Source organism: Ranitomeya imitator, chromosome 1 (genome assembly GCF_032444005.1).
Source record: "Ranitomeya imitator isolate aRanImi1 chromosome 1, aRanImi1.pri, whole genome shotgun sequence".
NCBI lineage: Eukaryota > Metazoa > Chordata > Amphibia > Anura > Dendrobatidae > Ranitomeya > Ranitomeya imitator.
In genome coordinates this window covers 55,976,152-56,120,330 of record NC_091282.1, presented here as the reverse complement: position 1 = coordinate 56,120,330, position 144,179 = coordinate 55,976,152, and the positions used below count along the sequence as shown (strand labels likewise).

Here is a 144,179-nt window from a genome sequence, read left to right as displayed (position 1 = left end):
TGACTACCATAAAGTACAATGTCATGAAAAAACAATCTCAGAATCAGTGGGATCCGTTGAAGCGGAGTTATGACCTCATAGTGACAGTGGTCAGAATGGTAAAATTTGGTCTGGTCATGAAGGTCAAAATTGGCTCTGTCACTAAGAGGTTAATAGTGTGACCTGGTGTGGTTCTTTTTTTCTGTGATGTCCTTTTCAATGAGATCCTATAGAGCAGTTCCTGACAAAATTGGTTGCCGTTTTTTCTTAAACAAAATGTAACAGATTTCTAACCCAGATTTGAAGCAGCATTTTTTTTTAATGTTTAGTTAGTATGGAAACGCAGTGATTCTGCTGGATAAATATAAAAGACGCTTCGAAAAAAGGACAAAAAAAAAAGAAAGCGAAGCAACAGCAAAAATGTAAGTGCACTTCAGTGAATTTCTATGTGAACCTAAGAAAAACAATGGCCGCAGGAAGCTCAACACAAGATAGAAGATCGTTTTCTCTATATAATAATTTATCTTTAAATACTAGTGTCATACAGTTACAGAATAATACAAGTAGCACAGATTATTACTGTATTGTTACTGAACAAAACTCAGTATATGAAGGTATATACCTGTATATAAGGGGCACATAATATGGCCACACATTACCAACATATACTGCAGTACCCATATAATACCAGCATACTGTTACTGAAAAAAAACAACATAACAATATGATCATAATATGCGGTATTATTGTCGTTGGTAAGAACAATTGCTTCCATACAGTGATCATATAATGGTGCTACATACCAAATATTCAGTTAATATTATACAGGTAAAGCCAGTGACTCACATGGGATAAACCTCTCTCATTGTACTCATTCATTTGACCTTTTCTTCTCCATCCTGCCCAGACCTCCATGACGACTTTAACCTGTCATCTCCACATAAATGTAATGCGCAGAAATCTATGGTCGTTCAGTGTTCCAGAAACCTTCTCATATTTCTCGACCTTCTAATAAAATTCACTGTTCTTCATACTGCGCCAAACAGTAATAATTCCCCGATGCCCTACACCAGAGGTCCCCAACCTTTCTGACCTTGAGAGCCACATCCAGCTATGAAAGAGAGTCATGAGCCACATTCAGCTCTGAGAGACGGTCGCGAGCCACAACCAGCTCCTTCCCCACTCACAGTAGTGACGCCAAGAGTCTCCATTACCGGTATAATGACAACCAAAGCTTTTCCACTGAAATCCCACCAAGGCAGTATGCCACGCTCCACAGTTTCCTATCACCCCTATTCAGATCTGCTCTTCTGTACAGGGCTACACACAAAAGTCACTATTTAGAGATCTGCTCTTAATAGTTACAGTGGGGCAAAAAAGTATTTAGTCAGTCAGCAATAGTGCAAGTTCCACCACTTAAAAAGATGAGAGGCGTCTGAAATTTACATCATAGGTAGACCTCAACTATGGGAGACAAACTGAGAAAAAAAAAATCCAGAAAATCACATTGTCTGTTTTTTTAACATTTTATTTGCATATTATGGTGGAAAATAAGTATTTGGTCAGAAACAAACAATCAAGATTTCTGGCTCTCACAGACCTGTAACTTCTTCTTTAAGAGTCTCCTCTTTCCTCCACTCATTACCTGTAGTAATGGCACCTGTTTAAACTTGTTATCAGTATAAAAAGACACCTGTGCACACCCTCAAACAGTCTGACTCCAAACTCCACTATGGTGAAGACCAAAGAGCTGTCAAAGGACACCAGAAACAAAATTGTAGCCCTGCACCAGGCTGGGAAGACTGAATCTGCAATAGCCAACCAGCTTGGAGTGAAGAAATCAACAGTGGGAGCAATAATTAGAAAATGGAAGACATACAAGACCACTGATAATCTCCCTCGATCTGGGGCTCCACGCAAAATCCCACCCCGTGGGGTCAGAATGATCACAAGAACGGTGAGCAAAAATCCCAGAACCACGCGGGGGGACCTAGTGAATGAACTGCAGAGAGCTGGGACCAATGTAACAAGGCCTACCATAAGTAACACACTACGCCACCATGGACTCAGATCCTGCAGTGCCAGACGTGTCCCACTGCTTAAGCCAGTACATGTCCGGGCCCGTCTGAAGTTTGCTAATGAGCATTTGGATGATCCAGAGGAGTTTTGGGAGAATGTCCTATGGTCTGATGAAACCAAACTGGAACTGTTTGGTAGAAACACAACTTGTCGTGTTTGGAGGAAAAAGAATACTGAGTTGCATCCATCAAACACCATACCTACTGTAAAGCATGGTGGTGGAAACATCATGCTTTGGGGCTGTTTCTCTGCAAAGGGGCCAGGACGACTGATCCGGGTACATGAAAGAATGAATGGGGCCATGTATCGTGAGATTTTGAGTGCAAACCTCCTTCCATCAGCAAGGGCATTGAAGATGAAACGTGGCTGGGTCTTTCAACATGACAATGATCCAAAGCACACCGCCAGGGCAACGAAGGAGTGGCTTCGTAAGAAGCATTTCAAGGTCCTGGAGTGGCCTAGCCAGTCTCCAGATCTCAACCCTATAGAAAACCTTTGGAGGGAGTTGAAAGTCCGTGTTGCCAAGCGAAAAGCCAAAAACATCACTGCTCTAGAGGAGATCTGCATGGAGGAATGGGCCAACATACCAACAACAGTGTGTGGCAACCTTGTGAAGACTTACAGAAAACGTTTGACCTCTGTCATTGCCAACAAAGGATATATTACAAAGTATTGAGATGAAATTTTGTTTCTGACCAAATACTTATTTTCCACCATAATATGCAAATAAAATGTTAAAAAACAGACAATGTGATTTTCTGGATTTTTTTTTCTCAGTTTGTCTCCCATAGTTGAGATCTACCTATGATGTAAATTACAGACGCCTCTCATCTTTTTAAGTGGTGGAACTTGCACTATTGCTGACTGACTAAATACTTTTTTGCCCCACTGTATTTACACCTGGTACTAATGCACCAAGCTGGCAGACAGCCGCGAGCCACACATCACGAGCTCGCGAGCCACATGTGGCTCCCGAGCTACAGGTTGGGGATCCCTGCCCTACACTATGATAGTGCCTCCTTGTGCCCTGCTGCAATAATAGTGCTCCCACCACTAATAGTGCATCTGTTCTGTCTCCACACAGTAATAAAGTCACTCCTTTGCGCCTCCACACAATAATGCCCCTTTTCTGCCTCCACACAGTAATCATGCCCCTTTTCTGCCTCCACACAGTAATAATGCCCCTTTTCTGCCTCCACACAGTAATAATGCCCCTTTTCTGCCTCCACACAGTAATAATGCACCTTTTCTGCCTCCACACAGTAATAATGCCCCTTTTCTGCCTCCACACAATTATGCCCCTTTTCTGCCTCCATACAGTAATAATGCCCCATTTCTGCCTCCACACAAAAATGCCCTTTTTCTGCCTCCACACAATAATACCCCTTTTCTGCCTCCACACAGTAATAATTCCCCTTTTCTGCCTCCACACAATAATGCCCCTTTTCTGCTTCCACACAATAATGCCCCTTTTCTGCCTCCACACAGTAATAATGCCCCTTTTCTGCCTCCACACAGTAATAATGCACCTTTTCTGCCTCCACACAGTAATAATGCCCCTTTTCTGCCTCCACACAATTATGCCCCTTTTCTGCCTCCATACAGTAATAATGCCCCATTTCTGCCTCCACACAAAAATGCCCTTTTTCTGCCTCCACACAATAATACCCCTTTTCTGCCTCCACACAGTAATAATTCCCCTTTTCTGCCTCCACACAATAATGCCCCTTTTCTGCTTCCATACAATAATGCCCCTTTTCTGCCTCCATAGAGTAATAATGTCCCATTTCTGCCTCCACACAATAATGCCCCTTTTCTGCTTCTACACAATAATGCCCCTTTTCTGCCTCCATAGAGTAATAATGCCCCATTTCTGCCTCCACACAAAATTGCCCCTTTTCTGCCTCCACACAATAATGCCCCTTTTCTGCCTCCACACAAAAATGCCCCTTTTCTGCCTCCACACAATAATGCCCCTTTTCTGCCTCCACACAAAAATGCCCCTTTTCTGCCTCCACACAAAAATGCCCCTTTTCTGCCTCCACACAATAATGCCCCTTTTCTGCCTCCACACAATAATGCCCCTTTTCTGCTTCCACACAATAATGCCCCTTTTCTGCCTCCACTCAATAATGCCCCTTTTCTGCCTCCACATAATAATGCCCCTTTTCTGCTTCCCCACAATAATGCCCCTTTTCTGCCTCCACACAGTAATAATGCCCCTTTTCTGCTTCCACACAGTAATAATGCCCCTTTTCTGCTTCCACACAATAATGCCCCTTTTCTGCTTCCACACAATAATGCCCCTTTTCGGCCTCCACACAGTAATAATGCCCCTTTTCTGCCTCCACACAATAATGCCCCTTTTCTGCCTCCATATAGTATAAATGCCCCATTTCTGCCTCCACACAATAATGCCTCTTTTCTGGCGTAATTTCGCAATGCATCTCTGGCGACGGAAGCTGGCGGCAGCCTCGCCGCTCGCACGCATCAGTGGACGCCGGAGGGTGAGTATATAACTATTTTTTATATTAATTCTTTTTTTTTAACAGAGATATGGTGCCCACACTGCTGTATACTACGTGGGCTACGTTATATACTGCGTGACTGATATATACTACGTGGGCAGTGTTATATACTGTGTGGGCTGTGTTATTTACTGCGTGGGCTGTGTTATATACTACGTCGCTGCTATATACTACGTGGCTGTGCTATATACTACGTGGCTGTGCTATATACTACGTGGCTGTGGAATATACTATGTGACTGTGCTATATACTACGTGGCTGCTATATACTATGTCAGGGGTGTCAAACTGCATTCCTGGAGGGCTGCAAACAGGTCATGTTTTCAGGATTTCCTTGTACTGCACAGGTGATAATTTAAGCACCAACTCATTATTTGTGTAGGTGATTAAATTATCACCTGTGCAGTACAAGGAAATCATGAAAACATGACCTGTTTGCAGCCCTCCAGGAATGCAGTTTGACACCCCTGTACTACGTGGCCGTGCTATATACTATGTGGCTGCTATATACTATGTGGCTGCTATATACTATGTGGCTGCTATATACTATGTGGCTGCTATATACTATGTGGCTGCTATATACTACGTGGCTGTGCTATATACTACGTGACTGTGCTATATACTACGTGGCTGTGCTATATATACTACGTGGCTGTGCGATATACGTGGTTGTGCTATATATACTACATGGCTGTGCGATATACTACGTGGCTGTGCTATATACTATGTGGCTGTGTTATATACTACGTGGCTGTACTATATCCTGCACCCTGAACCCCCGACATCCACCGAACCCCCGGCATCCTGCGACCAATCAGTGACAGACGCAGTCTAGCCGCGAATTGACGTGGGATTTAAACCACACTTTGCTGATTGGTCGCGCCCGGCCGGCCGCGACCAATCAGCGATATTGGCGCGGTATTTAAACACCGCTTCAGTGATAGGTAGCTCACGGCCGGCCGTGACCATCAGCGATATTGTCGCGGTATTTAAACACCGCTTCGGTCATTGGTCGTGCCTGGCTGGCCGTGACCAATCAGCGACAGGCGCAGTCCGGCCGCGAATCGGCACCAGATTTGAACCACGCTTCATTGATCGGCCAGCCGGGTGCGACCAATCAGCGATATTGGTGCGGAATTTAACCCCCACTCACAGCGCGACGTACGTACATACATATTCTAGAATACCCGATGCGTTAGAATCGGGCCACCATCTAGTAGTTATATAAACTTTAAAATCAAAATGAACTCACTGATGGATCCTCAGTCAACTCATTCTCCAGCCAGCGATAGACAGTGCAACACACAGACTATAGAGGGCAAATGGTGAATTTTTTTAAAGGGGTTCTCCACTGCTTTACAAGATAAAAGGGTGAGTAGTGGGCAATCATTTTAACTGACAAAGTGCCGGGCATAGAATAAAAACAAACCAGGTACTCAGCTCCTGGACCGGCACCGATCATTTACCCTCTGTAGCTTCTGTGTTGCGTTGTCTATTGCAGGCTGCACAGTGAGTTAAGTGGTGGATATGCAAAAATTATTTTTTTGGTCAAAAATATATTGCCCCCGAAGGGGTACACACCAGCTTACCGTCAGATCACTATTGATTGGTTACTATGAATTTCCCCGTCGTTATCCACCGTTACAATGCCGTCCTGCCATCTGTTTGCCGCCTCCCCGGTAATACATCCCATAATTGACATTCTTTGTGTCTGGATTTCTCTGTTTTCTTCCCTCTGTCTGCAGTGATTTTCTGCTAGGTGAATCTCTCGCTCCATTTCATCCTTATATTTTGCAGATATTCTTCTTTTCCGGCCGCACTCGGTTCGGGGGCAGTCGCTGTTCTTTTCCATACTGATTATAATGAGGTTAGGACTCCTGATACTATTACTATAAGTCCCAGGACACATTTACTCCTTGTCTTATGTCAGGTCGCTTAATGAGATCTGTTCCTTGGAATGTGATGCTCCTCTGTTATCCTTCTGGGAAACGCATGAATCAAGCAACAACTGAGCGTTACTATCCCACTTGTCAATAGCGTGGGACACTACACAGCTGACACTGACCGATCAGTGCAGACAAGCCAGTGGAAGAAGGAACGGTAACAGAGGTTATCCATACATTTCCAGGAGGAAAAACAGAGGGATGACACCATACAAAATCACAGATGCTGCAGAAATGTAATTTCATGGCTAATATGGGTATATAGATGACATGTCAGGATATATAATGGGAAATACAGACTTGAGTGTTACTGAAGGCCATTTAATAGTAGGGAAAGGATGATTAGCAGTAGGAGAATAACGCTGCTGCAGATCAGTCAAACAAGGCTTGTACTATACAAAGAGGCAGGATATTGATAACGAAGGTACGTGGGTGAAAGCCATTGTCTGTGTTGTAAATTCCCATGGCCAGCCTGGGAACTGTGGCTGTAATGCTGACAATACCTTCCCGTAGTGGACTTTATTTTTATCCTATAAGAACAGGCCATGTATTGCTGGGAAACAGAAAACCTTCATTTCCAGGCGGTTTAAAGAATATGCTTATGATGTGATCGATTTTCGCCTGCTCATGCTGCCCCCTCTGATTGATGAGCATGATGCCCCCCACCCCATTCACACATACCCTGATGATATCTCTCACCTGTGTTGTTGATTAGAAGCAGGGCGCATGCACAATAGCTCTGCCCTCTATAGGGAGGAGGACACGGGTGGCGCCATGCTTTTGGATGTTGTGTGGATGATGTTGGGGACGTCGTCAGAGAATCAGTTATTACAGGAAACTAATAGGGATCAACATACCCAATAACAACTCTATCTGCAAAGTTTGGAATATTAAAGGGTTTGTCTGGTCTTAAACTACAAGTCTGCAGTCACTCTGTGTGACTACAGACTTGTAAATCCTCATAGTGTCCAAATTGTGAGGATTCACCGATGCCAGATGGCCATGTGACGACAAGTATGCAATTTGCGTACTTCCGGCCACATTCCGACTAGACGTGTCCGGCCTTGCTCCATACACTTGCATTGAGAAAGTCTAGTCGGCAGGTGACCACATGTATATGCAGCGCCCCAGGGTCCTGGTCGTTGCAGTGATATCATTCTTCCACCAGGGGGAGTGATGTTACATTTGAAGGCAATAAAGGAGATCTCACTCTCAGGTAACACAAACACACAACACATTTCATACTCCAGTCCACCAGGGGGAGCTATGCTCCTATTTATTAGGGCACTCTTCACAATTAGGTAAAACTGGTGGTCTGGATAGGAAGTTAGGCAGAAGCTTGCTGGGCTTCACCCAGTTAGCTGCTGTCTGAGCTCCGCTCAGGTAGTTGGTCCCTGACAGGGGTGGGATCCTGTCAGAGGCCTAGACGGAAGGCCACGGAGCTGCGCCTGCCCCACATGGCAGCATCCTAAAAAAGAGACACGAACAGAGAACTGTATTGTAGAGGGTGAGAAATGAAGTCATAGCAAAAGGAGAGAAAACCAGAAGGAGTTCTGCCCTGCACAGGCTGCCTCTTTCTGAGGCGCAGGATCTGGGAGCCGGAACACCAAGGGAACAACAGTCCTTTATGCCTTGCTCCAGAGACCGGCAGGACAGCTAATTCCATGTTACCTGCCCGCCCTATACACAGGAGGCATGGTGGCAACTTGTGGGGGCCGGGGCGTGCTAGAGTCCCTGTAAAAAGCCTCAGGCCACCAATCATACGGGTTTGTTTCTATCCATCTGGGAGACAGAGAGACACAACATCTAGAACATCTACAACAGTTGTGAGGACCTTATGAGAGGCTCAGCAGTAAGGTACTACAACATCCAGGCGCTAGAGGAAGGCTACTGATTTCCACCTGGATAAGGGGGACTCTGGATTTGCCTTCAAAACGGCCGCACTCTGCCTGCCCTGTGATCTGGTGCTCTGGACTGTGGATGCTGAAGCCATCAGTAAAGGTAAAGAGACTGCAACCTTGTGTCCTCGTTCTTCACTGCGCCTCACACCATCCACCATCTACACACCGGGAAGCCTTGGGGACATACTTCACCTGTGGGAAGGTACACCATCTAGCTGCCATAACATCTCCTGAGCGGACCCCTAAGCAGCGTCAGTCACCCTGACCGAATAGCACAGGTGGCTGTTGTGAATTCTGTTGTCGAGCTCCCTCCTGTGGTCATGAATGGTACTTCGGCTGGTTCTGTCCATGGACTTCCTCTGGTGGGTGTTTCTGAGTTTCCTTCCACAGGTGACGAGGTTAATTCGTTAGTTGGCTGCTCTATTTAACTCCACTTAGATCTTTGCTCCATGCCACCTGTCAATGTTCCAGTATTGGTCTAGTTCGATCCTGGATCGTTCTTGTGACCTGTCTTCCCAGCAGAAGCTAAGTTCCAGCTTGTATTTCTTTGGTTTGCTATTTTTCTGTCCAGCTTGCTATTTTTATTGTTGTCTTGCTTGCTGGAAGCTCTGGGACGCAGAGGGAGCGCCTCCGCACCGTGAGTCGGTGCGGAGGGTCTTTTTTGCGCCCTCTGCGTGGTCTTTTTGTAGGTTTTTGTGCTGACCGCAAAGTAACCTTTCCTATCCTCGGTCTGTTCAGTAAGTCGGGCCTCACTTTGCTAAATCTATTTCATCTCTGTGTTTGTATTTTCATCTTTACTCACAGTCATTATATGTGGGGGGCTGCCTTTTCCTTTGGGGAATTTCTCTGAGGCAAGGTAGGCTTTGTTTTTCTATCTTCAGGGCTAGCTAGTTCCTTAGGCTGTGCCGAGTTGCATAGGGAGCGTTAGGCGCAATCCACGGCTATTTCTAGTGTGTCTGATAGGATTAGGGATTGCGGTCAGCAGAGTTCCCACGTCCCAGAGCTCGTCCTTTATTATCAGTTACTATCAGGTCATTCCGTGTGCTCTTAACCACCAGGTCCATTATTGCCCTGACCACCAGGTCATAACAGTACAGGTGGCCCAAAGTACTAATGCATCTCAATAGAGGGATAAGAGAAGTTCTGAGACCATTTTTTTTTCTTTGCAGTGTGTTTTGTCTCTCTTTTCCCCTTTACCTCTGGGTGGTTCAGGACACAGGTGTAAACATGGACATTCAAGGTCTGTCCTCTTGGATGGATAATCTCACTACAAGGGTACAAAACATTCAAGATTTTGTGGTTCAGAATCCGATGTCAGAGCCTAGGATTCCAATTCCTGATTTGTTTTTTGGTGATAGATCTAAGTTCTTGAATTTCAAAAATAATTGTAAATTGTTTCTTGCCTTGAAACCTCGCTCCTCAGGTGACCCTGTTCAACAAGTAAAGATCATTATTTCTTTGTTACGTGGTGACCCTCAAGACTGGGCATTTTCCCTTGCGCCAGGAGATCCGGCATTGCGTGATGTTGATGCGTTTTTTCTGGCGCTTGGATTGCTTTATGACGAACCTAATTCAGTGGATCAGGCAGAGAAAATCTTGCTGGCTCTGTGTCAGGGTCAGGATGAAGCGGAGATATATTGTCAGAAGTTTAGAAAGTGGTCTGTGCTCACTCAGTGGAATGAATGTGCCCTGGCAGCAATCTTCAGAAAGGGTCTCTCTGAAGCCCTTAAGGATGTCATGGTGGGATTTCCCCTACCAGCAGGTCTGAATGAGTCTATGTCCTTGGCCATTCAGATCGATCGACGCTTGGGTGAGAGTAAAGCTGTGCACTAGGGTTGAGCAAAACGGGTCGAAAATATTGAAAAGTCGCCGACTTTTGGCAAGGTCGGGTTTCATGAAACCCGACCCGACCCCTGTGTGGGGTCGGCCATGAAGTCGGCGATCTTTTGAATCTAGAATCGGAATTCCGATACCGATTCCCGATATGTTTAAGATATCGGGAATTGGTATCAGAATTCAGATTTAAGTGTAAAATAAAGAATTAAAACAAAAAATATCGCAATACTTACCCTCTGACGCGCCCTGGTACTAACCGGGAACCTTCCTTCCTTAGAATCAGCCTTCCAGGACCTTGCGGTGACGTCGCGGTGACGTCGCGGCTTGTGATTGGCCGCGCGGCCGCCCATGTGACCGCTCGCGTGACCAATCACAAGCCGCGACGTCACCGTACCTAATAGGAATATACTCACCCTCGGACGCGCCCTGCTTCTTTCCGGCAGCCTTCCTTCCTAAGAATCAGCCCTTCCAGGACCTTCGGTGACGTCGCGGTGACGTCGCGGCTTGTGATTGGTCGCGCGAGCGGTCACATGGGCGGCCGCGCGGCCAATCACAAGCCGCGACGTCACCGCGACGTCACCGCAAGGTCCTGGAAGGCTGATTCTAAGGAAGGAAGGTTCCCGGTTAGTACCAGGGCGCGTCAGAGGGTAAGTATTGCAATATTTTTTATTTTAATTCTTTATTTTACACTAAAATATGGATCGCAGGGCCTGAAGGAGAGTTTCCGCTCCTTCAGACCCTGGGAACCATGGAAACCCAATGCACTGCATTGGGTTTCGGGTTTCGGCCGACCCCGACCCCGACTTTTTTATAGGATCGGCCGATTTCACTCGACCCGACTTTTGAAAAAGTCGGGTTTCGTGAAACCCGACCCGATCCTATAAAAGTAAAGGTCGCTCAACCCTACTGTGCACCATTTGGCGGTACTATCTGAGCATGGGCCTGAGCCTATGCAATGTGATAGGACTTTGACCAGAGCTGAACGGCAATAACACAGACGTCGGAATGGGCTATGTTTTTACTGTGGTGATTCCACTCATGCTATCTCCGATTGTCCTAAGCGCACTAAGCGGTTCGCTAGGTCCGCCACCATTGGTACGGTACAGTCTAAATTTCTATTGTCCGTTACTCTGATTTGCTCTTTGTCATCCTATTCTGTTATGGCATTTGTGGATTCAGGCGCTGCCCTGAATTTGATGGACTTGGAGTATGCTAGGTGCTGTGATTTTTTCTTGGAGCCCTTGCAGTATCCTATTCCATTTAGAGGAATTCATGCTACGCCTTTGGCCAAGAATAAGCCTCAGTACTGGACCCAATTGACCATGTGCATGGCTCCTGCACATCAGGAGGATATCCGCTTTCTGGTGTTGCATAATCTGCATGATGTGGTCGTCTTGGGGTTGCCATGGCTACAGGTTCATAATCCAGTATTGGACTGGAAATCTATGTCTGTGTCCAGCTGGGGTTGCCAGGGGGTACATGGTGATGTTCCATTTTTGTCTATTTCGTCTTCCACTCCTTCTGAAGTTCCAGAGTTTTTGTCGGATTATCGGGATGTATTTGATGAGCCCAAAGCCAGTGCCCTACCTCCTCATAGGGATTGCGATTGTGCAATTAATTTGATTCCTGGTAGTAAGTTTCCTAAGGGCCGATTGTTCAATTTATCTGTGCCAGAACACGCCGCTATGCGGAGTTATATAAAGGAATCCTTGGAGAAAGGCCATATTCGCCCGTCGTCATCACCGTTAGGAGCAGGGTTCTTTTTTGTGGCCAAGAAGGATGGTTCTTTGAGACCTTGTATTGATTACCGCCTTCTTAATAAAATTACAGTCAAATTTCAGTATCCTTTGCCGTTGCTGTCTGATTTGTTTGCTCGTATTAAAGGGGCTAGTTGGTTCACCAAGATAGATCTTCGTGGTGCGTATAATCTTGTGCGTATTAAACAAGGCGATGAATGGAAAACAGCATTTAATACGCCCGAGGGCCATTTTGAGTACCTGGTTATGCCATTCGGGCTTTCCAATGCTCCATCAGTATTTCAGTCCTTTATGCATGACATCTTCCGAGAGTACCTGGATAAATTCCTGATTGTGTATTTGGATGATATTTTGGTCTTTTCGGATGATTGGGAGTCTCATGTGAAGCAGGTCAGAATGGTGTTCCAGGTCCTTCGTGCGAATTCCTTGTTTGTGAAGGGGTCAAAGTGTCTCTTTGGAGTTCAGAAGGTTTCATTTTTGGGGTTCATTTTTTCCCCTTCTACTATCGAGATGGACCCTGTTAAAGTCCAGACCATTTACGATTGGACTCAGCCGACATCTGTGAAGAGCCTGCAAAAGTTCCTGGGCTTTGCTAATTTTTATCGGCGCTTCATCGCTAATTTTTCTACTGTTGCTAAACCGTTGACTGATTTGACCAAGAAGGGTGCTGATGTGGTCAATTGGTCTTCTGCAGCTGTAGAGGCTTTTCAGGAGTTGAAGCGTCGTTTTTCTTCTGCCCCTGTGTTGTGCCAGCCAGATGTTTCGCTCCCGTTTCAGGTTGAGGTTGATGCTTCTGAGATTGGAGCAGGGGCTGTTTTGTCGCAAACAAGTTCTGATGGCTCGGTGATGAAGCCATGTGCTTTCTTTTCTAGAAAGTTTTCGCCTGCTGAGCGTAATTATGATGTTGGTAATCGTGAGTTGTTGGCCATGAAGTGGGTATTCGAGGAGTGGCGTCATTGGCTTGAAGGAGCCAAGCATCGCGTGGTGGTCTTGACAGATCACAAGAATTTGACTTATCTTGAGTCTGCCAAACGGTTGAATCCGAGACAGGCTCGATGGTCGTTATTTTTCTCCCGTTTTGATTTTGTGGTTTCGTACCTTCCGGGCTCTAAGAATGTGAAGGCTGATGCCCTGTCAAGGAGTTTTGTGCCTGACTCTCCGGGTGTTCCTGAGCCGGCGGGTATTCTCAAAGAGGGGGTAATTTTGTCTGCCATCTCCCCTGATTTGCGGCGGGTGCTGCAAAAATTTCAGGCTGATAGACCTGACCGTTGCCCAGCGGAGAAACTGTTTGTCCCTGATAGATGGACTAGTAGAGTTATCTCTGAGATTCATTGTTCAGTGTTGGCTGGGCATCCTGGAATCTTTGGTACCAGAGATTTGGTGGCTAGATCCTTTTGGTGGCCGTCTTTGTCACGGGATGTGCGTTCTTTTGTGCAGTCCTGTGGGACTTGTGCTCGGGCTAAGCCCTGCTGTTCTCGAGCAAGTGGGTTGCTTTTGCCCTTGCCGGTCCCGAAAATGCCCTGGACGCATATTTCTATGGATTTTATTTCGGATCTCCCCGTCTCTCAAAAGATGTCGGTCATTTGGGTGGTTTGTGATCGCTTTTCTAAGATGGTCCATTTGGTACCTTTGTCTAAATTGCCTTCCTCCTCTGATTTGGTGCCATTATTTTTCCAGCATGTGGTTCGTTTACATGGTATCCCGGAGAACATCGTTTCTGACAGAGGTTCCCAGTTTGTTTCGAGGTTTTGGCGATCCTTTTGTGCAAGGATGGGCATTGATTTGTCTTTTTCCTCGGCTTTCCATCCTCAGACAAATGGCCAAACCGAACGAACTAATCAAACTTTAGAAACATATCTGAGATGCTTTGTTTCTGCTGATCAGGATGATTGGGTGTCCTTTTTGCCGTTGGCTGAGTTCGCCCTTAATAATCGGGCCAGCTCGGCTACTTTGGTTTCGCCGTTTTTCTGCAATTCTAGTTTCCATCCTCGTTTCTCTTCAGGGCAGGTTGAGTCTTCGGACTATCCTGGTGTGGATACTGTGGTGGATAGGTTGCAGCAGATTTGGACTTATGTGGTGGACAATTTGACATTGTCCCAGGAGAAGGCTCAACGTTTCGCTAACCGCCGGCACTGTGTGGGTCCCCGACTTCTTGTTGGGGATTTGGTTGGTTGTCGTCTCGTTATGTTCCTATGAAGGTTTCCTCTCCTAAGTTTAAGCCTCGTTTCATTGGTCCGTATAAAATTTCTGAGGTTATCAATCCTGTGTCATTTCGTTTGGCCCTTCCTGCTTCTTTTGCCATCCATAATGTGTTCCATAGGTCGTTATTGCGGAGATACGTGGCGCCTGTGGTTCCATCCGTTGATCCTCCTGCCCCGGTGTTGGTTGAGGGGGAGTTGGAGTATGTGGTGGAGAAGATTTTGGATTCTCGTGTTTCGAGACGGAAACTCCAGTACCTGGTCAAGTGGAAGGGTTATGGTCAGGAAGATAATTCCTGGGTTTTTGCCTCTGATGTTCATGCTGCCGATCTGGTTCGTGCCTTTCATTTGGCTCATCCTGGTCGGCCTGGGGGCTCTTGTGAGGGTTCGGTGACCCCTCCTCAAGGGGGGGTACTGTTGTGAATTCTGTTGTCGGGCTCCCTCCTGTGGTCATGAATGGTACTTCGGCTGGTTCTGTCCATGGACTTCCTCTGGTGGGTGTTTCTGAGTTTCCTTCCACAGGTGACGAGGTTAGTTCGTTAGCTGGCTGCTCTATTTAACTCCACTTAGATCTTTGCTCCATGCCACCTGTCAATGTTCCAGTATTGGTCTAGTTCTCTCCTGGATCGTTCTTGTGACCTGTCTTCCCAGCAGAAGCTGAGTTCCAGCTTGTATTTCTTTGGTTTGCTATTTTTCTGTCCAGCTTGCTATTTTTATTGTTGTCTTGCTTGCTGGAAGCTCTGGGACGCAGACGGAGCGCCTCCGCACCGTGAGTCGGTGCAGAGGGTCTTTTTTGCGCCCTCTGCACGGTCTTTTTGTAGGTTTTTGTGCTGACCGCAAAGTAACCTTTCCTATCCTCGGTCTGTTCAGTAAGTCGGGCCTCACTTTGCTAAATCTATTTAATCTCTGTGTTTGTATTTTCATCTTTACTCACAGTCATTATATGTGGGGGGCTGCTTTTTCCTTTGGGGAATTTCTCTGAGGCAAGGTAGGCTTTATTTTTCTATCTTCAGGGCTAGCTAGTTCCTTAGGCTGTGCCGAGTTGCATAGGGAGCGTTAGGCGCAATCCACGGCTATTTCTAGTGTGTTTGATAGGATTAGGGATTGCGGTCAGCAGAGTTCCCACGTCCCAGAGCTCGTCCTTTATTATCAGTTACTATCAGGTCATTCCGTGTGCTCTTAACCACCAGGTCCATTATTGTCCTGACCACCAGGTCATAACAGGTGGCGTCACGAACATTTCCCCTTTAAAGACCTTTCCCTTTTACAACAGACCTCCCGAGGGCCCAGGACCGGGTCAGCCACCATGACATTCCCCTTGAGAACCGAAGGACTGCCCTATCGGGGTGCTCCATATACAAATCACATACTATCATGTCTGCGCAGCGCCTGGCATCAGAAAGTCCGTACAGTGCACACAATGTGAGGATTCACAAGTCTGCAGTCACATAGAGCGAATGCAGACCTGTACCGTAAGGCTGGACAACCTCTTTAAATGCCACGTGGCCATTAATAGGGGACAAGAAATTAGAAATTCATTTTTATGGTTAAAGCACAAAGCCGCTGTGACATTCAGGAAGCCACATCTCAGCGGACGCATCCAAGACGTGTGATACATGAGCAGCAGGCGCTACGTGTGACCCCAGAGATAACATTATTACAGGACTGGACATAACAATTTGGTGGGAAACCCTGATGGCAGGTTAATATTGGTCATAGTTATTATAATAATTGGTAATATCATTGATAATATCTACCGCCTCACCGAAGCTGCTGCAACCCTCGACCTACTTTCTCCGTCCCCACCATCCTGTAGAATGTAAACCCGCAAGGGCAGGGTCCTCGCCCCTCTGTACCATTCTGTAATTATTAGTCTGTTTACTGTAAGTGATATCTGTAATTTGTATGTAACCCCTCCTCATGTACAGCACCATGGAATCAATGGTGCTATATAAATAAATAATAATAACAATAGTTGGTAGAATCATAATAAATAAAACTAGTTGGCCTGTGCGAAATTTTCGCATATTGATTGTTGGCGCAGGCAATTTCAGGAAAATTAAGGTGGTCAAATATAAATGTATTTAATGAGATGATGAACACAGAGAGGTATGTGTGTCACTGACATATATACATAGAGAGAGAGAGAGGAGATGCTGGGGCTGCAGCATATGCATCACATAGAAGACACTGGGGCAGAAGCATATACAGTACAGACCAAAAGTTTGGACACACCTTCTCATTTAAAGATTTTTCTGTATTTTCATGACTATGAAAATTGTACATTCACACTGAAGGCATCAAAACTCTGAATTAACACATGTGGAATTATATACTTAACAAAAAAGTGTGAAACAACTGAAATTATGTCTTATATTCTAGGTTCTTCAAAGTAGCCACCTTTTGCTCTGATGACTGCTTTTCACACTCTTGGCATTCTCTTGATGAGCTTCAAGAGGTTGTCACTGGGAATGGTCTTCCAACAATCTTGAAGGAGTTCCCAGAGATGCTTAGCACTTGTTGGCCCTTTTGCTTTCACTCTGCGGTCCAGCTCACCCCAAACCATCTCGATTGGGTTCAGGTCTGGTGACTGTGGAGGCCAGGTCATCTGGTGTAGCACCCCATCACTCTCCTTCTTGGTCAAAAAGCCCCTACACAGCCTGGAGGTGTGTTTGGGGTCATTGTCCTGTTGAAAAATAAATGATGGTCCAACTAAATGCAAACCGGATGGAATAGCATGCCGCTGCAAGATGCTGTGGTAGCCATGCTGGTTCAGTATGCCTTCAATTTTGAATAAATCCCCAACAGTGTCACCACCAAAGCACCCCCACACCATCACACCTCCTCCTCCATGCTTCACGGTGGGAACCAGGCATGTAGAGCCCATCCGTTCACCTTTTCTGTGTCGCACAAAGACACGGTGGTTGGAACCAAAGATCTCAAATTTGGACTCATCAGACCAAAGCACAGATTTCCACTGGTCTAATGTCCATTCCTTGTGTTCTTTAGCCCAAACAACTCTCTTCTGCTTGTTGCCTGTCCTTAGCAGTGGTTTCCTAGCAGCTATTTTACCATGAAGGCCTGCTGCACAAAGTCTCCTGTTAACAGTTGTTGTAGAGATGTGTCTTCTGCTAGAACTCTGTGTGAAACAGCTGCAGCTAGAAATACCATAATAATAGATAATAGATAATAATGGATAATAGAAAAGCAGCTAGAAGAGCATAACCCAATAAAATAAAACGTAACTTTTACTGATAATATTAAAAAGTGGACAAAACAATACAACATATAAACAAAGTGCTCACGCCGAAAACCGTGCTCTATTAAAAAACTGGTTTTGTCAAGGTGAAAATATATGTCTTTATACACTTTTGTACTTTTATATATTCTTATGCTGTGAAACAATAAGTTTTTCCTTCATGCTTGCTAATGCATATGTAATTGTATTTAAGATGGCTGCCAGTATTCACCTTTGCCTTAGTTTTTGTTTTTGCCAAGAATCTACTTTCGTTTCTGAAGCTAAAGTATCGTTTCTGGAGAAATGGAAACTTAAAGTGACGTGGAGGAAGGAGGATCCATCATATGACGTCAGACCAACCAGAAGGACTGAATACTAGATACATTGCTTAAACCCCGCCTAACCCCGCCCTCTGCACACCTTCCCCCAATAGATCATGTAGTGTTGTGTATCAGGAAATAAAGTTCAGTTGCTGTGACGTTCCCACTACGTGTGGAGACACAAGCATGCAATGGAGTTTGAACCAGCATTGTGTCTGACTCATTCTTATCCGGTACCAACATGCTCTTAATCTGATTTGGAATGACTGGTGGATGAAGGGTATTGTCGTGACGACCCCGACAGTTTGATCTCACCAATTATGGACGAAGGGTACCCAGACCAATGCAAAAGGGTCCCAGGGAGGGTCCAGTAGTTGTGGGGTAAGAATGAAGGAACGGGGGACCTCTGCCCTATATCCCCTGTCGTGCCCCAGCAATGACTCCTGCCCAAATCAGCCCCACTACGGACACCCCTCCGCCGTGTAAGATGTGATATAACAGTACAGTACAACAGTATATATCAGTAAAAGTTACGTTTTATTTTATTGGGTTATGCTCTTCTAGGTGCTTTTCTAGAACTCTGTGTGGCATTGACCTGGTCTCTAATCTGAGCTGCTGTTAACCTGCGATTTCTGAGGCTGGTGACTCGGATAAACTTATCCTCAGAAGCAGAGGTGACTCTTGTTCTTCCTTTCCTGGGGCGGTCCTCATGTGAGCCAGTTTCTTTGTAGCGCTTGATGGTTTTTGCCACTGCACTTGGGGACACTTTCAAAGTTTTCCCAATTTTTCGGACTGACTGACCTTCATTTCTTAAAGTAATGATGGCCACTCGTTTTTCATTACTTAGCTGCTTTTTTCTTGCCATAATACAAATTCTAACAGTCTATTCAGTAGACTATCAGCTGTGTATCCACCAGACTTCTGCACAACACAACTGATGGTCCCAACCCCATTTATAAGGCAAGAAATCCCACTTATTAAACCTGACAGGGCACACCTGTGAATTGAAAACCGTTTCCGGTGACTACCTCTTGAAGCTCATCAAGAGAATGCCAAGAGTGTGCAAAGCAGTCATCAAAGCAAAAGGTGGCTACTTTGAAGAACCTAGAATAGAAGACATAATTTCAGTTGTTTCACACTTTTTTGTTAAAGGGAATCTGTCACCCCCAAAATCGCGGGTGAGGTAAGCCCACCGGCATCAGGGGCTTATCTACAGCATTCTATAATGCTGTAGATAAGCCCCCGATGTATCCTAAAAGATGAGAAAAAGAGGTTATATTATACTCACCCAGGGGCGTTCCCGCTGCTGGTCCGGCGCCTCCTATCTTCATCAGATGACGTCCTCTTCTTGTCTTCACGCTGCGGCTCCGGCGCAGGCATAGTTTATCTGCCCTGTTGAGGCCGAGCAAAGTACTGCAGTGCGCAGGCGCCGGGAAAGGTCAGAGAGGCCCAGATAACCTTACCTCACCCTCGATTTTGGGTTTGACAGATAACCTTTAAGTATATAATTCCACATGTGTTAATTCATAGTTTTGAAGCCTTCAGTGTGAATGTACAATTTTCATAGTCATGAAAATACAGAAAAATCTTTAAATGAAAAGGTGTGTCCAAACTTTTGGTCTGTACTGTATATGCTTCTGCCCCAGTATCTTCTATGTGACGCATATGCTGCAGCCCCAGCATCTCCTATGTGATGTATATACTCTTGCCCTAGTGTCTTATTTGTGAAGCATGTGCTGCATCCCCAGTGTCTCCTATGTGATGTATACACTCCTGCCCCAGCATCTCCTATGTGATATATGCTGCAGCATCAGCATCTCCTATGTGATGTATATGTTTCAGCCCCAGTGTCTCCTATGTGATATATGCCACAATCTCGATGTCTCCTATGTTTTGTATATACTACAGATCTTCCATTGCTTGAGTTCTCTAAAAGTAAAGTGAGCAGAGCTTACTTTCCACGTGAGGAGACCTGCAGTGTAATATACATCTGCGTTCTTAATAACTTACTGCTGTGAGTTCTTTACAAAACTTATCATCACAAAGTTGACTGCGCTCCCAACCGACGCAAATCTGCAAAAGCAGTTGTTCAAAGTAACATGATCTCAAACAATCACATTAGATTCAGGTCTGGAGACTGTGGAGGCCAGGTCATCTGCCGTAGCACCCCATCACTCTCCTTCTTGGTCAAATAGCCCTTACACAGCCTGGAGGCTGTGACCAAATATAGCAGGGTAATTGTCAGCTTGATAATTTTGTTCGGCCACGGAAGGATGGTCAAAATGTCCAAACAGCCCTTTGCAGAAAAAAGTTCCCCAGCCCTGCCATAACGGTATCAGTAAAAACGTCCACTCACCCCGCAAGAAAAGAAGCTATCACCTAGCTCCAACGACCGAAAAATGAAAATGTTAAAGGTCCTGTAAAATGTACAATTTTCATAGTCATGAAAATACAGAAAAATCGAGATGTGTCCAAACTTTTGGTCTGTACTATATATATATATATATATATATATATATATATATATATATATATATATATATATATATATATATATACAAAAAGCAAAGGAAGGCAGCACTCCAAATATCATAAGGTGAAAATAGTGAGGTTTATTCAGCCCACATCTTCATGCAGCGACGTTTCGGCTCACACTGAGCCTTTCTCAAGCAGTCTGCTTGAGAAAGGCTCAGTGTGAGCCGAAACGTCGCTGCATGAAGATGTGGGCTGAATAAACCTCACTATTTTCACCTTATGATATTTGGAGTGCTGCCTTCCTTTGCTTTTTTGTATACATTTGGGGATAGCGGACCACTTGACCCAGGAGGCCAGGCACCCATCGGTGAGCATTGTGCTGTTCCAATTTTTTTCTTTATATATACAGTGAGGCAAAAAAGTATTTAGTCAGTCAGCAATAGTGCAAGTTCCACCACTTAAAAAGATGAGAGGCGTCTGTAATTTACATCATAGGTAGACCTCAACTATGGGAGACAAACTGAGAAAAAAAAATCCAGAAAATCACATTGTCTGTTTTTTTATCATTTTTTTTGCATATTATGGTGGAAAATAAGTATTTGGTCAGAAACAAACAATCAAGATTTCTGGCTCTCACAGACCTGTAACTTCTTCTTTAAGAGTCTCCTCTTTCCTCCACTCATTACCTGTAGTAATGGCACCTGTTTAAACTTGTTATCAGTATAACAAGACACCTGTGCACACCCTCAAACAGTCTGACTCCAAACTCCACTATGGTGAAGACCAAAGAGCTGTCAAAGGACACCAGAAACAAAATTGTAGCCCTGCACCAGGCTGGGAAGACTGAATCTGCAATAGCCAACCAGCTTGGAGTGAAGAAATCAACAGTGGGAGCAATAATTAGAAAATGGAAGACATACAAGACCACTGATAATCTCCCTCGATCTGGGGCTCCACGCAAAATCCCACCCCGTGGGGTCAGAATGATCACAAGAATGGTGAGCAAAAATCCCAGAACCACGCGGGGGACCTAGTGAATGAACTGCAGAGAGCTGGGACCAATGTAACAAGGCCTACCATAAGTAACACACTACGCCACCATGGACTCAGATCCTGCAGTGCCAGACATGTCCCACTGCTTAAGCCAGTACATGTCCGGGCCCATCTGAAGTTTGCTAGAGAGCATTTGGATGATCCAGAGGAGTTTTGGGAGAATGTCCTATGGTCTGATGAAACCAAACTGGAACTGTTTGGTAGAAACACAACTTGTCGTATTTGGAGGAAAAAGAATACTGAGTTGCATCCATCAAACACCATACCTACTGTAAAGCATGGTGGTGGAATCATCATGCTTTGGGGCTGTTTCTCTGCAAAGGGGCCAGGACGACTGATCCGGGTACATGAAAGAATGTATGGGGCAATGTATCGTGAGATTTTGAGTGCAAACCTCCTTCCATCAGCAAGGGCATTGAAGATGAAACGTGGCTTGGTCTTTCAACATGACAATGATCCAAAGCACACCGCCAGGGCAACGAAGGAGTGGCTTTGTAAGAAGCATTTCAAGGTCCTGGAGTGGCCTAGCCAGTCTCCAGATCTCAACCCTATAGAAAACCTTTGGAGGGAGTTGAAAGTCCGTGTTGCCAAGCGAAAAGCCAAAAACATCACTGCTCTAGAGGAGATCTGCATGGAGGAATGGGCCAACATACCAACAACAGTGTGTGGCAACCTTGTGAAGACTTACAGAAAACGTTTGACCTCTGTCATTGCCAACAAAGGATATATTACAAAGTATTGAGATGAAATTTTGTTTCTGACCAAATACTTATTTTCCACCATAATATGCAAATAAAATGTTAAAAAAACAGACAATGTGATTTTCTGGATTTTTTTTTCTCAGTTTGTCTCCCATAGTTGAGGTCTCCCTATGATGTAAATTACAGATGCCCCTCATCTTTTTAAGTGGTGGAACTTGCACTATTGCTGACTGACTAAATACTTTTTTGCCCCACTGTATATATATATATATATATATATATATATATATATATGTGTTTTCATAAATATTTGAGCCCATTGGTCCATTATGTCCATTTTGCAAGCCGGGGAGAAAATCTCGTCATACGGATGTCACACGGATGCTTACATGCGAGAAATCGCATCCTCGCACTGCACACGGATGACTCATGGATCACTGTCAGGGAACATTTCTGCGATTGTCATCAGTGTAAAATGGACCAATTTTTTATACGTTGTGTGTGACTCCAGCTTAAAGGAGATCCCTCAACATTAAACATAATGGTATGTTACTGATCAGAAGGGGTCTGACTGTCAGGACCTTGCAAAAGATCAGGGGCAGCAGCATTTTTTTCCCCTCCACAGCAGCACTGCCTTCTATCTGCAGTGTAGGGAAGTGTAACACAGCCCTATGTATGTGAACGGAGCAGCTCCCTGTACATCAGTGCCACATTGACAGTAAAAATGATGGAGAATTGACCCCCATAACTGAGCGTATTTACAGCATTGAATATCCCTTAAAAAAAAGTAATATCTGCAGATTATTTTACCTTTTTTATTCCCTACAGTTGGATTTTTTTTTTCAATTTTTCCAAGGTTGTTTCCACCAATCTCTCCCATCGGGAAACAATGTACAGTCTGAGTTATGTCAACGCTGCAGTTTTTTTTGCTTGGAACCAGAGGTGACTCCAGGTCACCAATAAGCTGCAACCTTAGAAGGAATATAGACTTTTCAATGACTGTCCAATAATAAGGAAAATCTGATGGTTCAGAACCTGTCCGGTCCCATTTAGGCTGCATTCATTAATATCTTCAGTTTTAAAGCTGAAGTCTTAAACAGGTAAAATTTTACTTTTATTCTACTTTCACATATATAGCAAATATTTTATATGTACCTGCCTGAAATCGGCTGGGCAAGGAGTTTGGCAAGCTGGAAAGCCCCCAAGGCAAATGTTAAGATTTGTTTCAGCTTTGTGGTTGCATGCTTTGGCGTAGTGTGGTGCCACCTGCAGGTCATTTTTCCTTACTGCAGGTTTATGAAAATTAATGTTTAAAGTGTCTTTTGTGATCACATCGTGGGTGTGTGGTTTGTTTGTCTATTTTCATGCTGATTGGGGCAAGTTTACCTTTCAAATGCTGTATCACTTGTGTGTGTGGGTGCAGTATGAACGGAGATACAAAGCGATCACCAAAAAAGAGTGTTTTGAAATAATATAGACGGATACTAGGTATACTAATAAGAAGAAATTGAGCTTGGTTTAAGTTGGTATATATGCAGCATATAAACGCGTTTTCACATTGGCCATAAAGCATACAAAATCTGCAGGAAGGAAAATGAACATTAACCCTACTGTAACTAAATAAGATAAAAAAGCAAAATGCATTTACATAACACAGGGTGGTTAGTAATGCTGTTTTAGATAAAAAATAGCATAAAAGCCATCCCACCACGACAAGGTGACTGTGCTCGGGACGGTCCTACACTGTCCTGTACTTAGGTTTTGACGTATTCCTGATTATTCCACATTATAGTCATATAGTTAGCACATTTATTTATATATACATCTGTATAGAGGAAAAAATAAAGCAAAAAAAAAGAAAAAACAAGCTATAAATAAGAAGGATCCATTAATTCTCCTGGAGTGAGATAAATCTGCCCAGCGTCAGAGCAACAGGGCACAGTGCTGTCTGCCTGGAGCTGTGTCCTTGGGCAGATGCACGGTGTGACCTTGGCTGTGTGCAGACACAAGACCCTCAGCAATCAGCCCTGCGATCAGGGAGAGGGAAGGAGGCTGCAGCTCGGCTCTGTGCGCTGATTGTCAGCAGAGGATGCTGCACAGACAGGAGCCCAGCACTGCAGCTGATCACTGCAGAGGCTGGCACATCTGATGCTGCTGCTGCTGCCAGGAGGGCACAGGCATGGGGGAGATCTGCTGCTGCCAGGAGGGCACAGGCATGGGGGAGATCTGCTCAGGAAGCATCAGCCTCACCATGGAGAAGATGATTAGCAGCAGAGGCTTCTGAGAGGGGAGGAGAAGCAGGCACAGGGAAGGGGGCTGCAAGGAGCCAGCCTGTCCTCACCCCTCCAGTGGGGAGATCATCCTTCTTCTTTCCATGTGCTGGGCTCTTGTAAACTTTACCCTGGAAGCTGCACAATGGGGTACCTTGTCCTCTGGATGGCAGTGCTTAGGGGGGCTGGGCAAGGGGCTTGCCATGCTTTCACTGTGAATAACAAGGACATCTCCTTCCCTGCAGTCCTGCCATAAATAAGCAGCTTCAGAGACTTTACAGTCCCTGGGGGGAGGTTTTTTTTTGGGAGGGTGGGTACCCTAATTATGGGGTACGCAGACCCCTCATCCAGCAGGGACCTGCTGGGGAACAGAACTTTATTCTTTATCTTCATCTGCGCCTTTGCCCTGGTGACCTTGCTGCAACAGATCCTGTATGGAAGGAACTACATCAAGAGGTAAGTGCACCCCCCTCCCCCTTAATAAAAAATTTAATAAAAATCATTAACCCTTTCCTGCATACAGACTGTAGCATATCGTGACTTTTGGGAAAAATAATACAAATAAAAATCATTAACCCTTTCCTGCATACATTTTATTACTTTTGGGAGAGGGGGATCCATTCACCCTTTCATTCTTCACCATTGCACTATGGTGATTTTTTTTTTCCTTTTTTCTGCACAGGTCTTCATTCATCCGTGGCACAGGATGGGTTAATTGAGAATCCCCCCCTACCTTTATCTTGTCACATGTGTACTGTAACCATGTGTGTGTCCTGTTATGGTAACCTGCTGGGCACAATGTATCCTGCATGGGGAGCAATGACATAAGTGTGAACAGCAGGCTGCGCTGGGAATGCAAATCTCAGACTGATGGCACCAAGTTACACTGCGGGCACAGGGTTCCCCCCTGGCATTGTAATAGTGTTCTGAAGAGCTTGCAATCATTTATGTCATCATCTCCTCAATGCGGTAATAATGGTGCCTATGGTGCCTAATGGGTCTCCTCCGTGAGTGGGTGGCACTGCCACTGTGTACAGAACTGCAGATATAATTACACCCGGTGACTAACGTGCTATACAATGATGTGCATACTGTGTGCTTTAGGTGGCGGCATTAATTCCTATAGGTCCTGTGTGTGGAGCTGCGTATAAAGGGATGTCGGCGTCAGTATAATATGAGCAGGGCAAACTTTCCAGCGGTGACCTATGACCTATAGCAATATATCGTGGGACTGGAGTGGATGAGCCCCTATAGAAAAGAGCACAACACAGTACGGCCGATAGTGCCTGCACCTATAGAGTGTTATATAGAGTCACAGTAGGGCACCAATACTTATGCAAAGGGTATTACCGTATATTCTTTCGGCACTTATAGAATGCAGCACGGAGGGAATGTACACGACAGGGCTAAAGTATCGAGTCACAATATACATGACTAGATCTATACACGTTTGGCACATATAGAATGTCTTGGTGAGTATAAGAGTAAATGCCCCTATAGAGCCCGTGGCATATTATGCACACATGGTATATACTGATAGAATTCTACATGATAGGAAGGTAAGCGACGAATCTGGACTTATAGACGAGATAATTGTACCAGATCCTGACATGGGATGAGTGTCCCGAGTAATGTATGCCTATAGGATAGACGCGTCAGTGACTGCTGAAAGTTGTACTCTATGAAGATAACGGGCACCTATAGAATATGATGATGTATATACCAGTACTTGGTATATGGCGCAATGTAGGAGGAGTGCAAATGCCTATACAATGTTGACTTTATTAAAAGCTGAAAAAATGCCAACACCTATAGAATGTAAATCTGTATTTGTGTTATCACCCCATGTAGCTAGTTATACTAGTATGAGAATAGATAGTAGAGCAAATACATAGAGTAGTATATAATGTCAGAATATATAGTGGTACCAGCATCTATAGAACTGGCTGCAGGATGTGGCACCTATGCAAAGTATGAGAAAGCATAGCAATAGGTTCACCTATAGAGATGGTAGTACTAGCACCTACATGATGGGGTACAAGATGAGCACCTATAGAGATGGTAGTACCAACACCTACATGATGGGGTACAGGATGAGCACCTATAAAGATGGCAGTACCAGCACCTACATGATGGGTACAGGATGAGCACCTATAGAAATGGCAGTACCAGCACCTACATGATGGGGCACAGGATGAGCACCTATAGAGATGGCAGTACCAGCACCTACATGATGGGGTACAAGATGAGCATTTATAGAGATGGCAGTACCAACACCTACGTGATGGGGTACAGGATGAGCCCCTATAGAGATGGCAGTACCAGCACCTACATGATGGGGTACAGGATGAGCACCTATAGAGATGGCAGTACCAACACCTACTTGTTGAGTTACAAGATGAGCACCTATAGAGATGTCAGCACCAGCACCTACATGATGGGGTACAGGATGAGAACCTATACAAATGGCAGTACCAGAACCTACATGATGGGGTACAGGATGAGCACCTATAGAGATGGCAGTACCAGCACCTACATGATGGGGCACAGGATGAGCACCTATAGAGATGGCAATACCAGCACCTACATGATGGGATACAAGATGAGCATTTATAGAGATGGCAGTACCAACACCTACGTGATGGGGTACAGGATGAGCCCCTATAGAGATGGCAGTACCAGCACCTACATGATGGGGTACAGGATGAGCACCTATAGAGATGGCAGTACCAACACCTACATGATGGGGTACAGGATGAGCACCTATAGAGATGGCAGTACCAAAACCTACTTGTTGAGTTACAAGATGAGCACCTATAGAGATGTCAGCACCAGCACCTACATGATGGGGTACAGGATGAGAACCTATACAAATGGCAGTACCAGAACCTACATGATGGGATACAGGATGAGCACCTATAGAGATGGCAGTACCAGCACCTACATGATGGGGTACAGGATGAGCACCTATAGAAATGGCAATACCAGCACCTACATGATGGATTACAGGATGAGCACCTATAGAGATGGCAGCACCAGCACCTACATGATGGGGTACAGGATGGGCATCTATAGAGATGGCAGTACCAGCACCTACATGATGGGGTACAGGATGAGCACCTATAGAGATGGCAGTACCAGCACCTACATGATGGGGTACAGGATGAGCACCTATAGAAATGGCAATACCAGCACCTACATGATGGATTACAGGATGAGCACCTATAGAGATGGCAGTACCAGCACCTACATGATGGGGTACAGGATGGGCATCTATAGAGATGGCAGTACCTGCATCTACATGATGGGGTACAGGATGAGCACCTATATATATAGTAGTACCAACACCTACATGATAGGGAACAAGATGAGCACCTATAGAGATGGCAGTACCAGCACCTACATGATAGGGACGGTACAGGATGAGCACCTATACTGTAGAGATGGCAGTACCAGCACCTACATGATGGGGTACAGGATGAGCACCTGTAAAGATTCTGCAACCATATGTAGTGCAGCGGGGTTGGTGCAGTGTGACAGACAGGCAATGACACAAGAAAGTTCAAACCAAACATGTTTTAATGTCCAGCACTCACAAAGTAAACAGCACATGGTATCCTCCGGATCGCAGCTGGGAATCATGATAATCCGTATCCGAGACTGGTCGACTGCACCACCGTGCTACGCTGAGGGGTGCCAGGCCTTTTGGCTTCGCTTGGCTCTGTGTTACTTCACAACGGCTGAGCTTTGCAGAGCCACCTGCTCTGCAAGTTTGCAAATCAAGACTGACACACCCAACCCTTTGCTGCAGGGTTTTTAAATGGAATCTGTGGCCATGGGCCACTTGTAAAACCCAGCCTGGAGGGAGTGACCTGCTGCCCCACTACCATCCTGTAATTCCCTCCAAAAATTAAAGCCCTTATCGGGTTTTCCTAAACATTGCCTTGGTCAAATAACTTGGCCAGGTCCACACTCCAGCGGGTTTAATACTCTTCCTGGGGGACACACAGCGATCCTATCATATAACACCTGTCACTGCCTCACACCTTCGGTAAAATATAAAACAAGAAGACCTACAAGACAAACAAAACAAAAATAGAAATGCTGAGTCCACAGTAAAAATTATAATATTTATTGATAATGAACAAAGAATTTTTTTTTTTAAATTGTTAGGACAATGGAGATGAAAGATAGGAGTAACCACCAGTGTGAAACCAAACAGGCAAATAAATCCAAGCTATACATCAACAATTAATCAATACAAAATGTGTAGTGTCCAAATATAGAAATACAGTTGTGGCCAAAAGTATTGACACCCCTGCAATTCTGTCAGATAATACTCAGTTTCTTCCTGAAAATGATTGCAAACACAAATTCTTATTATTATTATCTTCATTTAATTTGTCTTAAATGAAAAAAACACAAAAAGAATTGTCCTAAAGCCAAATTGGATAAAATTCCACAGCAAACATAAAAAAGGGGGTGGACAAAAGTATTGGCACTGTTCGAAAAATCCTGTGATGCTTCTCTAATTAGTGTAATTAACAGCACCTGTAACTTACCTGTGGCACCTAACAGGTGTTGGCAATAACTAAATCACACTTGCAGCCGGTTGACATGGATTAAAGTTGACTCAACCTCTGTCCTGTGTACCACATTGAGCATGGAGAAAAGAAAGAAGACCAAAGAACTGTCTGAGGACTTGAGAAACCAAATTGTGAGGAAGTATGAGCAATCTCAAGGCTACAAGTCCATCTCCAAAGACCCGAATGTTCCTGTGTCTACCGTGCGCAGTGTCATCAAGAAGTTTAAAGCCCATGGCACTGTGGCTAACCTCCCTAGATGTGGACGGAAAAGGAAAATTGACAAGAGATTTCAACGCAAGATTGTGCGGATGTTGGATAAAGAACCTCGACTAACATCCAAACAAGTTCAAGCTGCCCTGCAGTCCGAGGTACAAGAGTGTCAACCCGTACTATCCGTCGGCGTCTGAATGAAAAGGGACTGTATGGTAGGAGACCCAGGAAGACCCCACTTCTTACCCCGAGACATAAAAAAGCTAGGCTGGAGTTTGCCAAAACTTACCTGAAAAAGCCTAAATCGTTTTGGAAGAATGTTCTCTGGTCAGATGAGACAAAAGTAGAGCTTTTTGGGCAAAGGCATCAACATAGAGTTTACAGGAGAAAAAAAGAGGCATTCAAAGAAAAGAACAGGGTCCCTACAGTCAAACATGGCGGAGGTTCCCTGATGTTTTGGGGTTGCTTTGCTGCCTCTGGAACTGGACTGCTTGACCGTGTGCATGGCATTATGAAGTCTGAAGACTACCAACAAATTTTGCAGCATAATGTAGGGCCCAGTGTGAGAAAGCTGGGTCTCCCTCAGAGGTCATGGGTCTTCCAGCAGGACAATGACCCAAAACACACTTCAAAAAGCACTAGGAAATGGTTTGAGAGAAAGCACTGGAGACTTCTAAGGTGGCCAGCAATGAGTCCAGACCTGAATCCTATAGAACACCTGTGGAGAGATCTAAAAATGGCAGTTTGGAGAAGGCACCCTTCAAATATCAGGGACCTGGAGCAGTTTGCCAAAGAAGAATGGTCTAAAATTCCAGCAGAGCATTGTAAGAAACTCATTGATGGTTACTGGAAGCGGTTGGTCGTAGTTATTTTGGCTAAAGGTTGTAAAACCAAGTATTAGGCTGAGGGTGCCAATACTTTTGTCTGGCTCATTTTTGGAGTTTTGTGTGAAATGATCAATGTTTTGCTTTTTGCTTCATTCTCTTTTGTGTTTTTTCATTTAAGACAAATTAAATGAAGATAATAATACCAAAGAATTTGTGATTGCAATCATTTTCAGGAAGAAACTGAGTATTATCTGACAGAATTGCAGGGGTGTCAATACTTTTGGCCACAACTGTAAATATAATCAAGTGGACACTACACATTATGTATTGATTAATTGTTGATGTATAGTTTGGATTTATTTGCCTGTTTGGTTTCACACTGGCGGCTACTCATATCTTTCATCTCCTTTGTCCCTAACAATTTTTTTTTTAATTCTTTGTTCCTTATCAATTAACATTATAATTTTTACTTGGGGCTCAGCATTTCTATTTTTGTCTTGTAGGTCTTTTTTTTTTATTCCTTTGAAGTTTGCCCTCACATATTTGTAGCCTCCCTTCTTGTTTCTAGGAATTATTCTGTAAAACATATACTGTATTCACTGTAACAACTAGTTAATAACTAAAAAGAAATTCATAATTCACATTTTATCTCAACATAAATAGTTAAATAACCTTGCAAATTGTTCCCTTTGCTCGTTTTTTGCTTAAATTATTTATCATTTCATGTTGGTTTCTGCATATTGGTTATTAAAAAAAATTCTACTGGTTGCCCTTGACAACAGACTACAGTTCCGTTGTCAGACTGTTTACTCACAGCTTCACAGGAGCTATGTAACTATCATCTATGCTTGGTATGCACAGCAATCTGTCAGAGTTATGATTGCAGCTCTGAAGGCGTTACTGAGTAACCACTGTAATATGGACTCTATGTTACTACCTCATCACTGGAGGAATGTAAAGACTGACTCCATATACTGCTGTGGATTAATGTGTCTTCCCAGTCGTCGTCCTCTAGGGCAGGGGTGTCAAACTGCATTCCTCGAGGGCTGCAAACAGGTCATGTTTTCAGAATTTCCTTGTACTGCACAGGTGATAATTTAATCACCTACACACATAATGATTGCAGCACATTGTGCAAAGCTAAGGAAATCTTGAAAACACGCATGGTTTGCGGCCCTCGAGGAATGCAGTTTGACACCACTGCTCTAGGGACTGACTAGCCTCTGGAATTATTGATTATATAGGACTCCATGAGATCTTTGGGATGTCCGAGGATATGCTGCAGGTCTCTCAGAGTCCATGCCGGCATATCCTGGCTTCTCAGTGTTCATGTATAACCTTCACGTCACATTGTCAGATGCCAGCAGTCAGCAGGGAGGCCATGTTCAGAGATAATTGACTGCAGTTTGTGGGCCTCAGTTTGCAGCACCCATGACTACATCTATCCGGGAAATGCCATCTCCTCTACCTAGACCTTAGCGCAGCACGACCATTATTACAACCCTGCCTGACTAGGGCTCTATCCTGCAGACATAACTGTACAAGGGAGCACTGAGAACGTGCAGTAGTCATCAGAATAGACCGATAGCAGGTAAAAAATCTGTACCCACGCCCTATCTAACATGGGCCATTTATAATACTGGCTTGTGGCAAATGGACCTTGGCCATCACATGTATAGGGGCTCAAACATAATCATCACTGTCTCTATCTGCTCACAGTCTGCATTCCCTATCAGGATGTCATTGGAGTGAGGGAGAAAATGGGAGAACCCGGAGGAAACCCAAACAAACAAGGGGACAACATACAAACTCCTTTTTGGTAGTTTTACCATATGTGCACCCCTACTGATTTTACTCTATGGGCAGCCCTACTGATACTACTCTATGGGCACTCCTACTGATTCTATTATATGGGCAGCCCTACTGATACTACTCTATGGGCACTCCTACTGATTCTATTATATGGGCAGCCCTACTGATACTACTCTATGGGCAGCCCTACTGATACTACTCTATGGGCACTCCTACTGATTCTATTATATGGGCAGCCCTACTGATACTACTCTATGGGCAGCCCTACTGATACTACTCTATGGGCACCCCTAATGATTCTAATCTATAGATACCCCTACTGATACTGCTCTATGGGCACCCCTACTGATACTACTCTATGGGCATTCCTACTGATACTACTCTATGGGCATTCCTACTGATACTACTCTGTGGGCAGCTCTACTGATACTACTCTATGGGCACCCCTACTGATTCTAATCTATAGATACCCCTACTGATACTGCTCTATGGGCAGCCCTACAGTTTATACTCTATGGGCACCCCTACTGATTTTACTCTATGGGCACGCCTACTGATACTACTCTATGGGCATTCCTACTGATACTACTCTATGGGCATTCCTACTGATACTACTCTATGGGCACTCCTACTGTTTCTATTATATGGGCAGCCCTACTAATACTACTCTGTGGGCACCCCTACTGATACTGCTCTATGGGCTGCCCTACGGCTTATACTCTATGGGCACCCCTACTGATTTTACTCTATGGGCACCCCTACTGATACTACTCTATGGGCATTCCTACTGATACTACTCTATGTGCACCCCTACTGATTCTAATCTATAGATACCCCTACTGATACTGCTCTATGGGTAGCGCTATGGCTTATACTCTATGGGCACCCCTACTGATACTACTCTATGGGCATTCCTACTGAAACTACTCTATGGGCACTCCTACTGTTTCTATTATATGGGCACCCCTACTGATACTACTCTATGGGAACCCCTACTGATTCTACTCTATGGGCAGCCCTACTGATACTACTCTGTTGGTGCCCCTATTGATACTAATGTATGTGCACCCCTACTGATTCTAATCTATAGACACCCCTACTGATACTACTCTATGGGCAGCCCTACGGATTATACTCTATGGGCAGCCCTAATGATACTACTCTATGGGCACCCTTACTGATACTACTTTATGGGCAGCCCTACGGATTATACTTTATAGCATCCCTACTGATACTACTCTGTTGGCAGCCCTACTGATACTACTCTATGTGCACCCCTACTGATTCTAATCTATAGACACCGCTACAGATACTACTCTATGGGCACCCCTACTGATTTTACTCTATGGGAACTCCTACTGTTTCTACTCTATGGGCACCCCTACTGATACTACTATGTTGGTACCCCTACTGATGATTCCTTGTGTGAACACGCCACATACAGAGTATATATATCTTAGTGCATTGGTGTACCACACGGCCAATCCCTGATTGAAGGCTGGCTGTTTCAGTAGGTATTGTACCTGTGCATTTGCCATTTTATTTGGGTCTGCTGCACCCTGACTGTGCAATTGTATTGAGGCCCATTTAGACAGGTAAGCATCTCTGCCTGTTTTTGGTGTGTTTTCTTGAATTTTTCCTTTTTTGGTGTTACTCTATTGGCTCCCCTGCTGATACTACTCTATGGGAATCTCTACTGATTCTATTCTATAGGCACCCCTACTGATACTACTCTATGGGCACCCCTGCTGGTACTACTCTATGGGCACCCCTACTGATACCACTTTATGGGCACCCCTACTGATACTACTCGGTTGGCACCCCTACTGATACTACTCTATGGTCACCCCTAATGATTCTAATCTATAGGCACCACTACGGATACTACTGTATGGGCACCCCTGCTGATACTACTATTTGGGCACCCCTACTGATTCTACTATGTGAATACCCCTACTAATACTACTATGTGGGCACTCCTACTGATATTACTCTGTGGGCCTCCCACTTATATTACTCTGTGGGCGCCCCTACTGATACAACTCTGTGGGCATCCCAACTGATACTACTACATGGAAACCCCTAATGATTCTACTATAGGGATACCCCTACCCTATGGGCACCCCTTCTGGTTGTATTATATGGACACCCCTACTGATACTACTATGTTGGCACCTCTTCTGATACTACTGTATGGATACTCCTACTGATACTACTCTATGGTGTTTCATCACCCATCCCCTGCAGACTGTGAGCCCTCGCGGGCAGGGTCCTCCCTCCTTATGTACCCGTGTGCCTGTTATCTGCTCATGTTTTATGTATTTGTCTATATTTGCCTCGTATTCACATGTAAAGCTCCATGGAATAAATAGCGCTATAAAAATGTATAATAATAATAATAATAATAATGGAAAGGGAACCCCTACTGATTCTAGTATATGGGCACCCTTACTGATACTACTCTATGGGCACTCCTACTGATATTACTCTATGGCACCCCTACTTATACTACTATATGGGCACCCCTACTGAATCCAGTATATGTTGTGAGGCAGTGACCGGTGTTACATGTGAGGGTCATTGTATGTCCCCCCAGGTTGCACATTGAAGGCGTATTGAGGTTATGGGAGTGCATTGCAGTCACAGGCATAGCTGTGATTGCAATGCAAAATAAAAGTGAGTGAAGGTTTTGGACAAGCAATTTGTCCAGGGCAGATTTAAGAAAACCTGCTGGGCTTTTATTTTTTAAATGGACTACAGGATGGTGTGGGGCAGTCCATTTCCTTCCTGGTCAGGTTTTCCATGTGGCCGAAGGCCACAGGTTGCTTGTTAAAAGACCCTGCAGTAAAGGGTTTGGGTGTGTCATTGTCAGCCTAGTGTTTTCAGGAGTACAGAGCAGAAGGCTCTGTAGAGCTCCATGCTGTGTGAGGCAACACAGGCCAGCGGAGCTAAACAGCCAAGGGAGCTGAAAGGCCTGGCACCCACAGCGTACACAATGGTGCAGTCACTCACGGTAACTAGTCTTGGAGGTGGACTGGTGTGTTTATAGGCTGCAATCTGGAGGATATGGTTGTTCAGCTGCGATTCGGAGGATATCGTGTTCTGTGTATTGCTGTCAGTTGGACATTTAAGAGACTTTTGTTTTTGAACTTTGCTGGGTCATTGCCTCATCACTGCACAGCATGGATACCGGTGCACTACAATGTGCACCCATATTGATTCTACTCTATCGACACACCTACTAATACTATTATATGGGCACCACTATTGATACTACTATATGGGCACACGCAGTGATGCTACTATATCGGTACGCCTATTGATACTACTCTATGGGCAAAACTACTGATACTACTCTATGGGCACTCATACTGATACTACTCTATGGGCACCCACACTGATACTACTCTATGGGCACCCACACTGATACTACTCTATGGGCACCCACACTGATACTACTCTATGGGAACTCCTACTAATACTACTGTATGGGCACCCCTACTGATTCTACTATATGGGCACTCTTTTGCAGTCATTCAGAATTGCAAAATAAAATCCAAATTGAGATATAATGCCAAAAATATATTTTCCTCCATATAGCATTTCTTCTCTAGTCACATCTAAGTCTACTTCAGTAACTCATGCTGGTTCTGCACTGTCTGCACTGCGTTCTGGGAAGTGTACAGTTTCTGGTGCAGACAGCACAGTACCTGCAATGCACCAAAGGGACAGATGGCTGCAAGGAGATGTCATGCTTTTCTAATGCTTTGAAGAAGCAGAAGGAGAATTTTGTGAGGGCTGCTTTGGTTGTGATTGGAGTAGAAGGTATTAGGTAACTTATAAGTAAAAGCGTTAGCTGATGTTGTAGTTGCTGAATTCAGTGATACACAGCCGCACAGCTGCCGGCCCCCCGCACGCTGGAAGGAGCTCACCTGGAGAGGCCCTGGTAATATTTCCAGGTTGTCACCAGTGTTAATACTCCATAATCAGTACAGTTGCGAGGACGGAGGTTTCTCATATTCTCCCAGAACCGCTTTAGGCTCGTTTAGCAGAATAAAAGAAGTCATTTTTATTATTTGTTTTTATTTATAATCTCTTTAGTCTACTGAGCTGAGCCCGCAGTAAGATGTTATAGCTGTAAACTGAGGTGCGAGGAAAGCAGCGTCCTGACCATCCGCACTCTGCGCTGAGGCCACAGGGCAATGACTGCAAATACCTGTCCTCTCACACAAAACCTGTAGTAAAACATGGTCTTGCTGCCCTCGCCAGCACAATGGGGCACATTCCAGACCAATATCTCCAGGAAGTGCCAGATTCTCATGCCCTACACCTTGCCATCCATTCTTTTTGAGGGGATCGTTATGCAGGTGCTGCAACTCCCTTCCTTCACTTTCCAGGACTCTTTTCAGTAGTTTTTCTGTCCTGAGCTGAAATCCCAATTCACCTTTGTGTCAGTAAGTTGTCTGACAAAGAAGAGGCCAGAAGTAAAGAAAGACATCTCCATTAGCTGTAGATAAACAAAGACCCGTTCCACTTCCTGTAGAGAAACAAAGACCAGCCCTCACTTCCTGTAGAGAAACAAAGACCCGCCTCACTTCCTGTAGAGACCCGCTTCACTTCCTGTAGTGAGACAAAGACCCACTCCACTTCCTGTAGAGACCCGCTTCACTTCCTGTAGAGACCCGCTTCACTTCCTGTAGATAAACAAAGACCCGTTCCACTTCCTGTAGAGAAACAAAGACCCGCCTCACTTCCTGTAGTGAGACAAAGACCCACTCCACTTCCTGTAGAGACCCGCTTCACTTCCTGTAGTGAGACAAAGACCCACTCCACTTCCTGTAGAGACCCGCTTCACTTCCTGTAGTGACACAAAGACCCACTCCACTTCCTGTAGAGAAACACCTACTCCACTTCCTGTAGCGAGACAAAGACCGGCTCCACTTTCTGTAGTGAGACAAAGACCCGCTCCACTTCCTGTAGAGACCCGCTTCACTTCCTGTAGAGACCCGCTTCACTTCCTGTAGATAAACAAAGACCCGTTCCACTTCCTGTAGAGAAACAAAGACCCGCCTCACTTCCTGTAGTGAGACAAAGACCCACTCCACTTCCTGTAGAGACCCGCTTCACTTCCTGTAGTGACACAAAGACCCACTCCACTTCCTGTAGAGAAACACCTACTCCACTTCCTGTAGCGAGACAAAGACCGGCTCCACTTTCTGTAGTGAGACAAAGACCCGCTCCACTCCTGTAGCAAGACAAAGACCCACTCCAGTTCCTAGAGAAACAAAGATGCACTCCACTTCCTTTAGCAAGAAAAAGACCTGCTCCATTTCCTTTAGTGAGACAAAGACCAGCTCCATTTCTTGTAGCGAGATAAAGACCCGCTCCACTTCTTGTAGAAAGACAAAGAACGATACAAACTTCCTGTAGTGCAACAAAGACCCGTCCCCACTTCCTGTCCAGAGACAAAGACCTGCTCTACTTCCTGTCTAGTGACAATGACCCACCCCCACTTCATATAAACAGTTCTGTTCCCACTTTTTTAAGCAAAACAAAGAGAGCCCACCCACACTTTTTGTTGAGTGACAAAAATCCGCCTCCTTTTCCTGTTGAGTGACCTAGACCCACCCACGCATCCTGTATTAAGACAAAGACCTGCTCCACTTCCACTAGAGAAACAAAGACCCACTACACTTCCTGTAGTGAGACAAAGACCCGCCTCACTTCCTGTAGAGAAATAAAGACCCGCCTCCACTTTCTGTCAACTGACAATGACCTGCCCCCGCATCATATAAACAGTTCTGCTCCCACTTTCTTGAGGAAAACAAAGACAACCCACCCACACTTCCTGTCGAGTAACAAAAATCCGCCTCCACTTCCTGTCGAGTAACAAAGATCTGCCCACACTTCCTGTTGGAAGACAAAGACTCATCCCACTTATTGTAGAGGGACAAAACATGCCGGGATTGCCATGTGCTTGTCAGGCAATCGCCGCATGTTGTGAGCTGTCTAACAGCCATGAAACGTGCGGCCGCAGGGAATAGAACATGTCACTCAAGAACCCCCGATACTCGCTACATACCCGAGCACCCTCTGCACACTTGAGTAACAAGCACGAGCATAGTCAACAGATTTATGTAAAAATATTTTTTGCACTTTACCATTGTGTTTTGCTACAACAGTTCTTTTCCAGCCTTCCCCTTAACTATAGATCGTATAAAATGGGAATAATCCAAAGATATCTGACTCATGAATAGAATGTTAGTACGGCAGTGAAGACTGACACCTGGGCAGAGCAGTGTGATTAACGAAATTTAGGAGGCTAGATCATAATAGTGCAGCTATATAAGCAGTATATATCTATATATACAGTCATGGCCGAAAGTAATGGCAACCTTGAAATTGTTCCAGAAAATGAAGTATTTCTCTTGTCCAACACTCCTAATTCATGGAGCGCCGTTCACCTCCTCATCAAGACCGGTGTGAACAACACGGATCAGGCCCAAAGTCTTTTTCAGGCAGGTCCGTTCCGAAAACAATTAAAAAAAATTAAAGGGGCAGTCCGGACTTGGGGTACAAATCTCCAGTTACTCTACGTGAGTGCAGACATGTGATTCCTCACTGCATTCTTCCGAGAGCCATAATGCTTTTATTTTTCTGTCCACATAGACATATGAGAGCTTGTTTTTTGAATAACACCTTTCATTGTACCACAAAGTGTACTCGAATACGGGGGAAAAAAATCAAAGTGCTGTGAAATTGTGTAAAATAATAATTCTGACATTATTTTTTTTGGAATTGTTTTTACGGGGTAAATTTTTTTGTAAAAATGACCATGTAATATAATTCTCCTCATCAATACGATTACGGCGATACCCAAGATGTCCAGTTTTTTTTATCATTGTGGTGGAAAAAAAATCTGAAGTTTGCAAAAAAAACATTTTTGGAGTTGTGTCGCCATTTTCCGAGACCCGTAACATTTTTATTTTTCATCCAATGTAGCTGTGTGATGACGTATTTTATTGTGGGGTGAAGCAATGTTTTTATTAGTTCAATTTTGAGATAGATGTGACTTTTCGATCGTTTGTTACATCATTTTTTATGAAATTGTGGCTATTAAAAAACATAATTTTGGCGTTTTTTAATTTTTGTTTACCGATCAGGTTAATTGTTTTTATATTTTGATAAATCGGACTTTTCTGAATGCGACAATACAAAATATGTGTTTTTTAATTTTTTCTTAATATCTTTATTTTCACTGTGGGGAAATGGGGTGGTGGATTTTTTTATATTTTTAAAACATTTTCTTTTCACTTTTCACTGATTTTTTTAGGTTCCTGAGGGGACTTGAAGATGCGATCATACGATCGCTAGTGTTATAAGCAGAAATCACGGTCTCCGTTTAAGCTCTGCCATAGGCAGAGTTTCAAAGGAGCTCTATAATTACAGTTATGGGGGTCATCAGCTGACACTTGGCTGTCACGACAATCCATCGGCGACTAGTGGTCACGTCATGGGTGCGGCGATGGGCGAAGTAAAGACATGCGCGATCGCCGGCGCAAGTTAAATGTCGCTGTCAGATTTCTATAAATCCCATCCACTTTGCTGGAACTGTAAGATGCTGCGTTTTCGACACAGCGAAAATCGACTTAATCAAAAACTCATCAATGGAATGAAGCCTAAGACTTACCTGTTGTTGAATTTTCTAGTCTAAACTTTAGTTTTTGCTCCCAAGACTTTCATTAAGGTATATTCCTTTTTGCAACATGGTTTTGAATGAATTCGTTAGTAAAATTCCTTTTTTGGGTGTTCAAAATAACAAATATTGTTAGCAATCGATGCCCCACATTTGTAAAATACTACTTTGTAGTATGATATTCCATAAAAAAATGTTGATTCTTCAAGAAAGCTAAAGGTTGGGGTGTACTAATTTATGCTGAACACTGTATTTGATCATTCAACAGAATTTTTACTTTCTTGAATTCATTTTTGTCATCCCAGGGCCATGAGACTGTTGTGGTTTTGAACATTCAGCATATTTTGCTCCCTGTTGAAGGCATGTGAATCATAGACGGGATCTGAGTTCGTCATTAGCTTCTATCTAGACGCGGTTTCTTGAACTTCCAGGCACGGGGCCCGAAATCTGGAGTCAATTTAAAAAATCATATAATATGTCAGTCACTTGTCTTACTCTCTCAAGACCCTTCACATAAAGCCTTGCTTCTCCACACTGGGCTACTATGAAAGGGTCATTTGCTTCCTTCAGTAGAGCCTTCAAAATCCAACTTTTCGACCAAATGATCTCCTTAATTCTTGGTCGAAGAACGTAGACATCGGAATCAGATGTGGATGCCACTTTTAATTACGTCGTGACGGGAACCTTATATGTAGAAGGAATAATAGATTTTGACAGATTTTTAGGTTTCAGTAAAAAATTCTGCCATTAGAAGAAGTCAAAGAGAGTGAAGCCATGCTTGGGATCTCCTTCTACTACAACGGTGGTCAACCTAGTATGCTATTGAATCCTCAGAGGCAGAGCTTAAGTCCATCTTAATGGGGTTTTGACATAAATAAAGACTAATCATTACATGATTAATTTTTTTTATAACTTTAGAATATACTTTATTCTTCAGTTCTTGACTGGGGCCCCAATTGAATTTTTGTATTGGGGCTCACGAAGTTCAGGTTACACCACTGCCAGAGTTATCGTCCAAAGCAGAACCACCCATAGTCTAAAGCAGGGGTGTCAAACTGCATTCCTCGAGGGCTGCAAACAGGTCATGTTTTCAGGATTTCCTTGTACTGCACAGGTGATAATTTAATCACCTACACAAATAATGAGTTGGTGATTAAATTATCACCTGTGCAGTACAAGGAAATCCTGAAAACATGACCTGTTTGCAGCCCTCGAGGAATGCAGTTTGACACCCCTGGTCTAAAGCAGTGTTTCTCAACTCCAGTCCTCAAGACCCCACAACAGGTCATGTTTTCAGGATTTCCTTAGCATTGCACAGGTGATAATTTCATCACCTGCTTAAGTATTAATTCCATCCCCTATGCAATACTAAGAAAATCCTGAAAACATGACCTGTTGTGGGGTCTTGAGGACTGGAGTTGAGAATCACTGGTCCAAAGACTCCATCAAGAGTAGAATGTTGATGAACATGAACAATTTCAGCTAAACAATTGTTCATGGAGTAGAGGTTAAAGAAAGAACAATGGTTTGAGTCATCCACTCACAGATTGCTTTTTTTTTTTTAAATGCAGTCAGCCATGTTTGATTTTTTTTCTTTTTAGCCTGAACTTTAGACATCTTCCATTAAAAAAAGAATAGTCTTTCATTAAAATAATATTTCTAGAAAGATTGTTTTTTCCATCGTCCAGTGTCACTGAACATTCATAGCTGTAACGGAGAATATGATTTGAAATGTATATGGCGGTGTCGGCCATTATTATCGTTTGTTCTTGACGCTCTCTTGAGTTTTCCATTTTTGTTCATTTTAAATTTTCCATACGGCTGCAGAGATATGGGCCTTTTTTCATTTAGTGCTAATATTTATGGTCTTTGCTTAGTGGGCGTGGCTCAATGGGTAATTATTCAAAGCTGTCTAAAGGCACGCCCCGAGGAACCCCCGTGAGCCATGCCCCTCTTTAAAGACCTTAAAAGTGATCACTAAATAAATTAGGCACATATCTCTGTAATTGTGTGGTGTTTTTAAAAACAACAAAAAACTGAACAGCCGGGGTAGCAGTGGGCATAAAAGCTTAAAGTTTTTTTTTTGTTTTTTTTTAATTGTACCAATACATCTAAAATTAATTAAAAAAAATTAAGCACCTTTGCAAATTGTTGTCACTACAATAAAAAAATCCTCCCTTTTGTCTGCAGCTCCTATACAGATCTTTGCATCTTCGCGTAAGCCCTGTGCAGACTAATATGTATTTATTCTTTCATCCATCTGTCCCCTAATTTTTACTAGCCCGCTAAATATTCATTAGCCAGACATGGAGGAAGAATAGACAGGGGAGATGAGTGCGGACTGAGGAAATGATGAGTCAAATCAGTTGCAGTTCCAAATATCCGACCGTTTCCATCAGATTAGTAAGGTGTCATTTCACCACGTTCTATATATACAGGGGTGTTCTCACGCATTTCCGACTTCTCTGCTGTGATACTATTTAGGGACCTGATGTGTTACAGTACAGTGCATGTATATTTAAAGGATTACATCAAGGATTACATCATTGCTGTATGATTTCTACGAGCTTCAGGAAAGCAGAGAATTTAATTAAAAAAAGTTAACTTTTTTTTTAAATAAAAGAGTTTCCCAGATTTATCATATTGATGACCCTACCATATTGATAGGTCATCAATATCAAATGTTTTCACCTCTGGCATCAGATGGATGTTAACAGTGAAAGAAAACAAACGCCAAAACTCCATTCACTGTTCAGTGGCCTATTGACTTATATAGGAGCCGAACTGCAGTACCCAGGAACGGCCACTACACAGTAAATGGAGCTGTGCTGTTTGACTCCGTTCACCTTTTACAGCCGGCGGCCCCCCCCCCCAGGGCTGAAGACAGCTGATTGATGGAGGTTCCGGGTGTTAGACCACAGCTGATCTATAATTTATCTTCTATTGAAGGAGTTCTATTCCATTAAAGGGGTTCTTCAGGAGTTAAATATTGACGGCCTATGCTTAGGAAAGGCCATGAATATTTAATTGGAAGTGTTATACTCAAGGAATCCCCTGCTTATCAGTTATGCGAAGAGGCCGCAGCTCTCCAGAAAGTTCCTCCTCCCTTTATTATTTACTAAGGATCAACTACAACCCCTGGCAAAAATTACAGAATCACCGGCCTTGGAGGATGTTCATTCAGTTGTTTAATTTTGTAGAAAAAAAGCAGATCACAGACATGGCTTTAAGAAACACTAAAAGAAATCAAGAACATAAAATGTGGTAATCAGTAATGGTTACTTTTTTTAACCAAGCACAGGGGAAAAATTATGGAGTCACTCAATTCTGAGGAAAAAAATATGGAATCATGAAAAACAAACAAACAAAAAAACACTCCAACACATCCCTAGTATTTTGTTGCACCACCTCTGGCTTTTCTTACAGCTTGCAGTCTCTGAGGCATGGACTTAATGAGTGTCACACAGGACTCTTCATAAATCTGGCTCCAACTTTCTCGGATCGCTGTTGCCAGATCAGTTTTGCAGGTTGGAGCCTTGTCATAGACCATTTTCTTCAACTTTTCAATTGGATTGAGATCCGGACTATTTGCAGCCATGGCATTGACCTTATGCCTTATTCCTTTTTTCAAGGAATGCTTGCACAGTTTTTGCTCTATGGCAGGATGCATTATCATCTTGAAAATGATTTCATCATCCCCACACATCCTTTCAATTGATAAGATAAGAAAAGTGTCCAAAATATCAACATAAACTTGTGCATTTATTGAAGCTGTAATGACAGCCATCTCCCCAGTGTCTTTACCTGACATGCAGCCCCATATCATCAATGACTGTGGAAATTTGCATGTTCTATTCAGGCAGTCATCTTTATAAATCTCATTGGAACGGCACCAAACAAAAGTTCCAGCATATGACTTTCATCCAGTCATCCACAGTCCACGATTGCTTTTGCTTAGCCCATTGTAACCTTGTTTTTTTCTGTTTAGCTTTTCTGTATGTAAATCCCATTTCCTTTAGGCGGTTTCTTACAGTTCAGTCACAGACATTGACTCCAGTTTCCTCCCATTCGTTCCACATTTGTTTTGTTGTGCATTTCCTGTTTTGGAGACATATTGCTTTAAGTTTCCGGTCTTGACGCTTTGATGTCTTCCTTGGTCTACCAGTATGTTTGCCTTTAACAACCTTCCCATGTTGTTTGTATTTGGTCCAGATTTTAGACACAGCTGACTGTGAACAACCAACATCTTTTGCAACATTGTGTGATGATCTTTTAAGAGTTTGATAATCCTCTCCTTTGTTTCAATTGACATCTCTCATGTAGGAGCCATGATTCATGTCAGTCCACTTGGTGCAACAGCTCTCCAAGGTGTGATCACTTCTTTTTTTAGATGCAGAATAAAGATCAGATCAAATTTGATGCAGGTGTTACTTTTGGGAATGAAAATTTAGAGGGTGATTCCATAATTTTTTCCCTCTGCTTGTTCTAAAAAAGTAACCATTACTGACTACCACATTTTTTGTTCTTGATTTCTTTTAGTGTGTATTAAAGCCAGAAAGTTGCCATTTGAAATGACTTTAGTTTTGTGCCATGTCTGTGATCTGCTTTTTTTCTTCAAAATTAAACAACTGAATGAACATCCTCGAAGGCCGGTGATTCCATAATTTTTGCCAGGGGTTGTATAGTAGTGTTGTGCCTGTTATTGTAGCTCAGCTTTCCCCATATCTATCATGTTGAGCTGGACACACTATGTAAGGGTATGTGTCCACCTTCAGGATTGCATCAGGATTTGGTCAGGATTTTATGTCAGTATCTGTAAGCCAAAACCAGGAGTGGAACAATTAGAGGAAAAGTATAATGGAAACATATGCACCACTTCTGCATTTATCACCCACTCCTGGTTTTGGCTTACAAATACTGACATAAAATCCTGACCAAATCCTGATGCAATCCTGAACGTGGACACATACCCTAATAGTGACTGCAGTGCAGAATATAATGGGTTTTTTTTATTTCGCTTCTCCGTTGCGGACCTATTAGCAATCAAAGTATTGGCACATAATGAGTAGTGATGACCGAGTATACTCGTTGCTCGGGTTTTCCCGAGCACGCTTGGGTGACCTCCGAGTATTTGTGACTGCTCGGAGATTTAGTTTTTGTCGCCTCATCTGTGTGGTTGCCAGGTTGCTAGGGAATCCTCACATGTACTCAAGCTGTCTAACAGCCATAAATCATGCAGCTGTGTGGAAAAAATTCTAAATTTACGACTACTAAAAAATACTCCGAGACCAATCCGAGCAACGAGTACACTCGCTCATCAGTAGAGTTAATTTTTATTTTATTTTTTAAAGTCCAAAATCAACTCATAAAGGGAGAAGAAGTACATGTCCCCAGTGATAGCAACTCATACATTGAGAAGAAGTACAACTCCCAGTGATAGCAACTCATACATTGAGAAGAAGTACACATCCACAGTGATAGCAACTGATACAGGGAGAAGTACACTCCCTGTTATGACCTGGTGGTCAGGACAATAATGGACCTGGTGGTTAAGAGCACACAGAATGACCTGATAGTTACTGATAATAAAGGACGAGCTCTGGGACGTGGGAACTCTGCTGACCGCAATCCCTAATCCTATCAAACACACTAGAAATAGCCGTGGATTGCGCCTAACGCTCCCTATGCAACTCGGCACAGCCTAAGGAACTAGCTAGCCCTGAAGAAAGAAAAATAAAGCCTACCTTGCCTCAGAGAAATTTCCCAAAGGAAAAGGCAGCCCCCCACATATAATGACTGTGAGTAAAGATGAAAATACAAACACAGAGATGAAATAGATTTAGCAAAGTGAGGCCCGACTTACTGAACAGACCGAGGATAGGAAAGGTTACTTTGCGGTCAGCACAAAAACCTACAAAAAGACCACGCAGAGGGCGCAAAAAGACCCTCCGCACCGACTCACGGTGCGGAGGCGCTCCCTCTGCGTCCCAGAGCTTCCAGCAAGCAAGACAACAATAAAAATAGCAAGCTGGACAGAAAAATAGCAAACCAAAGAAATACAAGCTGGAACTTAGCTTCTGCTGGGAAGACAGGTCACAAGAACGATCCAGGAGAGAACTAGACCAATACTGGAACATTGACAGGTGGCATGGAGCAAAGTGGAGTTAAATACAGCAGCCTGCTAACGAATTAACCTCGTCACCTGTGGAAGGAAACTCAGAAACACCCACCAGAGGAAGTCCATGGACAGAACCAGCCGAAGTACCATTCATGACCACAGGAGCGAGCCCGACAACAGAATTCACAACAACTCCCCCAGCGATAGCAACTCATACAGGGAGAAGAAGTGCACACCCCCAGTAAAAACTGTCTGGACATAGCCTCAACTCTGTCTACAGCGCTGTGCCTGGGTAACAATAGCCTGTGCAAGAAAGCATCGATGTCTTTACAGTTCACGGGGTGTCTGGATTCAGTACTTCATTAATGAAAAGTTAGAAAATAAAGAATCCTACTAATGCTCCATTATTATAAAAGTCCCGAAAATCCATTTGAATATTTTGTGGGGGAATTGCTCTTGTGATTGTATTAGAATATATTAACATTTTTCATTCTTGCAGTGATTTCTGCACATTGATGCAATTGTCCTTGCAGTACCATGTGGTATTGAAATGGTTAAATACTTGGTACGATTGAATGTAATGATTTTTGCTAGACAGAAGTATATGGGAACACAATGTAAACTGCTTCCTTTTCTTACTAGAGGGCTGCAGTTTAGCTGGCAGAGCGGAGAGGAATTGGGGAATTGGACGGGGATCTTTAATTTCACGGATGACGGAGCAGTGAAGACGGGCAGTGACGCAGGCGGCAGGTACAGACTCATACAGAATGACAATACACAGCATAATATGACAAACTGCTGCTCCTGAGACACAGTATCAATACACAACACTCACATAGCACTGCACGGAAACAAAAGGGCAATTCCAGTCGGATATTAAGTCCCCTACCTAATAAAGACCAATATTCTTTATATAGGGAGCAGTGTTATAGTAGTTATATTCTTGTACATAGGGGCAGTATTATAGTAGTTATATTCATGTACATAGGGGCAGTATTATAGTAGTTATATTCTTGTACATAGGAGCAGTATTATAGCAGTTATATTCTTGTACATGGGGGCAGTATTATAGTAGTTATATTCTTGTACATAGGAGCAGTATTATAGTAGTTATATTCTTGTACATAGGAGCAGTATTATAGTAGTTATATTCTTGTACATAGGAGCAGTATTATAGTAGTTATATTCTTGTACATAGGAGCAGTATTATAGTAGTTATATTCTTGTACATAGGAGCAGTATTATAGTAGTTATATTATTGTACATAGGAGCAGTATTATAGTAGTTATATTCTTGTACATAGGAGCAGTATTATAGTAGTTATATTCTTGTACATAGTGGCAGTATTATAGTAGTTATATTATTGTACATAGGGGCAGTATTATAGTAGTTATATTCTTGTACACAGGGGGCAGTATTATAGTAGTTATATTCTTTTACATAGGGGCAGTATTATAGCAGTTATATTCTTGTACATGGGGGCAGTATTATAGTAGTTATATTCTTGTACATAGGAGCGGTATTATAGTAGTTATATTCTTGTACATAGGAGCAGTATTATAGTAGTTATATTCTTGTACATAGGAGCAGTATTATAGTAGTTATATTCTTGTACATAGGAGCATTATTATAGTAGTTATATTCTTGTACATAGGAGCAGTATTATAGTAGTTATATTCTTGTACATAGTGGCAGTATTATAGTAGTTATATTATTGTACATAGGGGCAGTATTATAGTAGTTATATTCTTGTACATGGGGGCAGTATTATAGTAGTTATATTCTTGTACATAGGGGCAGTATTATAGTAGTTATATTCTTGTACATAGGAGCAGTATTATAGTAGTTATATTCTTATACATAGTGGCAGTATTATAGTAGTTATATTATTGTACATAGGGACAGTATTATAGTAGTTATATTCTTGTACATAGGGGCAGTATTATAGTAGTTATATTCTTGTACATAGGGGCAGTATTATAGTAGTTATATTCTTGTACATAGGAGCAGTATTATAGTAGTTATATTCTTATACATAGTGGCAGTATTATAGTAGTTATATTATTGTACATAGGGACAGTATTATAGTAGTTATATTATTGTACATAGGGACAGTATTATAGTAGTTATATTCTTGTACATAGGAGCAGTATTATAGTAGTTATATTCTTATACATAGTGGCAGTATTATAGTAGTTATATTATTGTACATAGGGGCAGTATTATAGCAGTTATATTCTTGTACATGGGGGCAGTATTATAGTAGTTATATTCTTGTACATAGGAGCAGTATTATAGTAGTTATATTCTTGTACATAGGAGCAGTATTATAGTAGTTATATTATTGTACATAGGAGCAGTATTATAGTAGTTATATTCTTGTACATAGGAGCAGTATTATAGTAGTTATATTATTGTACATAGGAGCAGTATTATAGTAGTTATATTCTTGTACATAGGAGCAGTATTATAGTAGTTATATTCTTGTACATAGTGGCAGTATTATAGTAGTTATATTATTGTACATAGGGGCAGTATTATAGTAGTTATATTATTGTACATAGGGACAGTATTATAGTAGTTATATTCTTGTACATAGGAGCAGTATTATAGTAGTTATATTCTTATACATAGTGGCAGTATTATAGTAGTTATATTATTGTACATAGGGGCAGTATTATAGTAGTTATATTCTTGTACATAGGGGCAGTATTATAGTAGTTATATTCTTGTACATAGGGGCAGTATTATAGTAGTTATATTCTTGTACATAGGAGCAGTATTATAGTAGTTATATTCTTATACATAGTGGCAGTATTATAGTAGTTATATTATTGTACATAGGGACAGTATTATAGTAGTTATATTATTGTACATAGGGGCAGTATTATAGTAGTTATATTCTTGTACATAGGGGCAGTATTATAGTAGTTATATTCTTGTACATAGGAGCAGTATTATAGTAGTTATATTCTTGTACATAGTGGCAGTATTATAGTAGTTATATTATTGTACATAGGGGCAGTATTATAGTAGTTATATTCTTGTACATAGTGGCAGTATTATAGTAGTTATATTATTGTACATAGGGGCAGTATTATAGTAGTTATATTCTTGTACATAGGGGCAGTATTATAGTAGTTATATTCTTGTACATGGGGGCTCTGTACAATTGTAATTAATCTCTTTTATATGAGTTGTGACTGGAACCGCTCTTCCACATGAGAACAGACTGAAAAATATATACCATACATGGTTTTGCGAAAATTGATATTTAATATTTATAAAATGTTTAATATACGTTATCTGAGATCTTGTTTTTGTTTCTTGCTAAAATTGTCCTGATAAACAGTAAACTTTAGTCCTGTTTGTACCTTTCCACCTATTGCCTTGCCATGTACCAACCCATCAGTTCCTGTGTGAATTCCCTGCACATGGGGCAGGAGACAGTCCTATGTGGATGTTGTTGTTTCTAATAATAGGGAGTGTAAAAATATATCACATCTACATTTTATGTAATTAAAACACCTTGGTAAGTGAGAGGAACACCTAAGCTTCTTATTGTGCCTTTTATCTTTGTTAATATACAGTAGTTCTTCAATTTTCTATCTTATTGGGTTTCTTCATAATTCTAGAAATATTCATAAAAAAGAGTAATTTGTCAGAGCCAGTATTTACCAGAAGTGATATCTACAAGTAGAATTCATACTACCTATACTGCTTGCTATATTACTGCCCCCTATGTTCAAGAATATAACTACTATAATACTGCTCCTATGTACAAGAATATAACTACTATAATACTGCCCCTATGTACAATAATATAACTACTATAATACTGCCCCTATGTACAATAATATAACTACTATAATACTGCCCCCTATGTTCAAGAATATAACTACTATAATACTGCTCCTATGTACAAGAATATAACTACTATAATACTGCTCCTATGTACAATAATATAACTACTATAATACTGCCTCTATGTACAATAATATAACTACTATAATACTGCTCCTATGTACAAGAATATAACTACTATAATACTGCACCCTAAATACAAGAATATAGCTACTATAATACTGCTCCTGTGTACAAGAATATAACTACTATAATACTGCCCCTATGTACAAGAATATAACTACTATAATACTGCTCCTATGTACAATAATATAACTACTATAATACTGCCTCTATGTACAATAATATAACTACTATAATACTGCTCCTATGTACAAGAATATAACTACTATAATACTGCACCCTAAATACAAGAATATAGCTACTATAATACTGCTCCTGTGTACAAGAATATAACTACTATAATACCGCCCTTAGATACAAGAACATAACTGCTATAATACTGCCCCTATGTACAAGAATATAACTACTATAATACTGCCCCCTATTTACAAAAATATAACTACTATAATACTGCACCTATGTACAAGAATATAACTACTATAATACTGCCCCTATGTACAAGAATATAACTACTATAATACTGCTCCTATGTACAAGAATATAACTACTATAATACTGCCCCTATGTACAAGAATATAACTACTATAATACTGCTCCTATGTACAAGAATATAACTACTATAATACTGCCCCCTATGTACAAGAATATAACTACTATAATACTGCTCCTATGTACAAGAATATAACTACTATAGTACTGCTCCTATGTACAAGAATATAACTACTATAATACTGCCCCTATGTACAAGGATATTTCTACTATAATACTACTAAAATCTTGTTATGTAAAAAAGGGATTATTATAATCATCTGGCGCTCCACATGATAATGACTGTACTCTTTAATGCAGCAGAATGATAGGACAGCTCTTACTGATTTTCTGCTTTGCTGTGAGCATTGCTGTGCTGTTGTGAACCTTGAAGCATGTAGATCTTGGCTGTTCTTTGCACATGGTCTAAGTAGGATTAGTACAGGGGGATATGTAGGATCTAAGAACATAAGTAGTGAAGATACATCAAATTCGAAGCTAACTACAATGCCAAGGTATAGTCAGGACAGTGATCAGCATGAATGTGTGTGACATTGTCAGCTGATGGCGGTTTACAGGGTTATCTGTTGTAGGTGATACAGAACTCAACAAAATCCTATGGTAAAGTTCAGATTTGAAGATGGCTTGCAGCAAAACAACCCCAAAATATCTTTGAGCCTCCACCATATTTGACTGTACATACTGTCTTCTTTTTTTTGGAGGCCTCATTCCGTTTTTGGTAAACAGTAGAATGATGTGCTATACCAAAAAGCTTTACCTTAGTCTCAGCTGTCCACAAGATGCTTTCCTCAATGGATTTTGGCTTACTCACGTACATTTTGGTAAACTGCAGCCTAGCTTTTTTATGTTTCTGTGTCAGCAGTGGGGTCCTCCAGGGTCTACAGCCATAGCGTTTCATTTCATTCACATGTTGATGGATAGTTGCGCTGACACTGATGCACCCTGAGCCTGCAGGACAGCTTGCATTTCTTTGGAACTTGGTTGGGGCTGCTTATCCACCATACAGACTATCCTGCTTTGCAACCTTTCATCAATTTTTCTCTGCTGTCCATGTCCAGGGAGATTAGCTACAGTGCCATGGGTTGTAAACGTCATGATTATGTTGTGCACCATGGACAAAGGAACATCAAGATCTCTGGAGATGGACTTGTAACCTTGAGATTGTTGATCTTTTTCAAAAAGTCTTCAGACAGTTCTCTTCTCCTCTTTCAGTTCTACATGCCTAGTGTGGCACACACAGACACACAGTGTAAAATTGAGTCATCTTCTCCCCTTTTTATTTGGTTTTAGGTGAGATTTTCATATTGACCAAACCTGTTACTTGCCACAGGAGAGTTTGAACAATCATCACATGCTTTTTCTCAGTTTATTTTCGTGTTGTTCCAATACACGCAAAGGAAGAAAAGAGGTGTATAATAAACCATGTAATTGCAATAATTTTCTGGGAGAAATACTGTATTTTTTGGATTATAAGACTCACTTTTTTCCCCTCAAATTTGGAGGAAAATGGGGGTGCGTCTTATAATCCAAATGTAGCCTACCAGGGAGGTGGGGGGTCGGCTGCGGTGGAGTGGGGTCCTTGGAGGCCAGGTCGCTATGGCAGGAAGCTGGCGGCAGCGGCAGGAGTGAGGCAATGCTGCGGGCATGGAGGAGCAAGTATGCGGCAGTGCAAGGCTGCGACTGACCCTAGGCTTTAAGAAAACGTCATCGGATTCCACTTCATACTGTTTTCACTGAGGTGGACTTCGGTGCATGCACAGATTGAGATCTTGGGAGCCGAACTTCAGGTTGTCATTTTCCTGAAGTCTACCAGAGTGAAAACATCCAGCCTATATTACCGGGAGAGAAACACAGTACTCCAATCCTGACTATATTGCTGGGAGAGACACAGAGCTCACATCCAGCCTATATTACTGGGAAAGACACATAGTCAGTCCTCGCTTTCAGTCTATATTATTGGGAGAGACACAGTCCTCCTATCTAGCCTATATTACTGACAGAGACACACAGAGCTCACATCCAGCCAACATTACTGGGATAGACACAGTCCTCTCTCATCCAGCCTATATTACTGGGAGGGACACTCACACAAGAGAAAAACTTGAAGGTCAGGCTTCAAACTGCATATTAGAAAATCTGAAAATGAATTTAGATTGCTTAGTGCAATCTTATTATGTAAAAGTAACCATTAACATATGTAAAAATAATATATATTCCATGTCAGAGGTGTCCTTAGCCTTTATCTTTATATCTAGGAGGAGGATTTGGAGCTCAGAAAAATTGACGTTCGAAACAAATGAAAAAGTTATAAACACGTATTAAGAAATAAATCTGCACAGTATTTTAGGCCAAAAATTGCAAATTGTTAAGGGTAGGAGATTTGTTTAGAAGGAGAACCTGCCCTATCGCAGGAGGATAGACCCAAAGATGCTGTATTTAATACGAAGCTTGGATCTCAGGCCCTTCCTCTGGCTGATAGGTGAAAGTTGTTCCTCCTTTAAGCTTGGCTGTGTCTTGTCCAATGTGGAATATATCATCACTATATTATAAGACCTAAGTGTCTTACAGCAAGTGGAGCTGAAGAGAGATGGGCTTGTGATGTTCCTCCCGGAGAGCGCAGTTATGGGGGCATTGATCAGGGGTCATTAAGCAGACATGCCATCCATGGCAAGATCATCTGGCAGGAATGCCGCAGGTTTTCGTATCCTGCCTGAGCGTACTCTTCGCTGCAGACAGCGCAGCTAAAAGCTGAATGTCGTCATTACATAATCCCTATATTCCTTCTACTCTTCTGCACCAAATCTGGTTAACCCCTTGTGACGGTACCCCGGGCACCACCAGGAGAAATGGGTCTCGTAGAGATTTATCTTCGCTCGTGACAGCCTGACATGTTGGTGCCTTCTTTTCATAATCTTCTGGCTTGAAGTATAACTCCCAGCATGCTGTAGCGAAACCTGGAGAATAGAAGTACTGGTGCCTGCCCTCGCCATGAAGACCTCATTGTCATGTAAACTTGTTATTTTGGCACAAGCCACAGATGATCAATCAAATTAAGATCTGGAGACAAGTTATCTCCTTGATCTTCACCGTGTTCCTCCATTCATGGTCAGTTTTTGCTGTGTGTCAGGGACTTTATACTGGTGAAAGATGGCAGTGCCCTTAGTGATACCACTGCTATAACGGGGGTACTTGGTCTGTACACTGTTTAGGTAGGTGGTACGTGTCACATCTACATGATGCCATGACTCGAGGATTCCCAACTGAACATTGCCCCATCACACCCTAAGGTCCCATCCTATTGCCTTCTCTTCCCCAGGTATATGATGCAGATGCTCATCCAAGGGATGTAAAATGTGATGCATCAGACCAGAGATCCTTCTTCCATTGTGCTAAGGTCCTTTCTAGGTGTCCACCTCGGTGGTGGATAGGGTCCAGCATGAGGGTCCTGACCAGTCCGTATCTATGCAGCCCCCACATACAAAAAGCTGAGATGTTCTCTATGTCTTGACAGTATTCTCTTAGGCAGTGTTATCTTCTAGAAAATTATGACCGGCCATTAGTACAACCGCAAAGGGTCAGAATAGGTAAGGAGGCCAACCTCTATGTATAAAGCAGCAAGCATTGTCGGTCACAGACACATAAAGCCCTGTATTGCCCTAAAGTGTAGGACAGCCAAGAGCCCGCGTACTGTTTTTGCACCGGGATCATCTTCTCTGTGTCCATCTTCTCTGATTTGTATCTCTTCTGTGGGATTAGACCAGACAATCCAGCCTTCGTTCCCCTAAGCGTTAGATATTCTTGGATTCTGATTATTCTGCTGCAGATACATCAGTTGTCCTTCCTTCGCCCACTTTCGGTCTGTACTGACCACCGCACACTGGGAACAACCTACAAGACCTGACAGATTTGGAGAAGCTCTGACAGAGTCATCTATTCATCACAATTTGCTCTGATTCTTCTGTTTGCCCATTTTCCCTCCTTCCAACCCAAAAACTGTTCACTCACTGCCTACAATGTCATATCTATCTATCTACAGTTCATTGAAAAAGTATTCAAACCCCGTGAACTTTTCCACATTTTTTCACGTTACACCCATAAACCTAAATGTACACTGCTCAAAAAAGTAAAGAGAATACTAAAATCCCACATCCTAGATATCAATGAATGAAATATTCCAGTTGTAAATCTTTATTCATTACATAGTGGAATGTGTTGAGAACAATAAAACCTTACAATGATCAACGTAAATCAGAACTAATATCCCACGGAGGTCTGGAGTTGGAATGATGCTCAAAATGAAACTGGAAAATGAAGTTACAGGCTGATCCAACTTCAGTGGAAATGCCTCAAGACAAAGAAATGATGCTCAGTATTGTGTGTGGCCTCCACATACCTTTATGACCTCCCTACAATGCCTGGATATGCTTCTGAAGGATTTCCTCCCAGACCTGGACTAAAGCATCCGCCAACTCCTGGACAGTCTGTGGTGCAACGTGACGTTGGTGGATGGTGCGAGACATGATGTCCCAGATGTGCTCAATCGGATTCAGGTCTGGGAAATGGGTGGGCCAGTCCATAGCTTCAATGCCTTCATCTTGCAGGAACTGCTGACACACTCCAGCCACATGAGGTCTGGCATTGTCCTGCATTAGTCGGAACCCAGGGCCAACCGCACCAGCATATGGTCTCGCAAGGGGTCTGAGGATCCCATCTCGGTACCTAATGGCAGTCAGGCTACCTCTGGCAAGCACATGGAAGGCTGTGCGGCCGTCCAAAGAAATGCCGCCCCATACCATTACTGACCCACGGCCAAACCAGTCATGCTGAAGGATGTTGCAGGCAGCAGATCGCTCTTCACGGTGTTTCCCGACTATCTAACGTCTGTCAAATGTGCTCAGTGTTAACCTGCTTTCATCTGTGAAGAGCACTGGACACCAGTAGTTACATAGTTATTAAGGTTGAAGGAAGACTATAAGTCCATCTAGTTCAACCCATAGCCTAACCTAACATGCCCTAACATGTTGATCCAGAGGAAGGCAAAAAAACCCATGTGGCAAAGAGTAAGCTCCACATTGGGGAAAAAAATTCCTTCCCGACTCCACATACGGCAATCAGACTAGTTCCCTGGATCAACGCCCTATCAAGGAATCTAGTGTATTTACCCTGTAACATTATACTTTTCCAGAAATGTATCCAGTCCCCTCTTAAATTTAAGTAATGAATCACTCATTACAACATCATACGGCAGAGAGTTCCATAGTCTCACTGCTCTTACAGTAAAGAATCCGCGTCTGTTATTATGCTTAAACCCTTTTTCCTCCAAACGCAGAGGATGCTGTTATGAACAGGTAATTCAGAACCACAATGGACCTTGAAGTTCAGAGCACACAAAGTGACCTGACAATTACCAAAAACATAGGACGAGCTCTGAGACGTGGGAACTCTGCTGACCGCAATCCCTAATCCTATCACACCACACTAGAGGTAGCCGTGGATTGCGCCTAACGCTCCCTATGCAACTCGGCACAGCCTGAGAAACTAACTAGCCCTGAAGAAAGAAAAATAAGCCTACCTTGCCTCAGAGAAATTCCCCAAAGGAAAAGGCAGCCCCCCACATATAATGACTGTGAGTAAAGATGAAAATACAAACACAGAGATGAAATAGATTTAGCAAAGTGAGGCCCGACTTACTGAATAGACCGAGGATAGGAAAGATAGCTTTGCGGTCAACACAAAAACCTACAAACAACCACGCAGAGGGGCAAAAAGACCCTCCGCACCGACTAACGGTACGGAGGTGCTCCCTCTGCGTCTCAGAGCTTCCAGCAAGCAAGAAAAACCAATAAAGCAAGCTGGACAGAAAATATAGCAAACAAAAGTAACACAAGCAGAACTTAGCTTATGCAGGATAGACAGGCCACAGGAACGATCCAGGAGGAAGCAAGACCAATACTAGAACATTGACTGGAGGCCAGGATCAAAGCACCAGGTGGAGTTAAATAGAGCAGCACCTAACGACTTAACCTCATCACCTGAGGAAGGAAACTCAGAAGCCGCAGTACCACTCTCATCCACCAAAAGAAGCTCATAGACAGAACCAGCCGAAGTACCACTCACGACCACAGGAGGGAGCTTGGCCACAGAATTCACAACAGTACCCCCCCCTTGAGGAGGGGTCACCGAACCCTCACCAGAGCCCCCAGGCCGACCAGGATGAGCCACATGAAAGGCACGAACCAGATCGGCAGCATGGACATCAGAGGCAAAGACCCAAGAATTATCTTCCTGACCATAACCTTTCCACCTAACCAGATACTGGAGTTTCCGTCTCGAAACACGAGAATCCAAAATCTTCTCCACTATATACTCCAATTCCCCTTCAACCAAAACCGGAGCAGGAGGATCAATAGATGGAACCACAGGTGCCACGTATCTCCGCAACAATGACATATGGAACACGTTATGGATGGAAAAAGAAGCTTCAAGAGTCAAACGAAAAGACACAGGATTAAGAACCTCAGAAATCCTATATGGACCAATGAAACGAGGCTTAAATTTAGGAGAGGAAACCTTCATAGGAATATAACGAGATGACAACCAAACCAAATCCCCAACACGAAGTCGGGGACCCACACAGCGCCTGCGGTTAGCGAAACGTTGAGCCTTCTCCTGGGACAAAGTCAAATTGTCCACTACATGAGTCCAAATCTGCTGCAACCTATCCACCACAGTATCCACACCAGGACAGTCCGAAGACTCAACCTGCCCTGAAGAGAAATGAGGGTGGAACCCAGAATTGCAGAAAAACGGCGAAACCAAAGTAGCCGAGCTGGCCCGATTATTAAGGGCGAACTCAGCCAAAGGCAAAAAGGACACCCAATCATCCTGATCAGCAGAAACAAAACATCTCAGATATGTTTCCAACGTCTGATTGGTTCGTTCAGTCTGGCCATTTGTCTGAGGATGGAAAGCCGAGGAAAAAGACAAATCAATGCCCATCCTAGCACAAAAGGCTCGCCAAAACCTCGAAACAAACTGGGAACCTCTGTCAGAAACGATGTTCTCTGGAATGCCATGTAACCGAACCACATGCTGGAAAAACAATAGCACCAAATCAGAGGAGGAAGGCAATTTAGACAAGGGCACCAAATGGACCATCTTAGAGAAGCGATCACAAACCACCCAAATGACCGACAATCTTTGAGAGACGGGGAGATCCGAAATAAAATCCATAGAGATATGTGTCCAAGGCCTCTTCGGGACCGGCAAGGGCAAAAGCAACCCACTGGCACGAGAACAGCAGGGCTTAGCCCGAGCACAAATCCCACAGTACTGCACAAAAGAACGCACATCCCGCGACAGAGACGGCCACCAAAAGGATCTAGCCACCAAATCTCTGGTACCAAAGATTCCAGGATGACCAGCCAACACCGAACAATGAACCTCAGAGATAACTTTATTCGTCCACCTATCAGGGACAAACAGTCTCTCCGCTGGGCAACGGTCAGGTCTATTAGCCTGAAATTTTTGCAGCACCCGCCGCAAATCAGGGGAGATGGCAGACAAAATTACCCCCTCTTTGAGAATACCCGCCGGCTCAGGCAAACCCGGAGAATCGGGCACAAAACTCCTAGACAGGGCATCCGCCTTCACATTTTTAGAGCCCGGAAGGTACGAAACCACAAAGTCAAAACCGGAGAAAAACAGCGACCAACGAGCCTGTCGTGAGGATTCAACCGTTTGACAGACTCGAGATACGTCAAGTTTTTGTGATCAGTCAAGACCACTAAGCGATGCTTAGCTCCTTCAAGCCAATGACGCCACTCCTCGAATGCCCACTTCATGGCTAGCAACTCTCGATTGCCAACATCATAATTTCGCTCAGCAGGCGAAAATTTCCTGGAAAAGAAGGCGCATGGTTTCATCACCGAGCAATCAGAACTTCTCTGTGACAAAACAGCCCCTGCTCCAATTTCAGAAGCATCAACCTCGACCTGGAACGGAAGCGAAACATCTGGTTGGCACAACACAGGGGCAGAAGAAAAACGACGCTTCAACTCCTGAAAAGCTTCCACAGCAGCAGAAGACCAATTGACCACATCAGCACCCTTCTTGGTAAAATCAGTCAACGGTTTAGCAATACTAGAAAAATTATTGATGAAGCGACGATAAAAATTAGCAAAGCCCAGGAACTTCTGCAGACTCTTCAGAGATGTTGGCTGAGTCCAATCATAAATGGCCTGAACTTTAACAGGGTCCATCTCGATAGTAGAAGGAGAAAAAATGAACCCCAAAAATGAAACCTTCTGAACACCAAAGAGACACTTTGACCCCTTCACAAACAAAGAATTAGCACGCAGGACCTGGAACACCATTCTGACCTGCTTCACATGAGACTCCCAATCATCCGAGAAGACCAAAATATCATCCAAGTATACAATCAGGAATTTATCCAGGTACTCTCGGAAGATGTCATGCATAAAGGACTGAAACACTGATGGAGCATTAGAAAGCCCGAATGGCATAACCAGGTACTCAAAATCGCCTTCGGGTGTATTAAATGCTGTTTTCCATTCATCGCCCCGTTTAATACGCACAAGATTATACGCACCACGAAGATCTATCTTGGTGAACCAACTAGCCCCCTTAATCCGAGCAAACAAATCAGACAGCAGCGGCAAGGGGTACTGAAATTTGACCGTAATTTTATTTAGAAGGCGGTAATCAATACAAGGTCTCAGCGAACCATCCTTCTTGGCCACAAAAAAGAACCACGCTCCCAATGGCGACGATGACGGGCGAATATGACCCTTCTCCAAAGACTCCTTCACGTAACTCCGCATAGCGGCGTGCTCAGGTACAGATAAATTAAACAGTCGACCCTTAGGAAACTTACTACCAGGAATCAATTCGATAGCACAATCACAATCCCTATGCGGAGGTAGGGCATTGGACTTGGGCTCATCAAATACATCCCGGTAATCAGACAAGAACTCTGGGACCTCAGAAGGGGTGGATGATGAGATAGACAGAAATGGAACATCACCATGTACCCCCTGACAACCCCAGCTGGACACAGACATAGATTTCCAATCTAATACTTGGTTATGGACTTGTAGCCATGGCAACCCCAACACGACCACATCATGCAGATTATGCAACACCAGAAAGCGAATATCCTCCTGGTGCGCAGGAGCCATGCACATGGTCAGCTGGGTCCAATACTGAGGCTTATTCTTGGCCAAAGGCATAGCATCAATTCCTCTCAATGGAATAGGACACTGCAAGGGCTCCAAGACAAACCCACAGCGCCTAGCAAACTCCCAAGTCCATCAAATTCAGGGCAGCGCCTGAATCCAGAAATGCCATGACAGAATAGGAAGACAAAGAGCAGATCAAAGTAACGGACAAAAGAAATTTCGACTGTACCGTACCAATGGTGGCGGACCTAGCGAACCGCTTAGTGCGCTTAGGACAATCGGAGATAGCATGAGTGGAATCACCACAGTAGAAACACAGCCCATTCTGACGTCTGTGTTCTTGCCTTTCAGCTCCGGTCAAAGTCCTATGGCACTGCATAGGCTCAGGTTTATGCTCAGATAATACCGCCAAATGGTGCACAGATTTACGCTCACACAAGCGTCGACCGATCTGAATGGCCAAAGACAGACTCATTCAGACCAGCAGGCATAGGAAATCCCACCATGACATCCTTAAGGGCTTCAGAGAGACCCTTTCTGAAAATAGCTGCCAGCGCACATTCATTCCATTGAGTGAGCACGGACCACTTTCTAAACTTCTGACAATAAATCTCTATCTCATCCTGACCCTGACACAGAGCCAGCAAATTTTTCTCTGCCTGATCCACTGAATTAGGTTCGTCGTACAGCAATCCGAGCGCCAGAAAAAACGCATCAATATTACATAATGCAGGATCTCCTGGCGCAAGGGAAAATGCCCAGTCTTGAGGGTCGCCACGTAATAAAGAAATAATGATCTTAACTTGTTGAACTGGGTCTCCAGAGGAGCGGGGTTTCAAAGCCAGAAATAGTTTACAATTATTTTTAAAATTCAAAAACTTAGCTCTATCTCCAGAAAATAACTCAGGAATAGGAATTTTAGGTTCTAACATAGGATTCTGAACCACTAAATCTTGAATGTTCTGTACACTTATAGTGAGATTATCCATCAAAGAGGACAGACCCTGAATGTTCATGTCCACACCTGTGTTCTGAACCACCCTGATGTAAAGGGGAAAAGAAAGACAGAACACAGTGCAAAGAAAAAAAAATGGTCTCAGAACTTCTCTTTTCCCTCTATTGAGAAGCATTAGTACTTTGGGCCTCCAGTACTGTTATGAACAGGTAATTCAGAACCACAATGGACCTTGAAGTTCAGAGCACACAAAGTGACCTGACAATTACCAAAAACATAGGACGAGCTCTGAGACGTGGGAACTCTGCTGACCGCAATCCCTAATCCTATCACACCACACTAGAGGTAGCCGTGGATTGGGAGCGTTATATAACAGCGATGTGGCGGGAAATAGATGGGTTTCCCGATTTATCAGGGCCACTGAACGTAGTAACCCAGTGTATATTCCTAGATTACCACCATGGGATTTAAATTTGGTTTTAGACGCCTTAACAGAACCCCCCTTTGAGCCATTAGATTCTGTCTCCATAAAAAATTTAACTTTAAAGACAGCCTTCCTAGTAGCCCTGACCTCTGCTAGGAGAGTGAGTGACTTACAAGCTTTGTCGATAGACAAATGGTCTTTCAGGACAGGGTAGTGTTAAAACCTGATCCAGCATACCTACCAAAAGTAGCTTCCAAATTTCATAGAAGTCAGGAAATAATTTTACCATCTTTCTGTGACAATCCGAATTCAGCTGACGAGCAGAAATATCACATGTTAGATGTCAGAAGAACTCTATTAGAGTACCTACACAAAACAGAACCATGGAGGCAGAGTAGGGCTCTGTTTGTTTCCTTTCAGAATCCAAGGAAAGGGGCGAGTGTAACTAAAGCGTCTATCGCCAGATGGATAAGAGAGGCCAGGAAAAAGCACCAGGTGGAGTTAAATAGAGCAGCACCTAACGACTTAACCTCATCACCTGAGGAAGGAAACTCAGAAGCCGCAGTACCACTCTCATCCACCAAAGGAAGCTCATAGACAGAACCAGCCGAAGTACCACTCACGACCACAGGAGGGAGCTTGGCCACAGAATTCACAACAGGATGCCCCCTTGTCCCGTTTCAGGTCTATGATTAAAAAGATCATCAGAAAGGTCTTTGTACTGTCCCCTCATATATTTATACATTAAAATAAGATCACCCCTTAGTCTTCGTTTTTCCAAACTAAATAGCCCCAAGTATAATAACCTATCTTGGTATTGCAGACCCCCCAGTCCTCTAATAACCTTGTTCGCTCTTCTCTGCACCCGCTCTAGAACTGTACACAGTATTCTAAGTGTGGTCGAACTAGTGACTTGTATAGAGGTAAAATTATGTTCTCCTCATGGGCATCTATGCCTCTTTAATGCATCCCATTATTTTATTTGCCTTTGTAGCAGCTGCCTGACACTGGCCACTGAATATGAGTTTGTCATCCACCCATACACCCAGGTTTTTTTCATTGATGGTTTTGCCCAGAGTTTTAGAATTAAGCACATAATTATACATCTTATTACTTCTACCCAAGTGCATGACTTTACATTTATACCCATTAAAGCTCATTTGCCATTTATCAGCCCAATCTTCGAGTTTACATAAATCATCCTGTAATATAAAATTGTCCTCCTCTGTATTGAATACCCTGCAGAGTTTAGTGTCATCTGCAAATATTGAAATTCTACTCTGAATGCTCCCTACAAGGTCATTAATAAATATGTTAAAAAGAAGAGGGCCCAATACTGACCCCTGTGGTACCCCACTGCTAACCGCTACCCAGTCCGAGTGTGCTCCATTAATAAACACCCTTTGTTTCCTATCCTTGAGCCAGCTCTCAACCCACTTGCACATATTTTCCCCTATCCCCATTATTCTCATTTTATGTATCAACCTTTTGTGTGGCACCATATCAAAAGCTTTTGAAAAGTCCATATACACTACATCCACTGGGTTCCCTTGGTCCAATCCGGAACTTACCTCTTCATAGAAACTGATCAAATTAGTCTGATAAGAACAGTCCCTAGTAAACCCGTGCTGATACTGGGTCACGAGGTTATTCGTCTTCAGATACTCCAGAATAGCATCCCTTAGAATGCCCTCCAGGATTTTACCCACAGTAGAGGTTATGCTTACTGGCCTATAATTTCCGAGTTCAGTTTTTGTCCTCTTTTTTGAATATTGGCACCACATTTGCTATACGCCAGTCCTGTGGTACAGACCCTGTTATATATAGTGAATTTGCCAATCCTGCTGTTCTGTGGCAAATGCCAAGCGTCCTGCACGGTGTTGGGCTGTGAGTACAACCCCATCTGTGGACGTTAGGCACTCAGACCATCCTCATGGAGTCGGTTTATAACCATTTTTGCAGACACATGCACATTTGTGGCTTGCTGGAAGTCATTTTGCAGGGCTCTGGCAGTGCTCCTCCTGTTCCTCCTTGCACAAAGGCTGAGGTAGCAGTCCTGCTGCTGGGTTGTTGCCCTCCTACAGCCCCCTCCACATCTCCTGGTCGAATGGCCTGTCTCCTGGTAGCGCCTCCAGTCTCTGGACACTTTGCTGACAGACACAGCAAACCTTGTCGCATTGATGTGCCATCCTGGATGAGCTGCACTACCTGAGCCACTTGTGTGGTTTGCAGAGTCCGTCTCATGCTATCAAGAGTGTGAAAGCACAGCCAACATTCAAAAGTGACCAAAACATCATCCAGAAAGCATTGGTACTGAGATGTGGTCTGTGGTCCCCACCTGCAGAACCACTCTTTTATTGAGTGTGTCTTGATAATTGCCAATAATTTCCATCTGTTGTCCATTCCATTTGCACAACAGCATGTGGAATTGATTGACAATCAGTGTTGCTTCCTAAGTGGACAGTTTGATTTCACAGAAGTTTGATTTACTTGGAGTTATATTCTGTTGTTTAAGTGTTCCCTTTATTTTTTTGAGCAGTGTATTTTATTGGGATTTTATGTGATATACCAACGCAAAGTAGAGAATATTCATGAAGTGTAAAGGAAATGATACAGGGTTTTCTAATTATTTTAAAATTATAAATCCTAAAATTGTGACATGCATTAGTATTCAGCCATCTATGGCTTGATTTCTTTACCTGTGTGTATTAAATGGGTTGTTGCTGACATCTGGTGAGAATTTCATGTCAGTAGCAACTTTAGAAATAGATTTGAAATTGGTGGCGTGTTCAATACTTATTTCACCCACTGTATGGAACTTTTGGAGAAAATTGGTTACTCAGGATTTTATTTATGGGTATCAGACTACAGGGGGCTATAGTACAGCTGGGTTGGTGCAGTGCGACACATAGGCAGGAACCATAGAAAGTTCAATATAAATGGAGTCTTTATTTTCAGGAGTGATGTCCTCCGGATCGCAGCTGGGTTTCCACAAGCACAGTCCAGAACTCAAAAACCTGTTGCCGTGGACAGTGGCACCGCCGTGTTTTTCGGGTGCGTCAGCAGCCTAGAAATTCCTGGCTCTTAGTTAGCTTCACACAGACCTGGATTGCACAGAGCCACCTGCTCTGCAGCTTGCAAATTCCAACACTGATACACCTAAGACAAAACTGACAGCTTTAAATGGAATTGTGGCCATAGGGCCATTTCCAAAACCAGGAGTGGAGAGAGGGATTCACCCCACTATCAAACCTGCAAATCCCTCTAAAAATAAAAGCCCTTAACAGGTTTTCATAAAAAAGTGAGTCACTACTTGGACCCTATCCATACTTTCTTTTATTTATTTCCTTTACACTTCACAAATACTTGTTAATTTGTATTGGTATCACATAAAATCCAAATAAAATACATTTAAGTTTGTGAATATAATGAGATAAAAATTAGAAAAGATCATGGAGTATGAATACTTTTTCAGGGCAATCTATCTATTATCTCTCTATCTATCTACAGTATCTATCTATCTATCTATCTATCTATCTATCTATCTATCTACCGTATCTATCTATCTATCTATCTATCTATCTACCGTATCTATCTATCTATCTATCTACCGTATCTATCTATCCCTCTCCATTTATTCTTTGGGTCTGCTAGAAAAGCCACGTGCAACACTCGACAACCTCAATGAATGGGGCTGCAGTCAGGCATGCATACTGCTGCTCAATTTTAAGGAGTAGGGGGGGCTAAAAGTTACATGTTCTGACGATCAGTGTGTGTCCAGCAGTTGGACAATCAAAAAGTAATCACCTGTCCTCCGCAGGGGTCATAATTTGTTTTTATCAGACAACCCCTTTAAGTGCTCATACTCATTTGCGAGAAGAACGGACAAGTGCAATCCGATAAAAAATAGGATTGCACTCTGATTAATGTTAGTCTATAATACCGGTTTTTACGTACCGGTAATAGGATTTTACGGAGCCACGACAGCACCCCTACGAGAGAGGAGATCCGCCCACCTTCCGGACAGGAACCTACAAGATTTAAAGGGGCGGTCCCCCTCACCACTCCAGTTTGTGTTTCAGAGTATAAGGGACACCGCCATTGAGTTAGTACATAAACATATATACTTAAACATTACTAAATACCATCACCTTCTAAAGAGTGATTTTTTAACCCCTTCATGACCCAGCCTATTTTGACCTTAAAGACCTTGCCGTTTTTTGCAATTCTGACCAGTGTCCCTTTATGAGGTAATAACTCAGGAACGCTTCAACGGATCCTAGCGGTTCTGAGATTGTTTTTTCGTGACATATTGGGCTTCATGTTAGTGGTAAATTTAGGTCAATAAAATCTGCGTTTATTTGTGATAAAAACGGAAATTTTGAATTTTTATTCTGTTAAACTAGAGAGTTATGTGACACAAAATAGTTAATAAATAACATTTCCCACATGTATACTTTACATCAGCACAATTTTGGAAACAAAATTTTTTTTTGCTAGGAAGTTATAAGGGTTAAAATTTGACCAGCGATTTCTCATTTTTACAACGAAATTTACAAAACCATTTTTTTTAGGGACCACCTCACATTTGAAGTCAGTTTGAGGGGTCTATATGGCTGAAAATACCCAAAAGTGACACCATTCTAAAAACTGCACCCCTCAAGGTACTCAAAACCACATTCAAGAAGTTTATTAACCCTTCAGGTGCTTCACAGCAGCAGAAGCAACATGGAAGGAAAAAATGAGCATTTAACTTTTTAGTCACAAAAATTATCTTTTAGCAACAATTTTTTTATTTCCCCAATGGTAAAAGGAGAAACTGAACCACGAACGTTGTTGTCCAATTTATCCTGAGTACGATGATACCTCATATGTGGGGGTAAACCACTGTTTGGGCGCACGGCAGGGCTTGGAAGGGAAGGAGCGCCATTTGACTTTTTGAATAAAAAATTGGCTCCACTCTTTAGCGGACACCATGTCACGTTTGGAGAGCCCCCGTATGCCTAAACATTGGAGCTCCCCCACAAGTGACCCCATTTTGGAAACTAGACCCCCCAAGGAACTTATATAGATGCCTAGTGAGCACTTTAAACCCTCAGGTGCTTCACAAATTGATCTGTAAAAATGAAAAAGTACTTTTTTTTCACACAAAAAATTCTTTTCGCCTCAATTTTTTCATTTTCACATGGGCAGTAGGGTAAAATGGATCATAAAATTTGTTGGGCAATTTCTCCCGAGTACGCCGATACCTCATATGTGGGGGTAAACTACTGTTTGGGCACACGGCAGGGCTCGGAAGGGAAGGCGTGCCATTTGACTTTTTGAATGGAAAATTAGCTCCAATTGTTAGCGGACACCATGTCGCGTTTGGAGAGCCCCTGTGTGCCTAAACATTGGAGATCCCCCACAAGTGACCCCATTTTGGAAACTAGACCCCCCAAGGAACTTATCTAGATGCATATTGAGCACTTTAAACCCCCAGGTGCTTCACAGAAGTTTATAACGCAGAGCCATGAAAATAAAAAATAATTTTTCTTTCCTCAAAAATGATTTTTTAGCCTGGAATTTCCTATTTTGCCAAGGGTAATAGGAGAAATTGGACCCCAAATGTTGTTGTCCAGTTTGTCCTGAGTACGCTGATACCCCATATGTGGGGGTAAACCACTGTTTAGGCGCACGGTAGGGCTCGGAAGGGAAGGCATGCCATTTGGCTTTTTAAATGGAAAATTAGCTCCAATCATTAGCGGACACCATGTCACGTTTGGAGAGCCCCTGTGTGCCTAAACATTGGAGATCCCCCAGAAATGACCCCATTTTGGAAATTAGACCCCCAAAGGAACTAATCTAGATGTGTGGTGAGGACTTTGAACCCCCAAGTGCTTCACAGAAGTTTATAACGCAGAGCCATGAAAATAAAAAATAAAAATTATTTTCTCAAAAATGATCTTTTAGCCTGCAATTTTTTATTTTCCCAAGGGTAACAGGAGAAATTTGACCCCAATATTTGTTTTCCAGTTTCTCCTGAGTACGCTGATACCCCACATGTGGGGGTAAACTACTGTTTGGGCACATGCCGGGGCTCGGAATTGAAGTAGTGACGTTTTGAAATGCAGACTTTGATGGAATGCTCTGCGGGCGTCACGTTGCGTTTGCAGAGCCCCTGATGTGGCTAAACAGTAGAAACCCCCCACAAGTGACCCCATTTTAGAAACTAGACCCCGAAAGGAACTTATCTAGATGTGTGGTGAGCACTTTGAACCCCCAAGTGCTTCATAGAAGTTTATAATGCAGAACCGTGAAAATAATAAATACGTTTTCTTTCCTCAAAAATAATTATTTAGCCCAGAATTTTTTATTTTCCCAAGGGTTACAGGAGAAATTGGACCCCAAAAGTTGTTGTCGAGTTTCTCCTAAGTACGCTGATACCCCATGTGTGGAGGTAAACCACTGTTTGGGCACACGTCGGGGCTCAGAAGGGAAGTAGTGACTTTTGAAATGCAGACTTTGATGGAATGCTCTGCGGGCGTCACGTTGCGTTTGCAGAGCCCCTGGTGTTCCTAAACAGTAGAAACCCCCCACAAGTGACCCCATTTTAGAAACTAGACCCCCCAAGGAACTTATCTAGATATGTGGGGAGCACTTTGAACCCCCAAGTGCTTCACAGACGTTTACAACGCAGAGCCGTGAAAATAAAAAATCATTTTTCTTTCCTCAAAAATGATGTTTTAGCAAGCATTTTTTTATTTTCACAAGGGTAACAGGATAAATTGGACCCCAGTAATTGTTGCGCAGTTTATCCTGAGTATGCTGGAACCCCATATGTGGGGGTAAACCACTGTTTGGGTGCACGTCGGGGCTCGGAAGTGAGGGAGCACCATTTGACTTTTTGAATACGAGATTGGCTGGAATCAATGGTGGCGCCATGTTGCGTTTGGAGACCCCCTGATGTGCCTAAACAGTGGAAACCCCTCAATTCTAACTCCAACACTAACCCCAACACACCCCTAACTCTAATCCCAACTGTAGCCATAACCCTAATCACAACCCTAATTCCAACCCTAACCCTAAGGCTGTGCCCACGTTGCGGATTCGTGTGAGATTTTTCAGCATCATTTTTGAAAAATCCGCGGGTAAAAGGCACTGCGTTTTACCTGCGGATTTTCAGTGTTTTTTGTGCGGATTTCACCTGCGGATTCCTATTGAGGAACAGGTGTAAAACACTGTGGAATCCGCACAAAGAATTGACATGCTGCGGAAAATACAACGCAGGGTTTCAGCGCGGTATTTTCCGCACCATGGGCACAGCGGATTTGGTTTTCCATAGGTTTACATGGTACTGTAAACCTGATGGACCACTGCTGCGAATCCGCAGCGGCCAATCCGCAGTGTGGGCACATAGCCTAATTCTAAAGGTATGTGCACACGCTGCGGAAAACACTGCGGATCCGCAGCAGTTTCCCATGAGTTTACAGTTCAATGTAAACCTATGGGAAACAAAAATCGCTGTACACATGCTGCGGAAAAACTGCACGGAAACGCAGCGGTTTACATTCCGCAGCATGTCACTTCTTTGTGCGGATTCCGCAGCGGTTTTACAACTGCTCCAATAGAAAATCGCAGTTGTAAAACTGCAGTGAAATGCGCAGAAAAAACGCGGTAAATCCGCCATAAATCCGCAGCGGTTTAGCACTGCGGATTTATCAAATCCGCAGTGGAAAAATCCGCAGAGGACCAGAATACGTGTGCACATACCGAAACCCTAACCCTAGCCCTAACCCTAGCCCTAACCCTACCCCTAACCCTACCCCTAGCCCTAACCCTACCCCTAACCCTACCCCTAACCCTACCCCTACCCTTAACCCTACCCCTAACCCTAGCCCTAACCCTACCCCTAACCCTATTCTAACATTAGTGGAAAAAAAATTCTTTATTTTTTTATTGTCCCTACCTATGGGGGTGACAAAGGGGGGAGGGGTCATTTATTATTTTTTTTATTTTGATCACTGTGATAGATTATATCTCAGTGATCAAAATGCACTTTGGAACGAATCTGCCGGCCGGCAGATTCGGCAGGCGCACTGCGCATGCGCCCGCCATTTTGGAAGATGGCGGCGCCCGGGGAGAAGACGGACGGACCCCGGCAGGATCTGTAAGTATGGTGGGGTGGGGGGGGGAGCACGGGGAGGGTGGAACGGAGCACGGGGGGGTGGAACACGGGGGGGTGGATCGGAGTGCAGGGGGGGTGATTGGAGCACGGGGGTGAGCGGACAAGAGCACGGGGGGGAGCGGAGCACAGGACGGAGGGGAGCGGGGCAGTGTACCGGGCAGATCGGAGGGCTGGGGGGGCGATCGGTGGGGTGGGGTGGGGGCACATTAGTATTTCCAGCCATGGCCGATGATATTGCAGCATCGGCCATGGCTGGATTGTAATATTTCACCCGTTATAATAGGTGAAATATTACAAATCGCTCTGATTGGCAGTTTCACTTTCAACAGCCAATCAGAGCGATCGTAGCCACGGGGGGGTGAAGCCACCCCCCCTGGGCTAAACTACCACTCCCCCTGTCCCTGCAGATCGGGTGAAATGGGAGTTAACCCTTTCACCCGGCCTGCAGGGACGCAATCTTTCCATGACGCCACATAGGCGTCATGGGTCGGATTGGCACCGAATTTCATGACGCCTACGTGGCGTCATGGGTCGGGAAGGGGTTAACAAGCACACTTTCCCCAAAGGGTGCAGAAACCAGTGAATAACTACGGGGGGAATATGTGCGGGTGCTGTCGTGGCTCCGTAAAATCCTATTACCGGTACGTAAAAAACGTTTTTCCTATCGCCACGACAGCACCCCTACGAGAGATTTTCAAAGATCAATCACCTGGGAGGGACTACAGCACTAAGTACTGTACGGCCAAAAACTAAATTGGCCTCTGAAGATAAATCAAGGCGATAATGTCTATAAAAGGTGGAAGGAGATGACCACATTGCCGCCTTACATATTACGTCTATGGAGACGTCCGCTCTTTCCGCCCAGGATGAGGCCATGGCTCGAGTGGAGTTGGCCCTGATGCCATCTGGTGGTGTCTGGCCTTTAGCAGTATAAGCAAGATATATAGCATCTCTTATCCATCTGGCGATAGACGCTTTAGTTACACTCGCCCCTTTCCTTGGATTCTGAAAGGAAACAAACAGAGCCCTACTCTGCCTCCATGGTTCTGTCTTGTGTAGGTATTCTAATAGAGTTCTTCTGACATCTAACATGTGATATTTCTGCTCGTCATCTGAATTCGGATTGTTACAGAAAGATGGTAAAATTATTTCCTGACTTCTATGAAATTTGGAAGCTACTTTTGGTAGGTATGCTGGATCAGGTTTTAACACTACCCTGTCCTGAAAGACCATTAAATAAGGAGGGTCTATCGACAAAGCTTGTAAGTCACTCACTCTCCTAGCAGAGGTCAGGGCTACTAGGAAGGCTGTCTTTAAAGTTAAATTTTTTATGGAGACAGAATCTAATGGCTCAAAGGGGGGTTCTGTTAAGGCGTCTAAAACCAAATTTAAATCCCATGGTGGTAATCTAGGAATATACACTGGGTTACTACGTTCAGTGGCCCTGATAAATCGGGAAACCCATCTATTTCCCGCCACATCGCTGTTATATAACGCTCCCAAAGCTGATACTTGGACTCTAAGGGTATTTACCGCCAAGCCCAATTCTCGGCCTTTCTGTAAAAACTCCAGAATAGCCGGAATTGGAACCTTGCCAGAAAAGGGATTTTGGTAGAAGGCAAGGAACTTTTTCCAAGTTTTAGCATAGATTTTAGTGGTGACTTCTTTCCGACTATTTAAAAGGGTAGATATGAGAGCCTCTGAAAACCCTCTTCTCCTCAATAACTCCCTCTCAAATTCCACGCCGTCAGATGCAGGGATTCCACATTGGGGTAACTGAATGGACCCTGAGAAAGAAGCTCCGGGCTGGTTGGCAGTACCCAGGGGTCGGACACAGACATTGCTCTGAGTAACGAGAACCATGCCCTCCTGGGCCAAAAGGGGGCAATCAGGATCACTCTCGCCCTCTCCTCCCTGATCTTCCTGAGGACTATCGGGATCAGACACATTGGGGGGGGGGAACGCGTAAGCCAGAGGAAAATCCCAGTGTATTTGAAGGGAGTCTATTATACAGGGCTTGTCCGCCACCCGAAGAGAAGCGAACTTCCTGGTCTGCCTGTTCTCTCTCGTTGCGAATAGATCGATAACGGGCAATCCCCACAGGTCCACTATCTGTCTAGAACCCATTCTCCCTGACGTAGAGAATGACGGCTGAGGTAATCTGCCTCTGTGTTGAGCTCTCCCCGAATGTGAACAGCTGATAGAGAGCGAAAGTGGGTTTCGGCTATTTCGAGTATGTCTGTGGCGGTGTTCATTAGGGATCTTGACCTTGTACCCCCTTGATGGTTGAGATACGCCACTACTGTTGTGTTGTCTGTCTGGATTCTTACATGTGAATCCTGCAGAAATGGAAGCAACCTGAGTAAGGCCTTCTTCACTGCCGTGAGCTCTTTCCAGTTTGAGGACTCTTGAGCCTCTAAGAGAGACCATTGCCCTTGAGTCCAGACATCTCCTATGTGAGCTCCCCAACCTATTGGACTGGCATCGGTTGTGACCGTGTTGTCTGGTACTACACTCCAGCGTACTCCTTTCCCTAAATGTCTTCTGTTTAACCACCATCTCAGACTGTGTAGAGTGGTGGTGGACAGCCTGAGTCTTCTGCCTAATTGCCCTTGAAGACTCCTCTCTGTATCCAAGACTTGGGCCTGCAACACTCGAGTGTGGAATTGAGCCCACTGGACGGCTGGTATGCAGGACGTTAGGGATCCCAGAAGGGACATAGCGTCTCTTAAAGTCAGATCTGGCTTCCTTGTTACCGTACTGACTTTGTGCACAATCCTCTGCTTTTTCTCCTCCGGAAGGAAACATTGTTGCACTTCCGAATCCAGCAGAATACCTAGGAAAGTCTGAGTTGTTGATGGGTCGAGTCTTGACTTCTCCATATTGACTATCCAACCCAAGTCCTGTAAGGAAGATATTACATGATTTAGGCGAGTACTACACTGGCAAAAGGAATTCCCCACTACCAGGAAGTCATCCAAGTAGGGTATAATTAACGTATACTGTTCTCTGACATAGGCCATTACTTCTGCCATGACTTTAGTAAACACCCTCGATGCCATAGATAGACCAAAGGGCATTGCAGCAAACTGAAAGTGTCTGACCTGGTCGTTTAAGTGCACCGCCATTCTGAGGAATTGTTGATGATCCTGGTGAATGGGCAGATGGTAATACGCATCTTTTAAATCCAGGACTGTCATATAACATCTGGGAAAGAGAAGTTTAGTTGCCGTTTTAATAGATTCCATCTTAAAGGCATGATACTCTAGATGTTTGTTTAATCTCCGTAAGTTTATGATGGTTCTAAAGGATCCATCTGGCTTGGAGATTAAAAATAAAGGGGAATAGAACCCTTTCCCCTGTTGATGTTTTGGAACCTCCACTATGACTTTCTTCCGTCTTAACATTTGGACCTCTTTTTCAAGGGCCTTTTGTTGGTCTAAGGAATCAGGGGCAGTCAAGATATAAAATTCAGAAGGTCTTTCCCGGAACTCTAATTTTAACCCTGAATTGATTATACCCAGCACCCAATTGCTCGAAGTTATTTTGGCCCACTGAGCATAGAAGAATTTTAACCTGCCCCCTACTGGAAGATCTCTATTAACGATAGTTTCTTCTTCTTCTTGAGGAAGATGACGAAGCATTAAAGTCCGAACCTTTCTTTTTTGGGTCTGATGGTTCCCAGTCTCGGTTGTAGTAAGGTCTTCGGTATTGGAAGCATCTCCTGAAGGTATTCCTAAAGGTAGGATTGAAAGCTTTAAAAAAACCTTTCTTCCTATCCTCAGCCTTAGCTAGGATATCATCCAATACTGGGCCAAACAGGTACTCACCCCTACATGGTATTGTACACAGTTTAGCTTTCGCCTGGGCATCCCCTTTCCAGGTCTTAAGCCATAGGGCTCGGCGAGCAGCGTTTGAGAGACCTGCTGATCTTGCTGCTAATTTTAAAGAATCCACTGATGCGTCCGCTAAATACGCCACCCCTTCACGTATTTGCGAAAGTGAGTTCAACATCTTGTCTCTGGGCACCTTGGACTTCAGCTGTTCTTCCAGTTGGGATATCCACACCATGACGGATCTAGCCGTACACGTGCTAAAGATAGCAGGTTTGAAGGCCCCTGCAGTTGATTCCCATACTTTCCTCAAGAACATGTCCGCCTTCCTATCTGATGGATCTTTCAGAAGGCCCACGTCCTCCAGCGGCAAGGTACCGGCTTTAGACGTAGAAGCCACCGCCGCATCCACTTTCGGGACTTTCATCCACTCTGCCAGCTCATTATCTTCAAAGGGATACCTTCTTTTAGCTGATGACGGAAGGAAACCCTTATCCTGCTTATCCCATTCTCTCTTTATAAGAGTCTTAACCGTATCCACCACCGGGAACGCCTTACGACTCCTCTGGCACAAGCCCGCAAACATTATGTCCTGTGCGGACCTTGGTTCCTTGCTCTCTGCAACACCCATGGTAGCTCGGACTCCTTTAACTAACATGTCCATGTTGTCCACCGAGAAACAAGGCCTTCCCTCTTCATCTGAGGAGGATGGAGATGAAGAGCGGGAACATTCCCCTTCTTGCAGGGACAGACTAGATCCTGGCGATATGTCCCTGCCCGACCTTTCCTGGCGGCTGCCTCTAAGGGAATAGCTAATTTCCTCCCTGATGACCGCTCTAAGGTCTGATGACCGAAGGGGAGCTTCCTCTTCTAAGGTCTGACAGATGCAAGCCTGACACAGCCTTTTGGTATAACTGTCAGGCATTGGAGTCATGCATAGAGCACATTGCTTGTGCTTAGATTTTGTGGTCTTTTTTCCCTAAAACAGAGCACAAATAACAGACCATATCAGCACCAGGTGTCTGATTTAACACTCACCATAAGGCTGATCCTGTGAATACCGGTTCTGGAGGAGTAGGATCCAAATGTGACGCTGGGGCGCTCGCACGCTGCTGCCCCCGTACCACGCTGCTGCTGCTTCTCCTTGAGCGGCCGCTACCGCTCTTACTGCGCTGTTCCGTTCCCTCTCCATGAGGGTGCTCGGCGTCCCCTACTGAGGACATGGTTGCGCGCCTCCTACCTTAGGCGTCGCTCTTTTACAGCGCTGCAGCGCTCCTCCCCCGGCTTACCCCGAAAGCGCACCAACTACTTCCGGGTTCACCAGCGCCGGTGTGGACGCTGCACACCGCACGCAACCGCGGACCAGGACGGCACTGCCCGACTCCTGGGACGCGCTCCTCATGGCCAGACGAGGGGGGGGTCTGCACGCAGGACACCCCTGACGCTGCTTCCGAGCCCCCGATTCCGCCTTTCCTAAAAGATACCGCGCGGAGGCATGGAGGCCCGGGTAAGACTGCTGATGCAGGTTCCCGCCGTCCGGACAGGAACCCAAACTGGAGTGGTGAGGGGGACCGCCCCTTTAAATCCTGTAGGTTCCTGTCCGGAAGGTGGGCGGATCCCCTCTCTCGTAGGGGTGCTGTCGTGGCGATAGGAAAAATAATCTTTATTTTGTATATAATACAGGTTGCACACATTTTCATCGCTGTCCCTGATGGGGCTCACAATCTAAATTCCCTATCAGTATGTTTTTGGAATGTGGAGAACCCAGAGGAAACCCACACAAACACAGGGCACAAACTCTTTGCAGATGTTGTCCTTGGTGGGATTTGAACCCAGGATTCCAGCGCTGCAAGGCTGCAGTGCTAACCACTGATCCACCGTGCTATAAATCATCCCAAAGAAAACGTGCAATACAAAGACTTATATAGAAATAATTAATTTTATTGATAATACAAAATATAGACAAATAGTAACATACACAATTAAAGCTGATAAAAATAAGAGCACACTATAATGGTATGATAAGATACCTCAAAAAATAGACCCTATATGGTATACAAAATGTGCAAAAAATAATAGATACCCAGATATAAAATATATAATACACTACAAGTACTGAAATAGAAAAATATATATACCAAATTAATAGATACCACTATATATTAAAATATATGATATGTGTATATTGCACTACCCAACTATGATATGTGTGAAAAGTGCCACAAAATTCAAGAATATGAAAAAAAAAAAAAAAAAAAAAATATATATATATATATATATATATATATATATATATATATATATATATATATAGTGTAAATTATGTAAAAATTGTGTAAAAAGATGTAAAGAGATGTAAAAAAAGTTAAACAGGAGAAAACATATAATAAAAAAATAATAATATATATGTGCAAATATAAAGTGAAACAGTGCCAATATAATATTAAACCTGGGTCCAAATTTATGCAACCACATACAAATATAATAAGTACCACTAATAGAATACAGGTATATAGAAGGGTAACACTAGGAATTTATATTGCACAAAGCCACACTGCAGATCTCTGCATAAGGTATAGGGTGTGCCAATATAAAGTGCAACAGTGCTAATTGGAAATAGAAAAAAACCTAGGTCCCTAAAAAAAGTAATACCAGACGTTCTTGTAAGATGCAAAAACATATAATATAAAATATATACTAGGAACTGCCAATGAGTGGCGGATATACTAAGAAATATCACTACAGAAAAAAGCAACGATGGTAAAAAAACACTAAAGTGCAGACAGTGCCCTGTTATATCCGCCGCTATTAGTATTGCACACTACCACACTGGGACTAGTAAACTTCGTATAGCAGAAAAAAAAAAAACAGCGATGGTAAAAAAACTAAAGTGCAGACAGTGCCCTGTTATAACCGCCGCTATTAGTATTTGCACACTACCACACTGGGACTAGTAAACTTCATATAGCAGAAAAGAGCAGCGATGGTAGAAAAACCACTAAAGTGCAGACAGTGCCCTGTTGTAACCACCGCTATTTCAACACCAGTGGCGCCATAGATGACATAAATAAGGTCTAGATAATTATAAGAGGTTCCACATACCTATAAGTGCTCAGTCCCTACGTACGTTTCGGCTAAATGCCTTCTTCCGGGGGCGTATACAGAGGCCTGACTAGGGCTTAGTTTATATAGTATACTAATTGCCCCTGAGTGAAAGAAGCTGAGTGGCATCTAGGCGCATGCGCAGCCACCCTGACCGCGGACCCATCCATCCAGCGTCACCCCGACAACGCGCACAACGCCAAACCCCGCCCACGTGGATCACGTGGTTGGGGAAGGCGGGGACCACGTCACCAGGGAGACAGACGCCGCTATGAATGAAGCCGGAGCCAAGGAAAGCCGCGCACGCGCACAACCGCCCAGCCGCAGCTCAGGGGAAATTAAGGATGCAGAGAGCAAATATTCAACTTCAGATACACTGCAGCTCAAAGAAACAAATAAAGCGGTAAACAATTACTCTAATCCTAATTGCTATACACATAAGTGCCCTAATCTTAATATTAGCCAAACATGGCAACAGTTGAAACATGATAACAAATAATAAACATATATAAAATGGAACATAAATATAATTATAAGCAAATAAGAAGTCTTCATGAACTAGTTTCTATTTCCAATTAGCACTGTTGCACTTTATATTGGCACACCCTATACCTTATGCAGAGATCTGCAGTGTGGCTTTGTGCAATATAAATTCCTAGTGTTACCCTTCTATATACCTGTATTCTATTAGTGGTACTTATTATATTTGTATGTGGTTGCATAAATTTGGACCCAGGTTTAATATTATATTTATGTGCTGTGCGATTTATTTATTTATTTATTTTTTATCACACCCATTGTTATGCATTGGTGAGTCTCGTCTGAGATACGAGGACAACCGCAGCATGCAGCCATTTAGCCTGATCTGAGCTGAGAAAAAAGCTGCAGATGAGCAGGGACTCATGGACTCGGTGGATCAAATATATAACCACTTGTATGCAAAATAAATGTCATGCACTACTAGATATAAATCATCCCAAAGAAAACGTGCAATACAAAGCCGCATATTCATTACTGTAATGAGCGGTAACGGTGACCACTCAATACAGGAAGAAGCTGAGGTACCTGGGAATCAGGGACTTGCAGGGACCGCGCCAGGAGCAGGTGAGTATAATGGGGTGGGGGAGCGCTGTGCAATAGTCACCTTTCCTTGTTGCCGCTCCGTCTTCAGCGTCTTCTGCAGTGACGCTCAGGTCAGAGGGCGCGGTGACGTGGTTAGTGCGCGCCCTCTGCCTGAACATCAGTGCAGAAGACGCTGAAGATGGAGCGGCACCGGAGTGTGGAGCAGGTGAATATAGCAAGTGCCGGGGGCCTGAGCGATGAGAGGTGAGTATGTGATTTTTTTTTTTATTGCAGCAACAGCAAATGGGGCAAGTGTCTGTATGGAGCATCTTATGGGGCCATTATCAACGTTTGTGCAGCATTATATGGGGCAAGAGCCTATATGGAGCATCTTATGGGGCCATTATCAACGTTTGTGCAGCACTGTATGGGGCAAATATCTTTATGGAGCATCTTATGGGGCCATAATTAACGTTTGTGGAGCATTGTATGGGGCAAGTGTCTGTATGAAGCATCTTATGGGTCCATAATCAACATTTGTGCAGCACTATATGGGGCAAATGTGTCTATGGAGCATCTTATGGGGCCATTATTAACCTTTATGCAGGATTATATGGGGCATAATTTAATATGGAGCATCTTATGGGGCCCATCATAAACTTTATGGAGCGTTATATGGGGCTCTTGATTCAATATCAATATTTAAAAACACTTAACCTACTGATGTCTCAATTAATTTTACTTTTATTGGTATCTATTTTTACTTTCGACACTTACCGGTAGCTGCTGCATTTTCCACCCTAGGCTTATACTCAAGTCATTAAGTTTTCCCAGTTTTTTGTGGCAAATTTAGGGGGGTCGGCTTATACTTGAGTATATACGGTATATATGTGTGTGTATGTATTTTGAAGATTATTTCCTTTGAAAACGATGTGTAAATGACAGAGAAATGCGCTATGTAAAAGCTCATGTTAAAATCGCACTGCAATCGGATGTAAATCGGATGCTAGGTGTTAAAAATCGGATTGTACTCGCATGAAAATCGCATGCCACTTTGCATAAAACTCGTCTGACTTTTCTGGACCGATATCGGACCATTTTTTTTACGGTGACGGGTATGAGCCCAAAGGCCATGGATTAGATGAAAATGGGCCAAAACTGCCAGTTTTGTTGAGACCGGCCGATCATCTGATGTGATTGGGCCAGGTTATCTTCAGCAGTCCACCTAGAGTGAGAATGGGTCCTATAGGGCTCCACCATCGGCTGCCGTACAATAAATCGTCATGTCACTGAATAGTCCGGGCGGGGGGTGAACGATCAGTGCGGCCCATAATTACTTCTTCCTCCGGATCTGAAACTCTATCCGTGCACAGCTGAAGTGCGAGTGTTATTACAGGACCTGTCAGAAATAGTTATGCGGAGATGAACACCGGTACACTAAATACTGACATATCCCTGTACCCCTGAGTCTGGAAAATACTGACTGCCTGCCACTATAGATACCCCCTGCAAAACCCTGAGATTAGGGCTCCATCCTCCACAGTAGTAAAAATAGTTTTATAATTTTACTGTTAAAAAAAAAAAAGAATCATAATCTAACGAAGAGTTCCAATTTCTTAACATTTGTATCTAAACTGATACATTGTAACAAATCTTCAGCTGCATGAGCAGGATCAGATCACAACATTCACATTCTAGATCTTCAAGCAGTGAGAGATTGAACCACAAATCACATTCGTGACACAGTGAAGCTTTCTTTTTCCTGGTCTATCTCTGCTTGCTTTAAGTGAATGGGAGTATAAATTGTTAATATTCTGAAAGCAAAAAAGTCCCATAAAGATAGAATACTACACAGCCATGTTGGCTACAATTGTAACCAGTCAAAATCATGCTCTGTGAGCTAAAAAGTGTGGACATTTTACCTGCACTGATACATTGAAGCAAACTATCAGGACAGGAGAAAGATAATTGTTGGGATAAACCCTAGTGGGCTGTCAGTAGATGAGCGGGAGCAGGGAGCGCCGCTGGAACAAGGAGGAAGAGAGGTGAGTTTTGTTTATAGGATCTGCCTATGGGGGGGTGCTGCCTTATATACAGGATCTGCCTATGGGGGGGTGCTGCCTTATATACAGGATCTGCCTATGGGGGGTGCTGCCTTATATACAGGATCTGCCTATGGGGGGGTGCTGCCTTATATACAGGATCTGCCTATGGGGGGTGCTGCCTTATATACAGGATCTGCCTATGGGGGGGGGGTGCTGCCTTATATACAGGATCTGCCTATGGGGGTGCTGCCTTATATACAGTATCTGCCTATGGGGGGTGCTGCCTTATATACAGGATCTGCCTATGGGGGTGCTGCCTTATATACAGGATCTGCCTATGGGGGTGCTGCCTTATATACAGGATCTGCCTATGGGGGTGCTGCCTTATATACAGTATCTGCCTATGGGGGGGTGCTGCCTTATATACAGGATCTGCCTATGGGGGGGTGCTGCCTTATATACAGGATCTGCCTATGAGGGTGCTGCCTTATATACAGGATCTGCCTATGGGGGGTGCTGCCTTATATACAGGATCTGCCTATTGGGGGGGGGGTGCTGCCTTATATGCAGGATTTGCCTATGGGGGGGTGCTGCCTTATATACAGGATCTGCCTATGGGGGGTGCTGCCTTATATACAGGATCTGCCTATTGGGGGGGTGCTGCCTTATATATAGGATCTGCCTATGGGGGGTGCTGCCTTATATACAGGATCTGCCTATGGGGGGTGCTGCCTTATATACAGGATCTGACTATTGGGGGGGTGCTGCCTTATATACAGGATCTGCCTATGGGGGGGTGCTGCCTTATATGCAGGATCTGCCTATGGGGGGTGCTGCCTTATATACAGGATCTGACTATTGGGGGGGGTGCTGCCTTATATACAGGATCTACCTATTTGGGGGGTGCTGCCTTATATACAGGATCTTCCTATTGGGGTTGCTGCCTTATATACAGGATATTCCTATTGGGAAGGTGCCTTATATACAGGATCTGGCTAAGGGGGGTGCTGCCTTATATACAGGATCTGCCCATTAGGGGGTGCCTTATATACAGGATCTGCCTATTGGGGGTGCTGCCTTATATACAGGATCTGCCTATTGGGGGGTGCTCCCTTATATACAGGACCTGGCTATGGGGGGTGCTGCCTTATATACAGGATCTGCCTATTGGGGGGGGGTGCTGCCTTATATACAGGATCTGCCTATTGGGGGGGTGCTGCCTTATATACAGGATCTGCCTATTGGGGGGGTGCTGCCTTATATGCAGGATCTGCCTATTGGGGGGGTGCTGCCTTATATACAGGATCTGGCTATGGGGGGGTGCTGCCTTATATACAGGATCTGCCTATTGGGCGGAGGGTGCTGCCTTATATACAGGATCTGCCTATTGGGGGGGGGTGCTGCCTTATATATAGGCTCTGCCTATGGGGGGTGCTGCCTTATTTACAGGATCTGCCTATGGGAGTGCTACCTTATATACAGGATCTGCCTATGGGGGGGTGCTGCCTTATATACAGGATCTGCCTATGTGGCGGTGCTGCCTTATATATAGGCTCTGCCTATGGGGGGGTGCTGCCTTATATACAGGATCTGCCTATGGGGGTGCTGCCTTATATACAGGATCTGCCTATGGGCCTATGGGGTTGCCTTATACTACAGGATCTGCGTATAGGAGGGTGCTGCCTTATACTACAGGATCTGCCTATGGGGTTTCTGCTTAATACTACAGGGTCTGCCTATGGGGGTGCTGCTTAATACTACAGGGTCTGCCTATGGGGTGCTGCCTTATACTACAGGGTCTGCCTATGGGGTGCTGCCTTATGCTACAGGGTCTGCCTATGAGGTACTGTCTTATACTACAGGGTCTGCCAATAGGGGTGTTGTCTTATACCACAGGGTCTGCCTATGGGGTGCTACCTTATACTACAGGGTCTGCCTATGAGGTACTGTCTTATACTACAGGGTCTGCCTATAGGGGTACTCTCTTATACTACAGGGTCTGCCAATAGGGGTGCTGCCTTGTACTATATTGAGGACTATCTATGGGGCCATCATACAGTGTGGGGATTACAGTGAAGGAGCATCATACAGTTTGGGGGATTACAGTGAGCGGGCCATCATACAGTGTTGGAGCCATCAAACAGTTTTTTAGGCTAATAAGGGGTCAGTATACTGTGTGGGTGGTACTATACAGTTAGGGGGCATTATACTGTGTATAGGGAAGCTGTAAAGGGGAAGACTCAGGGCATTATTAAATGTAAAGTGGGCACTTATTGTTATAGGGGAACTCAGGTTACTGTTACTATCAAAGGGACACACGGCAATACTACTTTCTAGGGGGCAAAATGTGGGCACTGTTTTCTAGGGCACTTGCACCCGGCATTACTTTAGAGGGTACAGAGAACTACACAGCAGGTGCAGTAATAGGGACACATACGGCAGCAGCGTCTCAGTATTGGGGTATCAGGGGCAGTAATAGGGACACATATGGCAGCAGCGTCTCAGTATTGGGGTATCAGGGGCAGTAGTGGGGACACATACGGCAGCAGCGGCTCAGTATTGGGGTACCAGGGGCAGTAATAGGGACACATACGGCAGCAGTGGCTCAATATTGGGGTATCAGGGGCAGTAATAGGGACACATACGGCAGCAGTGGCTCAGTATTGGGGTACCAGGGGCAGTAATAGGGACACATACGGCAGCAGCGGCTCAGTATTGGGGTATCAGGGGCAGTAATAGGGACACATACGGCAGCAGCGGCTCAGTATTGGGGTATCAGGGGCAGTAATAGGAACACATACGGCAGCAGTGGCTCAGTATTGGGATATTAGGGGCAGTAATAGGGACACATACGGCAGCAGAGGCTCAGTATTGGGGTATCATGGGCAGTAATAGGGACACATACGGCAGCAGTGGCTCAGTATTGGGGTATCAGGTGCAGTAATATGGACACATACGGCAGCAGCGGCTCAGTATTTGGGTATCAGGTGCAGTAATAGGGACACATACGGCAGCAGCGGCTCAGTATTTGGGTATCAGGGATAGTAATAGGGACACATATGGCAGCAGCGGCTCAGTATTGGGGTATCAGGGGCAGTAATAGGGACACATACGGCAGCAGTGGCTCAGTATTTGGGTATCAGGTGCAGTAATAGGGACACATACGGCAGCAGCGGCTCAGTATTTGGGTATCAGGGATAGTAATAGGGACACATATGGCAGCAGCGGCTCAGTATTTGGGTATCAGGGATAGTAATAGGGACACATATGGCAGCAGCGGCTCAGTATTGGGGTATCAGGGGCAGTAATAGGGACACATACGGCAGCAGTGGCTCAGTATTTGGGTATCAGGTGCAGTAATAGGGACACATACGGCAGCAGCGGCTCAGTATTGGGGTATCAGGTGCAGTAATAGGGACACATATGGCAGCAGCGGCTCAGTATTGGGGTATCAGCAGGATGAGGAGTTTGTGCAGGTTGGGAATAGATGGTGATGGGGCTGGAATATGAGAAGTGAAATGTGTCTTTGTTGTTTTCTCTGCAGACGAGTCCTGGCTGGAAGAAGTTGTCATGTCGGTCTGGGCCAGATGGAAAAGACGTGAAAAGTGAACAATTCCATTATAAAGAACGTCAGCGGTAAGACATTATCTGTAACTGTGCAGTGATCTGTTATATGTTCTGTAGGACTGGTATCTACCGCTGACCATATGGCGGTAATATCCATGTTGGTCTTTATATAGAGATTATCTTCAGTAACATCGCGGTCATCTGCTGAGGTTCTCCTCCACTATTAGGGCGCGTCACCCAGTTATAATCAAGGTTACCTGGTTAGGGGCCCACTCAGAAGCTTCGCCCACCTGAACCAAAACCATAGCTACGCCTCTGGAACCAGGTAAAGTGGAGCTTATAACTGGCAGAGGAAACAGGGATTCAGGAGAATAAATAGATAACAGACCTGTACAGGGCTAAAAGCAATGACTTACTATTAACTGGAGACAGAACTTAACCCCCTAGCTCCCTGCCTGGATTGTACCACAAGTCCCAGCAAATACACCAGACGTTCGCGTCGTTGCCCGCAGAGTCTGCAGCGAAGGCACCGCGCTACCTGCACCAGAATGGGAAACAGAAGGGGCAGGCACAGACATGGATTTCACAGCTTTGGATATTACGATCCCCCCACTGGCCATGACTTGTATAGTAGCCATTGCCCCCATGAGGACAGGACATAGAGATCAAGATAAACAGGAAATAATTAACATAGCTGAGGTGGGCTGAGATAAGAATATTCTATTAATGTCTCGGCTAAGCTGCCGGGGGCACGGCTGTGCAGGGGATGTGTGTGACATGTGAGCTCCAAGCACTGAGCCGACAAGAGAAGACCTATCACTGGGAAGTCCCTCTACTATATTCCTAGTGTCCAACAAACCAAAATCCGTTCCATTTATCTATATGTTGTGCATGCGTCTTAGAAAGTTCTACAAATATATTTTCTGCAGGGTGTAAATTTACAGAATATACTACTTAAAGCAAATCTATCAGGAAACTTTTGCTATTTAATTTGAAAGCAGCATGACGTAGAGGCTGAGACCCCGATTCCAGCGATGTATCACTTACTGGGCTATTTCTGTTATTTTGGAACAATCACGGTTTCTTCTGCTGCAGATCTAGCAGAGCTTGGAATGCTGAGCCTTGTATAACCCCGCCCACACCACTGATTGGTCGCTCTCTGTGTACACTGTAAATTGACAAAAAGCTGCTAATCAGAGGTGGGGGCGGGGTTACACTGAGCAATTGACTAGCAGGCATGAGACACCTAGTCCTGTAGTGATAATCTCCTGCTGATAAAACACTTATTTTATTGAAGCAGCAACAGACAGCCTAGTAAATGATACATCCCCGGTCAGATTACTAAACAAAAACTGTTATGATACGGTGGTCTAGGAGCAACACGGAACGAGCTCTGAAGGACGTGGTAACTGTACTGACCGCAGTCCTGGATACTCTGTACTCTTGCAGCAAGTTGATCCACACGAGAAAACAAACCCTGAACATCCATGCCAAAGCATATATCCTGAACCACCCAGATATCAAGAGGAAAAGAAAAAAAAAAGACAAACCAAACCACAGAAAAAAAAATGGTTCAGAACTTTTTCCTTTTTTTGAGATGCATTTAATTCATTTTTGGCCACTTGTACTGTTATGATACGGTGGTCTAGGAGCAACATGGAACGAGCTCTGAAGGACGTGGTAACTGTACTGACCGCAGTCCCTAAGCTCAACACAACACTAGAAGTAGTAAACCAATAGTAGGTCAATCTTAGTAAACCAACTAGCCCCCTTAATCTGAGCAAACAAATCAGTAAGCAAAGGCAAGGGGTATTGGAATTTGACCGTGATCTTATTAAGAAGACGATAATCAATACAGGGTCTCAAGGAGCCATCCTTCTTAGCAACAAAAAAGAAACCTGCTCCCAATGGTGACGAAGAGGGCCGAATATGCCCTTTCTGCAAAGATTCCTTAACATAGCTCCGCATGGCGGCATGCTCTGGCACAGACAGATTGAAAAGTCGGCCCTTAGGGAACTTACAACCAGGAATCAAGTTAATAGCACAATCACAGTCCCTATGTGGAGGAAGGGAACTGGACTTGGGCATCAAATACATCCTGGAAATCCGACAAAAACTCAGGGACCTCAGAAGAGGGGGAAGAGGAAATTGACATCAAAGGAACGTCACTATGTACTCCTCGACAATCCCAACTAGTCACCGACATAGTTTTCCAATCCAGCACCGGATTATGTTCCTGTAACCATGGAAATCCCAGTACAACAACATCATGCAGGTTATGCAACACCAGAAAACGGCAATCTTCCTGATGTGCAGGAGCCATGTACATAGTCATCTGTGTCCAGTACTGAGGTTTATCCTTGGCCAAGGGTGTAGCATCAATGCCCCTCAAAGGAATAGGGCTCTGCAAAGGCTGCAAGGAAAAACCACAGCGCCTGGCGAATTCTAAGTCCATTAAGTTCAGGGCAGCGCCTGAATCCACAAATGCCATGACAGAAAAGGACGACAATGAGCAAATCAGGGTCACAGATAAGAGAAATTTAGGCTGTATAGTACTAATGGTAACAGACCTAGCGACTCTCTTACGTACGCTTAGGGCAATCAGAGATAACATGAGCCGAATCACCACAGTAAAAACACAGCCTATTCTGACGTCTGAATTCCTGCCGTTCTATTCTAGTCAAAATCCTATCACATTGCATAGGTTCAGGACTTTGCTCAGAGGATACTGCCATATGGTGCACAGCTTTGCGCTCGCGCAGACGCCGATCAATCTGAATGGCTAGAGACATAGATTCACTCAAACCGGCAGGCGTAGGAAAGCCCACCATAACATCTTTAAGGGTTTCAGAAAGACCTTTTCTGAAAATAGCAGCCAGAGCCTCTTCATTCCATTTAGTGAGCACAGACCATTTTCTAAATTTCTGGCAGTATAACTCTGCCGCTTCCTGACCTTGACACAGGGCCAACAGATTTTTTTCTGCATGATCCACAGAATTAGGTTCGTCATACAATAATCCGAGCGCTTGAAAAAATGCATCTACGTTCAATAATGCCGGATCCCCTGTTTCAAGAGAAAAAGCCCAGTCTTGAGGGTCTCCACGCAGCAAGGATATGATGATTTTTGCTTGCTGAATGGGATCACCAGAAGAACGGGGTTTCAAAGCAAAAAACAATTTGCAGTTATTTTTAAAGTTCAAAAACTTGGATCTGTCCCCAAAAAACAAATCAGGAGTAGGAATTCTAGGCTCTAAAGCCGGAGTCTGGACAACATAGTCCTGGATACTCTGTACTCTTGCAGCAAGTTGATCCACACGAGAAAACAAACCCTGAACATCCATGCCAAAGCATATATCCTGACCCACCCAGATATCAAGAGGAAAAGAAAAAAAAAAGACAAACCAAAGCACAGAAAAAAAAATGGTTCAGAACTTTCTTTTTCTTCTTTTGAGATGCATTTAATTCATTTTTGGCCACTTGTACTGTTATGATACGGTGGTCTAGGAGCAACATGGAACGAGCTCTAAAGGACGTGGTAACTGTACTGACCGCAGTCCCTAAGGCTACGTTCACATTAGCTTCCGCTAATGTGCGTCGCTGTTGCGTCGGCGACGCAGCGGCGACGCGCCCCTATGTTTAACATGGGGGACGCGTGCGTTTTTTTTGTCGCGTTTTCCGACACGTGCGTCGTTTCCGACGCTAGCGTCGGACGCAAGAAAATGCAACAAGTTGCATTTTTCATGCGTCCAATTTTCGTCAAAAAACGACGCACGCGTTTTTTTATGCGTCGTGCGTTGCGTCGCCGACGCAGCGGCGCGCAACGCTAATGTGAACGTAGCCTTAGCTCAACACAACACTAGAAGTAGCCGTGGAATGCTCCTAACTCTCCCTAGGCATCTCGTCACAGCCTAAGAGCTAACTACCCCTAAAGAAAGAAGCAGGAAAACTATCTTGGCTCAGAGAAAATCCCCAAAGGATAGATTAGCCCCCCACAAATAATGACTGTGAGTGGAGAGGGAAAAGACATACACACAATGAAACCAGGATGAGCACAGGAGGCCAGTCTAGCTAAATAGATAGGACAGGATGGAATACTGTGCGGTCAGTATAAAACACTACACAAATCCACGCAGAGTTTACAAAATAAAAACTCCACACCTGACTAAAGGTGTGGAGGGCAAATCTGCCTCCCAGATCTTCCAGCAAGACAGAATTAATTCACACTGATAAGCTGGACAAACATAGAAAGCACAGAATGGAAAAGTCCACAATCTATGGACAGAAAAGAGCAAGCAAAAACTTAGCTTAGCTGAACTGGTCAGGATAACAGGGAACTCCAAAGAGATGTGAATCCAACCAGGAACCATTTACAAGTGGAACTGGCTGAAGACAGAGCCAGACCTAAATAGCCGAGCAGAAGAGAAGATAAGTGGAGGCAGCTGATGACAGCTAACTCCAAGGAGCAGCCATACCACTAGAAACCACAAGAGGGAGCCCAAGAGCAGAACTCACAAAAGTGCCACTTACAACCACCGGAGGGAGCCCAAGAGCGGAATTCACAACAAAAAAACTTCTGCCAGAGTCCATTAAATCCAGTATTTAAAGTTTATCCTTAACTTTTTTTAAAATTAATTTTCCATCCTTCTCCACCTCTTGCAGGTCAGTTGAGGTCTTGGTCCTGAGACTCCCACCAATTGCTCAAAACTGCTCTGGGGGCAGAGATGCTTAGTTTGTGTGACTGAAACATGGACCCTTAAAGGGAAAGTTACTAAGAGGCAACTTTTAAAGGTCACTTTTCCTTGAGTTCCTTTGTTGCCGTAACTTTTATAAAGTGTTGTCTGCTGTTTACTAAAATGTGCACATCTTATAATTTTACACTCGTCTACAAATGTTACACCACCTAATTGATCAATCTGGCTAAAATCTAATTTGCATAAGTAACCACACACACTTTTGAGAATTTGCAGGAGTGTGATAAAATTGCAAAAATTTGGATTTTTTTGGGAGGAAAGATGTTGTGCAGCAAGATTTGTGACATTTTTTTGCATGAGAAAACTGATGCAATATTGTTGAAACGTGCCCCCCACAGACTAATGGAGCTCGGATTTGGCTCTGTGGTGCGCTCATGCCGGAGTAGAGCGTGTCCGCTTGGTGAACTGCAGGCGTCTGATCAGTTTTTGAGCGATCGGTGGAGTGCTAAGGATCTAGACCACCACCGATCTACCGGATCTACACATTAGATGGCTGTCGGCAGACCAGTGATTCACCCGATTGTTTGTCCAAGAGCCATCTTGGCGGTCTCTTCCATATGCAGGAGGGCTCTTTTGGCCGAGCGCTCTTGAGACAACCGTTTCCAGTCATCTCCGGCGGTGACTTATCTCACACATACCATACCACTGCGGGTCTCTTCTTTGTAGTCAGCCCTGTGATATTGCTACTTTATCATTATGGTTCTGTGCATGATGTCGATGGGGATACATTTTTGATGCCCCAGCTAGGAGGAAGTTTGTCCATGGACTACTGACTTGGCCACTGGAGTGGGATCCTACCACTCTTTCTACTCACTTCTACTTTGCGCATGTGCCGGTTTTCAGTTCTTGTGTGAATCAACAGATCTGGGGCCAAGCTATATGGAGATTAACCAGGACACTTAGATGGTCCAGACACGCCCAGTGGACTCTTGAGCCTTCATTTGCATACAGTGCAGAAGTACTGTTGGTATCTTACCCTACAACTGCCTAATGGGTGTGAAGTGCCTTTACACTTACGTACCTTTATAGGGGTACATTCTGCAGAAAGGACTGAGATTGTCCAGAACTTTGACCCTGGTGACCTCTGGACCACCATCAATCATGCCTGGACCTGCAGCCATAGGAAGTACTTGAGCCTCACCTCTCCGCACACCCGGTAACATCTGCTTATTGGGGGTGTCCATGTCAGGCCAAAACTGATTTAATATTAATGACCCGTCCCCGGAATATGTTATCAATATCTTAGTCCTGGAAATCCATTTAACATCTTTGAAGACTAAGCAATCATGACGGAGGACCAAAAGTTGGTGGGCTCCTGGCAAACATGGGGGACGTTAACAGCCCGGGTTACAGCGGTCATTGCCTCCATAATAAATCTCAGACTGTCTCTTGTCTGTCTCTTAGAGGGTCTGGGCTGAACTTACTCTTATATTATAGAGAACTGTCCAATATAACAATTCCCTAATGCTTAAAGTTGTATGAAAAGCTATGAATAAAGGTTGTGTCAACCCGAAACGCGTAAGCTTATGGATCCAATTGATTTTTCAATTCTTTGTACCTCTCTATCATGTTTTTATCATAAACCATAAAAGTTATATGTTTTCATTTTTCCTTTTCCTGGTGCCGGACCTTTTTACTTCTACCTATTCTAAATGTCATATATTATATTTTGTTACTTCCTGCATTACTTCTGTTCATCTAACGCATTTCTGATCTTTTCTCCTGTAGGTATTTTGAGTTTTATGAAGGTCCTTTGAGTTTCAACTCGACAAAATGCTTGGAGTTGAGGAAGGACATCATCAATGTGAAAGTCCTCTCCATGTGAGTATGTGTGGTCCTTGAAATATTATAGTATAGAATTAATATATTAATTATTATATGTTCATCAGTCATTATTGGTTTGGGGCCTGAAGTGTGAGTGCCATGTCATAGGAGCTGTCTATAGCCACCACTAGAGGGAGCTAATTATGTACAGAATTATACAGAAACCAGCTGTATAAATCCATGTATACTTAGCTCCCCCTAGTGGTGGCCGCAGGAAAACAGAATTATAGAAGAACAAGTCAGAAAAATATTAAATCCCTGTGTCACACTGTAGTACTGAGGGTTAATGCTGAGTAACACAGACTCCACTAGATGGCAACAGAGTGGAGAGTGAGCTGAAAATCCTGCTGTGAAGCAGATCCATAGTAATACAGCGGAGCTACCACTAGGTGGCAGCGGAGTAGTTAGAGAGCCGAGTCAATACCAGGAGATAACACAGTATCAAGGGAAAAACAAGAAGCAGAGTCAGACGAGAGCAAAAGATCAGTACTGGTCAGTAGCAGATATACCAGAAGGGAGAGACGGAATCAGGCCAGAGCCAAGCTAAAGTCAATATTGGGGAATCCAAAAACACAAGGGAAAAAGGGGCAGTAACGGGTAAGTGGAAGGTCCACAGAAATGGGTCGAGTCAGAAAAGCGCAGCAGAACAGATCAGGAACTCGCCAGAGCCAGCTAGCACGCGGAAGGCAAGCAATATAACTGGCACTGAACACAGGTAGCAGCACCAAGATATAGCAGACCGGACACGGGAACGAGGCAGGGAAAGTTAACCCCTGACATGATCAGACCAGAAAGGAAAGACAAAACCAAAACCCGGCCTGGATCATGACACCCTGGAAATGTTAGGAAATTAGCACAGAATGGTAACCCTAGGCTCTAGCGGTGACTTCTGTTTCCCCCACATGATTTGTGATGTCAAAACCATTTTAATTATCCAAATTGTATTCAAATTTGCAGTGAAATGTATTGTTAATACTTGATCACTTACTGGTAATACAGTACCTGCATTAAATATGTTTAGGGGTATGGAGACAAATTGGGAGAACAGTGCCTAAATTAGATATAGGCAGCACAGAGCGTTTCAGAGAATTATGCTTATGTTGCAGGCAATAACCTGTAGTGTCTCCCCATACTGGAGGTTAGAGAAGGCAATAACCTGTAGTGTCCTATCATACTAGGAGGTTAGTGAAGGCAATAACCTGTAGTGTCCCCCCATACCAAGAGGTTATAGAAGGCAATAACCTGTAGCGTCCCCCCATACTAGGAGGTTAGAGAAGGCAATAACCTGTAGTGACCACGCATAGTAGGAGATTGGAGAAGGAAATAACCTGTAGTGACCACCCATAGTAGGAGGTTAAAGAAGGCAATAAGCATAGTGACCACCATAGTAGGAGGTTAGAGAAGGCAATAACCTGTAGTGACCACCCATAGTAGGATGTTAGAGAAGGCAATAACCTGTAGCGTCCCCGCATACTAGGAGGTTAGAGAAGGCAATAACCTGTAGTGACCACCCATAGTAGGATGTTAGAGAAGGCAATAACCTGTAGCGTCCCCCCATACTAGAAGGTTAGAGAAGGCAATAACCTGTAGTGACCACCCATAGTAGGAGGTTAAAGAAGGCAATAAGCATAGTGGCCACCATAGTAGGAGGTTAGAGAAGGCAATAACCTGTAGTGACCACCCATAGTAGGAGGTTTGAGAATGCAATAACCTGTAGTGACCACCCATAGTAGGAGGTTAGAGAAGGCAATAACCTGTAGTGACCACCCATAGTAGGAGGTTAGAGAAGGCAATAACCTGTAGTGACCACCCATAGTAGGAGGTTAGAGAAGGCATGTCCTGTGTTAAGTTCTTTATTAGTTATGAGCGAGCACTAAAATGCTCAAATCAAGCAGGTTGGACAGTCGGAACGGGCTCGACTCAAGTAACGAGTATAATGGATGTTAATGGGAAACTCCAACATTTTTCCAAAAGACCCTAATAGGAGGTCTGGAGGTGAGGAAAATCGCTGAAATGGATGGAAACAGTGCTCAAATGGAATGGGAACAGCATGGGGAAGACTTCTGGAGGCATCTCTGACACCTTTTTCGCTGCTGGGAATAGGAAGTAAGGAGGATCAGGCTGAGGATTATGTGGTCCAGACTCTTGGCTAGTGAGACTTGAACATGTGAAAGACAGGGTGGTGCTGGGAAACATACTGGAAACATTATCTGCTAGCCATCCAACCGACTGTGTTTGCACTTTTCTGGCTTCTAGAGTGGTGTCCCGCTTCCCCGTGCAAAGTGGGTCAGAAAGCTAGGTCTCGTGGATGTGTGTTTGTTGTGCTCCCGCAGCAGGCACAGTTTCACTTGGCCCATGGCCTCGGTTTCTGCGTGGACCATCAGCAGCAGATAGACTTTACCCGTCCCTTACCGCATGCCTTTCTCTTCCTGGCCTGCTTCCTGAGGACAGTGTGCCGAACACCACGTCACCGGATCTTATATAGATGCAAAGATGGAATGCGGCCGGCCAATTACAGTAATGCCAGTAGCCCATATGGCTACAACATTACCGTGCATGGTAAATTGAGCATGGTGCTCGTGGCTAGCACACTCGCTCATCACTAGTCATTACCATTTTTAAGTTTTTGCCATAAATTCTGCTTACACAGGAAACACTGCAGCAAACCCTCAGTTGTGAGAGGCTTTAGATCTGCAAGGGTCTTCAAACATTAATTATAAATTACAGGCAAATAGAATTTTATTTAGGCACAGACATTTTGAAAATCCGCGTCTTTTAAAAAGTCACGTTGAGTTAGAATGGTGCACTGTACAGCAGTATATTTATTTTTGCCTGATGTGATGCATTAAGGTCTTTATATAGGATACTGAGCTTGCATATTACACGCAGAATGCTGTAAAACCATTGATTTTACCAATAGCATCTGGGTTGGCAGTGAATCTCCAGCCACTTATCCCACTTAGTGTTACAGCTGACTCATCTCTCCTCCTTAGGAAGTTAACACATGTATAATTAAAGAATACCAGGTCTTTTTCCATTTCCCATGGTCAAATCGTTTTTAACCTTAAAGTGAATGTTCCGTCATATTGTGCTGATTAGTTTCTTAATATATCCTTAAAGCTGTCGGAGCTCTAATTATCTCACATCGTCATCGCTCCATAAGGTATCTTGATCTCATTTGAAAGCTAAATGGACAATCTGAAAATCACTCAATATAAAAATTATTTGTCGTACCCCTGAAAAATCCCTCCAAAGTGCCGACCACCAAGTGTCTGCCTTCTGTGTAACTTGTTGTCCACTGCCTGTTATAGGAAGTGGGGGTTGTGCTTTGTCACTGTACAGGAAGTGGGGGTGGTGCTTTGTTATTGTACATGAAGTTCGGGTGGTGCTTTGTCACTGTACAGGAAGTGGGGATGGTGCTTTGTCACTGTACAGGAAGTGGGGGTTGTGATTTGTCACTATATAGGAAGTGCGGGTGGGGCTTTGTCACTGTACAGGAAGTGGGGGTGGTACTATGTCACTATACAGGAAGTGGGGTGGTGCTTTGTCACTGTACAGGAAGTGGGTGTGGTGCTTTGTCACTGTACAGGAAGTGGGGGTTGTGCTATGTCACTATATAGGAAGTGGGGTTGTGCTATTTCACTATATAGGAAGTGGGGGTTGTGCTATGTCACTATACAGGAAGTGGGGGTTATGCTATGTCACTATACAGGAAGTGGGGGTGGTGCTTTGTCACTGTACAGGAAGTGGGGGTTGTGATTTGTCACTATATAGGAAGTGGGGGTGGGGCTTTGTCACTGTACAGGAAGTGGGGGTGGTACTATGTCACTATACAGGAAGTGGGGGTGGTACTTTGTCACTGTACAGGAAGTGGGGGTTGTGCTATGTCACTATATAGGAAGTGGGGTTGTGCTATGTCACTATACAGGAAGTGGGGGTTCTGCTATGTCACTATACAGGAAGTGGGGGTGGTGCTTTGTCACTGTACAGGAAGTGGGTGTGGTGCTTTGTCACTGTACAGGAAGTGGGGGTGGTGCTTTGTCATTATATAGGAAGTGGGGGTTGTGCTTTGTCACTATACAGGAAGTGGGGGTTGTGCTATGTCACTATACAGGAAGTGGGGGTTGTGCTTTGTCACTGTACAGGAAGTGGGGGTTGTGATTGTGAACATCCTAAATAGGCACTGTAAGCGGTTTATACCTTGTGGGAATAAAAGGACTAGAAATAGGAAAAACCCAATGTGGCTAAACAAAGAAGTAAGACAGGCAATTAACAGTAAAAAGAAAGCATTTGCACTACTAAAGCAGGATGGCACCATTGAAGCTCTAAAAAACTATAGGGAGAAAAATACTTTATCTAAAAAACTAATTAAAGCTGCCAAAAAGGAAACAGAGAAGCACATTGCTAAGGAGAGTAAAACTAATCCCAAACTGTTCTTCAACTATATCAATAGTAAAAGAATAAAAACTGAAAATGTAGGCCCCTTAAAATATAGTGAGGAAAGAATGGTTGTAGATGACGAGGAAAAAGCTAACATATTAAACACCTTCTTCTCCACGGTATTCACGGTGGAAAATGAAATGCTAGGTGAAATCCCAAGAAACAATGAAAACCCTATATTAAGGGTCACCAATCTAACCCAAGAAGAGGTGCGAAACCGGCTAAATAAGATTAAAATAGATAAATCTCTAGGTCCGGATGGCATACACCCACGAGTGCTAAGAGAACTAAGTAATGTAATAGATAAACCATTATTTCTTATTTTTAGGGACTCTATAACGACAGGGTCTGTTCCGCAGGACTGGCGCATAGCAAATGTGGTGCCAATATTCAAAAAGGGCTCTAAAAGTGAACCTGGAAATTATAGGCCAGTAAATCTAACCTCTATTGTTGGTAAAATATTTGAAGGGTTTCTGAGGGATGTTATTCTGGATTATCTCAATGAGAATAACTGTTTAACTCCATATCAGCATGGGTTTATGAGAAATCGCTCCTGTCAAACCAATCTAATCAGTTTTTATGAAGAGGTAAGCTATAGGCTGGACCACGGTGAGTCATTGGACGTGGTATATCTCGATTTTTCCAAAGCGTTTGATACCGTGCCGCACAAGAAGTTGGTACACAAAATGAGAATGCTTGGTCTGGGGGAAAATGTGTGTAAATGGGTTAGTAACTGGCTTAGTGATAGAAAGCAGAGGGTGGTTATAAATGGTATAGTCTCTAACTGGGTCGCTGTGACCAGTGGGGTACCGCAGGGGTCAGTATTGGGACCTGTTCTCTTCAACATATTCATTAATGATCTGGTAGAAGGTTTACACAGTAAAATATCGATATTTGCAGATGATACAAAACTATGTAAAGCAGTTAATACAAGAGAAGATAGTATTCTGCTACAGATGGATCTGGATAAGTTGGAAACTTGGGCTGAAAGGTGGCAGATGAGGTTTAACAATGATAAATGTAAGGTTATACACATGGGAAGAAGGAATCAATGTCACCATTACACACTGAATGGGAAACCACTGGGTAAATCTGACAGGGAGAAGGACTTGGGGATCCTAGTTAATGATAAACTTACCTGGAGCAGCCAGTGCCAGGCAGCAGCTGCCAAGGCAAACAGGATCATGGGGTGCATTAAAAGAGGTCTGGATACACATGATGAGAGCATTATACTGCCTCTGTACAAATCCCTAGTTAGACCGCACATGGAGTACTGTGTCCAGTTTTGGGCACCGGTGCTCAGGAAGGATATAATGGAACTAGAGAGAGTACAAAGGAGGGCAACAAAATTAATAAAGGGGATGGGAGAACTACAATACCCAGATAGATTAGCGAAATTAGGATTATTTAGTCTAGAAAAAAGACGACTGAGGGGCGATCTAATAACCATGTATAAGTATATAAGGGGACAATACAAATATCTCGCTGAGGATCTGTTTATACCAAGGAAGGTGACGGGCACAAGGGGGCATTCTTTGCGTCTGGAGGAGAGAAGGTTTTTCCACCAACATAGAAGAGGATTCTTTACTGTTAGGGCAGTGAGAATCTGGAATTGCTTGCCTGAGGAGGTGGTGATGGCGAACTCAGTCGAGGGGTTCAAGAGAGGCCTGGATGTCTTCCTGGAGCAGAACAATATTGTATCATACAATTATTAGGTTCTGTAGAAGGACGTAGATCTGGGTATTTATTATGATGGAATATAGGCTGAACTGGATGGACAAATGTCTTTTTTTCGGCCTTACTAACTATGTTACTATGTTACTATGTTACTATATAGGAAGTGGGGGTGGTACTATGTCACTATACAGGAAGTGGGGTGGTGCTTTGTCACTCTACAGGAAGTGGGTGTGGTGCTTTGTCACTGTACAGGAAGTGGGGGTTGTGATTTGTCACTATATAGGAAGTGGGGGTGGTACTATGTCACTATACAGGAAGTGGGGTGGTGCTTTGTCACTGTACAGGAAGTGGGTGTGGTGCTTTGTCACTGTACAGGAAGTGGGGGTTGTGCTATGTCACTATATAGGAAGTGGGGTTGTGCTATGTCACTATACAGGTAGTGGGGGTTGTGCTATGTCACTATACAGGAAGTGGGGGTGGTGATTTGTCACTATACAGGAAGTGGGTGTGGTGCTTTGTCACTGTACAGGAAGTGGGGGTTGTGCTATGTCACTATATAGGAAGTGGGGTTGTGCTATGTCACTATACAGGAAGTGGGGGTTGTGCTATGTCACTATACAGGAAGTGGGGGTGGTGATTTGTCACTATACAGGAAGTGGGGGTGGTGCTTTGTCACTGTACAGGAAGTGGGGGTGGTGCTTTGTCACTATACAGGAAGTGGGGGTGGTGCTTTGTCACTGTACAGGAAGTGGGGGTTGTGCTATGTCACTATATAGGAAGTGGGGTTGTGCTATGTCACTATACAGGAAGTGGGGGTTGTGCTATGTCACTATACAGGAAGTGGGGGGTGGTGATTTGTCACTATACAGGAAGTGGGTGTGGTGCTTTGTCACTGTACAGGAAGTGGGGGTTGTGCTATGTCACTATATAGGAAGTGGGGGTTGTGCTATGTCACTATACAGGAAGTGGGGGTGGTGCTTTGTCACTATACAGGAAGTGGGGGTTGTGCTATGTCACTATACAGGAAGTGGGGTGGTGCTTTGTCACTGTACAGGAAGTGGGGGTGGTGCTTTGTCACTATACAAGAAGTGGGGGTGGTGCTTTTTCCATGCCTTCTTGTAAGTCAAACTATAAAGAGGCATAACAGAGAGGTGGACTTTCAGTTCAAGACAGGTAGACCAATTGGATAATAGTAGGAATATTGCATGATGGGAAGTGAGGGTAGGGAAGTTCAAGCACCTATTGAGCTGGTAGACTCCTGATCTAAAGGAACCCATTAAAATCCCATAACATGAATGAGTCAAGTAGAGATGGTCAATATCAATATACAGGAAGTGGAGGTGGTGCTTTCTCACTATACAGGAAGTGGGGGTTGTGCTTTGTCACTGTACAGGAAGTGGGGGTGGTGCTTTCTCACTATACAGGAAGTGGGGGTTGTGCTTTGTCACTGTACAGGAAGTGGGGGTGGTGCTTTGTCACTGTACAGGAAGTGGGGGTTGTGCTTTGTCACTGTACAGGAAGTGGGGGTGGTGCTTTGTCCTGTAAGACAAACTATCATATATAGAGGCATGACGGAGGGGTAGATTTGCACTTCAAGACAGTAAGGCTATGTGCACACGTTGCGGATTAGGCTTAGGAATTTCTGGTGCGGATTCTGCCTCTCCTGGCAGAAAACGCACCTGCGGATTTGTCGCGTTTTTTGTGCAGTTCCGCAGCGTTTTTTGTGCGTTTTTGCTGCGGTTTTCTTGCGGATTTGCTGCATTTTTTTAGCCCTGCGGTTTTCTATAATGGAATGAGTACAAAAACGCTGCAGACACACAAAAAAGAAGTGACATGCTACTTCTTTTAAACCGCAGCGTTTTCGCAGTGGATTTTCCACAAAGTCTGCACAGCTTTTTTTTTTCCCATTGATTTACATTGTACTGTAAATCAATTGTGGATCTGCAGTGTTTCTGCACCTCAAAAAATGCTGCGGATCCGCAGAGAATCCGCAACGTGTGCACATAGCCTAAAACAAATTGGCACAAGCATTGCCTGATGAGAAGTGAGGCCAGGGAAGTTCCAGCACCTATTGAGCTGGTAAACTACTCATAAAAAGGAACCCATTAAAAGGCCTTAAAAATGAATCAGTTGCACAACTTTCTGCAGCATGTATATACTGTAACAATCACCTCTATCCTGGTAATCCTAAGAATTCAACATCAGCTCTTCCCAGATAAACCAGTAGTTAAAGGAGTAAACCTTAGAGACAATTCCTTTTACAATGCAGCGACTTGCTCATTCCGCTGATCACCCTGGGTCTTGGTGATAGTTGATTTTATCAGTAGAAGCCAGGCATTTTCTTTTCAGCGGACCCTGCTGGGGTAAAATAGTACTGATTGGTAGGGCATGGAGGTTCCAATAACTATAGTGCTGGTAGGCTACAAAGCAACCACCAACTCATAAAGAGTGAATAGCAAGTTACAGGGCATGAAGACATTTCCAGGACCTAGAATGCAGAAAGTGCCACAGCTCCCCCTAGTGGTGGCTGTAAATTAATAAACTGTCCATGCGGGGGATTTGGAGCTCTGTATCAAACAAGCAAACAAACTCCTGAGCTCCGACCGATATTTCACCGTATTGTGAAAGGATCAGGACAGGGACGGAGTGGGTGACAATGTGACCCTGAAATGTGCACTGGTCACTTCCCCAGCCCCTCATTTGTGCATTTTCTCTTCTCCAGGGTAAAGGAAACAGAGTTGTTCGATCGTTGGAAAAGTCTTCAGATCTGCAAGTGGGAGATGAATATGACTGAAGCAAATAGTTATAAGTAAGTGACCCCCCGAGAGGAGAGTCAGCGAGAGTGTGACTCGGGCTGTCAATGTCTAATACTAGAACCGCATTACTATGCCCCCTGGTGGTCTCCACAGGGAGAACTATTAGTCCCTTGGATCCATGTCAAAGGCCTCTACCCACCACCATGTGCCCCGCTCCGCACTGGCGAGGGACCAGAATCCTACAACTGCTGATTTCCCTAGCTTTACCGAATTTTTCTCCGAAATTCCATTTGCAAGTTCTCCTAGGGCTGTATTGATGTATTAGACACCACAGTAATGTCATAGTGACCCCAATATGGGTAATAGGATGGCAGTCCTTTATCACTGCTCTGCTGTTACACGCTAATTCTATTGCGAAACTATGAGTTGTGGCATCCTCTCACTATCCAGATTAATCACAAAGCGACAGCTGCATTCCCTGCCTCTGCTTTTATACAGGCTGTGATTGACCCTCCTGATTGGCTGTACTATACATGTGATGTGATAGCTGCAAGGCATTATGGGGAAGCTGCACAGGAGGTCATGTGAGCCTCCTCTGTATTGTGGCAGATTTACTGACACATCAGCACAGACTTTCCTTACAGCACAAAAAAGCACAAGGTCTTCTGTGTCACACCTGCTCTCCGGGCTGTGGTGGTCCAGCTTGTGTTTTTTAACCCTGCGCTCTTCATGGTGGCCTTTTTGTGTTTTCTATATTTGTAGGTCTCAGCTGTCCAGATGTTGCAATGCCCCGTCCTTCCTTTTCACCACCCAGAAGAACACACCGCTCGGGACAAAGCTCAGATATGAAGTGGATACGAGCGGTATATTTCAGATCAGCCCGGAGATCTTCAAGATATTCCCCAAGGTGCTAATACCACGAGATTTAGTGTACTATGGCGTGTGGATGTTACTGATGTCCTTGTGTAAATGCAGGCACAGAATAACACTGAAGACATAAAATAGCCGGTAACATATTGTAAATTTTATATATGAACAGTAAAGGCATTTCACAGAAGAGTAGGAAGAGTGGTGAATATGGTGTATATAGTGCAGTCGCTGACTACATAAATTACATTACTGATCCTGAGTTACATCCTGTATTATACCCCAGAGCTGCACTCACTATTCTGCTGGTGCAGTCACTGTGTACATACATTACATTACTGATCCTGAGTTACATCCTGTATTATACTCCAGAGCTGCACTCACTATTCTGCTGGTGCAGTCACTGTGTACATACATTACATTACTGATCCTGAGTTACATCCTGTATTATACCCCAGAGCTGCACTCACTATTCTGCTGGTGGAGTCACTGTGTACATACATTACATTACTGATCCTGAGTTACCTCCTGTATTATACTCCAGAGCTGCACTCACTATTCTGCTGGTGCAGTCACTGTGTACATACATTACTTTACTGATCCTGTACTGATTCTGAGCTACATCCTGTATTATACCCCAGAGCTGCACTCACTATTCTGCTGGTGCAGTCACTGTGTACATACATTACATTACTGATCCTGAGTTACATCCTGTATTATACCCCAGAGCTGCACTCACTATTCTGCTGGTGGAGTCACTGTGTACATACATTACATTACTGATCCTGAGTTACCTCCTGTATTATACTCCAGAGCTGCACTCACTATTCTGCTGGTGCAGTCACTGTGTACATACATTACTTTACTGATCCTGTACTGATTCTGAGCTACATCCTGTATTATACCCCAGAGCTGCACTCACTATTCTGCTGGTGCAGTCACTGTGTACATACATTACATTACTGATCCTGAGTTACATCCTGTATTATACCCCAGAGCTGCACTCACTATTCTGCTGGTGCAGTCACTGTGTACATACATTACACAACTGATCCTGAGTTACATCCTGTATTATACCCCAGAGCTGCACTCACTATTCTGCTGGTGCAGTCACTGTGTACATACATTACATTTCTGATCCTGTACTGATTCTGAGCTACATCCTGTAGATCTTTTATTATAAAAATGAAAAACATAACAATAATAATAGCAGAAAACATAACAAAAATATTAGCCAGAAAATAAACAGTATACTGAACACTGGTCCAGCCGCTCATTCTCTCCTCTCACACATATTATACAGTATATACAGAATAACTACTTTGACCTTCTGGTCCGGTCACCAAACAAAATAATAATAACAAAAAAAATAAACAATGGCAAACAAAAACTATATACATGAACTTTTTTTTTTTTTTTTTTAAATAAAATAACTACAAATATATACAATACTAAGCTATCCTTCATTCCCAACCCCCCGCACTGACCTGAGAGCTGGTCCTGCGTCTCATGCCTCAGTCCAGGTCCAACGTCCATAGGCCAGATCAGGCAGTGACAGTTTTCCCCCAAACAGCCCAGTGTCCCATAGTCCCACAAGATAATCCCACCTCCCCCCTTTTCCCACCACCCAACCTAACACCTACACTCAATTATATATCCCTATATACAATATATACATTATATACAGCAGCACACACCACAATAATTACAAATCACGAAGCCCAAGTTCGGCGCCTGCAGCCCTACATCACTGTATAATGATCAAACAAAACAAAAATCTACAGTGTCAGCATCAGCCCGCCACCAGGAAAGGAGATGACCAGACTAGGGCACACTAAAAGAAAAGCCCCTCCAGAGGAGAGCGGCCCTCCGTGCGCCCAGTCTCCCATACTCCAGAGAGCGCACCTTCACCAGGTCACCGAGTATGGTCCTAAACACATCTTCCACTGGGAGGATTTTTCGTTGCGTCGATACTAAGCACCGTGCGTTCCACGTGTGATACCTAACCACTGCGCTAACTAGAAATAAGGTGCAGAGGTCCCGACCACCAAGGTCTCCGAATGCTCCATAGGCCCATTCCGCATAGGAGAGACCGGCCAGCCGAGACCAGCCAATGAAGGCGCCCACCCTGTTGTACACCTCTGTGTTGAAGGGACAATGAAGCAGGAAGTGGTCCATGCTTTCCAGCAAGGTACCACAATGCTCCCGAGGACAATTCCTGTCCTCAGAGCTCCTACACTTCAGATTGTCCCTCACACACAGTTTCCCATGGAAGCAGCGCCAAGCCAAGTCCCAAAACTTCGAGGGGATCCTGATAGAATTCAAAAGATGCAGACCCACCCCAAGATCCCGACTTGGGCAGTCCCTGAGCGCCAGAGGCCTCTGGAAATGGGTCAACAGAACCCTATTGTCAAGGAGTTTCCTTGGCAGAGTCCTGATCTCCCACATTCCCAGACCCCACCGACGAATTACCTTCAGAACCAAGGTAGCGTAAGCCGGAAGATGTCCATGCGGTGTGCGAAGATCCTTCACTTGCCCTCCTGTCTCCCATTCCTGGAAGAAAGGCTGAAACCATCCCCTACAGGAGAATACCCACGGAGGAGCCCTCTCTTTCCAGAGGTTTGCGATATTGATCTTAATGAAGGTATCCACAAGGAATACCACAGGGTTGACCATACCCAACCCTCCTAGTATCCTCGTACGGTAAGTAACCTCCCTCTTGACCAGGTTCAGTCTATTCCCCCATAACAGTTGGAAGAACAAACTGTAGACCCGAGTCCAGAGAGATTCCGGCAAGATGCATACACTGCCCAGATAAATCAGTAAAGGGAGCAGGTAAGTTTTGATCAGGTTTACCCTTTCCCTTAGGGTCAAAGACCAACCCTTCCATTGGTTCACCTTCTGAGTGGCGATCTCTAGCCTGATGTCCCAATTTTGTTTGGGGTAATCCCCCTGGCCAAATTCGATGCCAAGGACTTTTGCAGAGACTTTGGGTCCTGGAAGGGTGTCCGGGAGATCAAAACCAGGAACTCCTCCTCCCAGCCAGAGACTCTCACACTTATCCCGGTTGATCTTGGACCCGGATGCCTCCGAGTAGCGATCTACCTCTGACATCAGCCACCCTGCCTCCTCATGAGAGGAAACAAACACAGTGACATCATCAGCATACGCCACCACCCTCAGAGTGGCTTCCGGTGCTGTCTGGTCCATCCCAATCCCGGCCAACCGTCCACGCTCCACCCTCCTAAGAAGAGGGTCAATCGCAAACACGTACAGCAGCGGGCTCAAGGGACAACCCTGACGAACACCGGACCCAACATCAAAAGAGCTGCCAATCCAACCATTCACAAGCGGGAAACTCTCTGCCCCACTGTACAAGATCTTAAGCCAATCAACAAACCCCCCCGGCAGGCCATATCTCAGAAGGATGGACCAGAGGTACTCATGATTAACCCGATCAAACGCTTTTGCCTGGTCCAGTGACAGCATGTACCCCTTCCAGTGACCAGCCCTACCCTGCTCCACTGCCTCTCGGACACAGAGCACAGCACTAAATGTGCTGCGGCCTGGAACAGAGCAATGCTGGGCCCCCGAAAGGAGTCGGGGTGCAAATTTCACCAGCCGATTAAACAGCACCTTTGCCAGCACCTTCCTGTCTGCATTGAGAAGCGCTATGGGACGCCAGTTCTCAATGCAAGACGGGTCCTTACCCTTTGACAAGATGATCAGAGCAGACCTCCTCATTGACTTCGGCAGAGTGCCCGAGGAAAGACACTCATTGAATACCTCAGTCAAGAGGGGAACCAAAACGTCCTTAAAGGTCTTATAGAATTCAGATGTTAAGCCATCTGGACCAGGCGATTTTTTGGGGGCAAGCCCTTCAATCGCCAACTGAACTTCCTCTTCCCTGATCATTTCTGTCAAAACGTCAAGAGAGGGGTCTACCCCTGGTTCGGGGACAGCTTCAGCCAGGAAAGCCGACATCTCATCCCAATCAAGATCACTCTTCCCCAAGAGGTGCGAGTAGAAGGATCTGACAACCTCCAGGATCCCTGATCTGGATCGCCTCAGGGACCCCGTAGTGTCGACCAGTCCTGTAACCACTTTACTATTCACTGACATCTTGCAGTTTCTGTAAGGGTCGGGCGAGCGGTACTTCCCGTAATCCCTCTCAAAAACCAAAGATGCGTGTCTATCGTACTGACACCTCATAAGCAAAGATTTCACTCTGGAGATCTCCTCGCGGCTACCTCCAGTTGAGACAAGATGCTCGAGTTTCCTCCTCAGACCCTGATACAGGCGGTACCTGCTCAGACTCCTGAGGCTCGAGAGCTGGCGGAAGAATCTCGCCACCCTTTCCTTGAACATCTCCCACCACTCTGACTTACTACTACAAAGATCCAGTAATGGTACCTGGCTCTGAAGAAAATCCTCAAAGGACTGTCTTATCTCCGCTTCTTCCAAGAGAGATGAATTGAGCCTCCAAAAGCCTCTTCCCATCCGGAGGGTCTCTGTAACATTCAGAGAAAACAAAATTAAACAGTGGTCGGAGAACTCCACCTCAACAACAGACACTGCTGAAGAGACAGCTTCCTCCTTTAAATAAAACCTATCTATTCTGGACCTACAGTTACCTCTATGATAGGTGAACCCCTCGTGGCCTGGGGTGTGCCGAATGTGGACATCCACCAGGCGAGCCTCACTAGCTATACTATTAAGGGCGACGCTATCATAAGTCAGCTTGTCTCTGGAACCTCCTCTATCTCGGGGCCTCGTGACAGCATTGAAGTCCCCTCCAAAGACAACCTGCCGACTTGTAAAAAGGTAGGGCTTGATCCTCATAAAGAGACACTTCCGGTCCCACTTAGATTGGGGACCATAGATGTTAATGAGCCGGAGCTCTTGTCCCTTCATGAGGACATCTAAGATCAGGCACCTCCCCATTTCTAACTCAATAACCCGTCGGCATTCCACCGGTGCGGTAAAAAGGACCGCCACTCCGCTATACGGCTCGGCCGCAAGAGACCAATAGGAGGGCCCGAGTCTCCACTCCCTCTTAGCTTTAAACACATCTGCCATGTTTGGCAGCCTGGTCTCTTGCAAAAAGAAAATGTCAGCTTCAACCCGGCTGAGAAAATCAAAGGCCGCAAATCTAGCTGTATTTGACTTTATGCTGGCGACATTAATGGACGCCAGCGTCAACGGAGTGGGTACCGCCATCATTGGTGATTGAGTTAGATGGCTTTCTTTTTCCCACTCCTCTTATCCTCTGCCTCAGAGGAGGAATCCTTCCCCCTCTTTAATGACAATGAAGTATCCATTCCCACGTGTTTTTTATTTTTTTGGTCCTCGTCTCCGGACTCTGGGCCAGTCCCTCCCTCCAAGGATCTTACATTCCCAGAAGGAGGAGACTCGGCGTCCCCTGTGAGCCCCGCCGAAGCCAGAACCTCACCCTCAGCTTCCTCCTCAGAGGAAGAGATGTTTTCAAGGGCTTGGAACCGGTTAGAAAGACCAACCAGAGGGGAGTCGGTTTTTCCTTCCTTAGGTACCTTGGTCAGAGCGGGAGAAGATGTTTTATCTCCCCTCTTTCTTTTCTTTTTGGTGCCGAGCTTACGCTTGTCCTCTAGCCACTGCCTATTATCCTCATCCATACTTTCATAATGGGAGGACTCTGAGGCAGTGGCACTTTCCTCCCTGTGGATCCTCCTGACCTCCTCATCCAACTCATCATCCCTTGGGGCCTCAGCAGCAAGACTGGCATCCAGAACAGGGGCCGCCCCAGTAGTACGAGGCTCGCCCAGCTCCCTATCCTGTCTGCGCTTGTCTAGACGCCTTAGCTGGGCAGGCGTCTTTTTATTGCTTTTCTTCCTTGGCCCCTCAGCTCCCTCACCCCTGCTAGTCCCTTCCCCAGCAGAATCAGCCTCACGGCTTTCTCCCACCGGGGTCACGACTGCATTAGCGAAGGAGCGAGGACAACGGCTGAATGGGTGACCTAAGTCACCACACAGGTGACACCTAATCTCCACACAAGATGCAGCAAGATGGCCGATATCCCCACACAGTGCACACTTCTGCACAGTGCAGTTTGCGCTGAAGTGTGTGGGGTCGCCGCACTTGTGGCAGAGCTTCGGTTGCCCCTGGTAGAAGACCAGGATACGATCCCTACCCAGGAAGGCAGATGATGGTATGTGGGCAACCGTACCACCTGAACGCTTAAGTTTTACCATAAACGTCCAGGCCCCTGACCAGATACCAAACTCGTCACGGTTTTTCTTTGGCATTTCTACCACCTCTCCATACCGGCTAAGCCGCGCCAGGCCGCCCTCACTGTCCAGCCTCTTGGCTGATGCACCTGCTGCTACATCCCCGCTACTACAAGCAGAGACGGAGCTCTGCGCCTCATTACCGTGCTCTGTAATCTCCCCGCGCCTTTGCACCGGATCCACAGCAGAACCCGGGCTGGGCTGGGCAACGGGGCTTATACAGCGAGCTGACCCTGCAGCCGACTCAGGGGGTACAGGGAGGGGGGCATATACATAGCTTACCGCTTCCTGCAGCTTAGGTTTGATCTTCTTTACCTTTTTCTTCTGGCCCCCAGGTACCTCCTCTGGTAAATCATCACCAAGATGGAAGTTCTGAAGGCACACTGGGGACTCCAGCAGCTTGATCTCTGCCATTAGCGCCCCTCCCTGGCCGATGTCACTGTCCTCCCCAGAGCCAGCAGAACTGCGACGAGTTGTCATCGTCGCCTGTCCAGCAGGGAGCTCGCTGCACGTGGCCTCTAAGTGACTAAGAGGGCTGCCAGGTGGAGCTTTCTGCTGGTCATCCTCCTCCTCCTCATCATCATCATCCACCTGGCACTCAGGCTGCAGCCCCATCTGCCTTTGCTCTCTGTTATCAGCCATTTCCCTGAATCGATCTTCATTAATAAGTTTTTCCTTAAACGGTCCACTTTTTTCTCTTATGAAAGCTTTTCTGACTTCAAGCTCATTGATGTCCACTTTCAGTCTCCTTACCTCCGCCTGGAGCTGATTCTTCCTCGGTTTGGAGGAACTTGCAGCTTTGTTGCTTGTGCAGCGCAGCTCCTCACGGAGTCTCATCAGTCTCTTGCTAGCATCTTCATACTCACGGAGGTGGCTCATGACCCGGGAGGCATAGGTCGTCACAGACTCCTGGGGACCCTGCAGCGCCCAACCCTCCTCGGTGAGGTCGGCCTCACCTCCGTGAGCACTCAGCTTTCCTCCAGAAGGGCCGCCATCTTGCATACTAGCAGGCTTCTCCTCCATGGAAGCCTTGCGGCTTCTCTGGGTCTCTGCAGACCTGGGGGGAGTAGGAGCCACATTGCTGCGACTCCTGGTGGAGCGTCTCACCCCCGAATCCTCTGATGTGCAGGCTGGTTGCTGGTTCCTCCTGCCCCCCGCCAGCCTGGTCCGGGAAGCAGAAGCCTGGGACTTGGCTCCCTCACTCATCCCAGGAAACCCACTCCCTCCCTGGGTAAGAGAGAGAGCAGGTCCCCAGGTGGAGAGATGGTGGTTCTCTGGAGCTCAGGAGCACACTGCAGGTTCAGCAGCGACCGCACCCACAATTAGCACAATGAGCAGCAGCTGAGCAGAGCTGCACCCACTATCCTGCTGGTGCAGTCACTGTAACATAGTAACATAGTAACATAGTTAGTAAGGCCGAAAAAAGACATTTGTCCATCCAGTTCAGCCTATATTCCATCATAATAAATACCCAGATCTACGTCCTTCTACAGAACCTAATAATTGTATGATACAATATTGTTCTGCTCCAGGAAGACATCCAGGCCTCTCTTGAACCCCTCGACTGAGTTCGCCATCACCACCTCCTCAGGCAAGCAATTCCAGATTCTCACTGCCCTAACAGTAAAGAATCCTCTTCTATGTTGGTGGAAAAACCTTCTCTCCTCCAGACGCAAAGAATGCCCCCTTGTGCCCGTCACCTTCCTTGGTATAAACAGATCCTCAGCGAGATATTTGTATTGTCCCCTTATATACTTATACATGGTTATTAGATCGCCCCTCAGTCGTCTTTTTTCTAGACTAAATAATCCTAATTTCGCTAATCTATCTGGGTATTGTAGTTTTCCCATCCCCTTTATTAATTTTGTTGCCCTCCTTTGTACTCTCTCTAGTTCCATTATATCCTTCCTGAGCACCGGTGCCCAAAACTGGACACAGTACTCCATGTGCGGTCTAACTAGGGATTTGTACAGAGGCAGTATAATGCTCTCATCATGTGTATCCAGACCTCTTTTAATGCACCCCATGATCCTGTTTGCCTTGGCAGCTGCTGCCTGGCACTGGCTGCTCCAGGTAAGTTTATCATTAACTAGGATCCCCAAGTCCTTCTCCCTGTCAGATTTACCCAGTGGTTTCCCGTTCAGTGTGTAATGGTGATATTGATTCCCTCTTCCCATGTGTATAACCTTACATTTATCATTGTTAAACCTCATCTGCCACCTTTCAGCCCAAGTTTCCAACTTATCCAGATCCATCTGTAGCAGAATACTATCTTCTCTTGTATTAACTGCTTTACATAGTTTTGTATCATCTGCAAATATCGATATTTTACTGTGTAAACCTTCTACCAGATCATTAATGAATATGTTGAAGAGAACAGGTCCCAATACTGACCCCTGCGGTACCCCACTGGTCACAGCGACCCAGTTAGAGACTATACCATTTATAACCACCCTCTGCTTTCTATCACTAAGCCAGTTACTAACCCATTTACACACATTTTCCCCCAGACCAAGCATTCTCATTTTGTGTACCAACCTCTTGTGCGGCACGGTATCAAACGCTTTGGAAAAATCGAGATATACCACGTCCAATGACTCACCGTGGTCCAGTCTATAGCTTACCTCTTCATAAAAACTGATTAGATTGGTTTGACAGGAGCGATTTCTCATAAACCCATGCTGATATGGAGTTAAACAGTTATTCTCATTGAGATAATCCAGAATAACATCCCTCAGAAACCCTTCAAATATTTTACCAACAATAGAGGTTAGACTTACTGGCCTATAATTTCCAGGTTCACTTTTAGAGCCCTTTTTGAATATTGGCACCACATTTGCTATGCGCCAATCCTGCGGAACAGACCCTGTCTCTATAGAGTCCCTAAAAATAAGAAATAATGGTTTATCTATTACATTACTTAGTACTGTGTACATTACATTACTGATCCTGAGTTACATCCTGTATTATACCCCAGAGCTGCACTCACTATTCTGCTGGTGCAGTCACTGTGTACATACATTACATTACTGATCCTGAGTTACATCCTGTATTATACCCCAGAGCTGCACTCACTATTCTGCTGGTGCAGTCACTGTGTACATACATTACTGATCCTGTACTGATCCTGAGCTACATCCTGTATTATACCCCAGAGCTGCACTCACTATTCTGCTGGTGCAGTCACTGTGTACATACATTACATTACTGATCCTGAGTTACATCCTGTATTATACCCCAGAGCTGCACTCACTATTCTGCTGGTGCAGTCACTGTGTACATACATTACATTACTGATCCTGAGTTACATCCTGTATTATACCCCAGAGCTGCACTCATTATTCTGCTGGTGCAGTCACTGTGTACATACATTACATTACTGATCCTGAGTTACATCCTGTATTATACTCCAGAGCTGCACTCACTATTCTGCTGGTGCAGTCACTGTGTACATACATTACATTACTGACCCTGAGTTACATCCTGTATTATACCCCAGAGCTGCACTCACTATTCTTCTGGTGCAGTCACTGTGTACATACATTACATTACTGATCCTGAGTTACATCCTGTATTATACCCCAGAGCTGCACTCACTATTCTGCTGGTGCAGTCACTGTGTACATACATTACATTACTGATCCTGAGTTACATCCTGTATTATACCCCAGAGCTGCACTCACTATTCTGCTGGTGCAGTCACTTTGTACATACATTACTGATCCTGAGTTACATCCTGTATTATACCCCAGAGCTGCACTCACTATTCTGCTGGTGCAGTCACTGTGTACATACATTACATTACTGATCCTGAGTTACATCCTGTATTATACCCCAGAGCTGCACTCACTATTCTGCTGGTGCAGTCACTTTGTACATACATTACATTACTGACCCTGAGTTACATCCTGTATTATACCCCAGAGCTGCACTCATTATTCTGCTGGTGCAGTCACTGTGTACATACATTACATTACTGATCCTGAGTTACATCCTGTATTATACTCCAGAGCTGCACTCACTATTCTGCTGGTGCAGTCACTGTGTACATACATTACAGATCCTGAGTTACATCCTGTATTGTACCCCAGAGCTGCACTCACTATTCTTCTGGTGCAGTCACTGTGTACATACATTACTGATCCTGAGTTACATCCTGTATTATACCCCAGAGCTGCACTCACTATTCTGCTGGTGCAGTCACTTTGTACATACATTACATTACTGACCCTGAGTTACATCCTGTATTATACCCCAGAGCTGCACTCATTATTCTGCTGGTGCAGTCACTGTGTACATACATTACATTACTGATCCTGAGTTACATCCTGTATTATACTCCAGAGCTGCACTCACTATTCTGCTGGTGCAGTCACTGTGTACATACATTACAGATCCTGAGTTACATCCTGTATTGTACCCCAGAGCTGCACTCACTATTCTTCTGGTGCAGTCACTGTGTACATACATTACATTACTGATCCTGAGTTACATCCTGTATTATACCCCAGAGCTGCACTCACTATTCTGCTGGTGCAGTCACTGTGTACATACATTACATTACTGATCCTGAGTTACATCCTGTATTATACCCCAGAGCTGCGCTCACTATTCTGCTGGTGCAGTCACTGTGTACATACATTACTGATCCTCTACTGATCCTGAGTTACATCCTGTATTATACCCCAGAGCTGCACTCACTATTCTGCTGGTGCAGTCACTGTGTACATACATTACATTACTGATCCTGAGTTACCTCCTGTATTATACTCTAGAGCTGCACTCACTATTCTGCTGGTGCAGTCACTGTGTACATACATTACTGTTGTGAGTTCTGTTTTTGGGCTCCCTCTGGTGGTTACTGATGGTACTGGGTGACTTGTCTTTCCGGGGTTTCTGGGTTCCACCTGTTCCATCAGTATATGGGAGTTTCCTATTTAACCTGGCTTTGCTGGCATTTCCTCGCCGGTTATCAATGTATCCAGTGTGTCTTGTTACCTCTGCTCCCTGCTCCTAGAACCTTCTGGTCAAGCTAAGTTTGGATTTTCCTGTTTTGGTGTTTTGCTTAATTTGGTTTTTAGTCCAGCCTGCAGATATGTGATTCTTGCTGCTGGTTGCTCTAGTGGGCTGAAATTGCTCCTCATGTACCATGAGTTGGCACATGAGTTCAAGTAATTTCAGGATGGTTTTTTGAAGGGTTTTTCGCTGACCGCGCAGTTCACTTTTGTATCCTCTGCTATCTAGCTTTAGCGGGCCTCATTTTGCTGAAACTGTTTTCATACTGCGTATGTGCTTTCCTCTCATTTCACCGTCATTATATGTGGGGGGCTGCTATTTCTGTGGGGGATTTCTCTGGAGGCAAGAGAGGTCTGTGTTTCTTCTAATAGGGGAAGTTAGATCTTCGGCTGGAGCGAGACGTCTAGGATCATCGTAGGCACGTTCCCCGGCTACTTTTATTTGTGTGTTAGGTTCAGGGTCGCGGTCAGCTCAGGTTCCATCGCCCTAGAGCTTGTTTGTATCTGTGCTTGTCCTTTAGTGATCCCCTGCCATTGGGATCATGACAGTATAACCGGCCCACAAAGTGTTAATTGTATTGGCTGAAGTAGGAGGATAAGTAGTCTGAGGAAGTTTTTTTTTTTTTTTTTTTTTCTCTCTCTTTCCCTCAGAGTTTGCTGCCTAGCCTTATTGCAGCCTGGCTACTTCCTCCTCCTCTTAATCTTTGAATGGCTCTGATCCCAGCTGTTTATCATGGACGTCCAGAGTTTGGCTTCCAGCCTGAATAATCTTGCCACTAAGGTTCAAAATATACAGGATTTTGTTGTACATGCTCCTATGTCTGAACCTAGAATTCCTGTCCCAGAGTTTTTTTCTGGAGATAGATCTCGTTTTCTGAATTTTAGGAACAATTGCAAGTTGTTTCTTTCTTTGAAATCTCGCTCCTCTGGAGACCCTGCTCAGCAAGTCAAGATAATTATATCTTTCCTGCGGGGTGACCCTCAGGATTGGGCATTTGCATTGGCACCAGGGGACCCTGCGTTGCTTAATGCGGATGCGTTTTTTCTGGCATTGGGTTTGCTCTATGAGGAACCTAACCAAGAGATTCAGGCTGAAAAAGCTTTGTTGGCCCTCTCTCAGGGGCAAGATGAAGCAGAAATTTATTGTCAAAAATTTCGGAAGTGGTCGGTACTTACTCAGTGGAATGAGTGCGCTCTGCCTGCAAAGTTCAGAGATGGCCTTTCTGAGGCCATTAAAGATGTTATGGTGGGGTTCCCTGCGCCTGCTGGTCTGAATGAGTCTATGACTATGGCTGTTCAGATTGATCGGCGTTTACGGGAGCGCAAACCTGTGCATCATTTGGCGGTGTCGTCTGAAATGTCACCTGAGATAATGCAATGTGATAGAATTCAGTCCAGAAGTGAACGGCAAAAGTATAGGCGGAAAAAAGGGTTGTGCTTTTATTGTGGTGATTCAGCTCATGTTATATCAGAATGCTCTAAGCGCACAAAAAAGGTTGATAAGTCTGTTGCCATTAGTACTTTACAGTCTAAGTTCATTCTGTCTGTGACTCTGATTTGTTCATTATCATCCATTTCCGTCGATGCCTATGTGGATTCAGGCGCTGCCCTGAGTCTTATGGATTGGTCATTTGCCAATCGCTGTGGGTTTAGTCTGGAGCCTCTGGAAGTTCCTATTCCTTTGAAGGGAATTGACTCTACACCTTTGGCTATGAATAAACCTCAGTACTGGACACAAGTGACCATGCGTATGACTCCCGTTCATCAGGAGGTGATTCGCTTCCTGGTACTGTATAATTTGCATGATGTTCTAGTACTTGGTCTGCCATGGTTACAAACTCATAATCCAGTCCTTGACTGGAAATCAATGTCTGTGTTAAGCTGGGGTTGTCAGGGGGTTCATGATGATGCACCTCCGATTTCTATCGCTTCATCTACTCCTTCTGAGGTTCCTGTATTTTTGTCTGATTATCGGGATGTTTTTGAGGAGCCTAAGCTCAGTTCGCTTCCTCCTCACAGGGATTGCGATTGTGCTATAGATTTAATTCCAGGCAGTAAATTTCCTAAAGGTCGTTTGTTCAATCTGTCAGTGCCAGAGCATACTGCTATGCGGGATTATGTTAAGGAGTCCTTGGAAAAGGGACATATCCGTCCATCTTTGTCCCCTTTGGGAGCAGGTTTTTTTTTCGTGGCCAAAAAAGATGGTTCCTTGAGGCCTTGTATAGATTATCGTCTTTTGAATAAGATTACCGTAAAATATCAGTATCCTTTGCCATTGTTGACTGATTTGTTTGCTCGCATTAAGGGGGCTAAATGGTTCACTAAGATTGATCTTCGGGGTGCGTATAATCTTATACGAATAAAGCAAGGTGATGAGTGGAAAACCGCATTTAATACGCCTGAGGGCCATTTTGAGTATTTGGTAATGCCTTTTGGACTTTCTAATGCTCCTTCAGTCTTCCAGTCCTTTATGCACGATATTTTCCGTGAATATCTGGATAAATTTATGATTGTGTATTTGGATGATATTTTGGTTTTTTCTGATGACTGGGAGTCTCATGTTCAGCAGGTCAGGAAGGTGTTTCAGGTCCTGCGGGCCAATTCCTTGTTTGTAAAAGGCTCAAAGTGTCTCTTTGGAGTCCAGAAGATTTCTTTCTTGGGGTATATTTTTTCCCCTTCTACTATTGAGATGGATCCCGTCAAGGTTCAGGCTATTTGTGACTGGACGCAGCCTACATCTCTTAAGAGTCTACAGAAGTTCTTGGGCTTTGCTAATTTCTATCGTCGTTTTATAACTAATTTTTCTAGTGTTGTTAAGCCTTTGACGGATTTGACTAAGAAGGGTGCTGATGTTGCTAATTGGTCTCCTGCGGCTGTGGAGGCCTTTCAGGAACTTAAGCGCCGGTTTTCTTCTGCTCCTGTGTTGCGTCAGCCAGATGTTTCGCTCCCTTTTCAGGTTGAGGTTGATGCTTCCGAGATTGGAGCAGGGGCGGTTTTGTCACAGAGAAGCTCCGATGGCTCAGTGATGAAGCCATGCGCGTTTTTTTCTAGAAAGTTTTCGCCGGCTGAGCGGAATTATGATGTTGGTAATCGGGAACTTTTGGCCATGAAGTGGGCATTTGAGGAGTGGCGTCATTGGCTAAAGGGTGCTAGACATCGTGTGGTGGTCTTGACTGATCACAAAAATTTGATTTACCTTGAGTCTGCCAGGCGTCTGAATCCTAGACAGGCTCGTTGGTCACTGTTTTTCTCTCGTTTCAATTTTGTGGTTTCATACCTGCCAGGTTCAAAGAATGTGAAGGCGGATGCTCTTTCTAGGAGTTTTGTGCCTGACTCCCTTGGAAATTCTGAGCCCTCTGGTATCCTTAGGGATGGGGTGATTTTGTCTGCTGTCTCCCCAGACTTGCGACGTGCTTTGCAGGAGTTTCAGGCGGCTAAACCTGATCGTTGTCCGCCTGAGAGACTGTTTGTTCCGGATAATTGGACCAGTAGAGTCATCTCCGAGGTCCATTCTTCTGCGTTGGCAGGTCATCCTGGAATATTTGGTACTAGAGACTTGGTGGCCAGGTCTTTTTGGTGGCCTTCCTTGTCGAGGGATGTGCGTTCTTTTGTGCAGTCTTGTGAGGTTTGTGCTCGGGCTAAGCCTTGCTGTTCTCGGGCCAGTGGATTGTTGTCACCTTTGCCTATCCCGAAGAGGCCTTGGACGCACATTTCCATGGACTTTATTTCGGATCTCCCTGTCTCTCAAAAAATGTCCGTCATCTGGGTTGTGTGTGATCGCTTTTCTAAAATGGTTCATCTGGTACCCTTGCCTAAGTTGCCTTCCTCCTCTGAGTTGGTCCCTCTGTTTTTTCAGAATGTGGTTCGTTTGCATGGGATTCCTGAGAACATTGTTTCTGACAGGGGATCCCAGTTTGTGTCTAGATTTTGGCGGACGTTCTGTGCTAAGATGGGCATTGATTTGTCCTTTTCGTCTGCATTCCATCCTCAGACGAATGGCCAGACTGAACGAACTAATCAGACCTTGGAAACTTATTTAAGGTGTTTTGTTTCTGCTGATCAGGATGACTGGGTTACCTTTTTGCCGCTGGCCGAGTTTGCCCTTAATAATCGGGCTAGTTCTGCTACCTTGGTTTCTCCTTTCTTTTGTAATTCGGGGTTTCATCCTCGTTTTTCCTCTGGTCAGGTGGAACCTTCTGATTGTCCTGGAGTGGACATGGTGGTGGATAGGTTGCATCGGATTTGGAGTCATGTGGTGGACAATTTGAAGTTGTCCCAGGAGAAGGCTCAGCAGTTTGCTAATCGCCGTCGCCGCGTGGGTCCTCGACTTCTTGTTGGTGACTTGGTGTGGTTGTCTTCTCGTTTTGTTCCTATGAAGGTCTCTTCTCCTAAGTTCAAGCCTCGGTTCATCGGTCCCTATAGGATCTTGGAAATTCTTAACCCTGTGTCGTTTCGTTTGGATCTCCCGGCATCGTTTGCTATTCATAATGTGTTTCATCGGTCGTTGTTGCGGAAGTATGAGGTACCTGTTGTTCCTTCTCTTGAGCCTCCTGCTCCAGTGCTGGTGGAGGGAGAATTGGAGTATGTTGTGGAGAAGATCTTGGATTCTCGTGTTTCCAGACGGAAACTCCAGTATTTGGTCAAGTGGAAGGGTTATGGTCAGGAGGATAATTCTTGGGTGGTTGCCTCGGATGTTCATGCTGATGATTTGGTTCGCGCTTTTCATAGGGCTCATCCTGGTCGCCCTGGTGGTTCTCGTGAGGGTTCGGTGACCCCTCCTCAAGGGGGGGGTACTGTTGTGAGTTCTGTTTTTGGGCTCCCTCTGGTGGTTACTGATGGTACTGGGTGACTTGTCTTTCCGGGGTTTCTGGGTTCCACCTGTTCCATCAGCATATGGGAGTTTCCTATTTAACCTGGCTTTGCTGGCATTTCCTCGCCGGTTATCAATGTATCCAGTGTGTCTTGTTACCTCTGCTCCCTGCTCCTAGAACCTTCTGGTCAAGCTAAGTTTGGATTTTCCTGTTTTGGTGTTTTGCTTAATTTGGTTTTTAGTCCAGCCTGCAGATATGTGATTCTTGCTGCTGGTTGCTCTAGTGGGCTGAAATTGCTCCTCATGTACCATGAGTTGGCACATGAGTTCAAGTAATTTCAGGATGGTTTTTTGAAGGGTTTTTCGCTGACCGCGCAGTTCACTTTTGTATCCTCTGCTATCTAGCTTTAGCGGGCCTCATTTTGCTGAAACTGTTTTCATACTGCGTATGTGCTTTCCTCTCATTTCACCGTCATTATATGTGGGGGGCTGCTATTTCTGTGGGGGATTTCTCTGGAGGCAAGAGAGGTCTGTGTTTCTTCTAATAGGGGAAGTTAGATCTTCGGCTGGAGCGAGACGTCTAGGATCATCGTAGGCACGTTCCCCGGCTACTTTTATTTGTGTGTTAGGTTCAGGGTCGCGGTCAGCTCAGGTTCCATCGCCCTAGAGCTTGTTTGTATCTGTGCTTGTCCTTTAGTGATCCCCTGCCATTGGGATCATGACACATTACATTACTGATCCTGAGTTACCTCCTGTATTATACTCTAGAGCTGCACTCACTACTCTACTGGTGCAGTCACTGTGTACATACATTACATTACTGATCCTGAGTTACCTCCTGTATTATACCCCAGAGCTGCACTCACTATTCTGCTGGTGCAGTCACTGTGTACATACATTACATTACTGATCCTGAGTTACCTCCTGTATTATACTCCAGAGCTGCACTCACTATTCTGCTGGTGCAGTCACTGTGTACATACATTACATTACTGATCCTGAGTTACCTCCTGTAGATCTTTTATTATAAAAATGAAAAACATAACAATAATAATAGCAGAAAACATAACAAAAATATTAGCCAGAAAATAATCAGTATACTGAACACTGGTCCAGCCGCTCATTCTCTCCTCTCACACATATTATACAGTATATACAGAATAACTACTTTGACCTTCTGGTCCGGTCACCAAACAAAAATAACAAATAAAATAAACAATGGCAAACAAAAACTATATACATGAACTTTTTTTTTTAAATAAAATAACTACAAATATATACAATACTAAGCTATCCTTCATTCCCAACCCCCCGCACTGACCTGAGAGCTGGTCCTGCGTCTCATGCCTCAGTCCATGTCCAACGTCCATAGGCCAGATCAGGCAGTGCCAGTTTTCCCCCAAACAACCCAGTGTCCCATAGTCCCACAAGATAATCCCACCTCCCCCCTTTTCCCACCACCCAACCTAACACCTACACCCAAATCTATATCCCTATATACAATATATACATTATATACAGCAGCACACACCACAATAATTACAAATCACGAAGCCCAAGTTCGGCGCCTGCAGCCCTACATCACTGTATAATGATCAAACAAAACAAAAATCTACAGTGTCAGCAGCAGCCCACCACCAGGAAAGGAGATGACCAGACTAGGGCACACTAAAAGAAAAGCCCCTCCAGAGGAGAGCGGCCCTCCGTGCGCCCAGTCTCCCATACTCCAGAGAGCGCACCTTCACCAGGTCACCGAGTATGGTCCTAAACACATCTTCCACTGGGAGGATTTTTCGTTGCGTCGATACTAAGCACCGTGCGTTCCACGTGTGATACCTAACCACTGCGCTAACTAGAAATAAGGTGCAGCGGTCCCGACCACCAAGGTCTCCGAATGCTCCATAGGCCCATTCCGCATAGGAGAGACCGGCCAGCCGAGACCAGCCAATGAAGGCGCCCACCCTGTTGTACACCTCTGTGTTGAAGGGACAATGAAGCAGGAAGTGGTCCATGCTTTCCAGCAAGGTACCACAATGCTCCCGAGGACAATTCCTGTCCTCAGAGCTCCTACACTTCAGATTGTCCCTCACACACAGTTTCCCATGGAAGCAGCGCCAAGCTAAGTCCCAAAACTTCGAGGGGATCCTGATAGAATTCAAAAGATGCAAACCCACCCCAAGATCCCGACTTGGGCAGTCCCTGAGCGCCAGAGGCCTCTGGAAATGGGTCAACAGAACCCTATTGTCAAGGAGTTTCCTTGGCAGAGTCCTGATCTCCCACATTCCCAGACCCCACCGACGAATTACCTTCAGAACCAAGGTAGCGTAAGCCGGAAGATGTCCATGCGGTGTGCGAAGATCCTTCACTTGCCCTCCTGTCTCCCATTCCTGGAAGAAAGGCTGAAACCATCCCCTACAGGAGAATACCCACGGAGGAGCCCTCTCTTTCCAGAGGTTTGCGATATTGATCTTAATGAAGGTATCCACAAGGAATACCACAGGGTTGACCATACCCAACCCTCCTAGTCTCCTCGTACGGTAAGTAACCTCCCTCTTGACCAGGTTCAGTCTATTCCCCCATAACAGTTGGAAGAACAAACTGTAGACCCGAGTCCAGAGAGATTCCGGCAAGATGCATACACTGCCCAGATAAATCAGTAAAGGGAGCAGGTAAGTTTTGATCAGGTTTACCCTTTCCCTTAGGGTCAAAGACCAACCCTTCCATTGGTTCACCTTCTGAGTGGCGATCTCTAGCCTGCTGTCCCAATTTTGTTTGGGGTAATCCCCCTGGCCAAATTCGATGCCAAGGACTTTTGCAGAGACTTTGGGTCCTGGAAGGGTGTCCGGGAGATCAAAACCAGGATCTCCTCCTCCCAGCCAGAGACTCTCACACTTATCCCGGTTGATCTTGGACCCGGATGCCTCCGAGTAGCGATCTACCTCTGACATCAGCCACCCTGCCTCCTCATGAGAGGAAACAAACACAGTGACATCATCGGCATACGCCACCACCCTCAGAGTGGCTTCCGGTGCTGCCCGGTCCATCCCGATCCCGGCCAACGGTCCACGCTCCACCCTCCTAAGAAGAGGGTCAATCGCAAACACGTACAGCAGCGGGCTCAAGGGACAACCCTGGCGAACACCGGACCCAACCTCAAAAGAGCTGCCAATCCAACCATTCACAAGCGGGAAACTCTCTGCCCCACTGTACAAGGTCTTAAGCCAATCAACAAACCCCCCGGGCAGGCCATATCTCAGAAGGACGAACCAGAGGTACTCATGATTAACCCGATCAAACGCTTTTGCCTGGTCCAGTGACAGCATGTACCCCTTCCAGTGACCAGCCCTACCCTGCTCCACTGCCTCTCGGACACTGAGCACAGCACTAAATGTGCTGCGGCCTGGAACAGAGCAATGCTGGGCCCCCAAAAGGAGTCGGGGTGCAAATTTCACCAGCCGATTAAACAGCACCTTTGCCAGAACCTTCCTGTCTGCATTGAGAAGCGCTATGGGACGCCAGTTCCCAATGCAAGACGGGTCCTTACCCTTTGACAAGATGATCAGAGCAGACCTCCTCATTGACTTCGGCAGAATGCCCGAGGAAAGACACTCATTGAATACCTCAGTCAAGAGGGGAACCAAAACGTCCTTAAAGGTCTTATAGAATTCAGATGTTAAGCCATCTGGACCAGGCGATTTTTTGGGGGCAAGCCCTTCAATCGCCAACTGAACTTCCTCTTCCCTGATCATTTCTGTCAAAACGTCAAGAGAGGGGTCTACCCCTGGTTCGGGGACAGCTTCAGCCAGGAAAGCCGACATCTCATCCCAATCAAGATCCCTCTTCCCCAAGAGGTGCGAGTAGAAGGATCTGACAACCTCCAGGATCCCTGATCTGGATCGTCTCAGGGACCCCGCAGTGTCGACCAGTCCTGTAACCACTTTACTATTCACTGACATCCTGCAGTTTCTGTAAGGGTCGGGCGAGCGGTACTTCCCGTAATCCCTCTCAAAAACCAAAGATGCGTGTCTATCGTACTGACACCTCATAAGCAAAGATTTCACTCTGGAGATCTCCTCGCGGCTACCTCCAGTTGAGACAAGATGCTCGAGTTTCCTCCTCAGACCCTGATACAGACGGTACCTGTTCAGACTCCTGAGGCTCGAGAGCTGGCGGAAGAATCTCGCCACCCTTTCCTTAAACATCTCCCACCACTCTGACTTACTACTACAAAGATCCAGTAATGGTACCTGGCCCTGAAGAAATTCCTCAAAGGACTGTCTTATCTCCGCTTCTTCCAAGAGAGACGAATTGAGCCTCCAAAAGCCTCTTCCCATCCGGAGGGTCTCTGTAACATTCAGAGAAAACAAAATTAAACAGTGGTCGGAGAACTCCACCTCAACAACAGACACTGCTGAAGAGACAGCTTCCTCCTTTAAATAAAACCTATCTATTCTGGACCTACAGTTACCTCTATGATAGGTGAACCCCTCGTGGCCTGGGGTGTGCCGAATGTGGACATCCACCAGGCGAGCCTCACTAGCTATACTATTAAGGGCGACGCTATCATAAGTCAGCTTGTCTCTGGAACCTCCTCTATCTCGGGGCCTCGTGACAGCATTGAAGTCCCCTCCAAAGACAACCTGCCGACTTGTAAAAAGGTAGGGCTTGATCCTCATAAAGAGACACTTCCGGTCCCACTTAGATTGGGGACCATAAATGTTGATGAGCCGGAGCTCTTGTCCCTTCATGAGGACATCTAAGATCAGGCACCTCCCCATTTCTAACTCAATAACCCGTCGGCATTCCACCGGTGCGGTAAAAAGGACCGCCACTCCGCTATACGGCTCGGCCGCAAGAGACCAATAGGAGGGCCCGAGTCTCCACTCCCTCTTAGCTTTAAACACATCTGCCATGTTTGGCAGCCTGGTCTCTTGCAAAAAGAAAATGTCAGCTTCAACCCGGCTGAGAAAATCAAAGGCCGCAAATCTAGCTGTATTTGACTTTATGCTGGCGACATTAATGGACGCCAGCGTCAACGGAGTGGGTACCGCCATCACTGGTGATTGAGTTAGATGGCTTTCTTTTTCCCACTCCCCTTATCCTCTGCCTCAGAGGAGGAATCCTTCCCCCTCTTTAATGACAATGAAGTATCCATTCCCACGTGTTTTTTATTTTTTTGGTCCTCGTCTCCGGACTCTGGGCCAGTCCCTCCTTCCAAGGATCTTACATTCCCAGAAGGAGGAGACTCGGCGTCCCCTGTGAGCCCCGCCGAAGCCAGAACCTCACCCTCAGCTTCCTCCTCAGAGGAAGAGATGTTTTCAAGGGCTTGGAACCGGTTAGAAAGACCAACCAGAGGGGAGTCGGTTTTTCCTTCCTTAGGTACCTTGGTCAGAGCGGGAGAAGATGTTTTATCTCCCTTCTTTCTCTTCTTTTTGGTGCCGAGCTTACGCTTGTCCTCTAGCCACTGCCTATTATCCTCATCCATACTTTCATAATGGGAGGACTCTGAGGCAGTGGCACTTTCCTCCCTGTGGATCCTCCTGACCTCCTCATCCAACTCATCATCCCTCGGGGCCTCAGCAGCAAGACTGGCATCCAGGACAGGGGCCGCCCCAGTAGTACGAGGCTCGCCCAGCTCCCTATCCTGTCTGCGCTTGTCTAGACGCCTTAGCTGTGCAGGCGTCTTTTTATTGCTTTTCTTCTTTGGCCCCTCAGCTCCCTCACCCCTGCTAGTCCCTTCCCCAGCAGAATCAGCCTCACGGCTTTCTCCCACCGGGGTCATGACTGCATTAGCGAAGGAGCGAGGACAACGGCTGAATGGGTGACCTAACTCACCACACAGGTGACACCTAATCTCCACACAAGATGCAGCAAGATGGCCGATATCCCCACACAATGCACACTTCTGCACAGTGCAGTTTGCGCTGAAGTGTGTGGGGTCGCCGCACTTGTGACAGAGCTTCGGTTGCCCCTGGTAGAAGACCAGGATACGATCCCTACCCAGGAAGGCAGATGATGGTATGTGGGCAACCGTACCACCTGAACGCTTAAGTTTTACCATAAACGTCCAGGCCCCTGACCAGATACCAAACTCGTCACGGTTTTTCTTTGGCATTTCTACCACCTCTCCATACCGGCCAAGCCATGTCATGATGTCATAACAAGAAAGTGACTCGTTACAAGTCATCACGGTCACTTTCTTGACTTGGTTTTGGCGAGACACCACCTGAACGGCAAAGTCTCGCCAGCCGGGCTCATTTTTTGTCAACTCATAGTTCGACCAGAAGAGCTCAAGCCCCTCCGGCCGAACAAAGCTGACATCAAAATTAGGTGTGGAATAGGGATGTATCAAGGCGTAGATGTCAATCGCACTAAAGCCCATCCTCAGCAGGAGCTCCACAACTTTAGACCTTGGAGGACACGCATCATTGCCCCTCCACTGAAGACGGACCACATTCCTACGCACACTACCCGGCCCGGCTGTTGGGAGGGACCACACTGTATCCCCCCCTCTTTGCTCTCGGAAGGCCCCGAGGCCATGCCTCTCTATCCAGAAGGATAGATCAACCTCTCGACCCTCTACTATTAGTGATCTCTCCCCCCTCTTTAGAGCCTCCAGGAGACGCCGTTGCAACATGCCGTCCCCAGAGCCCGGAGACGAGGAGGATGCCCTATTTCCCCCGGAGGTGACAGCGGCATAACTCCTGACAGGCGCTGCCACCACCGGGGGGGCAACCGGACCAGTGACCACATCCACACCATCAGCATCACCATTACCCACCTCCATAACCCCCTCTCCCTCTACCAAACCAGCAACCACACCACTAGACAAAGAGTTTTCTGCATCCATACCCACCACCACATTCACTCCTGCTGGACCAGTGACAACAGGGGGTGACACTTTGGCCTCCGCATCATCAGGCACAAGGGGCTGAGTCTCCTCCACAGAACTGGAGGTGACCTCACCCCTGGTTTTTTGTGTGCCCTCCGCATCATTAGTTAATATTTTCCGCTGCTTCATGGTTGCTACCAGGCGTCGTTGATCTTTAGCTGCTGTGGGGCACCGCTGATCCTTAGCATCAGGATCTTGTTGACCAGCGGCACCAACACAAAATAGGACTTTGGGAAGACCGGAACTCCCAGCCCCGGTAACCCCCTCACACTGCCGCCGCCCCTCAACTAAGTGATCAGCGGCAACAGCATTCAGGGGCACCGAGGCTACCGGAGCTGCCCCCGACACCGGGCCGCTCCCCCCTCCCACTGAGGAGCGGACCACAGTATCGTGGCCTGATCGTATGCCCGCCGCCGGGCCGCCCTCACTGTCCAGCCTTTCGGCTGATGCACCTGCTGCTACGTCCCCGCTACTACAAGCAGAGACGGAGCTCTGCGCCTCATTACCGTGCTCTGTAATCTCCCCGCGCCTTTGCACCGGATCCACAGCAGAACCCGGGCTGGGCTGGGCAACGGGGCTTATACAGCGAGCTGACCCTGCAGCCGACTCAGGGGGTACAGGGAGGGGGGCATATACATAGCTTACCGCTTCCTGCAGCTTTGGCTTGGTGGTTTTCTTTGCCTTTTTCTTCTGGCCCCCAGGTGCCTCCTCTGGTAAATCATCACCAAGATGGAAGTTCTGAAGGCACACTGGGGACTCCAGCAGCTTGATCTCTGCCATTAGCGCCCCTCCCTGGCCGATGTCACTGTCCTCCCCAGAGCCAGCAGAACTGCGACGAGATGTCATTGTCGCCTGTCCAGCAGGGAGCTCGCTGCACGTGGCCTCTGAGTGGCTAAGAGGGCTGCCAGGTGGAGCTTTCTGCTGGTCATCCTCCTCCTCATCATCATCATCATCCACCTGGCACTCAGGCTGCAGCCCCATCTGCCTTTGCTCTCTGTTATCAGCCATTTCTCTGAATCTGTCTTCATTTATAAGCTTTTCTTTAAATGGTCCACTTTTTTCTCGAATAAATGTTTTTCTTACCTCCAGGTCATTAATTTCAAGCTTCAGAATCTTTACCTCCGCCTGGAATTGCGTCTTCCTGGGTCTGGAGGCGCCTGCAGCTTTAGCGCTTGTGCAGCGCAGCTCCTCCCGGAGCCTTCTCAAGGTCTTGCTAGCATCTTCATACTCACGAAGGTGGCTCATGACCCGGGAGGCATAGGTGGACACAGACTCCCGGGGTCTCTGCAGCGCCCAACCCTCCTCAGTGAGGTCAGCCTCACCTCCGTGAGCACTCAGCTTTCCTCCGGAAGGGCTGCCATCTTGCACGCTAGCAGGCTTCTCCTCCATGGAAGCCTTGCGGCTTCTCTGGGTCTCTGCAGACCTGGGGGGAGTAGGAGCCACATTGCTGCGACTCCTGGTGGAGCGTCTCACCCCCGAATCCTCTGATGTGCAGGCTGGTTGCTGGTTCCTTCTGCCCCCCGCCAGCCTGGTCCGGGAAGCAGAAGCCTGGGACTTGGCTCCTTCACTCATCCCAGGAAACCCACTCCCTCCCTGGGTAAGAGAGAGAGCAGGTCCCCGGGTGGAGAGATGGTGGTTCTCTGGAGCTCAGGAGCACACTGCAGGTTCAGCAGCGACCGCACCCACAATCAACACAATGAGCAGCAGCTGAGCTGCACTCACTACTCTGAAGGTGCAGTCACTGTGTACATACATTACATTACTGATCCTGAGTTACCTCCTGTATTATACTCCAGAGCTGCACTCACTATTCTTTTACAGCAGTGACACACTCCCTGTATTAGTATTATCATACATTACATTACTGATCCTGTACTGATCCTGAGCTACATCCTGTATTATACCCCAGAGCTGCACTCACTATTCTGCTGGTGCAGTCACTGTGTACATACATTACATTACTGATCCTGAGTTACATCCTGTATTATACCCCAGAGCTGCACTCACTATTCTGCTGGTGCAGTCACTGTGTACATACATTACTGATCCTGAGTTACATCCTGTATTATACCCCAGAGCTGCACTCATTATTCTGCTGGTGCAGTCACTGTGTACATACATTACATTACTGATCCTGAGTTACATCCTGTATTATACTCCAGAGCTGCACTCACTATTCTGCTGGTGCAGTCACTGTGTACATACATTACATTACTGACCCTGAGTTACATCCTGTATTATACCCCAGAGCTGGACTCACTATTCTTCTGGTGCAGTCACTGTGTACATACATTACATTACTGATCCTGAGTTACATCCTGTATTATACCCCAGAGCTGCACTCACTATTCTGCTGGTGCAGTCACTGTGTACATACATTACATTACTGATCCTGAGTTACATCCTGTATAATACCCCAGAGCTGCACTCACTATTCTGCTGGTGCAGTCACTTTGTACATACATTACTGATCCTGAGTTACATCCTGTATTATACCCCAGAGCTGCACTCATTATTCTGCTGGTGCAGTCACTGTGTACATACATTACATTACTGATCCTGAGTTACATCCTGTATTATACTCCAGAGCTGCACTCACTATTCTGCTGGTGCAGTCACTGTGTACATACATTACATTACTGACCCTGAGTTACATCCTGTATTATACCCCAGAGCTGCACTCACTATTCTGCTGGTGCAGTCACTGTGTACATACATTACATTACTGATCCTGAGTTACATCCTGTATTATACTCCAGAGCTGCACTCACTATTCTGCTGGTGCAGTCACTGTGTACATACATTACAGATCCTGAGTTACATCCTGTATTGTACCCCAGAGCTGCACTCACTATTCTTCTGGTGCAGTCACTGTGTACATACATTACATTACTGATCCTGAGTTACATCCTGTATTATACCCCAGAGCTGCACTCACTATTCTGCTGGTGCAGTCACTGTGTACATACATTACATTACTGATCCTGAGTTACATCCTGTATTATACCCCAGAGCTGCGCTCACTATTCTGCTGGTGCATTCACTGTGTACATACATTACATTACTGATTCTGAGTTACCTCCTGTATTATACCCCAGAGCTGCACTCACTATTCTGCTGGTGCAGTCACTGTGTGCATACATTACATTACTGATCCTGAGTTACATCCTGTATTATACCCCAGAGCTGCGCTCACTATTCTGCTGGTGCAGTCACTGTGTACATACATTACATTACTGATCCTGAGTTACCCCCTGTATTATACCCCAGAGCTGCACTCACTATTCTGCTGGTGCAGTCACTGTGTACATACATTACTGATCCTCTACTGATCCTGAGTTACATCCTGTATTATACCCCAGAGCTGCACTCACTATTCTGCTGGTGCAGTCACTGTGTACATACATTACATTACTGATCCTGAGTTACCTCCTGTATTATACTCTAGAGCTGCACTCACTATTCTGCTGGTGCAGTCACTGTGTACATACATTACATTACTGATCCTGAGTTACCTCCTGTATTATACCCCAGAGCTGCACTCACTATTCTGCTGGTGCAGTCACTGTGTACATACATTACATTACTGATCCTGAGTTACCTCCTGTATTATACTCTAGAGCTGCACTCACTATTCTGCTGGTGCAGTCACTGTGTACATACATTACATTACTGATCCTGAGTTACCTCCTGTATTATACTCCAGAGCTGCACTCACTATTCTGCTGGTGCAGTCACTGTGTACATACATTACATTACTGATCCTGAGTTACCTCCTGTATTATACTCCAGAGCTGCACTCACTATTCTTTTACAGCAGTGACACACTCCCTGTATTAGTATTATCATACATTGATACTGTTTCTTATTAGTATTTTCGGTGTTTTCTAGGACATGCCTTATTATCGATCACAGTTCAAGAAATGTGCCGTGGTCGGGAACGGAGGAATATTGAAGAACAGCAAATGTGGAAAAGAAATAGACAATGCTGACTTTGTCTTCAGGTAAATCAGCATAATGTCCATAATTCTCCCCTAGTATATTGGTGACTGTCCAGACAAATATTATGTGGGAAGATTCAGAGATATAAAGTGATCATTCACAACATTATGGCGTCCTCAGTTCTGTAGGCTTCACAGCTTACTTGTTCAGCATCTACAGAAAAAGTGGAATTGATAATTGTTAGATATGACTTATTCGGGGTTTTCATGTCACCGACGGTGGAATCCCTAGTGAGTGATACAGATTCCATAGTGATACGTCGTCACTTACTATGAAGCCAGGGACCCTTAATAAGGCAGCACGTGGATCCTTTTTAACAAAGATCAATTTCTAGAGTTTTTCCATCTGCTTCAATAAGCGGCAAGATATCTGCTGAAACTTCGTGTAATGAGGAATAATGCAGATATGACAGTCCGGGATTGAGGTGGACAGGGAGGAAGATGGACGACATCTTCGAAACGCGAAGCTACTCCCTCTTTTACTTCTCAGACCCTCAATAGCTAAGTGATGTCACAGTGCAAAGAACAGTTCGCTCTTAAGTAATCAACTGATTGCGGCTCTACCGGACAGAGCGCTGGGAGAAAAGACTTGGAGACACCGCAGAACTTCTACATGGACCATCAGAAGTCAGATTGAAGGCAGATCTCTGGTCGGATTATATGTATTATCCTTGGGACGATCCATCTTGTGTTTCACTTTAGTGGATACGTGACCTGCAGTTCTGGATCACCAGATACGCTTCAGTCCCAGACTATTCTCCATCTTAGTTGGAACTAATTATTTTTAATCTTTCTGATATATGCAGAGACTTGTTGATTGTGGCACCACATCGCATTTAGGTTATCTATGCGTAAAGTGTCACATCTCAGAAATGTCACACAGTGGCATATAACGGCAACTGAAACACCTCATTGTCGTATCGCTTACCACAATGCACATATAGAGGCTGCGAAAGGCTACAGTGTGCTAATATTCACCTCATCCATAGGTCCCAAGATGGCAGCAGTTACTCTGATTCATCCACATGATTGTGTACTCTACTGCACAGTTACTAAAAGTGTCAATCACAGGCGCAGATACAGGAGAATCCGACACGGTGCTGTAGCTGGATGAACTCTTTCAGTGTCCAAGCAGTAGAAGACAGAGCTTGGAAAAAGTCTCTGCCATGTGACAAACTCTGTGCCAAAAGGAGCCCTTTCTCTCTCCTTCACGGCAGAAAATCCTACCACAAACTCTGTGCCAAAAGGAATCCTTTATCTCTCCTTTACGGCAAAAAATCCTACCACAAACTCTGTGCCAAAAGCAGCGATTTCTCTCTCCTTCACGGCAGAAAATCCTACCATAACGTAATACTATTGTAGGAACTCGAGGATTCTGATAGCGTGGGGCAATGACCAGACAGAGACGGGTTTCTTTAGTGCAAATAGTGTATTTGCACAACAGCAATAACACCCAAAACAATATACTGATAACCCGCAGTGACCTGCAATGAAACAAGTCCTTGAAACATATACAGCAAATTGGCAGAGTTCTTAAGGCAGAGTCCTCATTAAGGTGATCACAAGGTGAGTGTGACAGGTGACGTGGCGCAGATCCAAAACACTGTCGGTGCAGAAAGAGTGAAATCCAGGTATGAAGTAAACACAGGGAAGTCCAGAACAAGTCCACAAGTTAATCCCAGGTGTGGCATGAACACGGGTAAGTCCAGAAACTAGTTCACAAGTTGATCCCAGATGTGGCATAAACATGAGTAAGTCCAGACACAAGTTCACATTAAAGTATTATACTGGTGTTGCTTCCAACAGCTCCCACAGGGGGGAGTAAATGAAGGATTAAGTAGCAACACACAGTCCAGAAACGTAGTCCAGAAACATAGTTCAAAAACACAGTTCTTACCAGGAGGAATGAACCAAGGGTTAAGTTCCAAAGTCAACAGACTAACGATAATATGGAGAGTGTTGCTTACATATGCAGAGAATGTCCAGAGCCAGAGGTAGAGGCACACTCAGAACAAGCAGCTGAGCTGAAGGGGAACAGAAGCAGAATACTCCAGCAAGGAAGCTGACACCTGAATCGGGTTTTAAACAAATGAACAGGAAGTAGGGCAGACAAAAACAGCAAACTTCATCTTAGGCTTCTTTCACACGTCAGTGTCTCCGGTACGTGTACTGACAGTTTTCTCACGTACCGAAGACACTGACACACGTAGACCCATTCAAATGAATGGGTCTATGCACATGTCTCCGTGTTTTCACGGACCGTGTGTCCGTGTTGAAAACACGGAGACATGTCCGTTTTTCTCCGGCAGCATGGTCCGCAAAGCATCCAGCACACGTGCACACGGAGAACAGTGTGCACTCTCCTCCGTGTGCACGTACCGTGTGCTACAGTAAGCGCTGTCCCCCCCGCGTGTGGTGCTGAAGCCAGAATTCATCCCTTCTTCCCAGCAGCGTTCGCTGGAAAGAAGGAATGAAAAATCTTTTTTCTTTTCCCTTAAAAATAAAGTTTGCGCGTCCCCTCCCGTCTCCCATCCCCTGTGCGCCCCCCCCCCCCCCCGCTTGCCAGGAAATACTCACCGACACCCAGCTCCAGCGATGTCTCCTCTCAGCGGCTGCAGCCTGTGCTGTGTGAGCGGTCACGTGGTCCCGCACATTACAGTGGGGAATATGCGCAAACTTTATTTTTAAGGGAAAAGAAAAAAAAAAAAAGATTTTTCATTCCTTCTTTCCAGCGAACGCTGCTGGGAAGAAGGGATGAATACCGGCTTCAGCACCGCACGCAGGGGACAGCGCTTAACTGTAGCGCTGTCTCCTGCATGGTCCGTGTGGTCCTCAGTCGGCACACGGGCGGCACACGGCTGCTGCTCGTGTGCCACACTGATGTGCTACGTGAGCACACGGACACGGATAATTCCGGTACCGATTTCTCCGGTACCAGAATTATCTGGATGTGTGAAAGAGGCCTTAACAAAGGGCAAGATCATTCACAAGGTGATGTAGAAAACCCGGAATACTGACACACAAACTATGTGCCAAAAGCAGCCCTTTCTCTCTCCTTCACGGCAGAAAATCCTACCACAAACTCTGCCAAAAGCATCCCTTTCTCTCCTTCAAGGCAGAAAATCCTACCACAAACTCTGTGCCAAAAGGAGCCCCGTCTCTCCCTCTTGTCCACAGCAGTAAATCAGTGTAAAACTCTGCGCCTAAAACATCACTTTCACTCTTGTTCACAATATAAAACCCCATATAAACCCCCACTAGAAGGCCTTAAAATTTTACTTTTATTTTGACTTTAAAATGTGAACAAAGGGTATAAAAGCTTTTGTCCCTAATCTGCCTCTATTATTCGAAATAAATTTAGACAGTGTGCCTGCTGCTCTGTATTAATGAGGTGTGTAGCACACGGGATGCTAGCACAAATCTGCCAGAATAGGACAGTGAATTTTAGCACATACATCCCCCCAACATGTTTCACCGCGTTAGCGGCGTCCTCAAGGGATGGGACATAGGCTTGATTGCCGGCCGTCCAAACAAGCCATCTATATATAGCCTCTGTAGAGATTGAGGACCAATGAGCTAAGATTGTGCATATCGCAAAGGGGTGACGTCACTTGTGTTATAGCCAATGCAAATGACCAGCCAATAATATACAATTTACCTTTATTAAAGGTTCAGGCTGATGAAAACATCCAATTTGCATATTTTTAGATGATTCTCTAACTAATAGGAAAAAGCACATCTTTTAGCGCTCCAATCAGTGTAGCGCTTTCTGGCAGCACATATCGTTGACGTATCGCCTCACCATTTGGCATACTGGTAACATTTGGCATACTGGTAACCGCATCATCGCTTAGACTTACCAATCAGATGCGAGTGTCTAGCAGGCGTGAACGCACAGCTCGTCCAATCTAGCTAGGGCTCCTCACTGTATATGTTCAAATGACGTAACAGATTCCAATTGGTTCGCTTGATGTCACATGAGTGGAGCAATCTGCTTTATGATTGGTTCTTTTTCAAGTCTATTTTCCCATTCATTTAATATGAAGTGAGCGAGGCCATCTAGTTCAGGATTGATTCATTTACACATCAAATTCTAACTTCATTTATATTAACAATTATATTTTCATGATTTTGCCTATAAAGTCAACGAACACTATTATGAACATTTAGTATTTTGATAGCTTTTAGTTTAAGAGCGACCAGTAATAGCGATCATTAACTTTATAGGCAAAATCTCTAAGTCTGACCACAGATTGTCAATTGGATTAAGGTCTGGTCTTTGACGAGGCCACTCCAAACAATTGACACATTTCCCATTAAATCACTCGAGTGTTGCTTTAGCAGTATGCTTTGGGTCATTGTCTTGTTGGAAGGTCAACCTCCGTCCCAGTCTCACATCACTGACAGACTGAAACAGGTTTTGCTCAAGAATATCCCTGTATTTTGCACCATCCATCTTTCCCGTGACTTGAACCAATTTCGCTGTCCCTGCTGCCAAAAAACATCCCTATAGCATGATGTTGCCACCACCATGTTTCACTGTGGGTATGGTGTTCTTGGGGTGGTGAGATGTATAGGTTTGGTGCCAGACATAGCGTTCAGTTGTCCACATCACCTTCCTCCACACATTTGGGGGAGTGTTGTGAATTCTACTTTTGGGCTCCCTCCGGTGGTTGTAGGTGGTAATGCAGTTGTCCCTGGGCTGCAGGCCTGGACAGGTGTATCTGCTGATTGCAGTTCTGACTGGGGTATTTAGGTTTGCAGGACTCATTAGTCCTTGCCAGTTGTCAATGTTTCTTGGGAAGTGTTGGACCTCTGTCTGGCTTCTCCTGCTTAGCTGCCAATTCAGCAAAGATAAGTGTCTGTTTCTTTTTCTTTTGCACACAAGCTGTGTGCTTGTTTTTTGATTGTATTCCTGCTCTGTGTGTAGGAGTCTCTGGAGTTGCAGATATACGTTCCACGTCTTTAGTTAGATGGAGGAATTTTTTGTATAATCTGCTGTGGATATTTTTGGAAGGGTTTTAATACTGACTGCACAGAACTCTGTCCTATCCTTTCCTATTTTAGCTAGAGTGGCCTCTTGTGCTAAATCCTGTTTTCTGACTGTGTGTGTCTTTCCTCTCCTACTCACAGCCAATATTTGTGGGGGGCTGCCTATCCTTTGGGGTTCTGCTCTGAGGCAAGGTAGAATTCCTATTTCCATCTTTAGGGGTATTTAGTCCTCCGGCTGTGACGAGGTGTCTAGGGCTTGTTAGGTACACCCCACGGCTACTTCTAGTTGCGGTCTTAAGATCAGGATTTGCGTTCAGTATAGTTACCACCTACTCCAGTGAAAGTTTTCATGCTGCTCCAAGGTCACCGGATCATAACAGGGGAGTCTCCACATGTATTTTGGCAAACTCAAAATGAGCCTCACAATTTTTGTATGCAATTTTTGTGGGTAAGTAAAGGCTTTTTTCTGTCCACTCTTCCATAGAGGCCATGTGTATGAAGTGTACGGCTTATTGTGGTCATATGGACGGATACTGCAGTCTTTGTTTAGGAACTCTCCAGCTTCTTTATAGTTACCTTTGGTCTCTGTGCTGCCGCTCTGATTAATGTCCTCCTTGCCTGGGCTGACAGTTTTGGTGGTGACCAAAAGTCATTATCTTAGTAAATTAGACTACTTTATAACACCAGCTTGAAAAATGATTTTAAAATTCGAAATGTTGACCTACTGAAATGTATGTTCAGTAAATGCACTCAATACTTGGTTGAGGCTCATTTTGCATCAATTACTGCATCAATGCGGTGTGGCATGGAGGCGATCAGCCTGTGGCACTGCTGAGGTGTTATGGAAGCCCAGGTTGCTTTGATAGCAGCCTTCAGCTGGTCTGCATTGTTGGGTCTGGTGTCTCTCATCTTCCTCTTGACAATATCCCATAGATTCTCTATGGGGTTAAGGTCAGGCGAGTTTGCTGCCAATCAGGCACAGTGATACTGTTGTTTGTAAATCAGGTATTGGTACTTTTGGCAGTGTGGACAGGTGCCAAGTCCTGCTGGAGAATGCAATTTCCACCTACAAAAAGCTTTTCGGCAGAAGGGAAGCCTGAAGTGCTCTAAAATTTCCTGGTATACAGCTGCACTGACTTTGGCCTTGATAAAACACAGTGGACCTACACCAGCAGATGACATGGCTCCCCAAACCATCACTGATTGTGGAAACTTCACACTAGACCTCCAGCAGCTTGGATTGTGGCCTCTCCACTCTTCCTCCAGACTCTGGGACCTTGGTTTCCAAATGAAATCTAAAATTTACTTTCCTTGTGGAGTGTGTCAGTGACTGCCTTCTGGACATCTGTCAAGTCAGCAGTCTTCCCCATGATTGTGGATCCTACTTAAACAGACTAAGGGACCTTTTTAAACGCTTTAGGAAGCCTTTGCAGGTGTTTTTTTTGTTAACTATTATAATTTACTGAGATAAAGACTTTTGGGTTTTCATTGGCTGTAAGCCATAATCATCAACATTAACAGAATTAAACACATGAAATAGATCACTCTGTTTGTAATGACTCTATACATGAGTTACACTTTTTGTACTGAAAACTGAAATAAATGAACTTTTTGATGATAATCTAATTTTGTGAGAAGCACCTGTATATACTGACAGACATGTGACACTTAGATTACACACAGGGGGACGTCCTGTCTCGAATCGTGGGACTTTTGAAGACAATTGCTTGCACAAGAAATTTTTAGGGGCTTCATAGCAAAAGGGGTGAATACATATTCACATGCCAATTTTTAGTTATTTGATGATACAAATTTAATTTATGCCTATATTTTTCTCACTTCGCCAACTTAGGCTATTTAGTGCTGATGCAAAGGGGGTGGGAATACTTTTGCAAGCCACTGTATCGAATTATACGATAACTATTGGGTATATTTACCAGTAAGAATTATTCTAAATAAACGTGAAGTGTATGGCTTAACTGATTGACAGAGTCCATGGGAATCATGATGTTCTAGAACATTCTGCCTTATTACCGGACTAAAGATTTTGTGGAAGCAGCTGATTTTTCCAATCCCTTCTGAAGCATTGGTTTTCATCCTGACCTTGGTTATAATCCATTGCTGCTAGTGCTTTTGCTTATTTATCAGTAGTCAATAGCCGCACAGCCAAGGCCACGGCAAGGACAATGCTCTGCTTTCTGCCAGGATGGTTATTTGTAAAATGCGTGAATTTAGAAATGGATGAATCCGTTAGACGCGTTTTGTCCTCGTAGTGTTTTATCGCTCGCTGGAGAATTGTGCTATCCCTCTGGCGCCATCTGCTGTCCAGGACAAATATAAACATCACCTATGGGCAGCTTGCACAAAAATAAAAAATTGCAGCGGTCGTAAAAGAGAATTTTAATTATCTGGATTTATTGTGTTGAAATGGGCCCTAAAGATGGCAACACATTAACCTGTTCATGACTGGACTATTTTCATTGATATTTGGTATTTTACTTTTCCAACTAGTATTTTTTTTAATCTTTTAACTTTGCTATACAAATTGCCCCCCCCCAGAAAGCTAATAAAAGTTTCTCAGGTTTAAGGGGGTATGATAATTTTATTTATACATAAAGCTGGATTATTCAGCTTTCTCTGAGCACCAGTATTCTGGCAATCGCTGTGATTAATCATGTGATCACAGAAAACACCATTGAAAGAGAGGAAGGGCTGCTTTGGTCACAGACTTTGTGCATACAGCAGCTCTTTCTCTCTTGTTCACAGCAGGAAATCTCAGCACAAACTCTACCTTTACTTCTCTCACAAAGCCCATGTCCAAAACAGTCTTTTCTGTGGTTCAGAGATGGAAATTCCAATGCAAATTTGATGCCAAAAGCAGCCCTTTCTCTATCGTTCACATCTGGAAATCCCATAGCAAACTCTGGGTCAAAGCAGCCCTTCCTCTATTGTTCACAGCAGAAAATCCCAGCACAGAGTTTGTGCCCAAATCAGATTCTTTTCTTTCATTCACAGCTGGAAATCCCTGTGCAGAATTTGTACTCAAAGCAGCCCCTTTTGCCTTGTTCACAGCACAAAGTTTGTGCCCTAATCTTGTGCCCAAATCAGCCTCTTCTCTCTCATTCACAGCTGGAAATCCTGGTGAAAAGTAATCTTGTCTCTCTGGTAGCACAAACCCTGTGTCCATCCCAGCCCTTTCCTAGTTCAAAGCAGGAAATCCCATCGAATAACTCTCTGCCAAAAGCAGCCCCTTTTCTCTTGTTCACAGCAGGAAAATCCCAGCACAAAGTTAGTGCCCAAATCAGCCTCTTTTCTCTCATTCACAGCTGGAAATTCCATTGTACACTATGTTCTTAAGGCAGTCCTTTCTTTCTTGTTCACAGCAGAAAATCTCAGCACAAAGTTAGAGGTCAAATCTTGTGCCCAAATCTGCCTTTTCAGTCTTATTCACAGCTGGAAATCCCAGCAAACACTCTGTGATTAAAGCAGCCCCATCACAGATGTCACTGCTGCACTTTATTATGGCAATATAAAAGGTACGGTTAGTAAGGAATTAAAGGGGCATTATCACCATTAGAAGGTTTGGAAGGATTTGCTGTCACTTCCCAATATGAGGGGACCCAATGGCCAGGAGGACCTCAAACCGATCTTCAAAATGAAGCTGTGTCCTCCAGACATATAAATATGAATGTTGTGAGCTCCCTCTAGTGACGTCTGCCAAAAATGTATTCTATTCTGTGGTTGTTTGTTTGTGTGTTTATTAAGCGGGGCCCTTTTCTGGTACTATTAATAGGACCCCTCTACTTACAGTACTCAAGGTCGGATCTCTGCTAATCTGATGCTGATGATATTATTGGATGTGGCGCTTTAGCTGTCATTATTTGGGCGTGGCCTGTACTCGGGGGCGGGGTTACCATCCATTTGTGGGCTGCAACAATTTCCGTTATCTAGGTTCTAGTGACCAATAATACACGAGACTTCCTTAAGTTATAATATAGGGTTCAGTCATTGCTTTACCATTGTTATTTTGTCTCTTTACTCTTTTCTTTTTCAGATGTAACCTTCCTCCCATATCTGATAAATATGTGGCGGATGTTGGTATCAAGACAGACGTGGTGACAATCAATCCGAGTATTATAACTGAGAGGTCAGTTCTTATGGCACCGACCCGGACTATGTCAGACACATTTATGGGATGTTATTATTGGGACTTTCTGCCCATTTTCTGTAGAGGACACCTGTCACTCCATGGGGGAGAGCCACGTGGATTGCATGCGCCCCTGTTTAGGCTCCGTGCATATGGTTCTGTCATGTGCTCAAGGCCTGATATTATCAGTAGCCATTAATATGTGTCAGATGTGACACAGATATCTTATCGGATGACGTGCTAAAATCTGGGTCAAGTCCGGTGACATGCCACATCCCATGCATGTAAATGGGGTTCAGCTCTTCCGAAACATTTCTATGCAGATTTCTGCCACCATAGATATCTCTATTTATTATCTATCTATCATCTATCTATCTCTATCTATTAGTCAACAATTATCTATCGATTATCTATCTATTATCTATATCTATTATCTATCTCTATTATCTATCTATCTATCATCTCTCTATCATCTATTATCTATCCTTCTATTATCTATCTATCTATCTATCTCTATTATCTATCTATCTATTATCTATCTCTATTATTTATCTCTCTCTCTCTATCTATTATCTATCTATCTATTATCTATCTATCTATCTATCTATCTATCTATCTATCTATCTATCTATCTATCTATCTATCTATCTGTCTATCTATCTATCTATCTCTATTATCTATCTATCTATTATCTATCTCTATTATTTATCTCTCTCTCTCTCTCTATCTATTATCTATCTATCTATCTATCTATCTATCTATCTATCTAGGAATCAAAAAAATGGAAGGCAGCACTCCAGGCTTAGCACCAAATATAAGTGGACTTTATTGGGCCCACATGGCATGGTGCGACGTTTCGGCTTCCAAAAGCCTTTTTCAAGCAGTGAGTTACAAGTGTATACAAGCATATATATATGTATATATGTATGTTCTCCCCGTGTTTGCGTGGGTTTCCTCCGGGTCCTCCGGTTTCCTCCCACATTCCAAAGACATACTGATAGGGAATTTAGATTGTGAGCCCCAACGGGGACAGCGATGATGTGTGCAAACTGTAAAGCGCTGCGGAATATGTTAGCGCTATATAAAAATAAAGATTATTTATTTATATATATATATATATATATATATGTATATATATATATATAAGTACAAGTTAATAAAATAGAATTAACATATTAGTCAATAAACATCTTTATATAAATAAGAAACCCTCTTAATTTCCATATAGTCCGTGTTATCCATCCAATACAAAATAGTGCATTTGCTTTAAAGTGCTCAGTGACTGTTTAACATTCAATAAAAAAGCATAGATCTGTTATCATAAATCAAGTGGCATCACGTAATCACATTAGTGTATTATCACTCACCCAGGTGTGCATTGCCATAATTGCTATTTTCGTTAGCATGCACGCCATTTGTTTGGGGTGTAGCCGCGTATACAATGTGCGTCATTCCCCTGTCACTAGCTGCATAGCCAATCAGGAAAATGGTTTCGCAGGATATTTCCAGCGCATGTTTATAACCAAAAACCGGACGCTATCTGTAACGGGGTCTACCAAGCTGGGGTACCTCTTTCAGTACCACCCTGTGTTTCAGGAGGTCCATTCTGCTTTGGCTGGAGTCTGAATGAAGGACGCTGGCTGGAATTGCTTGGTTGCATGGTCGCATATAAAAGATCACTGCTTCTCCACGTATTTCCAGTCTGACAACACTTTACTCACAGGACACAGAATATATCACACAGATTCAGAGGGCAGGCCAATAGCCGCAGGTCGCCGGAGCCTGCCGATATTTACTGTGGGAATTACAAAGGTGGGGGGGGGGGACAGAAGGGGAATATCATGTCCCCTCTACCCAGGGGCGCAGCCTGTGGGCTGATGCATTAGGGACATGCATCTCACATGGAACCTATTATACATACATATAACTGCTCAACATATTCTGGGTGCTGAGTGGTTCCGTAACACGTAACACTATCAGCACCATATTTAGTGTGGCATATTTCATTAACAATATTGTGCATGCGCAGCTTCCAAAGGCTGCAATATACATGGCTGAAACTTCGTTAAAATAGCATCTAATAGTACTATTAAAATCTCACAAAAAAACATTATTTATTTAAGAAAGATCTCTTTATGCCTAAAATATTGGTGCCAAATTATTGCTTTAATTCATTATAACATTACAAATACAGGGAGGTGGGTAAAACACCATTACCCTGGTACTACAGACAGACCCCTCTCAGGAGTTACTTCCGAAGACCAATGGTCTCAATGGGGGCAAAAAAGACACACTTCCGGGTATCCCTGCCCTCTAGAGTCATGTCACTTTAGCTTGCTAGCTAACAGAGATGATTTTGTTTTTTTTGCTTTGATTGGCTGCAAACAATACTGAGGGCTGGATAGGGGTATAGAGTGGTAATATACACCTGATATTACCCATATGGCCTCTGCGGTGAGGGCAGGGATACCCGGAAGTGTGTCTTCCCCCCATTTAGACCATTGGTCTTCGGAAGTAACTCCTGAGAGGGGTCTGTCTGTAGTACAAGGGTAGTGGTGTTTTACCCACCACCCCGGGGTCCACTGTGCAGGAGGAACCTGCTGCTAGTGAATGGTGGCACAATTAGGCGGTATAGACTAGCTCTGTTACTTCACAGAGTAGCCGTGAAACGAAAGCATTGCGCCCTGTTAGACTCACAGGAGCACAAGCGAACTGCCGATCTGATAGCAGTAAGTGGTTATGCCAATACACAATCTCCTCACCGAAGGTGCCGGTATTCTAGGGGCTTATTTCAGCCGGGTCCCTGAATACATACATACATAACCACACTGGCGCAAAGCACATAACTTAGATTGATACTAGCGCATGGCCGTATGGTCATGCGCACCTTTTATAGCTGCAGCAAGTACAGGACCTTCCCAGAAGGACCAATGGGAGGCTGCCACAAAAGTTGACCACCTTCAGGACCTTCCTAGAGGAACAATGGGGTTTGCTGCAGTATCTAAGCATGTGACCCTTGATCTCCAACGAGAGATCTTACCCTGGGCATGCTCAGAAGGGGAAAAGTAGGACTTAGTCCCAAAGACGTCTGCTCGCCGCTGCCCAATACTGGCTACAATGGCAGAAGCTGGAAAGGCAGTAACCCTTTGCACAAAGTCAGACTGAGCGAGACGCTGGGACCGACGTCTCCGTTGAGCAGGCTCCACTGCGGCAGGAGAAGAACGGGAGACCGCAGCGGAGATGGCCCGAGATTCCCCCTGTGCAGCGGCGGGAACTTGACCCCTAACACACATGGCGTGCATTCTAAAGAAAATAGCGATTATGGCAATGCACACCTGGGTGAGTGATAATACACTAATGTGACGCACATGATACCACTTGATTTATAATAAGCGATCTATGCTTTTTTACTGTATGTACTGAGCACTTTAAATCAAATGCACTATTTTGTATTGGATGGATAACACGGACGGAAATGAAGAGGATTTCTTATTTATATAAAGATGTTTATTGACTAATATGTTAATTCTATTTTATTAACTTATACCTCTCTATATATATATATGCTTGTATACACTTGTAACTCACTGCTCGAAAAAGGCTTTTGGAAGCTGAAACGTTGCACCACGCCATGTGGGCCCAATAAAGTCCACTTATATTTGGTGCTAAGCCTGATTGATTGATTCCTGTATATTTGGCAAGTATATGGATTAGTTGTTGTGAGGCCTGTGCACCCACTTGATTGCATGTGCTGTTCCACTTTTTATCTATCTATCTATCTATCTATCTATCTATCTATCTATCTATCTATCTATCTATCTATTATCATTTTTCATGTTTTGCTACCTCACAACCTGGAATTTCACAGTTTTTTTGAGGGTTTGCATCAGTTCATGTAAAGAACATGTCTACAACTGTGAAGATTTGGTTTTCTTTTCATTTTGAAGCAAGTTACGAGTCAATCACACTTCTGTGAAATCAATCTATCCAGTTATGAAGCAACATTGATTGTGAATCAGTGTCTCCTGTTGTTGTGCAAATTGAACAGACAACAGGTAGAAATGATACGCAATTAGCAAGACAACCCCTATAAAGAATTGGTTCTGCAGGGGTGACAATAGACCATTTCTCTGTTCTCAACCTTTTTAGCTGTTTTGGTCACTTTTGCATTTTGTCATTGCTCTCACCCCTAGAGGTACAGTAGCATGAGTCTACAACCCACAAGAGTTTCTCAGGTAGTGCAGCTCATCCAGGATGGCACATCAATGCGAGCTGTGGCAAGAAGGATAGCTGTGTTTGTCAGCACAGTCTCCAGAGTATGGAGCAGATACAATGAGACAGGCCAGTACACCAAGAGACGTGGAGTGTGCTGTAGGAGGGCAACAACCCAGCAGCAGGACCGCTACCTCCACTTTTGTGCAAGGAGGAACAGGGGGAGCAGTACCAGTGCCCTGCAAAATGACCTCCAGCAGGCCACTAACATCCATGTGTCTGCTCAAACTGTCAGAAACAGACTCCATGACGGTGGTATGAGGATATGTCATCCACAAGTGGGTGCTGTGCTTATAGCCCAACACTGTGCAGGGTGATTGGCATTTGCCAGAGAACACCAAGATTGGCAGATTCTTGGCGCCCTGTGCTCTTCACGGATGAGAGCAGCTTCACACTAAGCACATGTGACAGACGTGACTTTGTCTGGAGACGCCGTGGAGAATGTTCTGCTGCCTGCAACATCCTTCAGCATGACCGGTTTGGCAGTGGGTCATAATAGTATGGGGAGGCATTTCTTTGGAGTGCCGCACAACCCTCTATGTGCTCGCCAGAGGTACCCAGACTGCCATTAGGTACCGGGATGAGATCCTCAAACCCATTGTGAGACCATATGCAGGTGCACTGGGCCCTGGGTTCCTTGTTATGCATGACAATGCAAGGCCTCATGTCGCTGAAGTGTGTCAGCAGTTGCTGCATGATGAAGTCATTGATGCTATGGACTGGACCGCCTGTTCCCAAGACCTGAATCCAATCGAGCACATCTGGGACATCATGTCTCAGTTTATCCATCAATGCCACATTGCACCATAGAGTGTCCAAGAGTTTACTGATGATTTAATCCAGGTCTGGGAGGAGATCCCTTAGGAGAACATATGCTGCCTCACCTGGACCATGCCTAGACATTGTAGGGAAGTCATACAGGCACGTGGAAGCCACACACAACTGAGCATCTATTTCTTGTCTTGAGGCATTTCCACTGAAATTGGATCAGCCTGCAATTTGACTTTCCACTTTGATTTTGAGTATCATTCCAAATTCAGACCTCCATGGGATATTAATTTTGATTTACATAAATCATTTTTATCTCTCTATCTCATATCTACCATCTATATCACATATATATCTATCTAGTTAGAATACATGAAGGCAGCACACCAGTATATCTTTCTACTGCTCTTAGATAAACCACTATCACCATGATTTATATTTTATCTTAATTGGCAGGTTCCAGAAGTTGGAGAAATGGCGGAAACCTTTCTATGACGTGATACAGGGTTATGAGAACGCTTCTATCCTCCTTCCTGCCTTCTACAACACCCGGAATACTGACGTCTCCATCCGGGTAAAGTACGTCCTGGACGACTTCGAGTCCCAACAGTCCGTGTATTATTTCCACCCTCAGTATCTCATCAACGTCTCACGCTTTTGGCTCATCCAGGGTGTGAGGGCGAAACGCATCAGCAGCGGCTTGATCCTAGTGACGGCTGCTCTGGAACTGTGCGATGAGGTCCACCTCTACGGCTTTTGGGGCTTTCCCATGAACCCATCAGGAGTCTTCATTACTCATCACTACTATGACAATGTCAAACCTCGACCAGGCTTTCATGCCATGCCTTCAGAAATCTTCAACTTTATCCATATGCATAGTAGAGGCATTCTCCGTGTCCATACCGGTACCTGCTTCTAAGAAGCTTCGTCCATGCCTCTACCACATGCGCGTTGGATGTTTCTATAAAAAAATTATGCAATAATGCTTTGAGCAGACTACATAGGACGATGCCAAAAGCCACTACGAAAAGTATTTATTGTCAAAGGGGAGTATAGTTAAGCCAAAAAAAGAGAAAAATTATAAAAATGCATCTTTATCAGCACTGGTTTGACAGCTACAATTCCGCAAAGCACACAAGAAGAATTAGCACACGCAGTGCAATTACCAGCATCTACCCCTATCCGATCCACTCTGGAAAATGGAGGAGGGCAGGAACAGTTGGTGTCCTCACCATGACCATAGATGTCACCATTATCTCCTGCTTTTTGGGTTTTTGCTAACCCTCAGAAAAAAACTACAGTCAGAAGAAATCATGTAAAACAATAGGAAGGTTTGATGCAATGAAAGCCAATGAAGCACAAAAAGGAGACGCCCCGTGGAGCTAGCTGTGACCTGTTATGCCTCAAGCTGTGACCCACCATGCTCCAAGCTTTGGCTTCTTATTCCCCAGGCTGTGGCCTGCTATGCCCCAAGTTGTGACCCATTATGCCTCAAGTTGTGACCCGTTATTCCCCAAGCTGTGGCCCACTATGCCTCAAGCTGTGGCCGGTTATGCTCCAAGTTATGGCTCGTTATGCCCCAAGCTTTGACCGGTTATGCTGCAAGTTGAGACCCATTATGCCGCAAGCTGTAGCCCAATACACCCCAAGCTGTGACCCGTTATACCCCAAGCTGTAGACCATTATGCCCCAAGCTATGGGCCTTTATGCCCCAAGATGTGGGCTGTTAAGCCCCGAACTGTGCCCCGTTATGCCCCAAGATGTGGCCTGTTATGCCTTAACCTGTGGCCTATTATTCCCCAAGATGTGGGCCGTCATGCACCAAGCTGTGGCCCGTTATGCCTCGCGATGGGGGCCGTTATGTCCCAAGCTGTGACCCATTATGCCCCAAGATGTTGGCCGTTATATCCCAAACTGTGGCTCGTTATGCCCAAAGATGTGGCCTGTTATGCCTTAAGCTGTGACCCATTATACCCCAAAATGTGGCCTGTTATGCCCCAAGCTGTGGCCCGTTACGCCCCAAGATGTGGCCCATTATGCACCAAGCTGTGGCCTGTTATACCCCAAGCTGTGACCTGTTATACCCCAAGCTGTGGCCCATTATGCCACAAGTTCTGGCCCCTTATCCCCCAAGCTGTGGCCTGTTATACCCCAAGCTGTGACCCATTATGCCTTCACGATGAAAGCTTGCTATTACCTTTTCTAGCCAGCGTTGATTGGCACCGTTATAATTTGCATTTTGGGCATTTGCAGCATTGGAACACAAGCAGAAGTGAATTACGGGCAGGAAAAGACAGATATTATGTATGCTAATGAAGCAAAGCTCCAGATTAAATGCATTTTCATATTATGGAATTGTATTTCAAGTGATTTTCTATGGTAATAAAAGGCACTGCGAAAGTGATATTAATGTCATTGGACATTTCCCAGTGCTTTACTGTAGGATTATTAAGGAATACGTGAAGCTGTGCCAGTTGTACCTTTTATTAGAAGATTCCTCATAGTACAATTCCTTAATATTGGTTTTCTAAGCCAGCTTGATATTGTTGACATTCATGATTTGAATATGGGCCGCTCTCCTGATCCGAGCTTCATAGGCAAATATAAAGCTGCTGAGTTCAGAACACACACGGCAGGACCGGACATCACGGCCCAGACTCAGACCGGGAGTGCTGGGCGTCTGAAGCCACTTAAAGGGGTGATCTCATCATAAACATGAAGGGACATAAAAAGGATGCACCATAATTGTCTGATAGGCGCTGCGTCCACATCAGGGTATTGCACCTATCTACAGGGCCTCTGACCTCCACCATGCTCTGTGACAATTTACAGAAAGTCCTGTATAGACGAAAGGGGAGGCCTGGACGTAGTATCTAGTGGCTACTGACCCAAGCTGGATGGGGGTCCAAGCCCCTCCTTCTGAAGATAGGTACGGGGGGCTGTTGCTTTAAGATATTTACCGCTTATCCTGTGACTGTACCACAAATGTTTATGATGGGATTGCCCCTTATAAAAAAGTGCCCACCATTATTTGCCTTTTCTGTTTGATAGAAGATTCTTCCTCTTGTTCTTTTCCTTAAAAAAATGTGTTTGCCTTGTCATAAATGTCACAGCAGGCAATACGAATAAAAGAGTCGCTATCAACGTGGTGTTATAGCTCAGGTATAATTCACACTGCATTCACCTTCATCGCAGGACGACTTTCTTTTTGCGCCATGTTACCTCAGATGACATATAATTTTAGATCTTTTTTTTTGTAATTTCTTTTAGATTCTACCTGGGAGAATTTAAGAGTTAATGGGAAATCTACTTTTCCGCTCTGTGACTGTGATTAGATTGGCCTGTGGTCTCATTTACGCAGAGCTGACCCTTCCAGATTTTGTGTCTTTCTCTATTTTTCATTTCGTTCTCTCTCTTTCTCGCGCTTTTCCTCTCTCTCCCTCTTTCTCTTTTTCTCTCGCACTTTTCCCCTCTTGTTCTTTCACTTTTTCTCTTTTTTTCTCTCGCTCTCTCACTCTATTTCTATCTCTTACTCTTTTTCTGTCTCGCCCTCTCCCTCGCTCTCTGTCTCTCTCTTGCTCTCTTTCTCTCTTGCAATTTCTCTCTCGCTATTTCTTTGCTCTCCTTCTCTTGCTCTCTCACTCACTCTCTCGCTCTCTCTCACTCTCTGTTTCTCTCCCTCGCTCTCTCTTTCGCTCTTTCTCTCTCTTGCTCTCTGTCTCGCTCTCTGTTTCTCTCTCTCTCTCTCCCTCTCTTGCTCTCGCTCTCTGTCTCTCTCTCTCTCTGTCTCTTTCGTTCTCTGTCTCTTTCTCGCTCTGTCTCTCTTGCAATTTCTCTCTCGATATTTCTTTGCTCTTTCTCCCCCTCTCTGTCTCTCTTGATCTGTTTGTCTCTCTCTCTGTCTCTCTCTGTGTCTCTCTCTCGTTCTCTCTCTCTTGCAATTTCGCTCTCGATATTTCTTTGCTCTTTCTCCCCCTCTCTGTCTCTCTTGATCTGTTTGTCTCTCTCTCTGTCTCTCTCTGTCTCTCTCTCTCGCTCTCTCTTGCTCTGTCTCTCTCTCGCTCTATGTTTCTCTCTCTCTCTCGCTCTCTGTCTCTCTTGCTCTGTCTCTCATTCTTGCTCTGTCTCTCTCTCTCTCTCTCAATATTTCTTTGCTCTTTCTCCCCCTCTCTGTCTCTCTCGCTCTGTCTCTCGCTCTCTGTCTCTCTCACGCTGTCTCTCTCGCTCTCTGTCTCTCTCACTCTGTCTCTCTCTGTCTCTCTCGCTCTCTGTCTCTCTCACTCTGTC

The 144,179-nt window shown here is 44.7% G+C and overlaps 1 protein-coding gene across 2 annotated transcripts; it reads left to right on the top strand.

The window, feature by feature from the left end:
• Positions 1–23,950: 23,950 nt before the first annotated feature.
• On the top strand, positions 23,951–143,039 carry ST8SIA5 (ST8 alpha-N-acetyl-neuraminide alpha-2,8-sialyltransferase 5). Of its 2 annotated transcripts, XM_069746870.1 has the most exons (8): positions 23,954–24,733; positions 46,169–46,276; positions 88,897–88,989; positions 97,832–97,918; positions 98,628–98,772; positions 125,604–125,716; positions 134,760–134,852; positions 140,349–143,039. In XM_069746870.1, the coding sequence occupies exons 1-8, from the start codon at positions 24,603–24,605 to the stop codon at positions 140,809–140,811; spliced, it is 1,233 nt and encodes a 410-aa protein (XP_069602971.1). In that variant the 5' UTR covers positions 23,954–24,602; the 3' UTR covers positions 140,812–143,039. The 2 variants fall into 2 exon arrangements, with proteins under 2 accessions (XP_069602982.1, XP_069602971.1); XM_069746881.1 differs by lacking the exon at positions 46,169–46,276 and having other exon boundaries at positions 23,951–24,733.
• The last annotated feature ends 1,140 nt before the right edge of the window (positions 143,040–144,179 follow it).

Excerpts from the sequence above, each read along its gene's own strand:
- ST8SIA5 (XM_069746870.1), top strand. The coding sequence starts at position 24,603 with ATGGGGTACGCAGACCCCTCATCCAGCAGGGACCTGCTGGGGAACAGA. Across the intron at positions 24,734-46,168 it reads GGAAGGAACTACATCAAGAG|AGGGCTGCAGTTTAGCTGGC; the intron begins GTAAGTGCACCC and ends TTTTCTTACTAG. Across the intron at positions 88,990-97,831 it reads AATGTGAAAGTCCTCTCCAT|GGTAAAGGAAACAGAGTTGT; the intron begins GTGAGTATGTGT and ends TCTCTTCTCCAG.